The sequence below is a fragment of the Puma concolor genome, chromosome B3, assembly GCF_028749965.1.
Source record: "Puma concolor isolate L17-30 chromosome B3, mPumCon1.1.hap2, whole genome shotgun sequence".
NCBI classification, from domain to species: Eukaryota; Metazoa; Chordata; class Mammalia; order Carnivora; family Felidae; genus Puma; species Puma concolor.
This window is the reverse complement of record NC_141672.1, coordinates 41,436,768-41,544,878: the sequence shown is the minus strand read 5'-3', so window position 1 is coordinate 41,544,878 and position 108,111 is coordinate 41,436,768. Positions and strand designations below refer to the sequence as shown.

At 39.0% G+C, this 108,111-nt stretch overlaps 1 protein-coding gene across 2 annotated transcripts; it reads left to right on the top strand.

Annotated features, from left to right (window-relative positions):
* Window positions 1-43,497: 43,497 nt before the first annotated feature.
* Window positions 43,498-95,762, top strand: PPM1A (protein phosphatase, Mg2+/Mn2+ dependent 1A). 2 transcript variants are annotated; one of them, XM_086709619.1, is made up of 6 exons: window positions 43,498-43,799; window positions 78,954-79,807; window positions 82,261-82,378; window positions 86,507-86,615; window positions 88,001-88,058; window positions 89,238-95,762. In XM_086709619.1, the coding sequence occupies exons 1-6, from the start codon at window positions 43,508-43,510 to the stop codon at window positions 89,265-89,267; spliced, it is 1,461 nt and encodes a 486-aa protein (XP_086565745.1). In that variant the 5' UTR covers window positions 43,498-43,507; the 3' UTR covers window positions 89,268-95,762. The 2 variants fall into 2 exon arrangements, with proteins under 2 accessions (XP_086565745.1, XP_086565746.1); XM_086709620.1 differs by lacking the exon at window positions 43,498-43,799 and adding an exon at window positions 47,389-47,526.
* Window positions 95,763-108,111: the final 12,349 nt, after the last annotated feature.

Below are 108,111 nucleotides of genomic sequence, written 5' to 3'. Positions count from 1 at the left end.
TTTCCTTCCATTTTTATTTTTTGGAACAGTTTCAGAAGAATAGGTATTAACTCTTCTTCACATGTTTGGTAGAATTCCCCTGGGAAGCCATCTGGCCCAGGACTCTTGTTTGTTGGGAGAGTTTTGATTACTGATTCAATTTCTTTGCTGGTTATGGGTCTGTTCAAATTTTCTATTTCTTCCTGTTTCAGTGTTGTTTCTAGGAATTTATCCATTTCTTCTAGATTGCCCAATTTGTTGGCATATAATTGCTCATAATATTCTCTTATAATTGTTCGTATTTCTGAGGTGTTGGTTGTGACCTCTCCTCTTTCACTCATGATTTCATTTAATTGAGTCCTTTCTCTTTTCTCTTTGATCAATCTGGCTAGGTGTTTCTCAATTGTGTTAATTCTTTCAAAGAACCAGCTCCTAGTTTCATTTATCCGTTCTACTGGTTTTTTTTTTTTTAATTTCTATATCATTTATTTCTAATTTTTTAATTTCTAATCCTTATTATTTCTTTTCTCCTGATGGGTTTAGGCCTTATTTGTACTTTTTCCAGCTCCTTTAGGTGTAAGGTTAGGTTGTGTACTTGAGACTTTTCTTCCTTCTTAAGGAATGCATGTATTAACATATACTTTCCTGTTTTGACTGCCTTTGCTGTATCCCAAAGGTTTTGGACTGTCATGTTTTCATTTTCATTGCTTGCATGTATTTTTATATTTCCTTAATTTCCTGGTTAACCCACTCATTCATTAATAGGATGTTCTTTAACTTCCACGTATTTGTGGTCTTTCCAAATTTTTTCTTGTGTTGACTTCAGGTTTCATGGCATTGTGGTCTGAAAATATGCATGGTATGATCTCAGTCTTTTTGTACTGGTTGAGGCCTGATTTGTGACCCAGTATGTGATCTACTTGAGAATGTTCCATGTCCACTCAAAAAGAATGTGTATTCTGCTGCTATAGGGTGAAATGCTCTGAATATATCTGTTAAGTCCATCTGGTCCAGTGTGGTTCAAAAGCCATTGTTTCCTTGTTGATCTTCTGTTTAGATGATCTGCCCATTGCAATAAGTGAGATGTTAAAGTCCCCTACTCTTATTGTATTATTATCAATGAGTTTCTTTAAGTTTGTTATTAATTTATTTATATATTTGTCTGCTCCCAATTTGGGGCATATTTATAATTGTCGGATCTTCTTGTTGGATAGACCACTTTATTATGATATAGTGCCCTTCTTCATCTCTTATAACAGTCTTTGGTTTAAAATCTAGCTTGTCTAATATAAGTATGGCTACTTCAACTTTCTTTTGATGTCCATTAGCATCATAAATGGTTCACCATCCCCTCACTTTAAATCTAGAGGTGTCTTTGTTTCTAAAATGAATGTCTTTTAAGCAACATATCGATAGGTCTTGTTTTTTTTTATCCATTCTGAAACTCTGTGTTTTTTGATTGGAGTCTTTAGTCCATTTACATTCAAAGTAATTACTGATAGATATAAATTTAGTGCCATTGCATTACATGTTAAGTTGCTATTCCTGTACATTGTCTCTGTTCCTTTCTAGTCTTTGTTGCTTTTGGTCTCTTTTTCCCATTCAAAAGGTCCCCTTTATATTTCTTGCAGAGCTCCTTTAGTTTTTGCTTGTCTTGGAAACTCTTTATCTCTCCTTCTATTCTGAATGACCGCCTTGCTGGATAAAGTATTCTTGGCTGCATATTTTTCCCATTTAGCAGATTGACTATATCATGCCACTCCTTTCTGGCCTGCCAAGTTTCTGTGTCTTATGTGTCTACCCTTGTAGGTTAAAGACCTTTTGTCCCTCCTCACTTTCAGAATTCTCTCTTTATCTTTGTAGTTTGCAAGTTTCAGTATGATATGTTTTGGTGTTGACCTGTTTTTGTTGATTTTGAGGGGAGTTCTCTGTGCCTCTTGGACTTGAATGCCTGTTTCCTTCCCCAGATTAGGGAAGTTCTCAGCTATAATTTGTTCAAATAAACCTTCTACCCACTTTTCCTGTTCTTCTTCTTCTGGGACTCCTATGATAGGAGTATTATTGTGCTTTATGGAGTGGCTGAGTTCCCTAATCTACATTTGTGATCTAATCATCCTTTCCTTCATTTTCTTTTCTTTTTTTTTTAATGTTTATTTATTTTTGAGAGAGAGAGAGACAGAGTGTGAGCAAGGGTGGGGCAGAGAGAGAGGGAGACACAGAATTCGAAGCAGGCTCCAGGCTTCATGCTGTCAGCACAGAGCCCAACATGGGGCTCAGACTCACGAACCGTGAGATCATGACCTAAGCCAAAGTCAGAAGCTTAACTGACTGAGCCACCCAGGTGCCCCTCTTTCCCTCTTATTTTCAGCTTCATTATTTCCCATAATTTTATCTTTTGTATCACCTATTTGTTCTTCTGCTTCTTCCATCTTAGTTGTGATTACATCCAGTCAGTTTTGCATCTCAGCTATAGCATTTTTTATTTTGGTCTGACTAGCTTTTAGGTTTTTATCTCTATAGCAAGGGTTTCTCTGGTGTCATCTATGTTTCTTTCAAGTCTAGCTAGTATTCTTATGACTATTTTTCTAAATTTTTGTTCATGGGGTGCCTGAATGGCTCAGTTGGTTAAGTGTCTGACTCTTGGTTTCAGCTTAGGTCATAATTTCACAGTTCATGAGTACAAGCCCTGTGTCGGACTCTGCTGCTTGCTGGTGTTGAGCCTGCTTGGGATTCTCTCTCTCCCTCTCTCTCTGACCCTCCCCTGTTATTTCTCTCTCAAATAAATAAATAAAACTTTAAAAAATAAATAAATTCTTGTTCAGATATATTTCTTATATCTGTTTTGAGTAAATCCGTGGCTGTGATTTCTTCTTGATCTTTCTTTTGGGGGGAATTCCTCTGCCTTGTCACTTTGTCTAGGTTTCTGTCTTTTGCAGGTTATGAGAGTTTGTTATGTTTCCTGTCCCGAAGAGTAATGCTATATTAAGAAGGGGTCTTATACTGTCCAGAGCCTGGCACTTCAAGGAGTGTTTCCGGTGTATGCTGTGTGTACTCTGCTGTTGTGTGTTGCCAGCTCTTTCCCACAGGTCAGTCCTCTGCAGAGTTCCTCCTTGCTTGCAGTGGGGAATGTTTAGACCTTTAACTAGGTGTGCTTTGCTTTGTTTGTTAAAATAAGCCTGATTTAAAAAGGGGGGGGGGGGGCTGAACCAAGAAAAAGACAAAGGAAAAGGAACAAAAAGACCAAACAGACAAAAAACTATACGCCTGATTCCAAAGAAGAAAGAAAGAAAGAAAGCCTGATCCAAAAAAAAGAGGAAGGGAAATTAAAACAAACAAAAAACTATAAGCCTGATTCCAAAGGGGAGAAAAAAAAAAAAAAAAAAACCTGGTCCTATTTCCACCAGAACTGAAGCTGATGCTTTGGAGCACTCTGTGATCAGTAGACTTGGTGCGTGCAGGGGGCCTGCACTGGTCTTCTGGGGGAGAGGTCCTGGGCTCTGGTCAGACCTGCCCTAGTAAAGTTGCTCCTGCAGGGCACAGAGGGGTGGAGTTTGGTTTAAGCAGCTTTAACCTCCACTGGGGGCACTGTGTTGCTACACTGAAGTCAGACCATGCTGGGGGGGGGGGGGGGGGGGCGGGGAGGGGAGGTGGGGTGGAAATGGTATCACCTAGTTGTCTCATCCCTGGAGCGGGGACTTCGTGCCAGGTGCTGTTCAGGAATCCCTCACAAAAAAAAACCGAACAGTATCACCTCTAATGTCCCAGGCTTCTATCAGATCTCTGCCTTCACCCTATCTGTGCCCAGGCCATCAACACGGCTGGTGCCACAGTTCTTCTGTGTTTTATCTCTGACAAGTGGCTTGGATTCAAAACTCCAAATCTTAAAGGACCTGGCACAGCACAGACCTGCTCCATTCCTCCATAGGAGAGCCTTGGCACACTGTGTCTCATGCAGTTTTGTCCCAGAAAAGCAGTCACATGGCCGTGCAGGTGCTTGGAGTTTATAGTGAAGCACAGTGAAAAGCAGCGACCAGTTTATCTGCCCTCTGCACACACCTCTGTCCCTTGCTGATGAATGGCTGCTCAGTGGTGCCCACCAGGTCTTTTGTCCTTGGAGAGGCAATATACCCTCTTCCAAATGTATTCCAGGAAGGGGAACGTTCTCTCCCAGTGTGACCTAAGGGATCCCCACACCACACTGTCCACTTCGGGGCCTCCTCCCTCCTTCTCCATAGGAGCACCACTACAACTGCTTGGCTCTACTCTGGAGAATGGTGCAGACTTCTAAAACCTTAGAATTTGAGCTCCACTACTTACTTGTGAAAACTTGCAATAGTCAGTTCTTCTTGATCCTCCAGTCAATGGTTTTGGGGAAGAATTTTTCTTGCACAAACCTGACACATTGCTCTCTCTCCTCTCTCTTTCTCTCTCTCTCTCCCCTCTCTGTGGTACTACGGCTTTTCTCTCCCCCAGTCCGCTTCTCCACACCTCATACGGGCCATGTTCTCTCCCTCTAATTGTGCAGATTGTTCTCTTAATCCTCAGATGGATTTCCTAGGTGTTCAAAATGATTTGATGTTAATCCAGCTGTGTGTTCAAGGGATGAGGCAGGAACAGGGTCCCCCTACTACTTGGCCATCTTAACTTCCTCTCCTGCCCTGTTGTTTCTGATTCCATTTCACAATTTAGAGAAATGTGTGTTAGGCTAATAGGGAACTCACAGATTCTCATATTTGGAGCATCTTTTATTCTTTAGATCTTAAAGAAATCTTTCTAGGATCATCAGACCTCAAGATACTGGCAAATGAAAAGTTTCCATGAAAAGACAGCCATAACAAAGGAGTGAGGCTCTATGTTCTTGGTGTTCATTGTCATGTAATTAAATCTTATGAACATTTTGGTGAAAATGAGTTAAGTAGAAAAAGTGTACATTTTTAGGCTTGATTATTTTGGATCGTAAGAGAGAATCTGGGAAGGGGCTACTAACAACAATGGACTACCCTTTCCCTTTATGTTGAACACTGTATAAAGAGATCAAAGTCTTGTATACAATCTCTTCCAGGGCCACTTAGTTGTACTTTCTTCATTAATGCCTACTGAACTTTTAAACCTAGCTGGACTTAACAAATGAGAGTTGGAGATTATGACCAACCAAGACCATGTAAATGGCACTAAGGCAGATCTATTAACCCACTCAAAGAGCAGCAGCAAAACGTCAGAGCAAATTAGAATGCCTTACCCTTAGTTCGCGGACTGCAGGCTGTGCTGGACTAGGCTGAGAATCAGGCCATGGTGCCTGTTGTAAAATCAGTGGGAAAAGAAAAAGAAACAGAAAATATGTGAGTCAGGGTCAGGGATTAGAGCTGCGATTTCCATGACAGGGTTGGGATGTGGCTACAAAAGAAAGTTACAAATGAAAGTGATAGGAACCCAACAAATATGTGCCTAGAACCAACCGGATCTTCTCTCCTCCCCAGCAGGCTCTGTATATGTGTACATCTTTGTTCTCTTGCATCTCTTTCTCTCTCTTCTTGCTCCCTCTCCTACCTTCCTTCTTCCTGTCATAGGTGCTGAAAAACCAGTGGCAAATGAGACCTATATCACTTCTCTGTCTCTATGAAAGCCTCCTTCCTTACTGACAAATTATCTCTGGCTTTCCCATCCTAAAGGGTTTCTTCCTTTGTTTTCATTTTTTGGGGGAATAGTTTATACTATAGCTAAAACTGTTTTAGTATCCATTCACTCTTTTTTTTTTTTTTTTTTTTTTTAAGTAAGCTTCACACCCAGCACAGAGCCCAATGCTGGGCTTGAACTCACATCCCTGAGGTCAAGACCTGAGCTGAGATCAAGAGTCAGAGGCTTAATTGACTGAGCCACCCAGGCACCCCAGTATTCATTCACTCTTTAACCAGTCTTTGCCACTAAAGCCTTTTCTGCAACCGTGGTCTCAAATGTTCCAAGTGATGTGATGGCCATTTGCGGATATCCAGCACAGAACTACCTTCATATGTGACAACTCTCCCATTCATGAAGCTTGGTAGATACAGACTTCTTTGACCCTTTATGCAAGTTGAAGAGGATCAGACTTATCCTTCTCCTTATGGGAATGAGAGTATATAATCTAGGTCTGGCCAATAGAATTGGCCAAAAAGGCAAAAGGAACTTTGATTTCGGAAAGAATGAAGCAATGACAGGGTCAGTTAGAAATTATTCATAGAAGCAAGGGTGAGGTTGAACTTTCTGGCTAAATGCAGTGAATACCTCAGAGTGCGGGAGCCTATGGCAATTTTTCACGAGACCTTTCCTTGGGCAAGACCCTAATCATGTTCCTTAATTCTCAGCTTCTTTGGTTCCTGCCAGTGTTCTTAGTCTGGTTCTTCATTCTTACTGTTTTGAGTTATCCAATATTCTTCCAACGCACCCTTTTCTGAAGTTAGCCAGAGTTGGTTTGTATTGCTTGCCACCACGAACCCTGACTGATAAAGATGTCCTCATCATGCAAAGACCCCTTCTGAGTTGCATCCTCCCTTAGCCCTTTGTAGCATTTGAAACTGGCTCCTCTCCCTCCTGAAACTTCTTTTATATTGTCTTTAGTTACTATATACTCTCTGAATGTCCTCCTATCTCTCTTACTATTCCTTCTCTATACTTTTTTGTGGATTATTTTATTTCCCTCATTGTCTCTCATTCTGTCTTGACTTTCATTTCTCTATTTAAGGTCTCTCTAATGATCTCACCCTCTCTTATGACTTCAGCCAATCTTTAAACTTAGCCTATGGTCTATGGGACATCTTCATCTTTGTGTTCCATCAGTACCTCAAACTCAGCATCGCGACCTGATCCTGCCTCTGTTCTCTCGCCATCTGGATGCCAAACTTTGGAAGTATTGTTGATTCTTTCTTCTCCCTTCTCCTTGACATTAATTCCCATGTTAAAACTTTGCCTGTAGCCTGATGAACTCACAGGAGAAGAAATGTTCTCCTTTTCAAAGCATTGTCTATAGAAAGGCTATGGTACTAAATGATCTCTAAGATCTGTTTCCACCCCAACATTCCATGATTGTATAGATGCCAATGCTGCAGTAGATGCTGCCTCCAGTCATCATGCTCTTCTTTCCATGCCCATTGTCACCATTGCCATAAGTCCCTCACTTTGCCAAGTGGGGAGCATAGAGTACTGGTTCAAAGCAGAGGTTCTGTAATTAGGCATATGAAGTTCAGACTCTGGTTCTGCCTCCACTACTTATAAGCCATAACCTTGGGCAAGTTGCTTAGCTCATCTGAGCCTCATTTCCCATTTCAAATGGGAATACCAATAATGTTTACCTAATAAGGCTGTTGTTGGGATTAAATGAAATAATACTTGTCAAGTACTGTGCCTAGAATCTAATAAATGCTAGATAAATGCTAGCTGTTATTTTTAATTTTTCCTTATATGGCCAAAGTAACCTCCTAATTGTCCTGCCATCATTAATCCATCCTCCATTCCACTTCATTATATTTCACTAAACCTAGTTTAATAAAGTTGTATACTTTGATATACTGAATAGCAATTTTGAAAGTCCTCCAAAACACAAATTGGGTTTTTTTTATGCCCCAAAACAATTCCCAATAACTCCAAACAACTTAGCTTGACATAACCTTTCTTTTTAGTCACTCAGTCTCTCAGTTTCCCAGTCCCCTATTCCCAAGAGAAGAGCACATTTTTGTGAGCAGGCCATATCAAAGGCAGATAGCCAGCAAGCCTATAAGTGGGCTCACCCTAATCAGATGGCAATACTTGGTCCAATCAACTCTGATCAGAGGGTGAGATCTACTGTCCAATCAGCTAGGGCTGTGGGTGCACCAGGTCTCCTTAGAAGGGACTATGGGTAGGCAGGAAATACTTGACATCTCCAGTACAATAATATTCTTCTCTGCTCTATCCCATTGCCACCTACAGAATGCCTATCTATACTTCCAAGTCCAATTCAGTACTACCTCCTTCATGAAGTTTTTGCTGATCCTCTCAGCCAAATATGACATCTGTTTCATTTCAGTTCCCACATGCTTGGTTTGCATCTCTGAATAGCAGTAAATATCCTATCTCCTCTTATAAGGTCCTTGTTTCTTACATGCATATACACACATCTTCTAACAGCAGCTAGACTATATGCGCCTTCAATGCAACTTCGTATTTTTGATTTGTTAAATATAATTGACAACCAATTTGCTTATGGTCCTCAAATATCAGTGGATCCTGGACCACCTGCATGAAAACTACCTATGGCACCTGTTACAATACAGATTCCTTGACCCTGTCCCAGACCTAATGAATCAGAATGGGAAAGGGACCAAGGCCCAAGAATCTGCACACTAACAAGTCTCCCAAGAGATTTCTACACACACAATTATCTGAAGCCTCCACTGTAGCAATTGTTTACCCTCATGAGCATCAGCAGCTTTCCACAGTGTAAACCATAGAAACAACTGTGACCAGCTCTGAGCAAAGCAGGTGGTTCCCATTCATGACCTAAGCAAGCATACACTCCTCTCTCCAGCCTAATCTGGACCTTGCAATCCACATGATGTCCTGTCTTCACCATAGCCTGTGAACAGACTCTGATGACTTTTCATATGATGAGAGCCCATGGCACTGTTGCCTATGGCACTTTCATAATTGTAGCCCAGGAGAAAAGCCTAAGAATGATATAATGCATTGAGCTCTGCTCCGGGGTGCTAAACAACAAGATAGAAAAGCTTAGTCTTGCACTCTGCCACCTTGCTAACCAAACATGAAATCTGTGGTTTCTTGGTGAGGTTGCAAGGATAGCAGGTGGCTTGAGAGAGAGAGAGAGAGAGAGAGAGAGAGAGAGAGTGTGTGTGTGTGTGTGTGTGTGTGTGTGTGTGTGTGTGTGTACAGGGACCATCTGCTTCTCACAATGTAGATGGGAACTCTTCTGTGACCTAAGTTGAAGCTTAAGCTCCGGGGCCAGGATTCTCTACACCACCTGTTCGTTAGAGTCACTTGGGCACCTTAAAAAAATCCCTATGCCCAGGTTGCATCCCAGATCAGTTAATAGAATCTCTGGGGGTGAGAACCTGGCATCAGAACATTTTAACACCTCCACAGCCATTCCAATGTGCAGGCAGTTAAAAAGCTCTGTTCAATAGGAAGCACATGCATTAATTAATCTACATTATGGAGGAATTAACAACCTCCACTCATTGCTATCATTATCAGGTGAAGCCACAATGGCTTCTGCTGAAGCACCTACTAATTGACACATGGCAAAATTCTGACACTGCTAGATCTGAACCAGTGGCTTTCTCAGCCCCAGGTAAAGAATCTCACCAAAGTAACTCAAATTCTGTTAGACACCTGGATTTTATGACTAGTGCTCTCAACAGCTCATTCCTTGGTAAAATGAAGATAGCCTTTTGTCACAGAAGCTACAAGAACCCCTTGGTTCAGAGTGGGCGCTCCACTCTGCCTGTAGGTTCACAGATTTGTGTGCATACTTGTGTTTTCATACCCTTTCTTTTCAAAATGGTTGTTATTGAATTTTACAGTAAGGAAGGCAAGGAGGAAGTGATGGAGTGCTGACGTACAGTCTTGTCTGTTTCTATTTGGCATAATAATTATTTTTCAGTGGCGTCACGTCATTTCCTAAGCACTATATGGATATTACCGTGTTCAGTTCCAACACCTCTGTGAGATAAGTGTTATTCCCAATCTACAGATGAGGAAATTGAAGAGCACAGAGATTAAACTTGCCTGAAGTCTAATTGAATCCAAATCTATCTGACTTCAAAATTCAGCTCTTAGCCACATTATACTGCCTCTTAGAGCATTTTTGTGGTCACATGAATGCCTCTTATCAAATGTCAAGTATTAATAAAATGTACTTTTTACTTTAAAGAATACCAGAAATTATTGATCAGACCCATAATTATAGTTTATGGATCTCCACAGGTACACAATGGTCAAAGTTGCTAAGGCAGGGTTACACCCAAATTGGATGCTTAATAAATGTTTGCTAATGAGTGGATGAATAGATAAATGACGGGTAAGTCAATGTATGGATGGATAAACGAATGAATGTGGTATCTAATGGCAGTTTACACTATCTTTCTTTTCATATTAATCTCCTTGGAGGGAGAAGGACTATATTTTGTTAGCCATTGACTCTGTGCCTGACTCCAAAATTATTCTGTTGGTAGAATTTGAGAAAATACATATATTTCAATATTTTTCTACAGAGTGAGAAGGCCTACATCTTACCTAAACCCAGGAAAAAAGGGTATCAAAACAGTGGCTGAAAATTGAAAAATGTTGGGAACTTCTCATTGTTTTCTCTATAAAATAAGCAACCATGCATTTGGAAAATATGAATTTTTAAATATAGTCAACTCTTGAACAACACAGGGGTTAAGGACACTGATCCCTGAATAGCAGAAAATCCACATATAACTTTTGACTCCCCAAAACATAACTACTAACAGCCTACTATTGATTGGAAGCCTTACCAATACCAATAACAATAACCAATTAACACTTATTTTGTATGTTATATACTCTTTTCTTACAAAAAAGTAAATTAGAGAAAAGAAAATATTATTAAGAAATTCATAAGGCGGGGAGGTGCCTGGGTGGCTTAATCAGTTAAGCGTCTGACTCTTGATCTCAGCTCAGGTCATGATCTCATGGTTTGTGGGACTGAGCCCAGAATCAGGCTGTGCGGTGACAATGCAGAGCCTGCTTGGGATTCTCTCTTCCTCTCTCTCTGCCCATCCCCTGCTCTTTCATGCTCTCTCTGTCTCAAAATAAATAAATAAACTGTGAAAATAATGAAAAAAAATCATAAGGAAGAGAAAATATATTTACAGTACTGTACATATATTTACTGAAAAATATCTGCATATAAGTGGACCCTGCAGTTCAAGCATCCTGTGTTTTTCAAGGATCAACTGCATCTTTTCCACTTTGGTTTTATTTCTCAATGTTGGGTATGCAAAGTTTCAGGGTTAACCCCATGAGAGCACTCAGGAGAACTATAAACAATCACAAAGTTGCTTCAACTGTAGGAGAGCAAGTGGAATCCTGGTTAGCATACAAAGAGCTCATGCGATCTGATGAACACCAGACCCCTCAGAGTTAGGAAGTGGAAGTATTCTCGCTCTCCAGAGACACTTTCACACTATTCCCCTTCATCCTACACTCTTACGAAAACTTCTCAGGGTGCCTGGTGGCTCAGTTGGTTGAGCATCCAACTCTTGGTTTTGACTCAGGTCATGATCTCATGTGCTGTCAGTGAGAAGCCTGCTTGGGATTCTCTCTCTCCCTCTCTCTCTCTGCCTCTTCCTCTCTCTCTCTCTCTCTCTCTCTCTCTCTCTCTCTCTCTCTCTCTTTCTCAAAATGAATAAATGAAAAAAACACACACCTCTGCTCTTTGGTTCACACTGTACAGACATGCCCTTGTAATATGACCTTGTAATAACACTCTGCTGATCACCTCTTTGCTTCTTGCTCCCACCAAATGAAGGAATTTCCTGTCTACATGGCTCCCACCATTACCCTTGAAGATCTCATTATGCAAGGGCATGACCTACCCAGTATCCCTACATCTCAGTTCCTTTACCTCCTGATTCCTGATTATCTCCATTCCTCCACAGCCACCCTTGGTTACACCCTGCACTTGCTACCGCCAAACATTCATCACCTCACAAATCACAGTTTCAAACATCCCATTTCTTATTCATGATCTCACCCCTCCAGCTTTCTCACTTGGCCTTATTGAGCTTTTAGATCCATGGATCCTTGCGCCTTGGTTTTTTGGGGTGTTTTGTTTTGTTTTTGTTTGTACTTTTGCCCTCCCTTCCCCCATACCAGCTTAGATTCCTGGGCTCATCATTATAATTACCCTGTTGCAAATATGCTAGGTTTACTCAACCTCTTCTTTCATAGAATCTACTTACAGGCCCCCAGTCCTGGATGAACTTCACCATCCACCTCCCCTGTGTCGATGCCTGAGCAACTGAGTATTGTCACAAAAGTCAAAAAACCAATTCAGGTTAGTATCACAGTAAAATCTCAATTACAGATTTCAGTGGGTAGTCTACATGGCCCAGCAATTTTACTTTTGTTCTCTAGAAAGTTTGAGTTCCTGTTCTTCCCAACTACTATTTCTCTGACTCCCTCAGTCTCAGAAGATCACCTGTTGCAAACATTGTTGATTTGTCCTTATTTATGAAATCCTGGTTTTGTTTCAGTGACATGGAATCACATTTGGGCTAAGCCAGCAGTTTTTAGCCTGTTATGTGAACCTTCAGGGGAACACAAAGCCTTTCCGAGGGAAGATGAGCTTTGATCCTCAATTACCTTGTGTAAATTTCTCTGCACTGATCCACCTGAAAATGTCCTGTTGGTCCTCTATTCTTACCTCCCTCTGGCAATTCCTTCTTTGACTTTATAAAAGAAACTCATGGGGCTCCTGGGTGGCTCAGTTGGTTGAGCGTCTGACTTCGGCTCAGGTCATGATCTCACAGTTTGTGAGTTCGAGCCCTGTGTCAGGCTCTGTGCTGATGGCTCAGAATCTGGAGCCTGCTTTGGATTCTGTGTGTCCCTCTCTCTCTGCCCCTCCCCTGCTCATGCTCTGTCTCTCTCTCCCTGTCAAAAATAAAAATAAACTTTAAAAATTTTTTGGGGGCGCCTGGGTGCCTCAGTCGGTTGAGCATCTGGCTTCGGCTCAGGTCATGATCTCATAGTTTGTGAGTTCGAGCCCCACGTCGGGCTCTGTGCTGACAGCTCAGAGCCTGGAGCCTATTTCAGATTGTGTGTCTCCCTCTCTCTCTGCTCCTCCTCTGTTCGTGCTCTCTCTCTCTCTCTCTCTCTCTCTCTCAAAAATAAATAAACATTAAAAAATTTGAAAAAAGAAATAAAAAAGAAATTCATGCATTTCACTGTTTTAAAGTCTTACTTTGAGGGGCGCCTGGGTGGCGCAGTCGGTTAAGCGTCCGACTTCAGCCAGGTCACGATCTCGCGGTCCGTGAGTTTGAGCCCTGCGTCAGGCTCTGGGCTGATGGCTCAGAGCCTGGAGACTGTTTCCGATTCTGTGTCTCCCTCTCTCTCTGCCCCTCCCCTGTTCATGCTCTGTCTCTCTCTGTCCCAAAAATAAATAAACGTTGAAAAAAAAATTTTTAAAAATAAATAAATAAAATAAAGTCTTACTTTGAGACATTGTGCAGTGCTGCAAGCTCTGATGCAGTAAGTCTGAAATGTTATCAGAGAAGCTTTCTTTAATTAAGGCACCATAAACTCATGATAGGAATTCATGTCTTTATAACATGTTTCCATTAGAAGTGATGCATAAGTTTAGAAATGGGGCATTTGACCCATATCAAAATATTCTGAATTGTGATATAGAGTGTGACAGTTGGAGGGATGACAATTTTCATTTAATAACGTATAAGAAATGTTGAAGGCGGTGTACCTTGTTCTCTCTGTGGCAAGATTCCAGGATTTCTCTATCTTGGATTCATGTATTCAAGATTGTAAAAAGCATGCTGGCCAGTACCAATCTGCAGGAAAGCTAGTCTCTGAATCTTCACCATTCACAGTAGTGAAAAAGCATCAGATGAATACTTTCCTTTTATCTGTGTCTACAGATGGTCCTCAGTTGTATATTTTGTTGGATTTCAAGGAGGAAGAGGTGAAAAGTTCTATACTGACCTCTCACAGGTAAGCAATACAGCTTAGAGTAAAAGAAACATGAATCAAAGTTAATGTTATATATCTGTCCAGACTAGTAGGAAAACATCTTCACTACTATTTACCCAAAGATTATTGAGTGTTGTAAATCCACATTCATTTTTTCCTTAAGTGAACATCTCCAACTGGCTGTCAGCATCAAACACTTACTAGTTTATTTAGACCTACCATCGTTGTACATGTTTTGGACTATCCCAACAGAAACATGCAGTGGATTCTAGTATGCACTTCACACCTGTTGCTACAACGTTGTACAACCCCGGAGAGCTCCATTCCTAGGCAGTCCTGTTGACAACAATCATTACTGATCCTTTGTAAGCCTGAATGTACAAGGGCCCATTATCTTCTGCTCCTCTTTCTCTCTTATTTTCTGTAAATTTGCACAAAACAGATTTAACTGTACTGTGGAAAGTAGAATTTCTATTTAGGTACAAGTTTAGGACAGTAAGTTCATTAAATGCAAATGAGGATGTAAAGCTATCTCCATCCTCTCAGATTAAGGTATTCATTTCAAACAGTTCTAACTGCTCAGCCCTGGACTTTATGTGAAGGGAGAAAACTAAACCTTTATTTGTTGAAGCGGCTTTTGGTTGGGTATTCTGTCATTTGCAACCAAAGCGTCCCAAACTGACTCGCCCTCTTAATTCATTTCTCACAGAGAATATTGCATTCATCAGACTGTGCCTCCCAACCATCAATCCCACAGAATTTCCTGGACCCCCACACACTCTTTCTCTCCTTTTCCCACAGTGGAAGAGACATCTTTCCTCTGAGTGAAGGCCATTCAGCCACATGTGGTTTGCCTGCCAACTGAGGACCTTGCCCTGGTAGTTACCCTCTCTGTTTTGCATCTTTAGCCTCTTACTCTGCACCCAAACTTTCCAAACAGCATTCTTCTATGTTCCACCTCAAGCAAACAACAAACAAAAAATACCTCCCTTGATGACACCAGCTCCCCTGCCTGTATTCTTTGTATTGCTCTTCTTTCCAGCCAAGCCTCACAAGACTTACTGCACTCACCATCTCTGCTTCCTTTTCTTCTTGGACACCACCAATCTATAAAAGCAGCTCTTACAGTTGTGACAATTATGTCACTAAATCCAACAGATACTTCTCAGTCTTATATTTAACTTCTTAGCAGCATTCTACACTGTTGATTACCGACCAGTTCTTAAACCATTCTCATTTGTCTCCTATCAGACCACACCCTCCTGGCTTCCTGCACCCTGTGGCCATGGCATCTCAGACTCCCGTTCTGATTCCTCCTTCTCAAACTGCTTCTGAATATTGGCCCTCCTTGTGGGTCTCTCCCTGTCTTTCTCCTCTTCTTGTGCTCTGTTCTGTCAGCCCAGAATGATCTCATGTGTATAGGCAGTTGACGTTCAAATGTGTATCTCCAGTCCGATCTTTTTGCTGAGCTCCACCTTTGCATAAGTGATTGCTAACTTGACTCTATTTGGGCAGCTCGCAGGCACCTCAGACTTATGATTTACAAAATCAGACTCTTAATCTTTACTCACTCAAATGTGCTTCCCCCTTTGGTATTGATGTAAACATCAATAAATGACATCTTCATTTCTGCAGATGGTCTTGCTAGAATACTGAGTGCATCATCCCTGACATAGCCCTAATCCTATCTCACCTCTTTCTCCTTCAACCCCAATTTCAATCCCAAATAAGCCATCATCAAGTCCTATCAATTTTACCTCTAAAATAACCCCTGTATCAATTCACTTCTAGTTGTTTCCACTTTAGCAACAATCTAAACCACCATAGCTTTACTATAGCTTCTTACCTGGTTTTCCTTAATCTTTTCTCTAATCCGTTCTTCACAAAAGAGCCAGGCAATGACTGAAGAGATAAAGTTAATCATGTCATTTCCCATTTTGAAATAGCCCTTCAATGGCTACCCGTTGTACTTGGATAAAACTCTGCTATGTTTGTTTCTTTTTTCTTTATTTTTTTATTCAAGTATAACTAATATACAGTGTTATGTTAGTCTCAGGTGTGCAATATAATGATTCAGCAATCTTATACATTACTCAGTGCTCATCACCATAAATGTATTTATTTTTAGTATAGTTGACACACAATGTGACATTAGTTTCAGGTGTACAACATAGTGATTTGGCAAGTTTATACATTATGCTATGTTCACCACAAGTATAGCTACAATCTGTCCAGTTACATTGCTATTACAATATCACTGTATTCCTTATGGTATGCCTTTTATTCCTGTGACTTAGTGATTCCATAACTGGAAGCCTGTATCTCCCTTTCCTGTCACCCATTTTGCCCAACCTCCCACTCACCACCCCACTTTGGCAACCATCAGTTTGTTCTCTGTAAAAAAGTCTACTACCTTTGATGTTGCCTATAAAGCACTACCTAATTTATCTCCCTCCTACCATCCCAATCTCATCATATGTCTCTCCACTTGGCTCACTGTGACCCAACCACATTAGCCTCTGTCTCTGCTTGACAGAGTTCCTTGAGAGTGCCAAGTTCTTTGCTATTCAAGGCCTGCTCAGTGTATAATGCTCTTTTCCAGGCTTTGCCTTCTAGTCTAAATTTAAATGTCATTTCCTCAGAAAGTCTTTTCCTAATGCCACAATCCAAGTTTTACCCCTTTCACTACTCTCTCCACAATGTTTATCATCAGCTGGATTACTTTTCTTACATTTTTTGCTACTTTGAACTGTCCTCCTATGAACATTTTTACATATGTATGAAGAGTTTCTCTAAGGCAGTGTTTTCAAACTGGGGGTCCCAATCTGCTGGTGGGTAGTAATAATATTTTTTTAAAAAAGAAGAAAGAAAAATAAATAGAAGAGAATAGAATAAAATACTAGACTACATTGCATGTAACAAGTAAACGTAAGCTTTGTTTCATTAAACTTTTAGTGTGTGTGTGTGTGTGTGTGTGTGTGTGTGTGTGTGTGTTGGATTACAAGTTAAAATAGATTTATTATTGCAGGTCAAAGTAAAAAATGGTTAGAAAGCCACTATTCCAGGGTATATTTTAGGAATGTATATCTTGGGTCACAGTGTCCAATTATAATTTTAAACACAAATTGTAGGAAATCAGAAACTCCAGTGGCAGGAAAAAATTAGATAGATAGATAGATAGATAGATAGATAGATAGATAGATAGATAGATATTGCACTTTGCCCTTGGTTTACTCATGCTAGTTTCCATAAACTTTGTTCACATTAACAGTATCTTTTTTAAAAAAGGGACAAATTCTTAGAATAAAATATCTTACAGATATTATATAAGAGGTAAGTTATTTATGTAGATATCAGTGTTGTTTAAGCACACAGAGCAGTGACAGAAACCAGGAGGTTTGAAGTTTTAGCATGCATTCTCTTTCCATAACTTTCCACATCACCAATTTACATTATGGCTAGAAATAAATCCTTCATGTTTATTTAAACACTAAAAGTGCAGAACACGTTTATTTTATTGTGTAAAACCCTACTGGAAAAATCCTGGCTGCTTAGGATAGTAATCCCCAATCCATGGACAAAATACCACCTCCATGCGCTGTTTTCTATTCTCGGTCCCACTTGGTGCACTGCCGCCCTTTCACCCACCTTTGCCGCACAGCAGAGACCTGTAACTGTGCCAGGTTTACCAAGCCAGAGCAGACAGCTGCCTCTGTGCAGCCCTCGAAGGGAGCTGAAGGACAATCTACCCTGAAGGATCCACCCAGTGCCTGACTTCCCACTGTCTGGTGTCAGCCAGAAGACCCTTGTTAAAATCCAACTACTTTACATAGGAGGAAGTCACATTTTTAAACCATTAGTTTAAAAGCAGGACCAGGACCTTGAATGAATGGGATGGAAATAAGTGGGATCCTCCAGCTGGCTGGGGTAGGAAGCAGCAATGGAACCTTTAGTGAGGAAGCAGGCTGAGTCCCCCGGCTAGATGTGGAGAAGAAGGGCTGGAGACAAACCCTTCCTACTAGCAGTTTTGCTGTGCCTCTCAATACTATCCCTGTCACTGTGGGGATGTGTTGGGAGCGCTAAGAATCAGAGCAGGCATTTCAGTTCTGTTCTATTCAACCTCATTCACACGCTGCCTCCATTGTGAGGTTTCAGGCCTGGCCCCACGCTCGTGCTCAAACACAGTTTCCCAGAAGTCAGTATTGGGAATATAGAAACCAACCAAGTTTTGGATACCCGTCTGGTTTATATGTCGCCCTTTTATTTCTTTTGCAATTGTCTTTAGGACTGGCCTGACCCTTCTTTTAGCCAGCTTTGTTTTTTCAATCAGCTCCAAATAGATATTCCATTTGAGTGAAACCAGTACTGCCCTGTAGCCCAAGCCAGCAATGAAAAGAGGAATGTGAGATTTCAAAAGCAATAAAAGAAAACAAAACCAGACAGAGAGCAGGTCTGTTTCTTGGGACACATCAACCTTACACCACGTTGCCGGAGTCACTTTTTATTGAAGATGACAAACAGATAAAATCCCTCCATAGCTGATGTAAGAAAGAAGTCTTTTGGTAAGAACAGAAATAAAGAGAACTCGGGTCCTGGCTGAGATTGCTGGGCCAAGATTCAGATGTGAAGGGGGAGTTGTGAATATTTCCCTTACCTCTGATGTATAAGACTTGACTTGATTTTGCTCCCAGGAGCCCATGGGCTCTGACTTTGGGAGCAGGCTGCAGAGAGGCAGAGTTCCTCATCTTCAGAGTCCACAACTTCTTCTACTTCATCACTTACTCACTCACTCCCAGGCCAGGTTTTGATTAAACTCATTAACAGTGGGGTGTAAATGACAAATGTAGCTCCTTGCTTGGTTTTGACCCTTCTCCTAACAGAAATTCACAATACACATTATCATATTGGAGTATTGAGAAGTCCCACAGAGAAGGAACCTGTCTAACTTTGTTTTGTCCACAGTGTCCCAACTTATCTGACCATGGTCTTTTTTTGTGCCCTCTGAATAACATCATTTTAGAGGGAACTAGCCTTGTGAGAAACGTGTTTCTTTAGGTTAAACAAATACCTCTGTCATTCTTTCAGCCAACAGTCACTGAGGCACAGTGTATGCTGGGCACCAGTGAGTAAAACAGGCACCGTTATGAAGCTTATATTCTTTAAACAATGAGGGGCGCCTGGGTGGCGCAGTCAGTTAAGCGTCCGACTTCAGCCAGGTCACGATCTCACGGTCCGTGAGTTCGAGCCTCGCGTCGGGCTCTGGGCTGGTGGCTCGGAGCCTGGAGCCTGTTTCCGATTCTGTGTCTCCCTCTCTCTCTGCCCCTCCCCCGTTCATGCTCTGTCTCTCTCTGTCCCAAAAATAAATAAAAACGTTGAAAAAAAGAAAAAAAAAATTTTAAACAATGAATGTCTTCCCCCACCTTACTAATATAATCACTCAGGTGAGGATGTGGCTGAGCCAATGACTGAAGATATCTGAAGGAAGATACGAACCAGATGAACAGGTAGGAAGTACAAGAAGAACAAGGTTCTAGGAACAGGGAACACAGGGACAAATATCTGGCATTAGGAGAAAGCATGGTGCCATTCAAGAAGCAGAGTGAGAGCTTTCCCCCTGTTGGAGGTGGAGGGGGTGGAGGCCAGATCTAGTGAGGAAGTTGGTTGGGAAAGGATTTGTTTTGGCCTGAGGGTCCTTCCCAGTGCCACTAAAATCACACCACCTCTGTGCCACTCGGCACTTGCCAGGTTCCAGGCAGAGGCTCTATCAGGTAACTGCACAACAGGCATCAATGCCCTCGTTTTCCAGAGGAGGAAACAAAGGTCAGAGAAGCATGTGACCTTCCCAAGAACATACAGTCACTTGGGTCAGAGTCAGGATTTAAACTCAAGTCTGTCTGAGTCCAAAGCCTTGTGCTAATCTAACAACGCCCTGGAGACAGCTGCCTGTACCGTCATGCATAGCCTCTCCAGAGCACCTAGTTCCTAAATGCTTCTGTGCCCTGGGGAGGGCACAGCCTGAGGACATGACACACACATGTCACATTAAGTGTTAGAGAGCACTGGAGTGGGACACCAAAAGGCACCTTTCAGGACTCAGAGTATCATTGTGAGTGCCAAAAGTGGACACAATTTTCCATTTAATGCTTTAAAGTAGGCTGTACACCCAAGCTCAGAAAGGAAGACCAGGGTGCCCTTCGGAGGTCTTGATGCTCCTGTGGCTCTGACCCTGAAAAGTGGCAGTGGCCTTTAAATGCCCCAGGAGCAGAAGCCTTGTGTCATCTCACGGACCTCCATGCCAGTGCTGCAGACCCCAGACCCCCTCTGGGAAGCCCCAGAGCCCTTAGAGAAAGTTTTCGGTGATGTGAATATGCCTGAGGAGATTCATGGCTGCCAAAAAGTGCTTGAGGTTGGATGGTGAGGCAAAGGAGGAGTTGGTTTTAGGATTTTTAGACTTAAAGCTTTATCTGATAAGTAAAACCATGTCCTCAAAAATCCCTAGGTCTGATCTACTTCCTCTCTGGACTTTCTTAAATGTACAGTGGCAGACAGGGCCAGAACCCCATGCTCCTGACATCCTCTATATCATGTAATCGTGTGTGTGCATGCACGTGCTTGGGTGTGCACACATACACTATGCTTTCCAACTGAGTACATTGTGCCTTGTACCAGCTATAACCCTAAAGGCAGTTAAATTCCAGGAATCCTAGGGCTCCTTAAATCTAATAATGGTCCCAGTTGGAGATATCCCAATGAAATGTCATCTTTGAGGCTAGCCTTCAGGATGCTCCCTTGGGCTAGCCATGTGAATACCCACTGGCTTCCATAGGGAGATAGTGGGAGACTCTAAAGGTGCAGCTAACTCCTGTAGATCCTACTGCCCTTCGGAACCTTGCCACCCAAAGAGGGACCTCTTTGTAGGGCACAGTCTTTCACAACAAATAGATCTGAATTTGATTCATGGTCTTGCTATGTGATCCTGGGCAAGACATTCAGCCTCAGTTTCTACATCTTAAAATGGATCTAATACCTTCCTGCTGGGACTGTTGCAATGATTAAATGAGCACATATAAATCAGCTCACAAAATCCTGGATACATGGTAAGTCCTTAATAAATGGTGGTAATTATTTCCTCAGTGACTACCAAGCAGAAGAAATCAAGGGCCCCAGATGAGTAAGCAGAAGGGTCTAGCAAAGAAAGTCTGCAGCTGTGTAATCTCTGGCTCTGGTGACCCTACCTCTACCCACTCTAACCTCCAGTTAGACCTAAGGGTTCCTGAATGGGCTGACAGGTGGTCTGGGTTATCAGCCATCTCCCTGAGCCAGGGTGTGTCTTCAGAATTGAGGCCATGAGGGGTAGTAGATCAGGAATTATCTTCACAATAGTTCTGCCTTCATGATATTAAAAATAATTTACGCTCCCTGCATCTCACTTTTCTCATTTGTAAAATGAGAATAATGATGACACCTCTCCCACAGTGCATTTGTGCAGATTAATGAGACAATGTAAAAAGGTGCTTTAGGGTATAGTTATGTTTTATGATGGAGACAGAGAAGTAATTGTTCATAAATTTGGCCTCTGCTGGGAAACTTCCAGTAACAATGAGTTACAGAAAGGATCATATTATTGATCAGTTATAGCTGTTTGAAGTTTTCCCTTTACATTAAAGCAGATGCCTGGTCTTCGTCTCAACCCTGACACATGGATTTCGTAGCACAAGTCCCAGATTAAATCAGAATCTCTGAGGATAGGAGCTGGGCTTATATATTTACAGGCCCACAGGTGACTGCAGGACAGGCAAGACTGCTCACCACTGACCTAAGGATCAAGAATGACCTGGAGTTGGGGCAGAATTCTCTGGGGCTATTGATATGATCAAGTTCTATGGATGGCAAGGACAGAACCCTACCCAGTCTGACTCAAACTCTACCCTTGGATAGGAATTTGTCTGGAACAAGAAACAATATATTAGGAAAGTCTCCAAGTGACTTATACCTTCTAGATTTATCCAACTTAACATCCAAAATGACCAAATCTCAATGTATTCCTCTAGTTGTCTCCCCTAGGTATCTCTGAAGTGTCTCAGTGGGAGCAAGAAAAATGGCCACAGCAAGGTTGGCTGAAGGGTTGGAGAGACTGAACACTGTCAGGCTTAAGGGCTGTCAAACAGTGTACTTGGAACAAAGTGCAAAGTGAGTGAGGAGACTTCTCTACCGAACCCTACTTAACTGGTGCCTGTAAATACTTGGACTAAAACGGACACATTCTAAGGCATGAAGAAACTTTAGCCACTATTAGTTTGTAGGTACATAAGAGATTCAGCTCACAGGTCAAGAAAGTGTTTCACCATATGATGTCTTTTGTATGGTAAGCTATTTAAAGTATAGAATACAAGCAATACAATTATAAGGAAAATTTTCTGACTTTTATTATAGCATTTTGCCCCATGCTCTTCAACATATTTATACACTTTTTAATGTTGTCATTTCATATAAAAATTTTGTTATGCTGCCGAGCAGATTAGGAGCGCCTTGAGGGAAGGGATTCTATCCTATGCAACCAATGTGGAATTCTGGGTGTTTGGTAAGTGCTCATCAAATACTTCATGGAACATTGAATATTGTGGACCTTGTACTTCATGCTCCTAACTCCAGGTCCAAGATAGGGCTGGCTTCTGTGGAAAGTACCACCCCTGTACCTTATGTCAGACTATGACAAAATATCCCTGGGAAGCCCCCAGAAGTTTGTCTGGTTGCTTTCTGTTGTTGCCATCACTTGAGTGACATGTGGGTCTCCAGAGAGAGACTTTGCCTTCTCCTTTTCTCACAGAGCAACATGCTCACTGTTGGCTGAAGGATACGTATGTTTTATGGAGAGCAGATTAAGTTACACATAGGCATTGTCTTCACTACTCACAGCACCAGGCACTGCTTTGGGACAACAAGCAGTCTCCTGACTGCCACCACGGGTGGGATCCTTCGTAGCTCAAAGCTTTGACTCCCAACCTGTCCTAATAATCTGTCTTGCTTGTGCCATTTGGTGTTGAGATCCCTGATTTCTGAAGGCATAAAGTAACTTTTGCCCAGGATTTGACTTTCTCTCCTTCTAACCACTAGAGCCCACACCAGCCAATCTCCTGAAGCGCTATTGTGTCAGGCTTGAAATGGAGGCTCAATATTATTTGCTGCTTTAGCATGTTATAAAGTCCAGAGGCTCCCCGGTGGCCTAACTGCAAGTTCCCATCCCTTGTCTCTTCATGCGGATGTCTCTTAGCCAAACAGCCCTCCTCATCATGGGGACCAGGCACACCACCTGTTTATCATTCATCGTGTGTAGGATTCAGTTCCCTGTCAGCCCACAGAATTACTCAAACAAGCCAATCACATCCTTCTTGGGAGCCAGGGGGCACCTCACTGTCTTGATACTACAAAGTTTGCTTCCCACAGCCCCCACTTGTTCACCCTGACCTCAAGTGCAACCCTCATGTGACTCTGTGTGGCATGGAGTGTCCTCCTCCCCCAAGCTAAGTATATATGACCAATAAACTGCTGTTGATCTCGTCTGTTCAGTGTCAGGTGTCACAGCCATGCCCATAATCCCAGGGCGGGAATCCTCCCCTTACTGATGGAGTAAAGTGGAGGCGATTAAAACAGCTACACCCACCCCGTTCCTGAAGTGAATCCTCTGGCTATTAGTTCTTGTGCCTGTTTCTCAGAACTCTAAAGATGCACCTGTTCCCTGTGGAGTTTTGGATTCTTCTGCTGCCCTTCTGGAGGGCTCTCTGCTGCATTTCCCCAGACTTACCCACCTTCAGTTCTTCACACTGAGCCAGTTACTGGCTCTTGCAATACCAACAACAACATGGAAAGGATTCAGGAGCCACTTCTTCCAGTCAATAACAAGTAATTATTAAATATCTCACTGTCTTTGTCTGGCAGCATTAATGTTCTCCAAATCTTCTTCAGTATTTTCCTACATCCATCCCACCATGCTGAGGGCATACACATATAGTCTGGGGATAAAGGGAGTTTCTGCTATGGAGACTCAAATGTCAGATAGTTATACAATAGTATACCTTAAAAAAAAATAAAACTCCACTACTCTGAATAAGAAGCCACTTCATTTTTTCACTTTCTAACAACATGGAAACTCACCAAAGTAAGGTCATGGTAGAATGCACTATTAACTAACCTATCTACTTCTAACTACAGTTTGTACAGTAGGCTTTCACATGCCCTTAGGAGTCAGAAGGGAAAAAGAACACCCCTCCTGTGTTACCTCTACTGAATATTGGGGGATTCCTCCCCTATTTTAGGATGTAGATCTCCCTTCTGCAACTTTACGGCAGTCTGACCAGTTCACCTGAAGATTTAAAAATTAGATTTATTTGCATTAGCCAGAAGATATAGGTGAATATTTACCTAACTCCTGATTAGGGAAGGCCTAAGTTTAAAAGCAAAGTAAGAAATCCTAATGAGAAAAGGTGGTAGATGTAACTTTTTCTAAAATTATAAATTCCTAAGTGAAGTGAAAGGTCAAATTGGGGAAAAGATAAAACAGATTTGGCTGTCAATGTGTTCATGGTCTTACCACTAAAAGTAGTACTCACAAAAAAGACAGATATATATACCCCAATAGAAATATTCTTACAGAAAAAGCATCAAAAGGTATGATTAAGGAGTTAACAAAAGAAAAATACAAACCACCAATAGTTCTATCCAAAAGATCCATCATCTCCAGCAAACGAATAACTACAAATTGAAGTTAAGACGAAGATACTAATTTTTGCCTATCAAACTGGCAGTGAGTGGGCTCTCCCACCTTGTGAGTCTTGGAAGGCATGGCTCATCCCTTCCTATGAGAGGTACACACACCAGCTACTCTCATTCCCAGCCTCTAGGCTTGGGCACTCAGATGTAATGACCCAAGATTGTGCATCTGTTGCTTGTCATGCCTAGAAACTGGAAGAGAGCAGAACTCTTTCTGGCTGCCACAGCAACATCCAGTTTCCGGGAGCTGCCGAGGTAGTGATGCCAGCATGGTGTCTGATGTCCAGGCCCAGGGCCAGTAGTGGCAGCAAGTGCAGGCTCCCATTCTGCCTCAGTGGCAGTAGCAGAGGAATCCTTGCTGCACTGGGTCAGTAGTGAGCCATTGGCTGGGGCTCCGGCTGCCCAGCCTTCCTCCATTGCTGCCCATTACCTAAGCCTTAGGTTCTAACTTTCCTGACAAATCTGTGGGCTGCCCAACACCTTGTAATCAAATCTTACAGTAGTGTCTGTTGTTTGACTGATACAGTGTTATATACAGAAAGCTTTCCAACCTTATCATTTCACTTTCAGGACGTATCTTAGGTAAATAACTAGATGTGCACATTTAAGTAAAGGATTTCCTTCTATGCCCTGTTGAGAGGAGCAAAAACATGGAAACAATCTGAATACAATCTCTCTACAATAGGGAAAATATGTGTGGAATATGATATAGTGATTAAAAATTGTGTTCTTAAAGAATATTAACAGATGTATAAATACTCATAATACTAAGTTTAAAAAACAAAATGTTCAGTAAAAGTCCAGTTTTTCACAAATAACCACAATGTTAATGGCTTCTTTCTTTTGGATATAAGATTATTGGTTAAGTTTTCTTTTCTTTGTATGTATTGGGTAACTTCTTTTTTTTAATTTATATTTCATTATTTTTTTTATTTTAGAGAGAGAGCAGGGCAGTAGAGCAGAGGGGGAGAGAGAATCTTAAGCAGGTTCCACGCTCAGCATGGATGCAGTGGGGCCAGATCCCATGATTCTGGGATCATGACCTGAGCTGAAATCAAGAGTTGTATGCTCAACTGACTGAGCTACCCAGGCACTCCTGTATTGGGTAACTTCTAATCCTCTATAATGAACATGTATTGTTTTGCTGATATCCAAAAAAGCGAACAAAAGCTAAATAAGGAAACAAAATAGATTTACCTGAAATTATCAAATGGGTAAATTGGTCTTTTGTTTAGTTGTGTTTCCCTTTTGCAGTTTGATAGTAGATATTCAACTGGCAAAGAATGGGGGAGAATTTAACAAGCTTCTGAAGAGATCGAATACCCCATTTTCTGTAGGCTATAGACTGAATGCTTGTATCCCCCTCAAATTCATATGTTGAAATCCTAAGCCCCAAAGTAGTGGTATTAGGAAGAGATTAGCTCATGAAAGTGGAAGCTTTATGAATGGGATTATTGCCCCTATAAATGGGACTCCAGAGAGCTCCCCCATCCTTTCTACCATGTGAGGAAACAGGAATAAACCAGCCATCTCTGAACCAGGAAGCAGGCCTCACCAGATACCTAATCTGCTGGCACCTTGATCTTGGACTTCCCAACCTCCAGGACTGTGAGTAATAAATTTCTGTTGTTTATTAGCCACCGGGTCCATGGTACTTTTGTTTTAACAGCCTGAACTGAGACACTATATTTTTTTCTCAGCTACCCAAAGAACTGTCTCAATGAAACAATGATTTTAATTTAGGAAACTTCATTAAAACAAAACAAAAAGGAGCCTGGAATTCATTTGTTCACTCAAGGCAGGAGGTCTGAATTAAGAGAAAGATGAGATGATAGGTATATGGACTGAGGGAGAGGCCCACATAGGAAAGGTGGAGGGTCATAAAAGCAATACAGAGTCTAAAAACCCAGGGAAGAGAAATCTATCCTCATTCTCCACTGAGAACATGTTAATTGTCTTTGCCTTGTGCTGATGCTGCTCTTAATAACACTTATTACAATGGCAGGGTGCTTTACAGTTTATGAAGCACTTGTACTTCCCCATATATTATTATTAGGCTCATTTTACAGGAGAGAAAATTAAGCCCTAGAGAAGTTAAATGATTCATTACATGTCTCATGTTATTTTGTGGCAGGACTAGGCCTACAAACCAGGGCTTTTGCTCTCATGATTATTCCTGGAGGTGGCAGAGTGATTGAAAGCTTGGGCTCTGGAGCCAGATAAACCTGGGCAGGCACCCAGCTCTGCCCCTAACTGTGCGAACTCAGGGAAATTGCCTAGTCCTCCTCAGTCTCTGTTTCATCATCTGTGAGCGAGAGAGAAGAGCACCTATTCTGAGAGTCTCTGTGAGAAAAAAAGGCAGCTGTTACTACCCCACCATCTCCTTGACAAGCCTTGTTTTCAGTCTCCCAGGACCTACATCCCTGTTTTGAGTCAAATTGTGCCCTGCCCAAATTCATATGTTGAAGTCCTAGCCCTCAGTACTGTAAAATATGACCTTCTATGGAAATAGGGTCTTTGCAGATGTAAGGACTTAAGTTGAGGTCATGCTGAAGTAGGGTGGGCCCCTATTCCAGTATGACTGGTGTCCTTATAAAGAGGGGGAATTTGGAGACAGACACACACAGGGAGAATGCCATGTGAAGATTTTAGCTATGCTGCCACAAACCAAGCTATCAAAGCTAGGAAAGAGACCCAGAACAGATGCCTCCCTCGTGCTTTCAGAGGGAGCATGGTCCTGCTGACATCTTGATTTTGGGCTGTGGCCCTCAAACTGTAATACAATAAGCCAGCCAGTTTGTGGTACTTTATTATGGGAGCCCCAGGGCACTAATACAATCTTCTACCCACTGTGGTGCTGGTATATCTGTGTCAGTACCTATTCGGTCCCATAAAGGGTTTTTGGTTTTTGTTTTTGTTTTGTTTTACCATCACCGATTGCAATCAGGTTCTCTCTGCAATGCTTGCAGCCAAGTTCATTCATCAGAAATCATCAAAAGGGAAATCTTTGAATGCTGGAAAGGGAAACCTAGGTTTAAAAACTAGGTTTAAAAAATAATTAGTCTGATCGTAAAAGTCTCATTAAAAATATATCTTAACCATAAATGGGCTTAAAGTTGCCATTTACACTTTAACCACCCACCCCATTAGAGGGGGCTCTCCCTTCTAGCCATACTCATTCTGTAGCAATAATTCCCACCTTAGAATCCCTGGGGATGACGCTTAGGGAAATGTATTTTTTAAAAGTTTTCCAAATGATTTTGATAGTCAGCTGGTTTTCTGTAATAAAATGCCATTATTTAATTAGATTTGAAAATATGGCCTGATTACAATAAGAAGCAAATTTAGATCCGAAAGAAGTAAAGTATATGCACTAGCTTCCTGTTGCTGCTTTACAAACTGCAAATTTGCTTTACTATTGCAAATTATCAGAAACTCAGTGGCTTCAAACAGTGTAAATGTATTATCTTACAGTTCTGGAGATCAGAAATTGTAAGATCTCCCTACAGCACCATGTTCCTTCTGGAAGCTCTAGGGAGGAATCCGTTTGCTTGCCTTTTCCCTCTTCTAGAGATACGCGTGACCCTTTCTTCATATCATTCTGACTTCTGCTTCCATCATCACATCCTTCTCCGACTCTGCTCCTCCTGATTCACTCCTACAAGGACACTTAGAATTACACTAGACCTCAGGCTATCCATGATAATCTTCCTACCTCAATATCCTTTTTTTTTTTTTTTTTTTAAGTTTATCTGTTGAATTGGGGTGGGGAACAGAGAGAGAGAGAATCCTGAGCAGACTTGCATTGCCAGTGAGGAGTCCTATGTAGGGCTCGAATCCACGAACTGTGAGATCACAACCTGAGCCAAAATCAAGAGTCAGACGCTCAGCCAACTGAGCAACACAGGCACACCCCCCCCCCCACCTCCATATTCTTTTTTTTTAATGTTTATTTATTTTTGACAGAGAGGACAGAGCATGAGTGGGGGAGGGGCAGAGAGAGAGAGAGGGAGACACAGAATCAGAAGCAGGCTCCAGGCTCTGAGCTGTCAGCACAGAGCCCGACGCGGGGCTCGAACTCACAGACCGCGAGGTCATGACGGTCGCTCAACCGACTGAGCCACCCAGGCGCCCTCTCAATATTCTTAATTTAATAACATTTGCAAAGTTCCTTTTGCCATGTAACGTAACATATTTGCATGTTCCAGGGATTAGAGGTGAATATTTTGGTGGAGCCATTATTCTGTTCACCACACTGTGAGAGTATTTGCTTCAAAACACACACACACACACACACACACACACACACACACACACACACACAGAATTAAAGAATTATAATTGTAAGATGTTAATGGTCCACACCCTCCCTATTTACAATTCTGGACTCTTTAGGCCTATTGCAGCTTGCAGACTGCCCTCTGTACACTCTAGTTTTCAATTAAGAAAATTATTAGTAACACATTTGGAATAAACTTGCTAGATTTGAATGTCTTTGGAAAACAAGAGAATATAATCTCTCCTAAGCCATTCCAGTTTCCAAAATTATAGACTTCCTGGCTTTGGGACATTACAGGATTTCTCTAATCACTTCAAAAGATGTTAAATTTTCGGGGCGCTTGGGTGGCTCAGTCAGTTAAGCATACGACTTCGGCTCAGGTCATGATCTCACAGTTCCTGAGTTTGAGCCCCATGTCGGGCTCTGTGCTGACAGCTCAGAGCCTGGAGCCTGCTTTGGATTCTGTGTTTGCCTCTCTCTGTGCCCTTCCCCTGCTTGTGCTCTGTTTCTCTCTCTCTCAAAAATAAGTAAACATTTAAAAAAATTTCTTTAAGATGTTAAATTTTCAGAAATGTTTCAAGATGAAACTTGTTTTTATTCACCATAACTTGAAGCAAATGTACCATATATATTTAGGGATGTATAAAGAACTATGTTGCAAAAAAATTTTTAAGTATCATTGTAATATTGCTAGGGATAGAGTAGAAATCATGGGCTTCAATGCTATATTAGTTATCTATTGTTGCTTTCAAATTACCCCCAAACCTTTGTGGCTTAAAGCAACAAACACATGATACCTCACAATTTCTGGTCAGTTATCTGGGGGTGGCTTAGCTGGGTTTTCTGGCTCAAGGTTCCTCAAGGGTCCTCTGGCACAGTGTACAATCAAAATGTTGGCCAGAGCTGCTGTGACCTGAAGGCTCAACTGGGGATGGATCCCCTTCCAAGCTCATTCATGCTCTTGTTGGCAGGATTCAGTTTCTCCCAGGCTGTTGGACCAAGGGCCTCAGTACCTCACTTGCTCTTGGCTGGAGGCAGCCTCTAGGTCCCAGCCAAATGGACCTCTCTGTGGAGAAGACAGCTCACATCATGCCAGCTTCCTTCATCAGCACAAACAAGCTGGAATGGAAAGAGAGAGTTCCAGCAAGACAGAAACCACAGTCATTTGCAACCTAATCTTGGAAGTAACATCATTACTTTTGCCACATTCTGTTTGTTAGAAAGGACTCACTAGGTCCAGCCCACACTCAAGGGGAAGGAATTACAATGTGATGTGGATAGCAGGAGGTGGGGATCATTGTGGCCATCTTAGAAGGCTGTCTACTTTAGATGCTATGGACCCTCCTGTTCTATTGCTTTATGACCACCTACCCCCTTTTCCCTTATTCTGGCTGCCAGTCACACTGGGTTTGTCATGATTACTACAGGAATGGATGCAACTAGCTTTTCAAAATGACCCTGTCATTTCTTTTTTTTTTTTTTTAATTTTTTTTTTCAGTGTTTATTTATTTTTGGGACAGAGAGAGATAGAGCATGAACAGGGGAGGGGCAGAGAGAGAGGGAGACACAGAATCGGAAACAGGCTCCAGGCTCTGAGCCATCAGCCCAGAGCCTGACGCGGGGCTCGAACTCACGGACCGCGAGATCGTGACCTGGCTGAAGTCGGACGCTTAACCGACTGCGCCACCCAGGCGCCCCGACCCTGTCATTTCTAATATGTTTTTAGATGTCGATAAGCCCTACAATGACTTCCAACTGTGTGCATAATGTTAAACCTCTGAGATCACTGCCTTCCAGCCCAGATTCCAAATTTCCTCCAGCTCATCCTTCCAAAAGGCTTATCAAATCCTATCATTTCCCTATTGAATCTTGCATGGCTTACCGGTGCCCTTCTATAAAACTTCAATATAGCATATAGGCACCTCAGTTCCTAAGCTGAGGCCCACCTCTCCCCCATAATTTTTTTACTGCATTACTCTCCTTCCCAAACAAAATAACCAGGCACTATTAAATTATTTGAAATTGCTTGATAACTGCATATGTTTTTGCCCAATATTGTGTGCAAAATGTTATTTCTGCTTGGCGTGCTTGGGTGGCTCAGTCAGTTGAGTGTCTGACTCTTGATTTTGGCCCAGGTCATGATCCCAGGGTTGTGGGATTGAGCCCTGCATTGGGCTCTGTGCTGAGTGAGGAGCCTGCTTGGGATTCTCTTTCCCTATCTCTCTCTTTCTCTCTCTCCCTCTGCCCTTCCCTCACTCACACATGCTCTCTCTCTCTAAAAATGAAAAAAAAAATTTTTTTTAATGTTATTCCTGCCTGAAATCTATCCTCTGTCCCTGCCCCTTCACACTACAAACAACTTTCTTCACTAACTCTCCTCAACTTTTCACCTTCTGTCTTCCACTTGGTCAGAAAGCCACTGCCTCATGTTTTACATATTGTTACAATTCCATCCCACTCCCAGGTACAAAAATACATTCCAGTTGTCATTCACTCTGTAATAAATCTCCTTAATATGTAGTAGTATAAAATAATTATTTATTATGTTAATGGATCTGTGGGTCAGGAATTTGGGCCAGATGGAGTGGGGATGATTTCTCTCTGGCCCACATTGTCTAGGGCATCAACTGGAAGACCCAAAGTCTAGGGATAACTTGATGACTGTGTACTGAAGTCAGATGAAGTCTTATTCATGACTGATGGCTGATGCTTGCAGTTAGCTTGGACCTTAGCTGGGGCTGTGCAATGACATCTGACACCAACTACCCAGAGTTGGGCCAAAATGCACAGGTTAAGTGCACAGTCATCCACAAGATTTCCCTCACCTCAGACACCAGCCACATGTTTGGGGTCTTTAGGCCACTTTCACTTCTGACCAGCTGTCTAAATTCAGAGGTTCTCAGTACTCCTCAGGTTAGATCATTGATTTGTATAACTTATAGAACTCAAGAAAGTGCTATTCTTATGATTAATTTAAATGGTACAAATCAGAACTAACCAAAGGGACAGACAAATGAGGTGAGGTCTGGGAGGGTTCCAGATATGAAGCTTCCTTTGTCCTTTCCCTGTGGAGCTAGAGCATGTCACTCTCCTAGCACATCGATATATGATAATATACAGAATATTGTCAACCATGGAAGCTTACCCAAACTTCAGTGTCCTGAGGTTTTTTTGTTTTGTGTTGTGTTTTTATTTTTGTTAAGTTTTTATTTTTGAGAGAGAGATACATAGAGAGACAGAGAGAGAGACAGAACGCCAGCGGGGGAGGGGCAGAGAGCAAGGGAGACACAGATTTGGAAGCTCTGAGCTGTCAGCACAGAGCCTGATGGGGGACGCGAAATCATGAACTGAAAGTTCATGACCTGAGCCAAAGTTGGATGCTTAACCGACAGAGCTACCCAGGTGCCCCACAGTGTCCAGAGTTTTAATTAGGGTTCCATTACATAGACATAAATCGCTGACCATGTGACATGTGACCATGTGACTCAGTCTCCAGCTGGCGCACGCCCACCCCCACCCCCATCTCATAAGTTGGGTTAATATCACCCAATTCAAAACCCCAAACTTCTAGTCAGATGACTGCTCTTTCAGGCATAGGCATCTTCTATCTTGAGTCATCATATTTGTTTTAATTACCTAAGGTCCCACATTAGTCAGCCTATCAGCATAAACTATCAGGGAACAGGATGAATAACAAAGATACTCCTATCAGTTGGGACATTCCAAGGTTTTAAGGGCTGCTTCCCAGGAACTGGGGAGAAGGGCCAAATTCTTTATTGCACAGGTTGCCAACTAAAACACCTACACATGGCTTCTACTCACAACATGGTAGTATGGTTTCAAGGGCAAATGTTCTGAAAGAGAGAAAACCATATGGAAACCATATTGCCTTTTAAGACCTAGCCGTGGGAGTGATGCGATGTTGTGTCAATCATATTCTATTGGTTGAGGCAGTTTTAAAGACCTACCTAAGATCAGGGGTGCCTGGGTGGCTCAGTCGGTTAAGTATCTGACTTTGGCTCAGGTCATGATCTCACAGTTTGTGAGTTCAGGCCCTGCACTGGGCTCTGTGCTGACAGCTCAGAACTTGGAGCCTGCTTCAGATTCTGTGTCTCCTTCTCTGTTTGCCCCTCTCCCTGTAATAGGAAAAGAGGATAAAATAGGCAGAGAGGGAAGGATTAGAACCTGAGGTCCCTGGGTGGGGAAAAAACACATATTTTGGAACAATGCTGGGAGTGTTGGACCACACCAAACTCCCTCAGGCTTAAGGTTCCTCTTAAGAATGTAACAGACCCCACCTACTGCCCCTCAGGTTTCCCTCAGGAATTTGAGAAAGACCTAAGTGTGGCCATAGACCACTCCTCATACAATGAAAATGAGCCAATCAGGAATGGACAACCCAGCACTTAGAGCTATCAAGGCAATAAGGGTGGATCTTGAGAAGGAACAAGGGGGGCTGACCAGAACCTTATAAAGCAAGGACCCTTGCCTGTAGTCTTGGGCATTCACTTTTGAATGTGCCCTTTCTACACAGAGAGCTTTCCTACTGTTCTTCCTTTCTAATCTTATACTCTTAATAAACTTTTGCCTACTGCTCATTTTGTGTCCACCTCTTCATTCTTTGAAGCGGCGAGACAATGAATCCCGGGTATCGTGGTAAAAAATCCTGCAACACCCCACTCACACTCTGTCTCTCTCTCTCTCAAAAATAAACAAACATAAAAAATACATAAAAATAGAAAAAATAAAGACTTACCTAAGATCAATGGGAAAAGATGTAAATCGTCTCCCATCTTTTGATGGAAGAATGGCAAGGTTTGGAAGAGGAGAGGTAGGCCTAGACCTAGAAATATGATAAGGGTCCTTTTGGAGGGGGGTATTTATTTTGAGAGGGAGAGAGAGAGAGAGAGAGAGAGAGAGAGAGAGAGAATCCCAAGCAGGCTCCCCACTGTCAGCACAGAGTCTGATGCAGAGCTCAAACCCATGAACCACGAGATCATGACCCGAGCAAAGTTGGATGCTTAACCAACGGAGCCACCCAGGTGCCCCTGATAAGGGTCTTTTTTGAAAAATAAAATCTGACCTAACCGTCCAAGGCTAAAGTCCTCCCCGAGGCTTACAATGTCTTTGACAATTCAGTCTCATACTTTTCATTCCTGGTATCTAATTGCCTCTTCACACTTAGCTTCCAATCCAGTTAAGACAGTCATGCCCATCTCAAAACTTTCCCCTCTGAAAAGTCCCCTCCAAATGCAAATCCAACCTATCCTTCAAGGAGTAGCCCTATTGTGACTCTAGGAGCCAGAGAAAATTCCCATTTAAATCGGTTTAACAAAATAGAGAATTCATTGCCTCTAGAAACTAAACAATCCAGAGGAGGGGCTATCTTTGTACATGCCCCTAGAAGCTCTAAACTCTCATCATTCTTCCTGCTAACAATCATAGAGGAACAGGATGGCTTTCCTCTAAGGACTCCCAAACAATTCCTAGGATTTACTCCAATTTGTCCACGTAGGTCATGTGTCCAACCCTTCACCAGATTCTGGGGTCAAATAAAGGAATTATACTGTGAGGAAGAAGCAGTTCCTTCTTAAGAAATGTGCATTACTGTTACCAGAATATGGAAGAGATAGAAGCCCAATTCCAGAGTCCAGTTCCAATTTTATTGCTAGAGTAGTGGAATGTTAAAGATGGAAGGAACTGTAAAGATTATTTGATTCAACACCTTCCTTTTACATATGTGAAAATTTGAAATTCAAAAAAGATGAAATGACTTGCCTAAGTTGCACTTGGTGGCATAGCATCAGAGCCAAGACTGAAACCCTGGGTTCTGATTCCCCAGGCCAGAGGGTCCTTGTATAACCTGATGTCTTAATAGATGCCAAGATTATATTTTAAACTGTAGTTTCATGTTATAAAAAACAGCAAAACTTGGAGTCACATGGGATTCACATTCTATCCACTCACTTGCTCTATGAATTTGGACAAGTGACTTAACCCTTCTGAGCTTCCATTTCTCATCTGTGAAATACAGTAATGACAGCTACCTTGAAGGAATATTGTCGGGATTCAATTAGATCCTGCAGAGATAAAGATTCTAGCAAAAAAGGAAGTGCCCAATAAATGGTAGTCATTATTTTTATCTCTTGCTATGTTTAATGGGATTTGACACATACTGTGTTTTTTATTTTGAACTTGGTGTTTGACTAACAATTCTTTCCATAGGTGTGGGGGTTGTGATTTACGTCTTCTAGAGCATTTTATCCAGTCAGTGAAAGTTCTTGCCCTTAACGGCCTTCAGACAAATATTAATAACCAAAAAGGATGTATCTAATCCAAGTTAGATAGAATTACAAGGAGCATATCATGGACTTATAACACCCTTTTGTAACATTGCTTTTGGGAATCTAGGCGTAGGAAGCAGAAATTTTATTTGTTATCAGTTCCATGTGTTTCTGTATTTTAGCTTTTGCTTTTGAATTCAGGCAGGACTGACATGTGATGATGATTTTTGTGATGACAATCCAAATAGTCTAACTGCCTTTAAGGCAATGTTTATGGGTACATAACCCAGATATGATACACATGACTCACCAGGCCATATAAATCACTGGTATTTTATATCAGGCCAAGATTTTTTTTTGGCATCCCATGTTTCAAGTACTCACATTGTTCCCTTTAACCTTTCCATGCTTTTGTTGTGATTGACAACACAAAAGAGTTTTGTATGTCTTGCCTACTTGGATAAAGGTCAGTAATTTTACTGACCCCTCCCCAGGACACGTACATGTGGCTCTTTAAAACTAAAGATTCATTCACATATTTTATTAAATATTTATTTCAAGAACTTATGATTTCCATAAAATATAATTTAAATAACAAATTATTTCTAACAGGTATTTCTAATAGAACGGATATGACATATATCAGAGTCTGGTAAATTGGAGGTTTGCGCTACATTACATCAACTATTATTTGCATCCTTTTCCATGTTTAATGGATTTGACACATAGGATCTTCATCTGTACTTAGTTTGGAATGATGGATTATTTTCCCAGTAGTAGATGCTTATGATTTATACCATCTAGTGCACAGGCTGAATTTGGCACTATAGGCAGAAATTGTTGTTTGGTCATCAATGCGGAGACTACAGATTCTACAACTGTAATATAATAGCCGTAATAATTTTTATTATGAAATATTTCTTGGGTATCTATAATGTACAAGTTATAAGATCATTAAACGTAAAATTAGTCATGATCCTTTTCCAAGGGCCTATTCTAGGTTTACTTTGAAAACTACCTATATATGACCATTAAATTAAAGGAAGAAAACTTGTAGCAAATAAGATTAAACATGTGAAGTGTTTGTATTTCTTTCATTGGTCCATGAGCAAGACTGAAACTAGGTATGGCTATGGAAGAAGTAGAATTCATCTTTAATTTTATTGAGGTCTTTACCAAATTCCTTTGTAAATTTCTTTTCCCCTATCCCACTAATGCATGTCCATGGAACTTGCTTCCCAAGTATTAAAATTTGACTATTCAAAAGATCTAAAAACTTTCATATTAAGATGTAAATGTCCGCTGTAGGTAAGGACACCTAAACTATCATTCTCACTGGATAGCACAAGGTATAAATAATTAGTCGAATTTTAGTCTTCAGCCTTCAGATGTGTGTTGGGAGAGTATCAAGGGGAGAGAGAGAGGGTAATGAGGTTCTTGGAGAATATTTTTGAGGGCACTAAGTATTCACCTGAAATTGAACCACTTAAATGGGTGTCTGTCTTACCTACTCTTAATTTGGCCTTTCCTACAAGGTACTTCTTGCAACATTTCACTATACTTACCAAGAAAGGTTACATGATGAGTCATTGGCAAAAATATCTAAGTATAGTTCTCAGAAAATGAAAACATAAGCTCCAGTAACAAGAGCTCTCTAAAAGACCATATTCCTATCACCAAAATGTAATCATTCTATGCCATTTAAAGCTGAAACTAATTTCACTTCCTCTTTAAGGATTTATGAAACTGACATGAAAGGATTTTTCTACTTCCACTTTTGCTTTTCTAAAATCTCTTCTCCATATTGCAACCAGAGCAAAACGCAAATCAGATCACATCATCCCCCTGCATAAAAACCTCCAGCGGTTTTCCATCACACTTAAAATAAAATCAAAATCCTTAACTGTGGCCTATAGGTACCCTGACTACATAGCACTCTTTCCCACCTTGACTGTGCCCCAGACATCCCTGAGTTCTGTCTGTTCCTTGTCATGTCAAGATCACCCCCACCCCAGGGCCTTTGCTCTTGCTTGGGTCTTCCCTTAGATTTTTACATGGTGGCTTCCTCTGTGATTCAGGCCTGCCCAGCTGCCACCTCCTCTAACAGGATTTCTTTCACCAATTGGTATAAAGTAACCTCTCCTTTGCCCCCTCTCCCATACTACTTGCCTACATCATACTTTGCTCCACATCCATTATTTATTCCTCTGTAATGATCTTGTTTGTTTTCTATTAATCCCAAGTAAGGTCTATGAAAACTGCCCCTCCTCTTCACCATAAGATCCCTCTAGGTGGGTGCCTGGGGGTTCAGTCGAAAAAAAAAAAAAAAGATCCCTAGCCTCTAGAGCAGTAGCTGGCATTTTCAAGGTACTCAATATCTATTGATTAAATAAAATGCATGGTGACTCAAGTCTATAGTATAAAAATTACAAATACTATAACATATATGTTATATATACTATATATATATACATATAGTTTTATATATATAACATATATAGTTTCATACACACACACACACACACACACACACACACACATAAAATCTAGGGTTTGGAGTCAGTCTTTTAAAGCAATATAAGAAGAACAATCCAGGGTTTAGGTTCAGAACCAAATGGTTACCTCTGGTATAGATAACATGAAGTGAAACTCACATAAAAAGGGTCAGCAGTGGTGGGATTGGCAGAACACTCCAGCAGGCCTCAGTAAGCCAAAGGGCTAGAAGTCAAAACAAGCCTTCAAGAGAATAGTTTTAGCCCGGCAAGGGACAAGTCTATATGAACCTAACTAGGCCTATGGAAGTGATAAAATATTGCACAGCAGATGTCAAATCATTTACAATGTATTATTATTAAAAAGATCACATTATGTGCTTTAAAGTAACAGTTACTTTAACAAGTAACAAGTTACTTTCTTGTGTGTCTGCACACCATGGTATCAGGCAATGTGGTAGGTTCTTTCTGTGCAAGATCTCATCTGTTTCTGCAAGGTGATTATTCCATGTCCTGATGAAGAAACCAAGGCTAAGAGAGGTTAATAACTTGTCCACAAGATAGAGCAGAGATAGGCTTTGGGATATCCTCTTTGGCTCTAATATGTTTAAAGTATTTAAAAATGATTGTTTTGAATATCTTCAAAGTAAATAAATATGCTCCTCCTCCACAGTTTTCACCATGGCCTGTTGGGTCATACCCAGCCTGATCTCACACTTATGGATCTGTCTGGCCTCTACCATAGACTCTAGAGTTCTCTCTCTCTCTCTCTCTCTCTCTCTCTCTCTCTCTCTCTCTTTCTCTGTATGTCTCTCTCTATCTCTATCTCTCTCCATCTCTTTTTTTTTTTTTCCCTCAGGCACAGAGCCTGACGTGGGGCTAGAACTCACAAACTGCGAGATCATGACCTAAGCCAAAGTTGAGACTGAGCCACTCAGGCACCCCTAGGGTTTTCAGTCTCTGATGCTAATCTGAATTCTTCCTTCTATGGGCTGCTTCTCTACAAAGAGGCCTCTGCCATGTTTGTACCAATAACAGGTTGAGGATGTTCTCCAAGGACCCCCTGAGTGGGGGTTAAAAGCCGTTATGCTGGCTTTTATCTTATTAAGTGGGTTTTATAAATAATAAGCCAAAAAGAAAGGAGACAGTCTTCCACGAAGGGAAGAGAGAAGTTTTCCTTGAATGGAAAGAGCAGGAGAATGGAATTGGTGACAGTTGGAAGCAAAACTCTAAGAAAAGTTATGATTTTATATGGAGCATGAGAAATATTTTGCTGTGTAACATGCTGTGTAATTCCTCTCCTAAGACATCTTCAGTAAGGACACCGTTTTGGGACTGGTTCTTTTTTCTCGGATGGGAAACTGCAGTAGAAAGGGCCTAAAGAAGGGAGAAAGTCATCCCAAGAAGGCCCAATCAGTTTCTGGAACAGAAAAAGCAGGGACTTTGGACTCAGATGGTCCTAGGTCTGCAAAAGAGCTCTTTTTCTCAGCCTTAGTTTCTTCTTCTGTAAAATGAGAGGTGGGAGGAAAGGGGAAGTAACTTTTTTGCAAAGTTATTGTAAGAATTAAATAACACCCATAGGGGCCTGATATGGAGCTTGGCATATTCTAGGCCACATTTATTCCCTTCCCCTTCTATTGAATTATAATTGTCTTCTCCATAGTTCCTAAGAATTGGCTCTAGCTCTACTCTGCAGAACACAAAGACATTCTATTACCTTCATGATAGAAGCTCTTCATGTGATATCTTCATGTGATAAAGCTCTAGTTTGTCTAGAGCTTTCAAGAAAAAGGCATATCAACATCTCTGTATCAATCCCTCTCAAGCTTTAAATGACTTAACTTTTCAATTACTGCTTTTACTACTCAATTAGAAACACTTTTATGAAACAAGAAAGAGATGAAAAATGAATCAACATACTGAACAAATCCTTCAACTATTAAAGAATAAGATAAGTATACATCTCATCTTGTAGCTTTTCTAAAGGCAAAGGATGTATTTTGGTAGCAAGCACCTTATTAAGTACTTACTAGGTGTCAAGGATGTCCAGGTCTTCTGCAGTATTGAGCTGCTCTTAACTACAAATAACTGAATACAAAAATAAGAGTGGCTTAAACAATGAGAAATATTTATTATCCACCCCTGTCCCCAAATAGATTCCCAAGGTAGGCAATTATAGGGAGAGCTCAATGGCTCGACAATGTGCAGGACCCAACCTTTGTCATCATTCACCTCCTCCGTGTTACACTGGTTCTTTGCAAGATGGCTCAGAAGTTCCAGGCTCAGACATAAACGTAACAGCTTATGGTTGAAGAAGACATTTTCTCTTGGGTGACTCTTATCATTAGGGAGAGTAATCTTTCCCAGATCCATCTCCCAAGCCTTTTCCCTGGGTTCCATTGGTTAGAATTGCATCACATACCCATGCCTTAAGCCAGTGCTTCCCAATTTTTTCACATGATGACACAAATAAGAAAGAATGGTTTGTTTGTTTGTTTGTTTTAATGTTTTACTTATTTTTTTATATTTTTTTAATGTTTATTTTAGAGAGAGACAGAGACAGAGTGTGAGTAGGGGAGGGGCAGAGAGAGAGACAGACAGACAGAATCTGAAGCAGGCTCCAGGCTCTGAGCTGTCAGTGCAGAGCCCAATACAGGGCTCAAGGTCACAAACCGTGAGATCATGACCTGAGCCGAAGTCGGACACTTAACCTACTGAGCCACCCAGGTGCCCTGGAAGATTATGGTTTTTATGACATACAGGGGTACCTGAGTGAGGTTGCTTGTGGCCAGACAAGACAGTCTCAGGTTTCAGTAGTTGACCCTTACTGGAATATTCCAAAGGCATAAGGGATCAATACTGTGTCACATCTCTAACCCATTCAAGACATACCAGCGTGTGCTGGCATATAGATTGGGACACTGTGCTCTAGACTACAAGAGAGACTGAGAGAGCATTATCCATATACAAACTGTAGTGGGAGAAGGATCTACCAGTGAGAAGGAAAAAGGACATGGTGGTCAAGGGTGCCTCATCTATTCTAATTCTTACAATACAATGAGAAGAAGTATACTTGACCTTTGAACAACACAGGATTGAACTGCGCGTGTCCACTTTTTCGCAGAATTTTTACAGTACAGTACTATAAATGTATTTCCCCTTCCTTACGATTTTCTTACTAACATTTTCTTTTCTCTGGCTTATTGTAATGATACAGTATATAATATATATAATATACAAAATATGTGTTAATATGTGTTTTGTGTTATTGGTAAGGCTTCTGATCAACTGTAGGCTATTAGTTGAGTTTTTGGTGAATCAAAAGTTATAGGCAGATTCTCAACTGTACAAGGGGTCAGCATCCCTAAATCCCTGCCATGTCCAAGGGGGTTGAACATGGAGAATGAAATTGAGGCTAATAATTTAAATGACTTGCTTAAGGTCACAGAGCCAGTAAGTGGCCCAGTTGGCACAGTGGATGAGAACCAGTGGAATGCTGGTAAATGTGTAACAATCAGCTTTTCCAAATGTAGTTCTGACATGCCTGTTGGTTAATATTTAAGATAAAACTGAAACAGCAAACGTGTATGGGGACTTACTTTGTCAATGATCTGAGTAGCTCTAGTACAGAACTGGATGTTGTGTACCAGTCACCATGTAACAGCTATAGACATAATATGCTTTGTATTTGTATTTATTTATTTATTATTTATTATTTAGTTAGTTAGTTACTGAGTGAGAGACAGAATGCTCCCACACACAATCAGGGGAGGGACAGAGGGAGACCCTTAAGAGAGAATCTTAAGAGTGTTCTACTCCCAGCTCAGAGCCCCACATGGAGCTCAATCTCACAATCCATGAGATCATGACCTGAGCTGAAATCAAGAGCCAGACACTTAACCAAGTGAGCTGCCCAGGTGCCCACAACATGCTTTTTAAAGTTTAATCTGCATTGACAATTTCTCTGTCACTTAAGTCCAGACAATCAACAAAGTGATAAGTTAAGTCCTGAATGGTGGCACTTGCTGATTTCCATGGTGTAAATACTCCTTTCATAGCCAATTTCAAGCCACTAAAGTGAAGTCACTGAATAGAGCAGTGAGAAGAGATGTGCAATAACACATTACAAAGAATTTTCATCACACAGACACAAGACAGGTAACCTCAAGAGCACAGATAATAATAAGCTATATTAAAATAATTTGGAAGTGGTGAGTTTTTAATACACATTATCTTTGCTTAAATTTCATTTACTTTGAAGTTTTATATAATTTAATTTTTAATAATGGCTTTATTTAACAAACTACTGGCAAACTCCTTGAAAATCTAAGTGTGCTCTCAATGCTAGTAGAAGCCAGCTCCACACACCGTTGTTGACTCTAAGCCCATACAGTTTCCGCTGAGTCTCCTTGCTGCCTTTATTACTGGCATGTAAAAGCTAGAGATGATCTGTAGGATGCAGGGGAAAATCTGGGCACCAGCCATTACTTCTGGTGCCCCTGGATTGCTGCTACTGGACACTTCATTTTCTCCTCTGGAAAGGATGAGAACAACAGTCCTTGCCCTGCCTACCCACAAGGGATGTTGTGAGCATTAAACTGGTTGGTCTAAGTGAGAGTGCTTTGAAAACTGCAGAGCCAGACACAGAAAAAAGTCTTTATTATGATTATCATTTCATCACTGGTGTTCAACCAGGCCACCACCAGTAAGGATACAAAATGGGGGGGGGGGGAGCAGCTTGGTGGCTCAGATGGTTAAGCATGTGACTCTTAATTTTGGCTTAGGTCATGATCTCATGGTTTGTGAGTTCAAACCCCCACATCAGCCTCTGTGCTGACAGTGTAGAGATCCTGCTCGGAATTCTCTCTGCTCGCATGTGTGTTCTCTCAAAAACAAACATGAAAAGAAAAAAGGATGCAAAATGTGTTGCAGCTTTCAAAGATATGGTTTGAGATCTTCAGTAATGCCTACCATAGACAGTAAACCCAGAAAAACTGTTTCTGAGAAGTCCAAATTTTTGCTAGTCTTCACTTACTGAGAGTAGCTATCTATATTGGGAGAAAAGAGATTCTTTTTACTCATTTCTAGCTGTTGTTGGATTGTCTGAGGGGATCTCTCCCTGGGGTTATAGAATGCTTCTTATTTTTAATTATTGAATAAAGATCTTTTGATTTTGTAATTTTGATTTTTCAAGCTGCTTTCCTTTTGGGGCCACACAAATTCACTAAGTTATTTTGTATGGATCATGCCCCTCTGTTGAAGGTGGTTTCTACGTGAATTTGATTAAGTATCCCAAATATCCCAAGTTGAAATTCTAAACTTGATTGCCTTTATAAAAAATGTATACCTTATGCTTGCTGAACTTCTCTTTGGCCTGTAGACAACTTTTCTGCCAGAGTCTTCCCACATCAGGCCCTTTGCCTATGCTGACCCCTCTGCCAAGAAAGCTTTCCCCTGATTCTTTGCAAAGTTAACTCCTCCTCATCCTTTAGCTCAAATGCTACCTTCTTACAAAGGTCTTCTCTGAACACCTGTTTCAAATCATCTCCCCAATCTGTTTTCTTCATAGCACTGATCACAATCTTAATTTCCTTATTTGTTTGCTTTTGTATCTATATCCCTGATTATAATATCAGATCTTTGAGGGCTAGGACTTTTGCCCATTCATATCCTTATCTACTTCCAGCCTAGCATACCATAACTATCTGTTGAACAAATGAATTTGTCTGAAAGGATCCACACCAATGTTGTGGAGCTGTGGCCATATACAGTTCTCTTGAGGTGATAGCCTCCTCTAAAGACTCTCCAAGCCTTCGCCTGTGGTGTTCATGGCAGCCTGCACTTCCCTCAAAAGGCCTAGGAGGAGTCACAGTGGCAACACAAGACTGCTGGCTCGAGTCTGCTCCACCCTAATGGAGCTGCCTCAGTGATGTCACACAGGGCAGGATTCTCTAATCCTTCTCATTCTGTGACAGTCCTTTAAAGACCTAAGTGTTTCATGACTTGACATGGTGCAAGGGGAGGGGGACGATGGAGAAAATAGGACCAGGGTGGGGGGTACACCCCCCACCAACAAAATTAGTTTAGGGGCACTATCCACTGATTTGTACTGCTTCAGGAGAAAGTGCGTAGCAGAGGCTGTAATTTGGGCTAAGATAAGAAAAAGTGAGAAGAGAAGAATGGGGAAAAGAAGGACAAAGGAGATCAAAAAAGAACAGAAGAAAGGGAGAAGAGTGATGAGAAAAGAGAGAAGAGGAAGACATATGAAGAGGTTATATGTGAGAAAGAAACGCGGAACAGGTAATGAAGGTGGAGGAGGAAGAGTTGGATCTCATTCTGCTTGACTTTGTGACTCTTGAGTAGTGAGTGACTGACTTCAGTGGGAAAGGATGGATGGCTGAGGCGAGGGGAATTCTCAGGTGCTTCCTAGAGGGGTCACTTAAAGGGCGACCCTTATTTTGAGAGGCCCAAGCCAGGATGTCTCATGGGTGACTCTCCTGGGTGGATTCACAATAGTAATTTGGGAACAAGTGATTTAACCTTCACTTTAAATTAAGATTGTGGAGGGAAAGAAGAGAGAGTGTTATTGTTAACCAGATTGAACTTCAGACTCCTCACCTCGGCCCCCACCCCCATCCTCACCGCATGCCTCCCAATTACTAGGCTAATCACATACAGTTAAATTCAGGACTTGAAAGCCAATCTTTCAGAAAATCTTCCTCTTTGGTAATTGTAATGTAAACAGATTTCTGATGCAGAGTAGGATTGTGTTGTACCTATAAAAATTACTAAAAAACAATTATGGGAATATATGCTCACTGATGTTTCACAGAAACTCACTATGAACATTCCAAATATGTGTAGGAGCCCCAAGCAAAGCCTTGTAGTTCAAACAAAAAGAAAACTTTTAACTCTCTTTTTTCAATGTCCTTTCCTCCCTTCTAAATAGTTGGGTTTTGCCCATAGCATATTTAGGAAACATAATATTTAGTATAATAATAAGGAGGGGGATATTATAAGATCGAGCATTTTTTTTTTCAACGTTTATTTATTTTTGGGACAGAGAGAGACAGAGCATGAACGGGCGAGGGGCAGAGAGAGAGGGAGACACAGAATCGGAAACAGGCTCCAGGCTCTGAGCCATCAGCCCAGAGCCCGACGCGGGGCTCGAACTCACGGACCGCGAGATCATGACCTGGCTGAAGTCGGAGGCTTAACCGACTGCGCCACCCAGGCGCCCCTAAGATCGAGCATATTTATTCAGACAATACTAAGATATCTTTGTTCCAAACTTTAAAATGTTAGCTTATAACCCATGAGTTTCCTAGTTCATACCAAAATGTCCCTGCAAGCTGTATCCAGAAATAAGAAATAGTAGGAAGGTACAACTTTATCAGCAGTCTGTGGTACACTGTGCAGCCTTCTTCAAAATCTCTTTATGCTCATATTTTCTATTTTTCTGCCTCTTCTGCTATAATTGACCCAGATTCTCCTCCAAGTGTAGAACAGAGAGAAGAAAGATATGGGAGCCTGAACGAAGGAAGCAGAAAGATAGGAAAGCCCTTCAAGTTCACTGTGGTCCACTACTGCCATTGGCTGTCCGGGCTCTGCCTTATGAATAAGAAAATTTGTTTTCCAAGGGCACTTCAAATGGTGGTTGCCACATGGGCTTTTCAGTTTCAGAATGGTAATGAGTCCACTAGCATGCAAATCATGCTGTTACTTGTCTGAAGTATTAAGGATTTCAATACAGAACAGTTTCAAAGATCTTTGATCTAATTTCCTTTTTTTTTTTTTTGGCAAGTGTATGGAGAAGCAATTAGGAAATGTGTCCTCAGATGATACTGGGACCAAATGCATAAGTGAATTTTATTTTCACGTTGTATACCTGGAAAAGATCCATCATCATCTTACTCTAAGAAATTCAAACACCATAGATATTGGGTGGAGTGACTTTTGGGTTCTTTGAAGAATGGGCCTTCCAGTGACTATTTGGTGATACTGTTTTATCCTGTTGTCAGGTTCCAGGCCTAAACGTGAAAGGAACAGAAACTTCCTCAAAAAAAGTCATGTAGAAAAAATTGGAAATGCCTTTCACAGCTTCAAAAACAGCTAAGTGTTCGTTGAATGACAAAAAGAAAAAATAGATTGCTTCTTGATCTAGGAGGTGTGGGGCAAAGTGGTTTTAGGAGATAGTAAGTAGCAATGTAAAAATTGCTACAGTGAGTTCCTCAGATAAAAACGGATAGGACTCATCACATACTAACCTTTTTATTGGCCAGAACACAATTTGGTTAATATTTTCAGGTGTTCTTTTTAAAGTACCTGCCTCCTACACTGAACTATTTATTTGGTTTTTCTTTGTATATACAAGAGCATCTTTTTAAAACGCGGATCTTGCTTTTAAACTTCTCTTCCAGCAAATGTGGTATAGGTCAAATCCCTGAACAGGTTAAGCCTCTGACAAGAAAGGGAAAGGCACCCCAGCCAATGGGAACTCGTGCTGGTGATGTACTGCTCCCAGTTCTGATTCATTGGCCGCCTAGGGTTTGTCATTCTATCCCGGCGTCTGCAAACAGCGTGGGTCGGTTTTCCGTAGACCAGCTAGCTAAACTGGATTGTGGCCGCCTGCATGTGCAGTTTCAATTAGGTTCAGTTGATCTCTAACTCTTAACAGAAACAGCTGTTACGTTTCTGATTATCCTCCAGATTTTGAAAAATCTTTAGTTCCTTAAACCTCGCTGGAGGTCGTAGGAGGTCCCCTGTGACAGAATCACGTGACTGTCTAACATGTGCAAATAAATACAATGTGGAATCTGATGACCTACAGATGGAAAACCTGCCAGAAACTCAGAGCATGTGCCCCGTGTATCGGTTGCATTCGCGTGTGAATGGGTGCTTGTAGGGTGTTGCTGGCCTTCGGGACTCGAGGTGTGTTGTAGCAGAAGCACCTGCGTGGGGCTCCCAGGGTCACTGGTGAGGGTGGCTTAGAGCCCAGGGGGAGGGGGTCTGGCCGCAGCCTGTATCCAACAGTGCGTTTAAACCACAGCAGCGAGGCGGCAACCAGGCCGCGACTGCGCCGGAAAGAGGTCGGTCCTCGGTGTTCAGAGAACGGCGTCTCTGCAGGGAGTGGGGTGTGTATTTAAGACAAGTGGAAGCGCCGGGGCGGGAGGAGCCGACGCCCTAAGGGGGAGCTCCCGAGTCCCGGCTGGACAGACTGTCGGGCTTGGAGAAGCTCTCGACGGCCGGGGCGCCTTACACTCACACACTCTGTCCAGCCCCCAACGCCGGGGGGCATAACGACCCCAGTGCCGGTTCTGATCCGGCATTCGGATGCTCCGTTCGGCCTTCGCCTGGGGCCCTGGCCGCGAGGGGGCTGCGGCGAGAGAAGCAGGGTAGGGCAGTGATGTCATCTGCGGCCGCCCCTCCCCCGCCTGCCGGCCCTCGCCGCAGTTCCTGCCCAACGACATCCGGGTCTCTCCAGCTGCTCCGCCGCGCCGCAGCTGTAGCGGCCGCTGAGCCGCCGGGGCGGGGCTGACAGAGGAGTCGGGGAGGGGCCGCACGGCGCCGTCGTGAGCGCGCCTGCGCGGGGACGCGCTCGAGGCGGCGGTGGCGGCGGCGCTAGGGACGGGAGCGCGCGCGGGAGCGAGGGAGCAGTGGTCTCGGCGCCGGCCCGGCCCGCAGCTTCGGGTGCTCGGGCGGCTGCAGCGCCAGAACGGGTGGTTGGGGAGGGGGGGTGGGGGGGCGCCAGGCAGGTGGGGCGCGAAAGCGATGAATCTTTGGCTCTTCCTCCTCCTCCTCCGGGACCCGCTCTCCGCCTCCCGCTCCAACGCCCGGATGATCTGAGTCGCGAGGGCGCCGAGAGCCGGGGGCCCGGACGCAGCCCGGCTCCTCCTCTCCTCCGCCCCCTCCCCGGCCTGACCTGGCCGGCGGCCGCCGCGGTGACCCCCTTCCAGCCCCCTCCCCGGCCGCCGTCGCCGCCGCTGCCTTGGCCGACCAGGGACCTGCCCGCCCGCGGCTGCTCCGGGTAAGCGCGACGCTTGGGCCGAGGGCGGGCGGGCGGACGGCGCGGGCCTGCGCGGCGGCGGTGGCGGCCAGGCCTGGGCCTGGGGCCTGTAAACAAGCCGGGCGTCTGCCCGGGCGCTCCCGGGAGGAGACACGACAACTCCACCCCCTGGCCCGGCCTCCTTCCCGAAGCCGGGCGGCGGGCGGCGAGGGGTTAACGCTCCGCGAGGGCGGTGGCGGCAGGGAGGCGGGGGCGGAGTGTTGGTGGCTGCGGCGCGGGGAGGGGGCGCGACCCTCCCGCCGCCGAGGCCGGGCGGGTGTTCGTGGCCGCGACGCGGGCGAGGGCCGCAGGCCATCCTGGCTCGAGAGCGGCGGGCGGAACTTTTTTTCCGGGGCGAGGAGTGGGGTGTCGCGGCGCCCGCCCCCTGCCCCCCCCCCCCCGCCCCTGCCCGCCGGGCCGCCCAGGGCTCCAACCCCTGGGAGGGAGGCCGGGAGAAAGAAGGGGGTTGGCTTCCTCTGGACCGGACTTAGCCTCGAGGCACCAAATTCTGGACGGTTTGCTTCAGGTTTATAGGGGGGCTGAGCTGAGAGTGAGGCTCTTTCTGAACTCCAGTCTGTGGTGCCTCCAGTTCATTCATTATTAAGGCATCGAACAAATGCATTGGAGTAAATCACACTGATTTCTTCTCGTATTTTTAACTGTGTAAATTGGTAAAAGTTCTTAACGTCAGAGTTTGATGGTTGAGGTATGGTTCTGTTCTGCCTGTAGATTTTAAATATTTTCTTGAAAGACAGCTGGCTGTGGAGAGCCTTTTAGCAACCGCGGTTTAGATACGTTTTGAACATTTCATCACCCACCTGAGTGAGGTCTTTTTCCTTCTCTCTTCTCAAGCACCGCATGGGATTTACAAATCCACAAAGGTCGTTCTTACGTTGTCCAAAGAAATCTGCGCCGCCCCTACCCTCCCCACTGAATTTTCTGCTAATTGGAATAATGAGCCGAGTGAATTGTAAGAAGTGATTGGAAGAGTAATGGGAGGTGTAAAAATCAATGGGATATAGGTATTAGAAATTCGAAATTAAAAAAATGGTTCTGAGGAAAAAGGCTTAATCTTTTCAAACTCGCACGATGGGATTTTAAACACAACCACTTTTTTTTTTTTTAAGATGCAAAGAGCTCTGAAGAGTCAGAGGATTTATTTATTTAAACTGTACTCTGCTGAGCTTTCTGAGTTCCAGAGCTCACAGGAGTCCAACTGGGCTTACTCCCCAATTCCTCTCTAATTGGAACAACTTCCCTTTTACAGCTTTTATCTTTTTAACATATTGGGCCTTTTACAGGTACTGCATTTCTGTAACTCTTTACAGAGTAGAAAACTGATTAGAGAGATGGTGACCCACCCCACTGCCTATTTTCTAATCCTAGATGTTACCTTTGATTTAATGTTTCTTTGGTCAAAAAATTGAAGCCCAAAGTCACATCCCTGGCCTCGTGTTGTAGTTCTGTTCTTATGTATAACTCACATATATCTGAATAAACATTCAGTCATCTAGGGATGATTACTTTTAAGTTGCAAGTTGCAGCCATTAATGAGAACTTCACATGGAAGTTGCTTAAGACATTTTTGATTTGATATCCTCAAACATTTTTCACCTCAGTGAAGTAATTTTATTATGGGAGGGGTATATTAAGACCAGTAAGGTTTGACTAGCTATCTCAGATTATATTTGAGAAATAACTGTGTTAAATGCTGGTGTCATCAAAATTTCTTTTTTGGTGGAAATTTACATAAATTTGTTTTCACATTCTTTTTTAAAACACAGGTTGTATTTTTTTTTATATTTTAGATTGAAGGGCTGAAGTGATGATCATAATTACAATATAACCTGTTGAAGGGAACACTGCGCTGGGAGATAAGAAATGTTTAGTCATGGCTGTGCTCCAAAATATCTGTGTCCATGGACAAATCCTTTAACCTTTTGAGTCTCAGCTTTTGCATATTGGTAAAGCTAAAGTGGTATACTGTATTGTCAAATGCATGCCCAGTTGTTAAATTTTTTTATTCTGTTAACATTGTCTATTCAGTATGCCTTGACCGTACCAGGGATTTAGATATTTCAGTGTTCTAAAGATGTGTGTTACTTAGAAATAAGTGTCTTAATTAAAAGAATTTTAAATTTGTGATTCTTCTTTACGGAAGATAGTCCTGTAGGTAGGCTTTATTGATTTTTCTGTTGGGATTGGGAAGTCTAGAAAAACTCTTAGGAGAAAGAGGAAGGAAGAACTCTTAGGTCGGAGACAGAGGGTGGTTGAGACTATAGGCTTGAACAAGCACAGGACCCTGGATAGTTTGATGTGAAGAGCATTATAAGAACACATTATATCTTTCTGTGAGTTCAGGCTGGGTTTTGCTGTCTTGACTTGTTAATAAACGTTTGTGTGAAAATTTGTTTCCTAATACCTAACTTTTTTTCAAAGGAATCTATAGCAACATCATGTTGTCACATTGTAAACATTGCTAAGCAGTTACCAAAAACTTACAGTCTTTGAATTTGTTCACATTATGCCTAGACTGTATAATGGCCAACAGAATGTGTAGCTGATTCTGGTTTAACTATGAATGTTTATTTAATAATTTAAAGACTGACATGTCCACAGAGAGCTTGTTATCCTCGAAGTGCTCACGCATGAGAGCTGGATTAATTTCTTAAGGTGTAAGTCTATGATCATGTAGAAATAATTAATTATAGGGTGATATTTTGATGATCCCCCTCCTCCTCCTTCTCCCCCCCCCCATGATTATCGAACTCTTGCCTGAGCACCTGCCTCTGAGTGGTACTGATTACTTTCCATCCTTAGATCAGAGAAGTGAGGCAGCCATGTAAGAAAATTGGCTCAAGTGGAGTCCTATAAGAGTTAAGCAAGAAGATAAAACAAGGTGTGGCCCTGTGAAATATGTGGACGATGGGTGAAGGGAAGGTATGAGGCAACTGGGCAAAAGTTTGTTTCTTCTTGTACCTTGGGTAGTAATTTTATGCCAGAATGTGTTCTTACATTTCAAATAATGTTGGTGGCAAAATTTTTAAAATTCAGTTGCTTCACCTATTATTGCATTATTAACCAAGAAATTCAGTGAATTTCTATCTGGGATGACGAACTGCCCTAATATGAAAGGAGCTTGGGTTAAATGATATCAAAATCAAAAGGTTGATTGTATTCTTCTTTTGCTCTTTCTAATGTGCTTCATATTACATGAGTAAAGATTTTGTATATGATTGAGTCTCCAGAATATATTCCTTGATGACTTTGACCTTTGCAAGTCCTAGCTATCTATATACTACCTAGATAATCTCTTTACCTAGCTTTTCTTTTGCTGAGGCAGGTAGGAGGAGCTAGAGAAAGTAAAGGTTTAAGAGAGGTGAGCTTCTGTGTACCTTTATCTAAAATCTAATAGACTTTAGAATTTGTTAAAGAGACTGAGGGAAAAGTACTAGATGTTAATGTGTATTAATAAAGTAGACTATTGATACATGTGTTTATAAAATAAGAGATGTTTTAAACATTCCTTGAATGTGTGATGAAGAAGGGAGCTTGAGCTTTTATAATTCTTAATATGTTTATTTGGAATCCATTGACTGAGTTTATGTAGGATCTGTATTGAAAGTCATTAGAGTTTTTGTCACTGGTATGATTTAAATTAAAATCCTATGAGACCAAACTACTTCTAGATAAAGTGAATAATAAAAGCCATAGTTTATTATTTGTCAAGCTTTAATTTTCACCACAACCCTCTAACATATATGATGTTATCTCTGTTTTACAAATGAAGAAATACAGACTCAGAATCTAAGTAACATGCCAGAATCAGAACTATGTAGATATAAAAGTATTTTCAAAATCTTCCTAAGTGAATTTGTCCCAATTAAATGAGCCTTCTTGTTCCTAGGAATCAAAAATTGAAAAGCTGAATGTTAACACTATGATTCAGATTAAGTCATCAATTACAAGAGTGTCTTCTGAAAACATTCAGAAGTTAAATTCATTTTGTCATTCCCCAAGTTTCAGAAGTCAACAGAGCTAGACAGTTTTATGTCTTCACCTATCATTGTTCAGATTGAGGAATGGAATCAATATTAAATTCTCAAATGGTTGGTATCCTTAATGAAGGATTAAGGGAAATGTTTCTATGTACGTACAGTCAATACAACCACATTAAAGGCTTTAGAGGGGAGAAGGTGGTAGAATTTCCTAGTGGGGTTATTTGGAGCAAGCCACTTGATTTCTCTAAGTCTTAGTTTTCTTTGTCATATGGAAAAGTCTTTCTTATAAGATATTCTTGAAGATTAAGTGAGATGATTGTGTAAAATACTTCTTCTACCATGAAGAAAGTACTAGATAAACAGTAGCTGCTATTGAGTTTGTGAAATCTTGAGATACAGGAATAGAGACTTACTGAGTCTTTGAGCACAGTTTTAGCAGTGAACCTGAAAGCCATACTATAAGAGATTGAGTAGAGACTTTAGAAGAAGTTGTAAAGATTGTAGGCATATAGAACTTATATATATCTATAAAAGTGAAAAAGTTAAGAGGTAACGGAAGAGAGTATGATTAGATCTATTTGATTATATGAAGCTGGAGAGGTCATGGGTTTGGAGTTAGTGGTTAGGTGGGAATAGACAGTTAAACAGAGGATAAAGAATAAGAGTAATAAAGCAACCGTGAATGTTTAGACTAGAGTGATCAGTAAGTGAGGAAAGACAAGGGTTGCTATTTTGAAGAGGAGTTACAGTCTATGATTAGAAATGGGCAAGAAGATACTGCTACAGGAAAAAAAATGTGAGAGAGTGAGAAAACTAAATTATTCTAATTAACCAGTTCTTGTAAAAAAAAAAAAATAGGGAGTCTTTACATAAATATATTAAGGTTTTCAGGTGGCTCCTGTGTCCTTTAAGGTTGAAAAATTGTATTGAAATACTACAGGTCTTGTCACTTCATACCCAGACCATGGTTTCAGCACTCCAGCTGGTCTTTCCCACTTTCATCTTGTGCTGCATCTCCCTCCCCCATTCTATAAACCATTACAAACCCCGTCCTAATAAACTATTCGCACCATATTATTTCTTTGCTCCGCATACTCAGTGATTCCCTTTTCCTCCATGTTCAGAAATCTTTGTTGGGCTTTTGACACTTTCCATGACTGAACCTCAGGACTGATCTATTTCAGCCAAACTGGTACACTTTCCATCTCTAGAACACACCCTGTACTTTTCTCTCAGTGGATTGTCTGTCACTCATGCTAAGTGGTAGCTTGGAATTCTTGCCCTTCCTTTTCCAGCTTTTGCTTTCCTCTGTATCAAAGCTCTTTTCTAGTATTTCCTCTCCCACAAAGCCTTCTCTGATCACAATGTTTCATCTCTCATTTCTCTGTACTTCTATAGTAGTATCTATTGTATTATTTGTGTGGCTTTAATAGTATACTGCTAGGTGTCTGTGTTGTAATTATAATTGTTCAGTTTAATTACAAATTCTGACGGGGAAAATACAATAGCTTTTTATTATCCCTGAAGCCTGCCACAGGACCTTGTGGATAGTAGATACTCAGATATTTTGTAAATAGTAGGCACAATCTACCTGAGAGTGGGAGTGATTGCTTTGGAGGTGGTGGAAAAAGTTAAGAGCTTTCAAGTAGTGGACATTGCTGCTTTTCTTCCTATGTATTATTTTCGTTGAACCTGGATATTTAAGTGTGAAGATCATACAAATCAGAAATGTGGGAGAGTTCTTACGTTGGTGTAGAAAATTAGGTTGATTCTAGACCTAATGGTTTCATTTTAATTTCCAGTTAAGGGTTAATAGGACATTCATAATCTTGCATCTCTTTCCAGAGTTATATTTGCAGATATTATGACCTAGGCAACCTTTTAACCGGAGTGGTGGAATCACAGTAATTAGATGATGTATTAGTTAAAGATGGGAGATAACTCAACTGATTTAATTTAAACCAAAATAAATGTCTAACATTATGAATAGTCTGTTCATATGAACCTTAAAGCTAAACTTTAAACCATATCAAACTGTTAAACTATTTCCAGTATTTGAAAAATGCATAGTAAAATTTCCTTTATTGAATTTTAAAATGAATAATTTTATATAGATAGTCTGTGGCTGCTTAGACTCCTTTATTGAGGTATGATACTAATGAGACCAGAATCATAAATTTGATTCTTTGTGTGCCTTTTAAGTTTTTCTAGCTTTAACATTAGCTACTAACACTGATAGCTAATATTATTGAGCAGTATGCCAGGCATTATCATAGAAAATTTTTAATTACTATCTCATTAAATCTTCATATTTCTGTATATGAGGTAGATACTACTGTTAGTTGTATCTTAACAGATGAGGAAATTGAGACAGGTTAAGTTACTTGTTCAGTTTCACAGCTAGTAACAGAAGCTAAACACATGTCCTTGGACTTCTCATAGTTGTTATATATATGCAGTTTTATTGCTTCTGCTAAAAGAAATTGTTGGCAGTTGTGATGGTTTAGAAAATCTTTGATTATACTGGGGTGCCTGAGCGGCTCAGTTGGTTAAGCATCCAGTTCTTTAAAAAAAAATTTTTCTTTTGATGTTCATTTATTTTTGAGAGAGAGACAGCATTGTGGGGGGAGGTGGGGGAGGAGAGGCAGAGAGAGGGAGAAACAGAACTTGAAACAGGCTCCTGGCTCCAGGCTGTCAGCACACAGCCCGACATGGGGCTTGAACTCACAAGCTGTGAGATCATGACCTGAGCTGAAGTCAGATGCTTAACTGAGCCACCTACGTGCCCTGATTAAGCATCCAACTCTTGATTTCAGCGCAGGTCATGATCTCACAGTTCGCGGGATCGAGCCAAACATCGGGCTCTGCACTAACAGTGCTGAGCCTGCTTGGGATTCTCTCTTTCCTTCTCTATCTGCTCTTCCCCTGCTCATGCACGCGCTCTCTCTTTTTCTCTCTAAATAAATAGATACAAAGAAAATCTTTGATTTTGAAGCTTATAACTGCATTTCCATCATACTCAATGAGTGAATCTTGTGATTGAGCTGGGTCTGAGGTAGACATGTACACTAAATTTGAAAAGTATAGTGTCATATGTCACATCATGTCAGCTCTGTTTAGAGCTTTTTACCAAGTACTGGGGCCATTGGCTGGCTCACGTCCATGGAGTATGTGACCTTTGATGTCTGGATTGTGAGTTTGAGCCCCACTGTTGGATGTGGAGATTACTTAAAAATAAAATCTTTTTTTTTTTTAAAAGGAGCTTTTTACCAAGAACTATTAAATTTTGTTATATAAAAAGAATATAAGATAAAGGCATAATATAACTGGTACCACAAGCCACATGCAATTTTACCTTACTTATGTTCACTACTTTGCAACCCACTGACATGATTTCATCATTCCTTTATTCAAATGAAATTCTTAGTGAATTTAAGAAGAATTCTTAGTGAATTTAAGAATATAGCACAAGCTACCTAATTGGGCTTACAGTAAAAGTTATACTATAAATGGAATATTTCATTATTAAGATTTTTTAAAAATAAATCTTTGAAAGCAAGGACCAGGTTTCATTTGTTTTAAGTAGATGTTCAATATTGGATTGTTTAATCCTTGTAGTCTCCTTGCTTACTTTCTGATGAACACATGACAAAGAAAATTGATTGTGAGCCAGAAATATAGCAAACTATGAGAACATAGGTCACATACAATCCATTTTAAATTTAGGCTCATTCTTTTTATTCAAATCTGTGTTATGACTATCTCAGGCAGGGATGTAGATAGATAAATGGGTTTTTTGTGTGTTTTGAGTCATGCTATATGTAGCTTAATTATTTCTCTTAATATGTTATTCAAGAACTATTCTGGTGTTTCTAAGAATGTAATTCATTACTGACTGAATAAAGGCCTTGGCTTTTTTTGTTTGTTTGTTTTTGTTTTTTAAGTATTGCTCCTTTTCTTTAGTGTGAGTGGTAGAAAAGTGCATCTAATTTGACATTATATCTATAGGAGATGCAACTTGCTTACTTACCTTTGTTACCAAATTTCAGAAATGAAAATATTAAGGGTAAGCAATGAGTGGCTATATATTGGTTCTTCTTCTCTTGTTTTGCAAACAGGATTGTTTACAAGGTTTACAATTGTTTACAGATTGCTTACCAGGCTTTAGAAAAACATCTTTGCAGTATGCCATTATGCTTTAGAATGTAAATAGATAGTAAATAAAATTTTCACTATTTAAAACAGTAGTTATTATCCTTGCTGAGAGTGTGTAAGCCTGTTTGGGATGTTAGGGGCTGATCTTAGAAATAGCAGATTTTGTTTTGCTGTCAACCCACAACTTAACCCTATATTAATTACTCCATATCTGTCATCTTCATTTTTCTCTATCTATGTAAATGCTTCCTGATAGTATAAGTACTGTACTTCTACTAGTCAGCGGTGTAGTGTGATCTAGTGTAATGGTTTGCTATAGTCAATAGAATAAGGAGCTCCTTAAGTGCAAATGAGATTAATTCATTTTATACAGTAAAACTCCCAGACTAAGTTAAAGATACTTTTGTTTAAAATACATTGAAAGAGGATTTCTTAGCTCTCAGAAATTATTCCTTTGTGTCTAAATTACCTTGTACTTGGGGTGCCTGGGTGGCTCAGTCGGTTAAGCGTCCTACTTCGGCTCAGGTCATGATATCACGGTCCGTGAGTTCGAGCCCCGCGTCAGGCTCTGTGCTGACAGCTCAGAGCCTGGAGCCTGCTTCAGATTCTGTGTCTCCCTCTCTCTCTCTGACCCTCCCCCATTCATGCTCTGTCTCTCTCTCTCTCAAAAATAAACATTAAAAAAAATTTTTTTTAATTACCTTATACTTTGCTTCTCATATAGAAAAGACTTTTAAAATTTTACCCATTCATGACTTGATTGAGGAGATAAATAGCACAGGGAAAGAGACTGTATAGGCTCTAACTTACAGTCAAAACGACATCTTTCTCTTTTGTTTCCTCTGGTGTGTCTTCTGTGGCATTTTTCAACAATAAGAGTATGTAACTAATGATGTCAAGAAACTTTTAAAAGTCATTAATGAACACTAATCTGAAAATCAGATTTTTGATTAATAGGCTGCACATTTGTTTTAGGGTCCAATATTTTCTTACTAGAAATCAATTAAATTTCTGTAGAGATTTTAAAAATTAGATTATGCATTTTGTAGAAAAACAAGATGGAAATGGTAGGATATAGTTTGTTTGCAGAGGTCATCGTCCGGGAATACCTTTCCTGGGTAGAAAAGAATTCCTAACTCTGTTGACAAAAGAGAAGTCATGATAATGGCTGTCACTCCTTTGTCCTACATATTAAAGTGTCTGACTATATGCAAAGTACTATGAACAAAAAAGATATAATCCCTTCCTTCATGGATCTTACAATCTAAAATGAGTGAGAATTCACAGGGTCTTCTGTGCTATGATAAGGGTAGAATACAGGATTCTGTGAGCTTATGACTAATGGTAGATCTATTTCCTGAGACAGGGAACTGAGTAGAAGTGGCAGGGCATTGAAAAATTCACTTTAGGTCATGTCATTTGAGGTGTGGCTAATCAAGTATAGGAGGTAGTTGGATATATATATTTTTTGAGCTCTTAGAAAGATAGAATCTTCACTTAAAAAAAAACAAATGTTTTCTCTTCCCCAACACCCTTTTCCATACACAAAATATCTCATCAAAACTTGTGGACTCAGTGAATGAATCTGTTTTGAAATGTATGGACCGAAGTCTTTCTCTTAGAGGCAAATATTTTTTGGTCCTCTTTTCTGTATTTTGTGTAAAATACTTAGAATTGCTACATATTGTTAAGACAATAAATCTTTTATTGTCTTAAATATTAAGTAAGTTTTATTTCCGCTTCTTTCAGGTTATCAGCAAACATATAAATGCTCAGTCACACGGGGGTTTGTTTATTTTAAGCAAAAGGAAAAAGGATGGATTGGCTAAGGGAGTCAGTTATTTTCTAGGTCAGTCTGAGTCTGAATCCTCAAATATGCAAGGATTAAAAAATAACAGACTGGAAATTGAATCCACTTCTGTAGACAGTTACTCAAAACTGAGAAATTTGCAATAGTTGACAGATGAGGCAAATTGAAATTGTGAATACTATAGAACATTCTTAGAAAACTTTAAATAGCTCCATGTTTTCCACGTCTTTTCAATGTTTTGCTCATACTATAGCTGTTAGTGAAAATAGGTCAGTGTCTAATTTTTATAGTCACTAGAAACCTCAAACTAAATTGAGCTTAGATACTTTTCAGGTAATTATGTACTTCTAAAGTTTACTTTTAAAAATTATGCAGTACATACCTAGAAGTTTAATAAGACTACCTTATGGAGCATGTAGTTCATATCACAGCACATGTCTAGAAGATATTGACACATTAAAAAATCATGAAATATGGGGCACCTGAATGGCTCACTGGGTTGAGCAACTGACTCTTGATTACAGCTCAGGTCATGATCCCAGGGTCCTGGGATCGAGCCCCACGTTGGATCATGGAGCCTGCTTGGGATTCTTTTTCTCCCCCTGCACCTTGCTTTCCACCCCCCCCCCCCATAAATAAATAAAAATTTTAAAAATTTAAAAATAAAGTAAATAAATTGTGAGAAAACATGGAGGAAACATCAAAAGCAACAAGCTCTGACTTGCACACACCATGTGAAATTGAGACTGCTGCTCATAGCCTGCACAAAGTAACTATGGTTTGGGTAAGTTGTATATTTTTCTTTAAGTTTATTTATTTACTTTGATAGGGAGAGAGCCATTGAGCACGTGTGTGCATTAGCAAGGGAGGGGCAGAAGGTGAGAGAGAATCCCAAATAGTTTCCCTGCTCAGTGCAGAGCCTGACGTGGGGCTAGATCTCGGACCATGAGATCATGACCTGAGCCAAAATCTAGAGTCAGACATTTAACCAACTCAGCCACCCAGGCACCCCCAAGGTAGTTGTATATTTTTACCTAATTCAGCGAAGACTAATTATTTTTGAATAATTTTTGGTCGGAAAAAAATGACCTGTGTCATGGACTTCATGGAAATGCTATTTAGCATAGAAGAGCTGTATTTGACTTATTTTGCTTGGTTTGCTTGGTCACTTTTGGTTTGCTTTTTGAAATTTCATTTTTAAGGTTTTAATTTAGGACATTTAAATTTAGGTATTATTTAATTCTGTAACAGTCTTTTTGCATTATAATTCCTCTGGATGAAATTCGGTTTTTTGGAAGAAATAATTTAAATCAAAGAGTGAAGTCAATATTTAGTTGAAGCTGTAAGATGAAATATTGGGCAGCTAAGGAAGTTTTCAGATAATCTTTGAAAAACTTTAATGTAGTATTTTCCATGTTGTCCCATATAATCTATAGTCATCTTTAAAAATCTTTTAATGCAGGAACACCTGCGTTGCTCAGTCAGTTAAGCGCTGGACTCTTGATTTTGGCTCAGGTCAAGATCTCAGGGTTTGTGAGATGAGCCTCACATCCGGTTCTGCCCTGACAGCTCAGAGCCTGCTTGGGATTCTCTCTCTCCCCATCTCTTTTGTCCCTCCCCCCACTCGTTCTCTCGCCTGCTTTCAAAAATAAATAAATAAACTTGGAAAAAAATAAAAATAATCTTTTTATGCAAAATAAAATATAGATACAGAAAACCGTGTAAAACCATCTTTTTAAATGGCTTTATTGAACAGTCTTTATTGAGATATAACTCACATAGCATAAAATTGACCCATTTAAAGTTTGTATCTCAGTAGTTTTTAGCGTATTCGCAGAATTGTGCAACCATTAACCACAATTTAATTTTAGCACATTTATATCTCCCCCAAAGAAACTTTATACTCATTAGCAGTCACTCCCCATTCTCCTCTCCCCCAGCCCTTGTCAACCACTCATCTACTTTCTTGTCTCTATAGATTTTTTTTTGATATTTCATATAAATGCAATCTTAGATAACTTTTTGATCAGTTTATAAGCATGTTGTATATCTTATGAGATAACCAGTGATGAATAATGTAGCCTCCTTTTATAGCTTGAATAATTGTGGTTTCCTTGTCCTCTGACCAGGAAAAATTATTCAGTAATTGGAAGACTGTATCCAAATTTAAACCAAGAATCAGGCTCTTCACTAGTATTAAAACTTCAAAGAACATGTACCATTAGTCCTTATCTCCAGTACTGTGGGTTGCTCAGTAGCCCCTCAGCTTTCCCTGAAGTGTGTGTAGTAGCCATTTCTCTTCTACCTTGTAAACTCAATCTTGATGAGTTCACTGAAATGTTTCCCCTCGCAGCTGACTTGCCTGAACTCTACCTTCTTACTCCCCTAAACCCAAGAATGAGAAACAATTAAAGGCAAGAACAGGAAAATAGAACAGATTGTGATCAAGGTTGTAAGAACAGGAAGAGAAATGGTATAAAGTTTGCAAGGAGACTGAATTTGTAGATACAAGAATAAAACTTGGAGGCTGTGTAGGAGAGAATAAGACCTAGAGGGAAGAAAAGGCAAAGATGTTATAATGTAGTAGAAGAAAGGAATTTTTTTAAGTTCTCAGTTCTGAATGTTGAATTTTAGTCATAATGTCAGTGAGACACAAATGATAATTCCATTTTCTGATGAGATTTAATGCCCTTGATATATTTTGTTTGCATAACTTTGTATAGGAACTTTGAAGCTTAACTATAGTCATGGTTTTGTTTGTTTGTTTGTATGTTTTTTGTTTTTTGGGGGTTGTTTGAAGATCTTCAGGTTTGAACCAGTGCAGCATGGGAAACCCTTATTATCTTGGGATTATTGTTCAGAGATATTCCACAGAAAATTGAATGGCACTGTCCCCCCTAGAATTTCAAATTGGAGGGGCAGAATCACGCTAATTGAGAGGTTGCTTCTGCCAAAGAAGATTTGATTTGATAGATCAGAGGCCTTCTGGTTGGATTAGAATTGTCAGTAGGATTTTAAGAGCATTTGCTAAACGTGCCCCCAAAGAGCCACAGTCCTACATCAAGTTTTAAAGGAGTAAAATCCTATAATAAGCAAAGTCAAAATTTGGGAGGAGGGGAGTACAAAACTGATGGGAACTGTTTGTGCGTGTATTTTACATTTTGGATGACATATTTAAAACCCTATATTCAGTTCCTTATCAGAAATATTGCCAGGGTGCTTGGGTGGCTCAGTTGGTTAAGTATCCAACTCTTGATTTCCACTCAGGTCATGATCTCACAGTGGTGAGATCCAGCCCTGCATCAGGCTCCGTGCTGGGTGTGGAGCCTGCTTAGGATTCTCTCTTTCCCTCTCCTCTCTCTGCCCTTCCCCAACTCGTGCTTGTTCCCACTCTCTCTCTCAAAAAAAATATTGCGTACTGTATTTGTATATAACTTTTTAAAGGAGCAGGTGATGAAGATAGTTTTCTTTAGAACAATTGAGATTCATTATTTAACATGAAATATGTTATATGATTTAAATGTTTTTAGTATTGGAACCCTAAGTTTATAAAATGTGTGAATAATTTTTTTAATAACAAGGACGTGTTTCTTTTCAAAAGAACTCTATTATAAATCTGCATAATTCTTTTATAGGTTATATTGTAGGAGAAACTTAAGAGTACAGTTATTTGTTGATTTAACTATCAGATTGAGCTTTATTAAAAGAATATTTAAATTTTTTTTTTTAATGTTTATTTTTGAAGGAGAGAGAGAGACACAGAGCATGAGCAGGGGAGGGGCAGACAGAATCTAAAGAGGGAGACAGAATCTAAAGCAGGCTCCAGGCTCTGAGCTGTCATCACAGAGCCCCACATGGGGCTCAAACTCACGAACCATGAGATCATGACCTTAGTGGAAGCCGGACGCTTAACTGACTGAGCCACCCAGGCGTCCCTAAAAGAATATTTAATAAGAAACCTGTGAAAATATTTTAGGTCTGAGGGAGATTGGAGCAACATTCCGGAGGTCTTAGCCCTATGAGCTGCAAACTAATGGACCCTATAAGAAACTTCTAACTGAAGTAAGATGGGGCTGCCTGGGTGGCTCAGTTGGTTAAGAGTCTGACTTCAACTCAGGTCATGATCTGTGGTCTGTGAGTTTGAGCCCCACATGGGGGGTGGGGGGCTGACAGCTCAGAGCCTATAGCCTGCTTCAGATTCTGGGTCTCCCTCTCTCTCTGCCCCTCTTCTGCTTGCACTCTCTCTCTCAAAAATAAATAATTAAATAAAAATAAATAAAGATGTACAAATTTAGAGACTATGATTTATGTATATTTAGAAAATAGATAATGGGTCACCTGGATGGCTTGGTTGAGCATCTGACTCTTGATTTTTGGCTCAGGTGATGATCCCAGTGTTGTGGGATTGAGCCCCATGTTAGGCTCCGTGCTGAGTGTGGAGCCTGCTTAAGATTCTCTATCTCCCTCTGCCCCTCTCCCCTGCTTGCCTGTGCTCTCTCTCTCTCACATACACAATTAAAAATAAATAAAATATGAGATACTAGAGGAGCGTTTGTTAAATGAGATTAAGCTGTATGTATAGAGTAAGGTACCATTATTTTACTGGTGTTTTCTGATTTCATAGTGGAATAAATATTGATTATAGAGTATAAAGAACTCTGCTACTACTACCATGTTCTAGGGAGTTGACATCAACAGAGAGAGATTAGTTAATAGTTCCTGGGCTTTCAGGGGTCATACAATGTCCAAGTCTTAAATTTCTAAGAACCTACTTATGTGGACTATTTATGCTACTTTCTGTTTATGGAGAATTTGATTTTCTATTTCTCCTTCCCCTTTCCCTCATCCTTTGGTTGTAGGTTGTTTTTTTTTTTTTTTTTTTTTTAATTTTTTTTTCAATGTTTTTTATTTATTTTTGGGACAGAGACAGAGCATGAACGGGGGAGGGGCAGAGAGAGAGGGAGACACAGAATCGGAAACAGGCTCCAGGCTCTGAGCCATCAGCCCAGAGCCCGACGCGGGGCTCGAACTCACGGACCGCAAGATCGTGACCTGGCTGAAATCGGACGCTTAACCGACTGCGCCACCCAGGCGCCCCTGGTTGTAGGTTTTTTTGAAGTGAACATAATTTTATTTATTTATTTCTTCAAATCAGTCAACTACATTTATTGCGTTCGTTTTTAGTCTGTTGTCATCCTTTGAAATTTTGTTATCAACAAATTTTTAATTCTTTTAAAAAATTTTTAATTCTCGGGGCACCTGGGTGGCTCAGTCAGTCGGGCGTCTGACTTCAGCTCTGGTCATGATCTCACGGCACTCATGAGTTAAAGCCCTGTGTCAGACTGTGTGCTGACAGCTCAGAGCCTGGAGCCTGCTTCTGATTCTGTGTCTCCCTCTCTCTGCCCCCACGCCGCTTGTGCGCGTGCGCTCTCTCTCTCTCAAATATAAATATTAAAAATAAGTAAATAAATTTTTAATTCTTAATTTCCAAAAGTGGCATTTAATTCTTTCCCAATTTGCCTGGTGATTTTTAAATAATTTCTTCTCATTTTCGTGTGTGTGTGTGTGTGTGTGTGTGAGAGAGAGAGAGAGAAAAATCTTGTTAAATACTCCTTACGTAGTTATTTTATATCTTATATTTGTCATGTTAACTCCTACTCATGGCAGCCTGTTTCCTTGTATATTTGGTGAGTTTTTTTTTTCTGTGAGCTCATATTTGATTAAACACAACATTCCTTTATCTTCTGTATAACTGTCTATAATTTTATTTCCTCTTTTTGTAGCATAAAAAAGTCATTTTCTTTTTTATATTTAACACCTAATGTAATCAGCCAATATATTTTATTATGCTTAACTGTTCCTTATATCTCATTCCTGGATTTACCTTTCTTGCTAAAGTATATCCTTTAGTAATATTGTTAATAACAGAGTGTGGCCTGTAGATATCTGTAGTTTTTGTCTGAAAGTATATTTTATACATTTCTTTCTTTTTTAGCAAATAAAGACTTTTTGGCTAATAGGTACCCCCCTTTCCTATTAGTACCCTCAAGGTATTATTTCATTGTATTATGAAACTTGACTCCCTGAGAAGTCTGGTTTCTACCTAGCTGTTAGGCTTTTGTATATAATTTTTCTCTCTGATAGTTTTAAAAAGATTCCTTTTCTGTATCTGTCACCACTGTGTGACCTTTGGCAAGTTGCAAACAGAGATAATGAGATGTTATCTGTGTTGTGGGGGGGTTGTAGCAGTGATTACATTAATCTATGTAAAATGTATATAGGACAGAGTCCTGTTTTTAAGTGTGATATAAATATTACTATTCTAAACACATTCTCATATGCCTAGATATGTGTATGCTGTGCTGTATGTAAGTATTCCTTGAAATACGTGGTTGATGCATTGTTGATCTAAAGACGAGTATCTTTCAATTCTAGAAAATTCTCTAACCTTTATATTTTTCTTTTTAAAAAATGTTTAATGTTTATTTTTGAGAGAGAAAGAGACAGAATGCGAGTGGGTTGGGGCGGAGAGAGAGGGAGACACGGGATCAGAAGCAGGCTCCAGGCTCTGAGCTGTCAGCACAGAGCCTGGTGCGGAGCTCGAAAAGATCATCATGACCTGAGCCGAAGTCAGACGTCTTTTTTTTTATTTTTAAAAATTTTTTTTTTTTAACATTTTTTTTTTATTTATTTTTTTGGGACAGAGAGAGACAGAGCATGAATGGGGGAGGGGCAGAGAGAGAGGGAGACACAGAATTGGAAACAGGCTCCAGGCTCTGAGCCATCAGCCCAGAGCCCGACGCGGGGCTCGAACTCACGGACCGCGAGATCGTGACCTGGCTGAAGTCGGATGCTTAACCGACTGCGCCACCCAGGCGCCCCGTCAGACGTCTTTTTAAAAAATTTATTTTTAAGTAATTTCTACACCTAACATGAGACTTGAACTTAGATTTCTGAGATCAAGAGTCACATGGTTTACTGACTTAGTCAGCCAGGTGCCCCTAAATTTTTGAATATTGCTTTTGTGGTGTTCATTTTAATCTCTGTGTTATGTTCCAGATACTACCTAAGTATCAGTTTTCAATTTACTAATTACCCTCTTGACTTTATTCAGCTAGAGTTCACATGGCCTCAGTTGTTTTAATTTTCAGTGAATATTTTTTCCTTTTCAGGATCTCTGTCTCTAATAGCCACCTATTCTGATTTGGTTTCTGTTTAAAATTTTTTCCCTCTTCATGTCTATTGTTTTGTTTGTCCATGTTAGTTGTTTTTTTTTTTCCCCTCATGTGTTTTGGAATTCGGTTTTGCATTCTCATGTTAGAAGTTTTTTGTTTTCGCCCTTATCCAGTGTTTTTGTATGTGCCCACATCTTGGCCCTAGGGTGTCCAGTCTGAAACCATGTCTTATATTGGAGGTGTGGTTCCTGGTTCTCAATAGCATCAGAATCAGCCTTATCTCTCCCAAGAAAAGACAGACTAAAAGATTTCTATACTTCTGCTCACTGGGCACCTAACTTCATTCAAAGTATAGCCCCAGGTAAGGATTAGTAAGTAGCCTTTTCCAGCTCCTTTTACAGGCAGCAGAGCCCTTCCGTCCCAGGCATTAGTTTCAGTGAGGTAGAATTCTGTTTCAGCCTTGCACAGGGCATTTTTAATCTCTGTTACTATCTCTACAGGATGTAGACTCTTGTCCATCTCTGGGAGTTGAACCCAGGAGGCTCATAGTTTCAGCTTCACAAAGAGCTTTGTATTTCAAGAATTTATCTTTAGCAAGTGGCTTGGTCTTCTTAATTTTATTTTATAGTTCATTTATTTAAAAATACTTCTGTAGTAGAAGGGCACTTCAGAGTGTGAATATACAAAACCATTTAAAGGGCGATCAACATTTAAAATTAATGTGTGTCATATATATCCTTTAGAAAGATGGCTGTTTACTCTTTATCTAGGAGAAGCATATTTTTTGTATTCCTTTGCCAATAGTGGACATTATAAATTTTTAATCTTTAATAATGTGTAAAAAATGAATTTATGTTTAATGGCTAGCGAGCTTGCTTATTACTCCATGTATTGTCCATTTGTATGGACAATTTTTTTTAAATTTATTTTTCATTTTATTTTAATTTTATTTTTGAGAGTGAGCGAGACAAAGCACAAGCAGAAGAGGGCAAAGAGAGAGAGGGAAACAGAATCCAGAGCAGGCTCCAAGCTCTGAGCTTGTCTGCACAGAGCCTGATGCGGGGCTTGAACCCATGAACTGTGAGATCATGACCTGAGCCAAAGTCGGACGCTCACTGACTGAGCCACCCAGGCACCCCTGCAAATAGTTATTTCAAAGATACTTGCCTTTCAACTTTATAAGCCTGGTTTTATAGTGTAGAAGTTTTATTCCTCTGGAGTTGCTTTTTATTCCTGTAGAGTCTTTTTTTGCCACAATGGCAAAAAAATGTCATACTCAGAAAGTCCTTTCCTACTATAAGATTATCGAAATATTTGCCTAGATGCACTTGTATTGTTTTATTATTAGTATTTCAAGCTTAAATCTTTAATTACCTGATATTTATTTTAAGCTGTGTGATAGGGATTCAGTTACTTGCCATGGGAGAGGGGAGGATTAGAATAGGCCAGCTGTTTTAACACCATTTTTTTGAATTTTTGTTTGCACAGTTGTCTTTCTGGAGTCTCAATTCTATTCCACTGATCAGTTCATTCCTGCAATAGTATTCCCTCTTAATTACCATAATTTGAAATTGTTTAATATTATGTATGGCAGGTGCTAATGTTTTTTAGAATGTTTTGGATATTCTCAAACATTTATTGCTTCATAAGAATTTTGGAATCATTTCATCAAGGTCTGGGAACAAAAGGACCCAGTTGTGGTTACACTGAATTTATCGGTTAATAAAGTGAGGATAACTGTCTTTGTAATATTGAATCTTCCTGTCTCAGAAATAGAAGTGTCTTTTATTCTGAGGCTCTTTTCTTTTTTTGTGGGGGGAGGGGGGGGGTTTAAGTTTATTTATATAGAGAAAAAACACTTGGGCATGCATGTGATTGGGGGAAGGACAGACAGAGAGGGAGAGAGTGAATCCCAAGCACACTCCACACAGGGCTGGATCTCAGAAATGTGTGAGATCATGCCATGAGCCAAAATCAAGAGTCAGACGCTTAACTGACTGAGCCACCCAGGCGCCCCTGAGGCTCTCTTCTTAAAGGTCCTGAATATTTCTTTGAATATATATTCAGATATACTTTTGTTGGCATTTTTTCTTTATTTTGTAAGTGGTTATTAATAGTTTTCTTATATGATTTTCTGTAATCAGATAACCTTACTGAACTTTTTTTCCTAAAAATGTTTTAGATTTTGAGTTTGTCATGACATAATTATTATTTGCAAATAGCAATTTTATCTCGTCTCATAATTTTACACCTTTAAAAAAGTGTTAACTGTATTGATCACCATTTCTAGACATTGCTAAAGGATAAGAGCAGGTATCCTGTATTCGTTTTTTTCCTGGGAATTGTCCTAATCACTGTGTGTCCTCTTTGGCTTCAAATATATGTTATATTATGGAATTAATTTTATCAGATCCCTTTTATCATATGAAGAGATGATCATGTGTTTTTTTTTCTTTGAACTTTTTTTAAGAAGATGACATGTTAATAGGTTGTTAAATGTTGGCTCATAGTTAAATTCTTAAAATGAGCTCTACTTGTTGATTTGTAATATATATTCATATTTTACTTAGGGTTTTTTGCTTCTGTATTAATATGTTCAGACTGTAGTTGTATTTTTGGGCGCTGTCTTTTTCAGTTTTTAATCAGGAATATGGTAGGTTGTAAAAAGAAATGGGAAGCTTTTTTCTCTGTTCTTTAGGTAATTTAGGTAAATTGGGTATTATTACTATTTCTTTTAAGGCTTGTAAGATATTGATCGTGATATTATCTGATACACTTTTGTTTTTAATAACTTTATTTTGAAAACAATTTAAATTAACAAAATTTTAAGAAAAAAAGTACAGCGAACTTTAATATTAACCTGAATGACTAATTAACATTTGCCACATTTGTTTTACAAGTTTTATTTTTTTCCTTTTGTGTGTATACTCATGCGTGTTCTTTTTGCACACACAAATATGTATAAGCCAGTGCACTATTATACATTACACCTATATCTCTTTGGTCTTCTTTACCCTGGAATGGTTCTTATGTTTTTTTTATTTTATTTTTCATGAACCCTAGAGCTCTTTAGTTCTTTGATAACTTTCTCATTTTGTTCCAGAGTTACTGGTCTGTATTTCATAACTGCCTGAAAAAATTTTGATAATTTATTTTTAAGAACATTGCCTGTTTCCTCCATATTTTCAAATTTATTGGCAAAGAATTGTACAGTGTGTTTTTATAAAAAAAAAAAACACCTATCCGTGAGGCAAGTACAGTTTGTTTGATTTCTAATTTTGTATAATATTTTTTCTTAGACTAGTGGTTTAACCTATTTTTACTCGTATTTTCCTCCTATAACATCATATTTACCTTAATTTTTCTTTTTTTTTGTAATGTTTATTTTTGAGAGAGAGAGACAGAGAGACAGAGTGTGAGAGAGGGAGGAACAGAGAGAGGGAGACACAGAATCTGAAGCATACTCCAGGCTCTGAGCTATCAGCACAGAGCCTGATGCAGGGCTCAAACTCATGAACCGTGAGATCATGACCTGAGCTGAGGTCTTACCGCCTGAGCCACCCAGGCGCCCCTTACCTTAATTTTTCTTAATATATTCCTTAATATATTTCTCTCCATAGGTCTTGTGTGTAGGTGTGTGTGGTTGTTCTTTTTACTTATTGAGTTGATGTTTAGTATGCTGATTTTTACTTTTTTACTAAGGAAGTGTGAGTTTTCCTGAGTAAGGTTTGGTCACATCTCATTAAAATTGATACAAGGTTTTTCTCATTATTATTGGATTATATAGGATTAAATATCCTATAATTCTAAAAATATACAAACTCGGTGCAAAGTTTATTACCTATTTAAAGCAATATCCAGGTCTCAGAAGTGTTCTTCTTTCTTTACTGCTACCAGCATCTACTGTTATTGTAGTAAAGTCAGATAGTATGGTCTGTGTCATTTGTTTTTCTTTTTCTTTTTTGGAGGGGAGAGGGGTCCTGGGGTAGGATGGGTGGGAGTATGTTAGGAAATTTTACCCCTTTCGTTTTCCAGTATACAATCAAGTAAATGCTTGGTTTTTAACTAATGTTTTAAGCATGTTTGAACAGAGCATATAGTCTTGATTTCAATATATAGTATATTTGAAAGATTGTTCTGTATTATCTGGCATAAAAATATTTAGCCCATAAAATTTGGAAGTTATAATTTTAGAGTACACTCTCATCAATTAAAAAAAGACAATCGTATTTATTGACTTAGTCTTATGCTTTTCTTTGTCTGAAATTAAAATCTCAACCCTTGACTTTTGTTATGCAGTTGACCCTTGAACAACATGGAGGTTAGGGGTACCAACTCTCCACGTGGCCAAAAACTCACATATAACTTTTGTCTCCCCCAAAGCTATTGATAGCTTACTGCTGATTAGAAGCCTTACTGAAAACATAAACAGTTGATTAGTGCATATTTTGCATGTTATGCGTTGTATACCATATTCTTATAATAAAATAAGCTAAAGAAAAAATGTTAAAAAACTCATAAGAAAGAGAAAATACATTTATAGTACTGTACTGTATTTATAAAAAGGAAATCTGTGTATAAGTGGACCTGTGCAGATCATTAATGAAAAACCCAGCCACGCAAACATATACTTTCTATGGTTTAAAACTAAGTTCATCTCTATGACTTGTCATTATCTCTTAAGTAATCTCCTTCTTAAGGGTCACCTGTATTTGCTTAGCATATTTTGCCCACCCCAAAGTCCTCTATATTATGACATCTCCATTACTGAGTTTCTGGTTTTGATTAATCTCTTGGTGACATCATTTTGGCTTTAAATAGGTTGTTCATGAATGGTACATGGATGATACTTGTTTAATGCTGTCATAGTTGATGATACCTTTTCTATTACCTTCACATATAAATGCCAGCTTTGCTGGGTATAGAATTCTGGGAATATTCCCCTTTACTCTCAACATGTATAGGCATGACTTCATTATTGCATATCATGTGACAAGTTTGAGGCCAGCCTGATTTGCTTTTGTTTTTTGGTATGTTTCACTTTTCTGAATTTGTATATTCTTGAAATTCATTATCAAATTATACTTTGGTGTTGGTCATTTCTACTAAAATTATCTAGTATTTGATGAACATTTTAAATCATCAAATTTTCCCTCAGTTTAGGATTAATTTCTCTTTTCTTTGAAGTTTATTCTCCAGTATTTGATTTTCTTTTTATAATGTACTAATTAAATTGTTGGATCTACATTCTTTGTATCTTTAATCTACCCACTTTCATCTCTTTATTCTTATCTGCATACAGGATGATTTTTCTCCTGTTTTGAATTTTACCCCTTGCAGGTTGTTTTCTATAGGTTTTCTGCTCATTATTGTTTTTCATGCCATTTAAAATACTACAATAATTTTTGCCTCTTAAATTTTTCCTTAGCTCTATTAATACTTTTTATACTCTAGTTTCTTACTTTTCATACATGTTTGTTCTCTTACCGCTAGTTTCTTATTTTTCATACACGTTTGTTCTCTTACCGATCTAGAGGGCACAAGTCCAAAATCATTTGCAGTGGGCCAGAGTCAAGGTGTTGGCAGGAATGTGTTCACTCTGGAGGCTTTAGGGAAGAATGCAGCATTCCTTGGATTGTAGCCATATATCACTGTAATCTTCAGTGCCAGCATCTTCAAATCTCTCTTTGCTCTATCTTCACATCACTTCTCTGTGACAATTCTTCCACTGTCTTTCTCTTACAAGGACCCTTGTGATTGCATTTAGGGACCCCAGTATAATCCAAAATAATTACCCCATTGCAAGTTTCTTAACACACCTGCAAAGATTTTCCAAATAACGTAATATTTATAGGATTTGGACCTGGTATCGTTGGAAGCCATTATTCAGCCTATTACAGATATATTTTGTTTTGCTACATTGAGATGAGGTGACCACTCATGAAATAACAGATTAGAGTTCATCCTCATGGATTATATGCTGTTGCCATCATAGTAGATATTGTCCTCTTTATCAAATGATACAAGCTCAGATGCCGTGTGGTCAATAAAAAGTAGTAGGAACTCTGAAGAATGCATGTTGTTCAGGAAGGGGCTAACCATAAATGTGAAGGTCAAATTCAGGCTACCAGCTTGTAGTCCTACAACTGCTGGTGACTGTTTTTCTCTTTTTTCTTTTTTTGTTTGAATTTGGTTTTGGTTTTTGTGTGTTTTCTTTTTTCATTCTCTACAAGTTGATTTTTCTGTTATAAAATAATCTTTGTCTCATAACCTTCATCTTGGTATTGAGAATAAAAGTTTTTAAATGGGATTCATCAGCATGGTTTTAGATTGAAGTATTAATTTACTAATGCCATTTACCTAAGTATTCCTAAAACTTTAGGCTTCTCACTTCTACATTTCTCAATGTAGAATTACCTTGTTCTGAGCATGGTATATCTTTCACTTAATTTATCAATGTTTATTTATCAATGAAGAGAGTTAGAAATTAAGTGAAAGGATTTGTCCAAAGTCACATATTGGATACATCCATAACTTTTCAGTTTAATCTTATGAAAGGTATTTCCATTTACAGACATAAAACGGGTGTCTCCTTATTATTAAATTGGATAAGTGGGCAATTTCTCAAGTTCTTTTTACTTTATGTACAGGATTTTGTTTTTCTAGATTATTTTTAAGAAGGAGATTACTTAAGAGATAATGACAAGCTGTAGAGATGAACTTAGTTTTAAACCATAGAAAGTATAAAACTGTTTGCGTGGCTGGGTTTTTCATTAATAAAGTATGAGTGTATACTTTGAGTCCTTGTGTATCTGTTCTGTTTCCCTTTCCTCCTATGTACATTAATAATAGTTTCGAAGCCAGCATAAAATGAGAAAAGGGCTTAGATTTAAGCCTTGAATGTCAACATTTAATGGCTTGGAAGATGAAGATGGGTCTGCAAAGGGAACAAGGATGGAAAAGCTAAGGGCAGGAGGAAAGCTGGGAGTGTGTAGCCTCTTGAAAAACCAGTGGGAGGGGCGCCTGGGTGGCGCAGTCGGTTAAGCGTCCGACTTCATCCAGGTCACGATCTCGCGGTCCGTGAGTTCGAGCCCCGCGTCGGGCTCTGGGCTGATGGCTCAGAGCCTGGAGCCTGTTTCCGATTCTGTGTCTCCCTCTCTCTCTGCCCCTCGCCCGTTCATGCTCTGTCTCTCTCTGTCCCAAAAATAAATAAACGTTGAAAAAAAAAATTAAAAAAAAAAAAAAGAAAAACCAGTGGGAAATTGGAAGAGGGAGTGTTGAAAGCTTTTGTAAGAAATCAATCAAATGAGGACTAAAAATGTCCATTGTAATAAGCAACTTGGAGAAGTTTATTTTGGTGGAATGGTCAGACAACAGTGTAGAGAGCATCAATACTTGTTTTTAAGAAGATGAACTGCAAAGGGAAGAAAAAGGCAGACGAGTAGCTAGAGGGGCAGGAGTCACGTAAAGACTTATTAGTAATGGGTGGCATTTGAGTATCTTTTTTTTTTTTTAATTTTTTTTTAACGTTTATTTATTTTTGAGGCAGAGAGAGACAGAGCATGAACAGGGGAGGGTCAGAGAGAGAGTGAGACACAGAATCTGAAGCAGGCTCCAGGCTCCGAGCTGTCAGCACAGAGCCCAACGTGGGGGCTCGAACTCACAGACCGTGAGATCATGACCTGAGCCGAAGTCGGAAGCTCAACCGACTGAGCCACCCATGCGCCCCTTGAGTATCTTTAAAAGTTGTAATCCAGGGGCACCTGGGTGGCTCAGTCAGTTAAGTGTCTGACTTTGGTTCAGGTCATGATCTCGCGGTTTGTGGGTTCGAGCCCCGCGTCAGACTTTGTGCTGACAGTTCAGAGCCTGGAGCCTGCTTCAGATGCTGTGTGTGTTGTGTGTGTGTGTCTCTCTGCCTCTCCCTGACTCACACACTGTCTCTCTCTCAAAAATAAATAAACGTTAAAAAAAAATAAAGTTGTACTCCAATTGAAAGAGAGAGGTTGAATATAAAGAGGATAACAGTGTAAGGTTCCAGAGAAGACATGTAAGTAGTGTAAGATTCCTTTGAAGCATGGGCTTTAAAGCTCTAGTAGAGGGATTTATGTTAAGTGAGAGCATAGAGTCCTCTTTTGTAACAGAAAGGTATGAGGATAGGATGGGTATAGATATGGGTGGGTTTGTATGTTTGGAATTAACAAGATGAGGAAAGACCTGAGTTCTTTTTTTTTTTTTTAATTTTTTTTTTTCAACGTTTATTTATTTTTGGGACAGAGAGAGACAGAGCATGAACGGGGGAGGGGCAGAGAGAGAGGGAGACACAGAATCGGAAACAGGCTCCAGGCTCTGAGCCATCAGCCCAGAGCCCGACGCGGGGCTCGAACTCACGGACCGCGAGATCGTGACCTGGCTGAAGTCGGACGCTTAACCGACTGCGCCACCCAGGCGCCCCAGGAAAGACCTGAGTTATAAAAGAATTTCTTGAGGTGATCTCATGTATAGGTTTGTTTTTTCTGTAGTCTCTGATTGGCTATTCATTGAAATTTTTAGTTCAGTAATAGTTTTTCATTTCCATGAACCTACTTTCAGAGTGCCTTTTGTTTTTTTAATTGACAGCCTGCAATTTTTATTCAATCAGTGACCTCTCATACCTTGTATGTTGATGGGTAGTTTCCAATTTGGAGCTAATGAATATTGAGGTACTCCCATTCTCCCTGTAACTTGTGAATCTTTAAAAATATATCCCCTAACTTTTCTTTGCTCATATTTTATTAAGCCTGAGTATTTGAGATTTGCTTTGCCAGAAATTTAATTGTTCACTGTTGTTTTCTCTCTGTCCCAGACAAAAAAAAAAAAACCGAAGTTTAGATTTCTTGCCTTTTTTCCTTTTCTCTTTACCTTTCCTTTTGTTTGTTTGTTTGTTTGTTTGTTTTGGTCATTTATCTTTGGTAGGATAGAAGGTTAGAAGACAAGTTAGAATAGGCAGAGGAAGAAATGGCACTTAAGGAAGTTTCAGCTTTATTCTCTGACAGCCTCCCCTGCCTATGTGCTTTGCGTTTTGTCTTTAAAAAGCCTATGTTTCTTTGGCGCCTGTGTGGCTTAGTCAGTTAAGCGTCCGACTTCTGCTCAGGTCATGATCTCATGGTCGTGAGTTCGAGCCCCATGTGGGGTTCTGTGTTGACAGCTCAGAGCCTGGAGCCTGCTTCAGATTCTGTGTCTCCCTTTCTGCTCCTCCCCTCCTCAAACTCTGTCTCTTTCTCTATCTCTAAAAAAAATAAACATTAATAAAAATAAAAAGTCTATGTTTTTAGGTTTCCATTACTTCATTTGCAAGTACACAGGATAGCATGTGTAGAATTGGAGTAAAAGTCCAAAACCTAGGTCCTATTTCTCAGCCTTTACTGCAGAACTAGCTTTGTGGCCTTGAGCAAATCATTCTATTTCTTGGTGCCTTCTCATTTGTAAAATAGGTTTGGACAGATAATTTCTAACTTTTGGCTCTGATGAGTTATACAAGTTAATCAAAATCAAATTTGTAAATATAAATATGTGTGATCATTTTTTAAAGTAAATGAGATGAGAAATTTCAGACTCCCAATGAGAGAAAAATTATCCAAAGATTAACTTTTTTCCCTCAAATTGGTAAAAAGTTTTTTCATGTATGTATGTATGTATTTATTTATTTATTTTGAGAGAGAGAGAGAGCAGGAGAGGGGGAGAGAGAGCAGGAGAGGGGCAGAGAGAGAGGGAGAAGGAGAGAGAGTCTTCTACAGGCTCCATGCCCAGCATGGAGCCCAACAACATGGAACTCTACCCAGGGCTCGATCTCATGACTGTGAGATCCTGACCTGAGCCAAAATCAAGAGTTGGCCACTTACTCCACCGAGCCACTCAGGCGCCCCTCATGCACTTATTTATCATTACCATAGATAATTTTGAGGTGACTGCCTTGTATTACAAAATATAATTTATGAATTACCATGCCTCATAGTGTAGGAAGTTAAAAGTAGTTTGTGTACCCTAAATTATCCTTTATAGCAGATATACATCCACAAGGAATCTGTGTTTCTTTATTGAACCCCAGCTGTGGAATATATTGCTTAATATTCTGTTATTTAGTAAATGTGCATTTCCAGGGTCAGCTGAGCATTTGTCCTCTTCTTTGACAAAATCTATAAGCATTAGTGGGCAATGTAGAATATGTTAAATATTTGGTAGTGGTAGAGGGTTTACTTCCCATATCTCACTGCAAATGACTTGAATTTTGCCATGTTTTATACACTGCTACCAGTTAGTGTTCCATTTTTTCCCTCTTCCCCCAAGGAGCTTCTAATCTTTCTTGTATATAATCCCTCTGGATCCCCCCTAATCTTTAAAATATAATTTCTTCACATTGTTTACATATGTGTATTTTGACCTCTGTGTATGGAGCCCACTTACTATGTGTCCATAAGTAAACAAAAAAACCACAGTTTTTTTATTAAAAGACTACCCAAACGGTCACTTGAAAAACTCTTGTTTCTGGACTAATATGTTGCTTAAGGATCTTAACAGTTGAATATATAGAGCTTTTATGGGGAGGAGGGGAGGATTTATGAGCAGATTAAACCAAATGACAAGGTTTATTAAGAGTTTATGCTGTCATTATAAGATCAGTTTTTCTTAATAAAAGCCAATGGATGGACTTTAATGAATTATTTCCTGGCTCGGCCTTAGAATTTTTCAGTTTAGGAGTTAGTTTTTAAAAAGACAAAAAATATTCACCAAATTTTCTGATTATATCAAAGATGAATACAGTCTTGTGATTGTCGTAGTACTGTTTTGAAAAGTTCAGATCAACTGATAAGCTAGTGTTGTGGTGAGATCTAGTCAGCATGTGTGCAGAGTAGATTTAAGATGAGGTGAGGGGCACCTAGGTGGCTCAGTCAGGTGAGCATCTGACTCTTGATTTTTGGCTCAGGCCATGATCTCACAGTTAGTGAGATCAAGCCCCTCCTTGGACTCTGAGCATTGAACCTGCTTGGGATTCTCTCCTTGTCTTTCTGCCCCTCTCCCACACTCACTAGTGCTCTCTCTCAAATAAATAAACATAAAAAAAAGATGAGGTGAGAACTAGAATTTCTCTCAGAAACTAGCTTAAGCTTTCATTGGCATATTGAATCCCCTTGGAATTTACTATTTCTAGATTTATGCCATTTTAATAATTTGACTACATAATTAGTAAGTAGTCCACTTCTGGAAGATGATTATGTAAACATAGTATTTATAAGAAAATATATTTCTGGTATTAATTTACATAACCATCTGCTGTATTTATGTAGCTATTGTTAGCTGCTTCACTAGGATTCTACAAATTACTCAAAATTCCAGGAGGTAAGATTTCTAAATTGCCTGTTTTTGCTATGTGAAAGTCCAACCACAAAACTTTGAATGTGTCCTTGACCCATATTTTTATATTTATGATTGAGCAGGACCTAAAATTTTATCAGATGGTTGACTTGGTTTGTTACATTTTTACATTTCTAACATGTATATTTCAAACATATATATTTCAACAAATATATGTTAGAATATATATTCTAACATATATTTCAAAAGTTTGGGTTTTGTTTTTAGAACTTTTACCCTATTTGTCTTCAAAAAATTATTTACTTTGTAATTTCATACATATATATCTGGAAAATAACTATTGGACTTTTCTATAAAAGAGTAAGTTCCCTTTTAGGTAATATCAGAATCTAGATGTGACTGTGTATGTCAGAATGTAGTAATAATTAAATACTTGTTTGCTGAGTGCCTCATTTAAACCTCAAAGCAACATTCAGAGGTAAGTATAAATGTGTCCATTGTATAGAGAAGAAATGCTAGATTAGTAAATATCAAACATCTTAACTATATCTCCCTCCTCCCCTTTAGCTTAGCTAAAGGAATTGAGGTACAGAAATGAGGCAAATTGCTGTTGACTTTCAGCAGATGACTTAACTTTATGATGACTCAATCATCATCTAATCACATACCTATCTAAGGCGTCCCATCTAATCTTTTCTATGGATACGCAGATGCCTAGGTTCCAACCCTACCCTGGAAATTCTGATTTGTTAATTGTTATTTTTCAAAAGGTCCACAGGTAATTCTTTTGTACATCTATTATCAAGACCATTGCCTTAGTAAAATGGTACTTCAGAGTCAGGCTTGAATTAGAGTCCTGATTCCTCTAAACTTAATCAGTTGAGTGACCTTGGCCAAGTCCTTTAGTCTCATTAAGATTCATCTACAAAGTGAAGGTATTATTACTCACTTTAGAGAGTTGTTGAGAATGAATGAATGATTCTTAAACGTTGTCTGCTATTAAGGTGTCATCGTTATGTTATCCTTTGTCCAGTCAAAACACTCACCCTTGTCATGATATGTATCAAGTTGGTATCTGGTAATCTGATGAATATGAGCATAAGGAATAAATGGCTAGTTTTCATTATTTACCTTCATTAGCGGAATTGTAATAAGGGACAGAGGAGTAGGCAGGAGATTGTTTTATCACACCAATCAGTCATACTTCTCTCTTGTGTATTACTTTGGCCCTGATAGGGAAAGAAGGGGAAAAAGGTTACTGGAAACTATTACCTTCCTGAGGAGTTATTCTTTCCCTTTCTCTCCCATCTTCTTCTGAAAGCTTAGCATCACTGGCATCATCAATCCTTTAGTCTCATAACTGCATCCTGATGTACCTAGGTACTTTTCCCTTCCCACTACTTCCCCTCCCCCCTTTACCTCTATTAAATTTCGTTCTATCCTTTGTTCAGATTGGTTTGAATTGAGTTGTGACTTATTTGATGACTTGCACCCCAAGTCTCTGCATTCCTAGGCTATTAGTCAAGTAGAGGTCGACCTAAATTCTAACCAACTGTCTCCCTGTGTTGTCTGGGCCCATTCCAGACCAGGGTTTGTAGTTACTGGTTCTTGGGAAAGGATTAGATTAGCTAAGCCTTCAGGCTTGTCCACATGGCTGTCTCTAGACCCTCTAATCTCCTTTACTATTTATAACTAAGGGTCATAGAGTATAATAATAATGATACATGTTATTACCATTAAATTAATACATCAGTAGATTATAGTAGGTTGATTTTGTTCTGTGTAACAAGCTTTGCTATATGTATGATAATTGCTTTGCACTTTGACAGTTGAGGCTGTACTACTTATAGGAATTTAATAACTTAATGGCTTTGTCAAAGACTGAAAAACCTATGGAAATGGTAGAATTTGCACTAAGCTTTAAAAGATGGATGTACTTTTCTCAATAAGTAGGGAGGAGGGGAAGGGGATTCCAGTTAGGGGAACTAACATGAGCAAAGGCTTGAAGGAGTGTGCAAATTTGGACCATTGTGAGTAGATCATTTTTTACTTTTTCAGAGAGTTCATGTAGTAGCAATAAAACTATAGGTAGTTCAGAATTAAACTGGAAAATCCTGAATCTTCAACCAAGATGTTTGAATTAGTAGGCTTTTGGTATGTTGTGAATTCATTTGGCTTTTTCTTCATTAATATACACATACAACTTAGGTCTGAGATTTCCTAAGAGATTCACCTGTTTATTGCATTCTTAAACACTTGGCCTGGCTCTAATAAGCTGATGACTACTGCCAGATCTCCTTGCTACCTCAAATGGTTGTGCCTCATGGGGGCAGTGTCAGGTCAGCTGCCTTTATCCTGATGCTTTAGTTCTGTTTGCCTGGTTCTAAGCTGTGCCTGATCAGCCTTTCCCCCAACTCTTTCCTGTTAATCTCCAGGTTCCACATCAGCAACACAATGTCTGCTTATAAGAGTTGTGATTTCTAAATCTCTCTCTCTTTTTTTTTAAGTAAACCCTACGCCCAACGTACGGCTTGAACTCACGACCCAGTGACTGAGCCAATCAGCCGGGCATCTAAGAGTTGTGATTTCCTGGGTGCCTAGGTGGCTCATTTGGTTAAGTGTCCCATTCTTGGTTTTGGCTCAGGTCATGATGTTGAGGTCTGTGAGTTCGAACACCAATGCGGTTCGAGCCCCAGTCCTCTGTGCTGGCAGTGCAAAGCCTGCTTGGGATTCTTTCTCTCCCTCTCTCTCTCTGCCCCTCCCCTGCTCTTGCTGTCTCTCTCATAATAAATAAACTTTTTTTTAAAAAGTTGTGATTTCTTATTTAAAGGTTTGTCTCCTTCACTCTTAAAAAGGTTGTTGGATATGTATTTTGTGTGTGAGATAGTTATTAACTTTCCTGTTTCTCTTCCTTTGCAGACCTAGAATATCAAGACATAATGGGAGCATTTTTAGACAAGCCAAAGATGGAAAAACATAATGCCCAGGGGCAGGGTAATGGGTTGCGATATGGGCTAAGCAGCATGCAAGGTTGGCGAGTTGAAATGGAGGATGCACATACGGCTGTGATCGGTTTGCCAAGTGGACTTGAAACATGGTCATTCTTTGCTGTGTATGATGGGCATGCTGGTTCTCAGGTTGCCAAATACTGCTGTGAGCATTTGCTAGATCACATCACCAATAACCAGGATTTTAAAGGGTCTGCAGGAGCACCTTCTGTGGAAAATGTAAAGAATGGAATCAGAACAGGTTTTCTGGAGATTGATGAACACATGAGAGTTATGTCAGAGAAGAAACATGGTGCAGATAGAAGTGGGTCAACAGCTGTGGGTGTCTTAATTTCTCCTCAACATACTTATTTCATTAACTGTGGAGACTCGAGAGGTTTACTTTGTAGGAACAGGAAAGTTCACTTCTTCACACAAGATCACAAACCAAGTAATCCGCTGGAAAAAGAACGAATTCAGAATGCAGGTGGTTCTGTAATGATTCAGCGTGTGAATGGCTCTCTGGCTGTATCGAGGGCCCTTGGGGACTTTGATTACAAATGTGTCCATGGAAAAGGTCCTACAGAGCAGCTTGTCTCACCAGAGCCTGAAGTCCATGATATTGAAAGATCTGAAGAAGATGATCAGTTCATTATCCTTGCATGTGATGGTATTTGGGATGTTATGGGAAATGAAGAGCTCTGTGATTTTGTAAGATCCAGACTTGAAGTCACTGATGACCTTGAGAAAGTTTGCAATGAAGTAGTCGACACCTGTTTGTATAAGGTAGCTAGACTTTCTTTTAAAAGATAAAAATGATTTTATGTCATCTTAATTATTACTCTAGTATTTAATTATTTTAGAAACTATAGTTCTCAGAAATAAGTTTTTGGCACAAAAACTGCAGGATACTCTTTACCAATTAGGAAAATTTAGGAACATTTTTTAGAAATAAATTACCAAATATGCAAGAGTTATGATCTGAATGGTCTTTTACTAACCATTACTACTTGAGTCTTTCAGTATTGTGGAAGATTATCAAAGGCAAAAAGATCACATCAGAGTGCATGTTTTAAAAGGAAAGGGAGGGTTAGGCCTTTGTCTATAATTGAAAAGCATTTTAGAATTTTAATATTTTATTTTTATCATGTGATATCTCAGTATACTCATGGATGTACTTTGAGACTATGGTGTAATGAATCTGTAGCACCAGCAAAGAATTTAGTGATCATTGGTGTGATGTAATAAGAATAGCCTTGGACATGGAGTCAGAAGAACTTGGTCTGAGACTATGACTTCAGGTAAGCTATTTAAGCTGTGTGGAAAAAATCAGTTTCTATCATTGTAAAAAAGGTAAGAGAGATTATTATACTGTCACTGGGGTTGTTGGGGAGGATCAAAAGGGGTAATATATATAGATGAGCCAGGTCAGCCCCTTTATTTTACAGGTGAAGAAGCTGAAGCAAGAGGAAGCACACTTAAGAGTCAGGCCTTGAATCAGGCTTACCTCTGTTACTTTTGTACTCTACAGCCTTGGACAAAGTGTTCAACCTTTCTCAGCTTTTGAATGGAGATCATAGTATCTAACTCACAGGGCTATTGAGGAATTAAATTTTTTGTCAGTAGTGTTCATTAACTAATTCTTTGATTTTTTTCCCCCCCAGCAAATGTTGGTTTTATAAAACTCTCTGAGGCTACATATTTGATTTTCTTTCAACGTGCAGAAAATGAAAGTCGTCTAATGTTCTGTGTAGTTTTATAAGCATACTGCCAGCTCTACCTAAAATCTTAATTAAAATCTGATCATACTTAGAAATCAGGTTTTTTTTTATTTTTTTTTAAAAGGGTTTTTTTTTTCAACGTTTATTTTTATTTTTGAGACAGAGAGAGACAGAGCATGAACAGGGGAGGGGCAGAGAGAGAGGGAGACACAGAATTGGAAACAGGCTCCAGGCTCTGAGCCATCAGCCCAGAGCCTGACGCGGGGCTCGAACTCACAGACCGTGAGATCGTGACCTGGTTGAAGTCAGACGCTTAACCGACTGCGCCACCCAGGCGCCCCAGAAATCAGGTTTATGTAACATCCAATACAAATCAAGTTTATGTAACATCCAACACATGTTACAAAAAATCAGTAGAGCAACAACTTAATAGTGCACACTGTTAATTTCTGCATTTGATGAGAGGCGAACAATGATGAACAGTGATGCTTGTGTTTTTTTGTCCCTTTTAGTATGCATAAAAGTAGTATCCATTTGTTGGTCTTATTCTGTAGCTCTTGAGAATTAAGTAGTTGTTAGCTAAATTCAAAGCTGTTTTCTTGAGAGAATTATCACATTCAGAAAATAGTAAATTATGACTCAGCTTCCACTTATTTCTTCTGCATTCCACTCCATTTTAAAAATTATTCAGTACCTTATCATTTGCCACATTTTATACTGTTTTTCTCCAAGATTCTTTTTAATATTAAATTCTTTGTATGGTTTGCTTAAACTAATGTTATAAGGTCAGTTTTCCCATACAGAGGCATCAAATACTTAACATGTAAAAGTTAACTCCAGTTCCCAATAGGAAGAGGAGTATGGGGAGGCTACCATTGATTCAAGTATTTTAATTATAACATTTTGAATACCTGGGTGTCTTTAAAAGTTAATGTACTTCGTAAAAAGTCAGTTGTTTTTAACTTATGAAAGTTAAAAACTGTTTTATAAACTATATACATGTATTTTTACTTTTAATTTCATGTTTCTATTATGAAGCAAGTTAATTAGCCCATAATTTATTATGATTCATTTTAAATATAAATTTGTCAAGCATACATGTAACTACAGATCAAATCCTCTTGTAAGGAATACCACTAGAATTTTCTGTTTTGTTGAGTGAGTATGTACATGTATTCGGGTTAGGTATCACTGCAAGTTAAGTAGGCCACCAGTAGTAAATGTTCGGCAATATTTTTTTTTTTATAGCATTTAAAAAAATTATTGTTGCAGTGGAGGTTAACCTGTAGTGTTTCTTCTGTCTTTTGGAGTGTTAGTTATACTGTATACCATACGTACTATTATGTGTATGGCGGGGGGGTGCCTCTCCACATATGCGTATTTTTTTCTCCTTAAAAACCATATGTGTATATGTTTTACTAGAACAAGTATAATTAAAATTGTCGTGGCTATAAAGATTCTCAAAGCTTTAAAGAGCAAGAAGAAAGCATAATATTTCTCAAACTTTTTTCTTCCTAGGGAAGTCGAGACAACATGAGTGTGATATTGATCTGTTTTCCAAATGCACCCAAAGTATCACCAGAAGCAGTGAAGAAGGAGGCAGAATTGGACAAGTACCTGGAAAGCAGAGTAGAAGGTGGATCATTTAACAAAAAATAAGTAGCTTTCTTAAAGAAAAACCTCAACACAATCAAACTTTAATATTTTAGCTTTTAGACCTTTACATGCCTTTGACATTTAGTGTTTAGTGTACAAAGGTGGGAAAGGGCATTTCTGTAGTCACTGTTCAGATGTTTTTGATTGTCCTATCACAGTTATAACAGAAATAAGAACTAATGTGGCGCTGTACGTTCTGTTCAGGATACTTTTGGTTTAAAAAGGCTAAAAAGTGTGTGCTTTAAAATTCTTGATGAATTCACTGGCATGAGTAATTTTATGCCAGGAAAGTCTGATTTGTGATTTATTTAATGATGAACAGATTGTTTATGATGGTGATAATTTAAATACCATCTTTCTGTGTAAAGCTATGTATATGAATTTAAGATTTTTAGGACTTTTTTTTTTTTCAATAACTTGAAGATCACAGCCTGGTTATTAGCAACTTTCATGTGCCACAGCTTTTAAAAATTTATTTTAAACTGTTTCAAGTTTAAAGACTTGAAGACATAAGACATAAACTGCCTCATCGAGATAACATAGACCTGAATAGAAGATATGCTAGGTCTCTACTTGGCAGAAATGCAAATGCTGAATAAAATCAGCATTTTATTGGGAGTTCCAGCAGTGGATTTGTCATAATTCTGCAAATTATTTTGAGACAATTAGAAAGATGTCTGTAACTGTCAAGTGTAATGGCTTTAAACATTTGAAAATATATAACCTTTTACTCAGCTACTACTTGATATAAATGCTAAGTCTCCCCAGAGAATTGCATTTCGCTGCCATATATGCAGTAAGTATGTAGATTATGCAGTTTCTTTAAGAAGAAAAACTTAACATGCTTATAAAAGCTTTAAAATACATTTTGGGCTCCTGATGTTATGAATTTGCACGTTAAAGATCTAAGAGCATGTAAGCATTGACCTACACACTATTATATCCTGCTGTGCCTGCATTATTAAAATTAATATGCACTTTAATTCTGTTTTCTCCCTTTTTACTGTTTGATATCAGTTATCAGTCTGATACTAGAATCATGATTGGTTTTGATTTTCAGTACTATCTGGAGCTGCTGTTTTGTTTTTATTGCTCTCCCCCCACTTGATAGCGATATATCTAGTGTGTGTATGTACTATTTACTATTTCATTCATTGGACCTACTTATTCAGTGACTTTGTTTTCTCACTATTATCCAAGGATCTTGGAATTTTTATATTTTAAATGATTCATTTTGATATGTTATTTATATAATACAGTAAAATAAAATATTTAGAATGCTACCAAGTTATTTCACATTGATTCAAACTGCTGGTTAGTGGAAAAATGAAACCATAAGAATCTGTATTGGGATAAATTGGTATTTGATTTATTGGCACTTTAACTTGGGTGTACATGTTTTCTTATTGATATAAAAAATAAATACTTCAGTTTTATTTGCTATGAAATAGGGTCACATTTTTGAAATACAACTTTTCTCTTTAGTATGCACTCTTTAAGTTTTTGGTGCAATTCTAAATAGTTGCTTTAGATACATAATTTTATGTTACAATATTAAGTTTTATATTGCTTTTTATCCAGCAAGGATTGCCACCTGAACAGAGTTTACATCAATACTCAATATTTTTGATATGTTGAAGTGTTATACTTGTACCATTCAATTTAAGATTATTGTGTCAGAAGTTAAATTTTATATTCCTTATTGAGATAGATTTGATAAGACTGCAACTAGAGAATAAATATATTACATTAATTAAAATTGCTACTATATTTTAAAACACAGAATGTAACTATTTAAATTGCAAAAGTTGTTCTAAGAAAAAAAGACTGCATTCAGCCTCCAGAACAGGCACTGAATATTCTCTTCTTTTTTTCTTTATTTTTTAAATACATGCCTTCAAAATTGCTGTGACCTATCAAACCTCATTTTATTTGCTTTGAATACTTTTGGCTTCTCTGTCCACACTGTAGAAAAGAGAAAAGGCTTTTCAGCTCTCCTGTTATCTGTGTCCTTCTAAATACTTGACTCTGTAGGGTTGTGAAAAGATTCAGCTCATAATTTAAACCACATCACTTAAGGTTGTGGTCCTTTTAAACCAATGTAAGATTGTTCTTCTTCTACACATATATTTTTTAAATCTTTGCTGCTGACTGCCCAAGCTTTAAAGTTGCTAATTTGGAGATAAATACTAGAATCCCTCAAACTTGGTGTGAAGTGGAGTGGGGAAGAGTAGAATGTGTTTATATGTGAGTGTGAGAAACATCTTCTATACATATATATTCTTTAGTAAAAACATTCAGTCTTTTTACAGTTCTAATTAAAATGTATAGTCCAACAGCAATTAAAGGAGTATTTCTTAAGATTCATTTTGTTTTCCTTTTTAAAAGCAGAAGAGGCAATGCTAGTATAGTATTAATGGTAAGACAGTTTAAATGTATTACTGTCCCATGTGGAATAGGAGATATTAACTGTTTTTAAAGACTTACATTCATTTTTTTTAAAGAATTTGTCTTCCTGTAATTTTCTTCACAATTAAAATACCCAAATATATATTTTAACAGAGGAGATGTAAGATACATCAAATATAGATGAATTAAGGTAATGTTTTTTAGACCTGAAACTATCATTGATTGAATTTATCATCAGTGTTCATTTCTATTGTATTTAGTTATCTATCCAATAATTGTGTTGGCTTAGCAGAGACTGTATGTTAAGTGTATTACAGCTTTAGATTGTGAAATTGTGCAGCTTAGGTAAACATCAAAACCCTTTATTTTTGTACGGCAGATTTCCAGCATTAGAACTATGTAGAATAAATATACTAGATGTTAAAGATTATACAATAAAGGAACTTGGCAAACCAAATCTGAGATCCTTGCTTTTTGTTCAGATTTAAGACTGGTTAAAAAAAAAAAAAAAAGGCAAAAACATAATACATGGTAAAATTTGGCCTTAATTCCAAAAGGACAATTTGAGCCATTTAAAGAAATACGGGTAGCAATGTCTGTCTTTTAATATGCGGCTTTAATGAAGAATTAGCATTTTAAAACCTGATCAGAAGACAGAAGATCTTTATATGCATTGTGACTTTTCAAGGGTATTTACAAATTGAGAACTAGAATGATAATTTTATTGCCCTAATGATGACAAAGAAAATCTCTTAGGATAAACATTTAAAAACAGAAAATTGAATAAAACTTGAACCTTTAATTTACAGATACCTTTGGTATGATCTTGCGTTTAGAGTAAATACGCTGAAACTCCCATGTAAAGATTTAGTCTGAGAGTTAAGTCTTTTGTACGTAACTGTTGGTATTCTGTGGTATGAGGAACAGTATGCATCTACATGGCGACACTGCAGATCATATCACTATACCCATTTAGTAACTGGATGTTTTGAAATTAACAATTTAAAATGCAGTTGTATGGTTTATCAAATTAAAAGTTACGAAATTTAGACTTTTTTCCATTCTGTATGCCTTGTTCAAATAATCAACTAACTAAAGAAATGGTATTATATATCTGTTTATTGCCTAAAGTTACTTCAGACAAAAACTAAGCTGTGAGTGGTATTCAGTTATATAACCTAATCTGCACATGCTACTTAAGTATCGTTTTGCAAATATAAACATGTAAAAATGATTTGGGTTAGTATATAATCAATAAATTCCCCTATACTTAAAGGGTTTTTTTCCTTTCAAATTTTGAAATTATTTTTTTTAAATCTGTGTAAAATTCAGGAAACATGTTTCTAGTGTAAAGAGAGGAGTTGACCTCCTCCAAAGTAAACTAGTTGACATTTCATTTTTATACCTATATCCTTGATTAGGTAATGCATTGGTTTTAACATGAAAATTTTTTCACATGTTTATCTTGTTCATTTTCATTCTTTCAACTTAATCTGGAAAGTATCTCATTTTTGTGTGTCATTTTGTGCATCCCTTTGTCATAAATTTTCAAAAGTCAACTTAATTTTTTTTCTAATACCAGCTTAGAAAATCTCAGATGTGGTAAATGCCATCTTTAAAAACCTAAGTTATCTTTGTTTCGTTTTTTTTTTAATTAAATTTGAATAACACTTACAAAAAAAGTACTTCTGATTCCCAGAAATCATAAAGAAGCAGGGGGAAGGCGTCCCTGACTTAGTCCATGTGATGCGCACATTAGCAAGTGAGAACATCCCCAGCCTCCCACCGGGGGGTGAATTGGCAAGCAAGTAAGTTACATTCTGCACACTCTTAAAATTTGTCTCAGTACATAAAAATATTAGGTGTTCATTGACCAAATGTGTATTTACCTAATTTCTGAAGTGATCTTCAGGATGTTTAACCGCAATTCAGTGTTTTTCATTATTAATGGTACATGGTGCTTGTTCAGAACAGGTGTCAGGATGTCATTGTTTGTAACTTATTACACTGAAGGCCGTCTTTAGTGGAGACGTGGGTTACGTTGATTTCCTCATGTAGCATAAGTATAATAAATATAGTGAAAGAATTTTTTAAGCTAAATTACATAGCACTACAATTTTCCTTTTTATTGCTGCTATTGTAATTTGATTTTGTTGATCCCTGGATAATTTAGCACCCCAGGGATAAGCATTTTTCTCTTCCTCCATCTGGGCCATTTTTCTATATCTGATTTTCCCAGTGTTTTTGGTTGTTGATTCCTGGTTGGGTGGATTTTGTTGTGAGGGAAGATGAGGAAGCATTTCTTGCCTTCTTCTATGTGCACCTCAGTTCACAGAACTGGACTAATTCGTGTTAAAAATGAAGCTTACATCTTTGTAGGAAATTTTATAAATCAAGCATTTGTACCTTAACTATCCATATAATTGACCTACACAAAGATATATTGACAATTTCCTTGATTTTCTACTGTGTTATAGAAATGAAGCCAGGTTCCTTATGATCATTTGTCTAAATAGAAATTGTAAAAATTCCTGTTTGAAGCTTTTATTTCTTTTCTTCCAATGTGACCTTCTGTGAAATGACTGTCTATAAAATTGCTTCAAATCAATTTTGGAAGTAGGGAGGCTATAACTTATAATACCACTACAGAGTTTTTAACAAAATATTATTCAAAAATTAATTCCTAGACTTTGCAGGGAAAATGTCATATTTGACATTTCTGTTTTATAGAGCTTTTTAAAGGGGGCATTACAAAAAGCAGAAATTCAAATGTAAAAATTTATCCAAATTATTTTACCACAGCAGATGTTGACGTTACTTCTATTTCAAAACTAACGTTCAACTCTTAACCAGAATATGTTACTATTATATCTTAAGACTAGCATCACTGCTGAGTCATAACCACATAAGCCAGTTCAAATGAAGTTGACCCTACTGACTGATTTTTTTCTTTAAACCATGACTTTCAGTCTTCTATTAATTGGGTTGGTGGAATGTTACATTTTAGAATAAATTCACATCTAGTTTAACATTGGGGTTCAAATATCTTAAAGTGGATCACTTATTGACAGTAAGAAATAGAATTAAAATAATTTCTAAGTGTAAGATTATCTGACATTTTAATGAGCACCTATGAGTTATTAAGCAGTTCTGTGCTCTAAAGAATTAACTTTCTGCATTTTTTTAAATTTAGGCGGAATGTAATTGAAGCCGTTTACAATAGACTGAATCCTTACAAAAATGATGACACTGTAAGTAGCATTTTCGCTCCCTCTGCTTCTTCTTCCCCTCCACTCTAAATGTGCACACCCTCGTACCTGTATTTTGCAGAGCTGTTCACTGTACCCATTTGCCCTTACACACACCCCTGATTGATTGTTCTGAACTCTGGGTGCACCAAAGTTCTCGTGATTGAGGACATAATCATGGTGAGTGGCCACCTCTTTCAAAAAAGAAGAAAGTCCCTTTGAATTATTGCTGGTTTTTTAAGCCTCGGCAAGCAATCAACTTCAGAAGGTTTGTCTCCACTAAATGTTTTTTTTGAAGTTGCTCAGAATCTTGAATTATTCTGAGTTTTATAAGGAGCTACAATAGAACTTCAGATTGCCCAGCTCCACTGAATAGTTTTTATGTTTGGAAATACCTTGTCTGAGAACCCTGACGTGTATACTTCATTTAAATACTAAAGTTAGAGAATTCTACTTATGTGAAAAGAATGCCCTATTTTCCAGTTTCCTGTTAGAATTCTTTTGCAGTATGGTGTTTACAGAAAAGTGGTAACTTAAAAATCATTTGGGCACAGCTCGGAAATATATACTGCTCACATCTGTATTCCTTACATCTCTTATGACTTGAGGTCTTAATCTCTTCTTGTGTAATAAAAGTTTATAAAAGTGGTCTAAAAATAAATTGGGTTTTAATTGAAGAAAATAAGAAATTTTTATTATATGGTTTAGAAATACATTTGGTCCACCTCATGGTAAAATCATATTTTAAATATTTTTTTTTTCAACGTTTATTTATTTTTGGGACAGAGAGAGACAGAGCATGAACGGGGGAGGGGCAGGGAGAGGGAGACACAGAATCGGAAACAGGCTCCAGGCTCTGAGCCATCAGCCCAGAGCCTGACGCGGGGCTCGAACTCCCAGACCGCGAGATCGTGACCTGGCTGAAGTCGGCGCCCAACCGACTGCGCCACCCAGGTGCCCCATATTTTAAATATTTTACTCCAAAACAGATTTTTTGAACAACTTGAATACTGATACTTCATATTAGACACACACACATACTTACATACTTTAAAAAGCATTTATAGACTGAATGTCAACTTTACAAAACCTTATCTTGCTGCATTATCCCAAGAGTAATGTGCTTTGGCACCTCTCAGCTTTAATGTAGTTCCTTCTTTTGCTTTGTTTCCTTTTATAAAGGATTCTACATCGACTGATGATATGTGGTAAAACTGCTCATCTAGCCATGGAGTTTACCTTCACCTCCAAAGGAGAGTACAGCTCAACTTCCTTGAACCTTTTAAACATCCCTCCTCAACTTTAAAGAAGGACATGTGTCATGGGTGAGAGTGGATCACACCAGAGAACTTCAGCAGTACAACAGCTAGCCCAGAACTGATTTTTTTTTTTTTTGTAAATTTGAGACTTATGTAAACGTGATTTCAAACCATAATTCATGTTGTAAATCAGACTCCAGCAATTTTTGTTGTATGATTTTGTTTTTTGTAAAGTGTAATTGTCCTTGTACAAAATGCTCATATTTAATTATGAACTGCTTTAAATCACTATCAGAGTTACAAAAAAATGTTTGGCTTGTTGTGTGATGCAACAGATATATAGCCCTTTCAAGTCATGTTGTGTTTGGACTTGGGGTTGGGACAGGGAGAGCAGCAGCCATGTCAGCTAGGCACTCAAATGTGTACATGATTAAGGAGAAGAATTCCCAAATCTTACAAAGCCGGACATCCAGGGAGTTAACTGAAAACTGTCTTCATGTTTTGGCAGTGGGGTTGGCACTGTTGATAAAGCTGGTCCCTTCATTTAACTGTCGTCTAGGTTCTCTCCTTGTTGCCAGGAGTATTGCAGGTAATACAGTATATTCATAAGAATATCAATCTTGGGGCTGAAATGCCTTGATTCTTTGCACCTCTTTTCCGAGTCCTTACATTGAATTACTAATTGATAAGCAGCAGCTTCCTACATATAGTAGGAGACTGCCACATTTTTGCTATCATGATTGGCTGGGCCTGCTGCTGTTCCTAGTAAGGTATTCTGAATTCCATTTTATCAATAAAGCTTGATTTAACAAACAAGAAATTTAATCATGTATGTGTAATTCCTCCTTTACCCCGCCCTTTTAAAACACCATGCCATTGTAAGTGAGAAGTTTCTCGTGGGGAAAGATGTTTGTCTCTTTTAATTGGGAAATAATGTTACTCACGGCACAGATGGAACTGTTTCCCTTCCATTAGAAAGACTAAAAGATTTAAATCTCTGTTGTTTCTTAATCTGTTTTTTAATGGGTTTCTTTCTGGCTGCTTATTTTTCATTCTATGTGTATCAGCTTGAATTTGCCTACTGTTTAATTAAAATAATTGTCAGAGCTTGACAATCTAACACTCTATAGTAGGGGTGTGCGTGTGTGTGGGTGGGTGTGCGCGTGTGTGCACGTGCGTGTGTTTGCCTGTGATTTTTAATGGACTCATGTCTTTAGAATCCAAGTAGTGAAGATGTATTTGTGATTTGAAATAGAGCATGTTGCTAATATTTAGCTGTTGGCCTTTAAAAATAACATTCGAAGCTTAAGGAATTGTAGATATAAAAATAACCTAATTTAATTTAGGCTTAAATTCCTCTGATTAAGCATGTGAAAGTAAGTTTTAAAATCTGTCACGTTGAAAAGACTACTGTTTTGTGCCCTTCTGTATTTTTGTCTCTTTAGGTTGAATATTGTATTTATTGCCGTGTAATTTAATCATTCAGTAGGCAGATTCCCCACTAGAAATTATTAAGATGTAAGATTACAATACAACATTGAATACAAAATCAAAACTCTGTGTATAAAAGGTAGTATAATCAACTTTGTTACATTTGTTTTCTCCCTAACTTGGAAATATACATATTTGTATATATAGCCTTAAAACTAATGTAAAGTTAGGGGAGTAGTGGGAAAAGTAATGTGAAATGTCTCAGATTTAAGTAGTTACATACCAGCAAAACCTTTTCATTATCCCCCTTATTTGTGAGGCGATTAAATGTAATTTAATTGTATTTAATTTATATCTCAATCCAGCATGAATGAAGAAAAACAAGTACTATTTATATTTAGAAATTCATAAGTTGGAATTACAGAACCAATTCCATACTTACAAATAAATGCTCAGTGTCTAAATCTGTGGTAGAGTGCGAAGTATGATAATGTTCTAAGTTATGGCTTTGCAAGCATCTCAGTGTGCATTTAATGAATACAATGCTTCTAGTATAGAGTGATTACCAGACATACTAGTACTGAAAACTAAATTCCTATTATAAGAAGCCAGGTTCTTAATTTTTTAAGTAGACTGAATTTTTTAGTTCTAGAAATTGCAAAACTTCGAATTGGATTTTGATCTGCAAAATCACAAATCACAAGTTAAAATATGTGATGGAGAGCTATATTTCAAACCATAACAGCATATTTAGAGCTTTTTTTTTTTGAGAGTTTTTAAATAAAAAAGAGGACGTTAAGCTATTCCTCTGTTAAAATTATTAGTACTGAAATGAAGCTTGGAAGTGAGAGAAAACTATTAAATGTTCTCTGAGAAGACTAAATCTTTTCCACATGAGTCAGCATTGCCATACTAGATATAACTTTTCATTATAAAAAAGGAAGTATCCATTATTATAGCAGACTGTGTGTGTTCTTGATTCCTGGGGGTAATGGTGGTGGTGGGAACCGACCACACGTTTAAAAGGCACTTTTGCACCTCTATGGTGCACTTCATTTTTGTACCACTTAAGTTCTTGCCCTCCCAACCCCCTTTTGTGTGCTAATTAGCATCTCAGGGCAATGCCTCAAAATTTTTCGATGTGTTGTATGTTATTTTCTTTGGAGGGTGAAAGTTCTTTTGTGATGATAATTTACCATTCAAAATGTACCTTCATTTAAGTGTTTTCTTAGGATGAACTCATTTTGCTGCTTGTAATAGGAAATTCATTTTGTGTAGCAGACTCTTAACCCTAACATTAAAAAATTTCACTGGTTTCTTACTGTCGTAGCAGTAAGCTCTCTTAATTTCCACTTTGTTAAGGAATATACTTTTATAGATAACAGAAGCAGTTCTCAATATTAGCATTAACTTTACAAAATCCAAATGATATTTTTCTTATTTAGCTTTAGAACTATTTCAAACATTTTTAATTATAATGCTTGCTTCTAGAGTACTATGCAATTAGTATACTGCTCCAGCCACTTATTTTTTATTACTACATTAAGAAATTTAGATTAAAGAATAAATTATGTAATTCAAATAATCTGAGTTATACTACCATTTTTAGTGATCATCCATCTGACCACATATTAATTCCACTAATCAGCTTTCCCAGGAAACATATTGAGTGTTATCTGCAAAACACTGTTCTAGGCGAAATACCTTGGAACTATAAAGAAATGACTAGATCCTTGCCCTCAAGGAGTTTACATTTGAGTAGAATTTATAATCTAACACGTTAATATTATAGCTGAATCACTCATCCAAAAAAAAAAAAAAAATAGCTGTCACCCTCCTACTGTCTGCCAGATAATTTTCCTGAATAAGGCAGGTCTCTCTGTCCTAAAAAGCTCATTTATGCTTCCATTATTCACTTGAAAACTCTTCCATTTGTTTTCCTCTCCCCAAAGTTAAAAATCTCATTCAAAAGAAAATTTTGCTCAGCATAGTAGTAATATAGGACTGATGAGGCTCAAATCTATTCAGTATGCTTGACTACCTTTAACAAATGGCCTTTTACTACTCCTGCTATAAAATTAGTTTCCTGCTATATACAGACAGCTAAAATTTAAGAAAAATTCTGTTTCTTTGAAACACACTGCCGTTAATATCTAGTTTTAGCCAAATGATTATTATGCATTAATTTTTAAAAATAATTTCACTGCCCAGATATCTTTACTGGACAAGTTCATATGTGAATTCAATTTGTGATTTCTGAAAGAAGTGACAAAATTGGTTACAGGTTTTCTTTTTTAATTTTGAATTTCATGATGTATACTTTTAATTCATAAAATTTGAATTAGAGGTATAAGCCTATAATGTTTTGTTATTTGTACAGTATTATATTAGGATTTGGTAGTAGAAAATATGTAAATATTTCAGTACATAAATGTTTCTCTTTTGAGGTTTCTCTTTGAAGGAACCTTAAAGAGTTTCATACTTTTGCTTGCAGATACTGCCGGTGAGATGACCATTTTGTAACTGAGTGATCTAGTCCTCTCATTAGTTTTTCTTTTAGGCATTAGGAAGAGTTCTTTATAGTTTAAAACTTTAGAAGCATAATTTTACTTTATTTTCTTCAATAATGTGCCATGATTTTTGGATTGTATTTTTAAATTCTATATTACTTTAGAATATGCTTGAAATATTTAAGGATACATTTTCTAAATGTTGCGAGTATAATACTGTATTGTTTTGTAGGTCAGAATAGTTAAGTCTCAAGTGTTAGTTATTACTGATAATCAGAATGCCATCAGAAATGATGAGAGGCATTTGGTTCCACTTGATTGTCAAATGAACATTTCTACTTTTGTTCACCTTCACTCATTCTTTCCCTTTTACCTGCTTTATGTATTAACCTAGTGGCCTCTGCTCTCGTATTTTTCTGGTTATATTACCAGCAGGTAGGAGTGCGCCAACTAGAAACACTCAGATGTATTGAAATTATAGTTGACTAAATTGCATTTTATTAGATGGGGGAAAATGTTGTTTGGATTGATGTAACAAAGAAGTGACTTTTTTCCCCTCCCTTATCCGGCACGAAATGTTGCTTTATTTCCTCTACTGCCCTCTTTGTGGTGGTTGTCTCTCTCTTTTTCAAACGTAAGCAGGCTGATTCCATTTTCTTGAGCAAGAGTTTAGGGCATTACTTCACCAAGGCCAATTTCTACTGTACAAAACTGGGCCGAAAAAAAGAAAATTTGGGAGATGCCAGTGAGGAGGACAGAGAGGATTACTCTTAATTGTTGTAAAAGCCATAGAGAGAGCTTCCTCTAGCCAGGCTATTAAGAACTGTTACATAAACCGGCAAGAACCAACCTTTGCTTCTTCAGATCATTTGATTTTCCATCAAGGGAGATAATGATAAACAAAAATGCTGCTGCTTCAACTTAAAAACAGAAAAAATAAATGCAAATGTTTATTCACCACAAAACCCAATCCTTCCGGTCTTTTAATTGCTCCAAACCTCAGTTTCTATTAGCTTTCTCATCGAATTAAGTATTCAGAAAAATTTAATGTTTTTCCTTTCTTTTCCATAGTCCTCCTGGTCCAGTAGAAGACATTGAGTAACATTTGTGTTTGTATTGTACTACCTGAAGTAAGATTGGTGTAGGAGATTGTAGCCACAGGACAAAATTAGTAATATCTCAATTAGGTATAGCGAGTGCCACAAATCCATTTTAGGAACAATTCTTAACTTTGTAGGTTCCCAGGCCCTTTGAAAATGATGAATCCTAGGAACTTCCTTACCCAGGAAAATCATATAATAATGTACCTAACTCCCCAAAGTTTACAATATTGCAGGGGTTCATCAGCCTTTTTTCCTGCAAAAAGCCCGTAAAAAATATTTCAAAGGTGTCAAAATAATTTGAGTAATTTAAGGAAGTGTTTAACTTTTTGAGAGAGAGAGGAGGTGGATGGGAGCCTAGGCTAGAATCTGATATTAAAATACCCTTTTTAAAGGTTGTATTTTGGGGGAAAGGAGAGTAATTAAAGGTGAATAAAATAATCTTATTTGGACCAGTTCTGGAGGATAACATCACTCTAAGTTTGCCACTTTTGAAACTCAACAGAAAAGAGGTAAGATGGAAATTGAAAGTTTGGAATGTTTCTGACCTGCATAGTGCAAATATAGTATATTCACAAGACATTTAACTGTCTGATCGCACTCAGGTTTTAAAATTTTGAGCTTCCTAGTTTTAGAGTTCATTAAATGTTTAATTCACTTCAGATTCTAGGGTATTAGGTATTTACTTACTGATACAGAATGTTAAAATAGGATGTAACATATGGCCATCAATGTACAGGATTAATGGGATTTCTACTAAAATGTAACGACCATGAAAAAATTGATTAGCTTGTCTCATTTGTTGCCCAAATTGGATGTTCAGTTACAGCTTATTTAATTCCCATGTGTGGGAATTTTGAAACAGAAACCATTGTCTTGCTTGGTTAGCCCTTCACGAAGACATCAGCATATCCGCAGGAAGTATCTTGTTTGTAGTAATATGCCCCAATAGTAGTTGGTTTCACTTTTGAAATGGTTTATTTCACTTAATTTGCATAAATGTTACAAGTGGAGAGTCCATGTACATGTTAAAAGCATGTTGTATTATACATAGATTCATTTTTTAAAAATCTATAAATGTAAAACTCCTACAACTGCAGAAATATTTTTCCTAAACAGTGTATAATGAAATTCTCCACAGTTAACTCACCCACTGTTTGCTGTTTATGTGATCCAAACTTTTAAAGAAATTCCATAAATGTATATTTTGTATTATGTACCATTTTCTTGGTCCAAAGAAGACATGTGAATTCAGTCCTAATTTTAAGAATGTACTTTTTGTTTTCAAGTCTGTTGAAGAAATTGCATTCAGCCTGTGAATGGTTGCAGATTGTATGTGAGATGAAAAGTAGAAATAATTTCTAGTTTGCAAAACTGGTGCCACTAAATAAACAGGCAATTGCATAATGTGTGTGTATTTATGATTGTTTGATATTGCAAACAGCATTTTTGTTCTGCCTAGAAACGTGGAAAATTTGAAGTTATTAGGACAAATTAAGAGAATTTTTGTTCAACTGAATTTGGTTAATTGGCTAAAGAACATGGAACTGATAGTCTTGTGCCTTCTTGATTTTAGGAAGAGTACTGAAAGCAAGTTTGAATTGATGGTTTTCATAAAAACATCCCAGAAACAAAGAAGTTCTTTGGCAAGAACATTTACATTTGTCTTCTTACAGATGATAAGAAGAGCTCTTACTCTCTTGAAGAGCTGAGATTAGGAATTGGAAGTGGTCTGGAAAAGGCCTTACCCATTGAGTATCCCTGATGTAGTGCTCACTTCATAGTAGCAGTGTGTGTGCGTGTCTGTGTGCTTTGATGCTTCTGCTAACTCTGGCATTTTGTATTACCTGTGTTCATGTCTGAAAGTGTGACTTACTTTATAGGCTTGCATAATTAGAGGGATTTTAAAGTACACCGAATTAGTGACGTAAGTGAAGTTCCAGGAACTGCAAAACTTATTTTCATTGTGGAATGTATAATGAAAACACGTTAATTAATTAAAGGTGGGAAGTCTTGGAAATGAGGGTTGAGGCAAATAAGTTTATTTGGCTCACATGTAATGAGTACATGTTCACGTGTCAAAGTGCAGTTTTGTGTCCTGGGGTTTTGGTTTTTTTGTAATTCTTTTAAACATTGAAGGTAGGGTTTGTTGTGTTTTTTTTTTTTAAGTAAAAATTGTTTATTTCAATTATTTTTTTCCCTTTAAACTATTATTTACCGAGCAACGAATATTGGGGTGCTCTTTCCTTGCTATCACTTAATTGCTTAGATTGAAATTCCCATCAAATCACAGAAATTTTGATTCAAGTTGAAAAATCTATTCTTAGGTGAACTGCCCCAGACAAGCTTAGCTTGCATGCCCTCTACAGCATTTTGTTTACTTGCCTCAAAACCAGCCACTTGCCAGACATGGGTAAGCGATTTGGACTCAGCTGCTGCATGTTGTCTAGTGAAATTCATATTAATTTCTCTGATACCTTGTATAAGGTGATTCAGAGTATCTAGAAAGCTTTTTATAAGATTGTTTAATAGTTGTACTGTTACCTAGATAGTGGCTTACCTCAACATACTGCATATGTGTCCTCTGCTATAGTTTAGGTAGAGGCTTGGGTCTCCTAAACCAAAGCATTTTCTCTGTGGCTTTCCTTACAGGTACGCAAGAGTACATAAGGTACATTTTTTCAGATGTCAGTTTGAGTCAGTGAAATTTCTGATATTTGACCATCTTTGATCTATAAAAATGGCAGTTTTTTTCGTTAAATTTAGTAGTTTCTAAAGGTTTTTTTTTTTTTATTTTTTTATTTTGAGGGAGAATGAGGGGGGCAGTAGAGGGAGGGAAAATCCCAAGCAGGTTCCACAATGTCAGTGTAGAGACCAACGCGGCACTGGATCTTATGAACCATGAGATCATGACCTGAACCAGGATCAAGAGTGGGACGCTTAACTGACTGCGTAATCCAGGCACCCCTGAAGTTAGTTATTCTTGAACGATCAGACTACAAATCAGTACTTCTCTCATTACTGCAATTTAGTTGTGTCTCCTTGGAATTGACCCTTAGAACTGGATGACAGGTTTAAAGAAAAACCATACGTATGTAAAATTTGCATATATGAAGTTTGGTAAAAACAGACAATACCAAGTTTATGATTCCTACCTTGAAATTAAATCTCCAGTTTTTAAGTCACTTATTCTTTGTCATTTCAGCTTCTCGTAGAGCCAGCCCTCTAGATGCGCTGGTATCAGATCAACTTGCTTGGACATTGCTATGAGAAATGTTATTCCAGCAGTTGACCTGGAAAGGAAATTACAGAGTTTAAATATTAATGCTGGATTATAATAAAGCATAAAGATAAGATGGGAAAATGATTTTATGGTTTTATTTTGAATTAACATAAAAGTAAGGTGAGCAGAGTTCCTTTCACACATTAAGGTCATAGAGATTTATGGATCCAACTCAGTCTGACAGAGACATCACTCGAGTCTCTGAAAATTACTCTTTTAAGTGCTGTCTTTGTTATAGGTGGATGAAGGCTCGAACTAGATGACAAATTCTGACTTAGATTGTAGTCGTGGTGTCCTTCCTAAAAATCTTTTTTGTATTGTATTTTGCTATTTGTGTTTGTTTTGCTATCAACTAAAATTGTTTCATATTTAAAAATCAAAGGATTTGCTAGATGAGTTTGTGACTGTTCTAGGTCAAATGGGTTTATATATGTACCTCACATTAGCATACTGAAACCATTCCAAAGATTGTCTTTTAAAGTTTCAATATAACAATCTTCAATGTGTATTTGATATTTAATGAAGAAAATGAAGATTCACTATATATATCATTATAAGAGCAGAGTTATTCTGTTATTTTAGCCATTGATCTTTTAACTGCTTATAACAAAACAAGTAAAATGTTCTAGTGATTTGATACAGTAGAATCACATGGGAAGTGAGTTTTTAACTTGGCATTAGGCAAATAAAAGTCCTCATGTTACTTATATAAATTCAGCTTTTATAACTGTCCACTTTTCTTGATGTATTTTGACAGATTTTGCTGCAATGATCCTTAATAAAATAAAAAGAGGTCTTAGCATTTAATAAGGGCAACAAAACTGCTAATGTGCCAAGATCACAGAAAGGAAGCTTGCTTGGGTGTCCTTCCTTAGTATTTACTTTTATGTCTGAAATCAGAATGCTTGCCTTGTTTTTGTCCTTTGGCTTTGTTTTAAATATGTAAGTTCCTAGACTACATTCACTTTAGGACTTGCGTAAACATTTTTTAAGGGAAGTCTCAGGGTGTTGAATTCTGCATCCTTGGATATCGTTGTGCTCTGTCCTGATTTCTACAATATAGGTAGGTTGGACTGTTTACTGACAATATGGTTATAAGTGTGTTACATATGCATATATAAATATCCTTGTTCAAGGTCAACTGCAGGTGCCTGTCACTAGTGTTACGGGTTCAACCTGACCTTCAGAGAGGTTTGCTGCTTCACTACCAGATGGATTTGGCATCTGACAGAACTACAGTGTCAGTAAAACTTCATCTCAGGAGGAGCAGGGCTCCAAGAAGGAAACTTCCTGGAGGGCAAGTCTCCATGATTTGAAATAAGGAAGAATGCAGTAGCAGTTTCTGAAGATCACATAGTTGGTTCTCTAAGTCGCTTGGAACTGTTTTGATATTTTAGTTTCTTGGACTGAAAGTCAAACACTTTTGTTCAAAACTCATTTGTTCAGATATAAAAATTTGAATGTTTATGTGAAAATAATTGTACTTTTTAATCTTAGAATCTGTGACTTTCTTAGACTTTAATAATTTGAAGTCATTTGATGAAGTTGGCAGTTTTCTCTTTGGTAAAGGAGGAAGAGGAAAAGAATGTGGAGGAGGGGAAGAAAAGGAGATAAGGGCAAGAAGAGGTTCTAAAGTGGAAAAACAAGGTATATTTTTTTAACTTAAGAAAATTCTACTTTTCTGAAATTAAAAACAACCAATTTAGGCTCCATAAATCCTCCTTCTGTTTTACAGCAGTCAATATAATGCATCACTGGTCGGTAGATTAGCCGTCTTGTTCTCCCTCCAGTATGTCCCTCCAAAGGCCTTGTATAAAGGGAAGGAGGGGATAACCCAATATCATTTGTCAACTGTCACTTGTAGGTTCGATTAGGAAAGTGATTAAAATGAAGTTTCAGGTAAGGATTGCAGGTTTCCCTTCTATTCATTGTTTCCCTGTCTTCTCTGAAGCAGTGATTCTGAACCTGCCTGCAAGACAGAATGACCTGGAAAACTAAAAACTCTTTCATCAGTTAAGGTTAAGTTGGAAGGTTATCCCACCACCATCCCAGTGATGCCTACATTCCCTCTTGCTCCTCCTGGGATCTTTTGTTCAAATTCCTGAGGTGGCTCCCGTTTCACTAACAGCCAAAGTCCTTAACAGTCGCCTACAAAGCCCCCTATGTGATGTTCTTGAGACCTCTCAGACTTCCCTCCCTTGCTTTTGCTTCAGCCACACTGGTCTCCTGGCTGTCGCCAAACATGCCTGTCTCCTTCAGATCCTAGGGTCTTACGGGAATTGCTTTACTGTTCACTCCACCTGGATTGTTTCACTGGTCAAAGCAAGTCACATCTAACTTCAGGAAACCTGAAAGGAACAAACCACAATAATTGTGGATAACCCTAATAGCTACCAGGGGGCCACAGTATGCGTTTGGATAAATAAGCCTGTGCATGTGTGTGTGCCTGCAGAAGAGGAGATTGGTGTTACATACACTCCAGGAGACGTGGTCTTATTTGAACTGTGCGCTTTGAGATAAGTGCTGGTGGCAGATGCAGGGACCACATGGGATTATCTCGTATCGCAAGTGCTCCCAATTATGAGAGGTCAGTGTTTCTGCATCTTTGCGTGTTGAAGCAGACTACCTGGCGTTAAGGGTGAGGTTGGATTTGCATAGACAGGGCTAAACAGGATGTTTTCCCAGCAGAGAAAACAGATGAGCAAAGGAAAAGGTAAGGCGGCTGAGGCCAGTGAGAATGCCTGGTTTAGCAGGAACTTCCCACACTCAGATCCCCAAAGGGGAGTAAGAGAGGTTTAAAGGCACAACACTACGAAAGCCTGCTTTTTATGTCCTTTGCTTCCTGAAGAGAGCTTTTCACTAAGTCTGTGTTAGGAATATGGCATTGCTTATGTTAAATCAGCTTTACTGTCAAGTTCAGTGGCAGTTCCACAACACATAGAGGAGCTGTGTGTTATTCTCATACACCACCCAGGACAGTGCTGCCCCAAACCTAACAGTCATTAAGTAATTTGGGCTGATTACCCAGTCACAAAGTTTATCTGTTATTTCTTCCACCTGAGGAGTGTTCTGGAGCCTCTGGAAGAGATAGGGGCTGTAGAGAGCCTTAGTATCTGTGGCAGAACTGTGACTCCATGAAGGAGACGTTCATGACCTTAGCTGAGCCCCGACTTAGCTGGCCTAGCTATTACTTAGCCAGCACGACCCAGGAGCGGTGGTCTAATTTGAACTGCGTACTTTGAGGCAAGTGCGTGGGAGCAGACAGGCGGGGACCACATGAAATGCTGTTTGAGGTTTCCTGTTTGCTCTAGCTCGCTGCTGCCGCTGCCCTCTGCCACCACCGCCCTCCCAGCCAAAACAAAATAACATTAACATTCAGAACGTAGAGTCAGCTAAGAGCAGTTCGGCATTTGACAGTGTATCATTTTTTTCAAGTTTCAACAATGGACAACATACTTCACAATTCAAAAAACACTTTATCAAACAGAGCCTCCAATTTATCAGCAACTTATTTCTGAGGTGACTCTCTTCGGGTGTACAATTATCATGCGCCTATTTTTGAGCTGCTTCTAAAGCCGCTACCCAAGTCCATTCACGGTGAATATGACAGTTTGGGTGTGAACCCTGCCAGAAGCTCTGTGTTATCAGAAAGCTTCCCTCCTCACACTGTGCTCCGCTTCCTTCCATTCTGAGCCAGTAACCTATGCCAGTTGTGGCCAGGACAGGAGGTAAAACAATAATATGTTTTTCTTCTTAGTAAATGCAATTCTTTGGAGTAGAAATTTTCTGAATATAAGTGATGAGCAAAAACAAAAAACGAAAAGCAAAACCCACCAGCGTGGGCTCTGCCCACTTACTGGCTACTTCATCCTCCGGCTGTCCCAGCCATGCTGCCCATTGCTGGGCAGAATTATTAACCAATATTAACTAAAGAAAGCCCTGCTGTCACTAACCCTCAGATATGCTAAAGCCGCCCTGTCAGAGGCCCCTCCACTGCTATCCTCACCTGCAACTGCTCCTGTGTGCCCGCAGACAGTTGGCCCTCAGTCCGGTCTTCTGCAGATAATCTTACCCCTCAGTGTTTCTGGGAGCATCAAAGTGAATGTGATGTTTGCCACAGAGCCTATTATTTGAAGTTAGACTAACTTAAGCCTCCAAATTTGGTGACAGTCTTTCCAATCATTTTCTTGTGACTGGGGGAAAAGACAAAGAGAAATTCTAGTGTATATGGATTATTGTGCAAGCTGAAGAATATTAATAACGAAAATATACTAGATACACCTCCATCCATGATTTAGATGACCCGTAAAAAAATAACCTCAAGCTGGGAAAAACAAAAACCCAACATTTTTTTCAAACATCTTTGAGCATTAGCCACCCAAATTAACTTCTCAGAGAAAATCTCACCAGCTTTATTATCTCTTCACATAATTTTGTTACTGTAAGAGATACATAACAAAGTTACCATTTTAAGTGTGCAATTCAGTGGCATTAGGTACATTCACAATGTTGTTTAACCATTACTGCTGTCTAGTTCCAGAGCATTTTCATCACCCGAAACAGAAACTGTATCCATTAAGCAGTCACTTCCCATTCTCCCCTCCCCTCAGCTCTTGGCAACCTCTAGTCTACTTTCTATCTTGAGAAATTTACCTATCCTAGATATTTATGTAAGTGAAATCATACACTATTTGTCCATTTGTATGTGGCTTATTTCACTTAGCATAATGCTTCCAAGTTTCATCCATGTTCTAAGATGTATCAGAATTTCATTCCTTTTTACAGCTACTATCCCAACAATGCATATGCCACCGTTTGTTTACCCATTTGCCCATTGATGGACAGGGGTTTTTTCCACCTTTTGGCTACTGTGCATAATGCTGCTATGAACATAGGTATACAAATTTGAGTCCCTGTTTTCAATTCTTTTAATTTTTATTTTTTAAATTTACATCTAAGTTAGCATCTAGTGCAACAGTGATTTCAGGAGTAGATTCCTTAATGCCCCTTACCCATTTAGCCCATCCCCCCTCCCACAACCCCTCCAGTAACCCTCAGTTTGTTCTCCATATTTATGAGTCTCTTCTGTTTTGTCCTCCTCCCTGTTTTTATATTATTTGTTTCCCTTCCCTTGTGTTCATCTGTTCTGTGTCTTAAAGTCCTCGAATGAGTGAAGTCATATGGTATTTGTCTTTCTCTGACTAACTTCACTCAGCATAATACCCTCTAGCTTCATCCATGTAGTTGCAAACGGCAAGATTTCAGTTGTTTTGACTGCCAAGTAATACTCCACTGTATGTGTGTGTATACACACACGCACACACACACACCACATCTTTATCCATTCATTCATTGATGGACATTTAGGCTCTTTCCATACCTTGGCTATTGTTGATAGTGCTGCTATAAACGTTGGGGTGCATGTGCCCCTTGGAAACGGCATACCTGTATCCCTTGGATAAATACCTAGTAGTGCAATTGCTGGGTCATAGGGTAGTTCTATTTTTAATTTTTTGAGGAACCTCCATACTGTTTTCCAGAGTGGCTGCACCAGTTTGCATTCCCACCAGCAGTGCAAAAGAGATCCTCTTTCTCCGCATTCTCACCAACATTTGTTGTTGCCTGAGTTGTTAATGTTAGCCATTCTGACAGGTGTGATTGTGGTTTTGATTTGTCTTTCCCTGATGATGAGTGATGTTGAGCATTTTTTCATGTGTTGGTTGGCCACCTGAATGTCTTCTTTGGAGAAGTATCTATTCATGTCTTTTGCCCATTTCTTCAGTGGATTATTTGTTTTTTGGGTGTTGAGTTTGATAAGTTCTTTATAGATTTTGGATACTAACCCTTTATCCAATATGTCGTCTGCAAATATCTTCTCCCATCCTGTCGGTTGCCTTTTAGTTTTGCTGATTGTTTCCTCTGCTGTACAGAAGCTTTTTATTTTGATGAGGTCCCCGTAGTTCATTTTTGCTTTTATTTCCCTTGCCTCTGGAGACGTGTTGAGTAAGAAGTTGCTGCAACCAAGATCAAAGCTCTTGTCTGCTATCTCCTCAAGGATATTGATGGCTTCCTGTCTTACATTGAGGTCTTTCATCCATTTTGAGTTTATTTCTGTGTATGGTGTAAGAAAGTGGTCCAGGTTCATTTTTCTGCATGTTATGTCCAGTTTTCCCAGCACAACTTGCTGAAAAGACTGTCTTTATTCCATTGGATATTCTTTCCTGCTTTGTCAAAAATTAGTTGGCCATACGTTTGTGGGTCTACTTCTGGGTTCTCTATTCTGTTCCATTGATCTGAGTGTTCTTGTGCCAGTACCATACTGTCTTGATGATTACATCTTTGTAATACAGCTTGAAGTCCATGTTTTCAATTCTTTTGGGTATATACCTAGGAGTGGAATTGCTGGGTCATATTGTAACTCTGTGTTCAACTTATTGAGGAGCTGCCAGATTGTCACCCACAGCAGCTGCACCATTTTACATTCCCAGAAGCAATGATGTGGGTTCCAGTTCCCCATATCCTCACCAATACTTTTCTCTTTGTTTATTTGTTTGAAAAATAGCCATCCTATGGTGGTTTCTCACTGGTTTTGATTTGCATTTCCCTGATGACTAATGATGTTGAACATCTTTTTATGTGTGTATTGGCTATTTGTGTTATCTTTTTTGGAGAAATGTCTAGTTTAACTTTTGCCCATTTTTAACTGGGTTGCTTGGTTTTGTTGGTGTGTTGACTTGTAGGGATTCTTTATATATTCTGGATATTAATCTCTTATCAGATAGATGATTTGCAAATATTTCCTCCCATTCTGTGGGTTGTCTTTCTACTCTGTTGATAGTGTCTTTTGATGTGCAAAAGTTTTTAATTTTGGTGAAGCCTGATTTATTTATTTTTATTGCCTGTGCTTTTGGTGTCATAACTAAGAAATCATTGCCTAACCCAAAGTCATGAAGATTTTCAGCTGTGTTTTATTCCAAGGGCTATATAGTTCTTAAATTTAGGTCTTTGATCCATTTTTTAGTTAATTTTTGTATATGGTGTAAGGTAAGGGTCCAGCTTCATTCTTTCACATATGGATATCCAGTTTTCCCAGCACCATTTGTTTAAAAGATTAACAACTTTATTTATGAGGATGGATTTCTCTTCCTGCCTCACCTGGCCGTGGGCACAGGCTGGAGGCACAGAGCTTGCAAACCGCTTTTTCCCCTTCCTCTTATCTGGCTGGTGAGGATCAACTCCGATTCCCACAGTAAAAACTGTACTTAGGATCCCCATTTAAAACTCTCGATTAGCTGAGACAAATGGATTTGTGGTTCTTGCTACTAGCAATTAGCCTTTATATGCCTGTCTTCTCCATGAGGCTGGTAGAGGGCTCTGAGAATTGTTGACAGTGTATGCAAAATACCTACCACAGTGCCCACCACACAGTGAATGGATCAGTCAGGGTTCTTCCTTTTCAGGCCACAGATCTTGACTCTAGGAAATACTTAAGGAAAAAGTGAAATTTATAGCAAGCCTCTTAGAAGCTCACAGACTTATAAGAAGGCTGGAAAACCAGGCTTGGAAATGAGTGAAAACCAAGGTAATCAGAGGAATGGTCTATCCTCTTAGCTTCATTGTAAGACAGATGCCAAAATTTAGTGATGCACTGAGACCAGACATAAGGCTGTATAAGAGATGTCCTAGAGGAACTCAGAGCACAGGAAGAGGGGGTGAATACTGGGCAACAATTTATGGCAACTGTCTTCTGTAAATCATCTCGCAAGTCTCCCAATATCTACATCCACATCTTTTTCATTCAAATGCTTCCCAAAATGCTCCTGGCCTCACATAATGCAATTTTCAAAACTGCATTAGCCCCTCCCCAGAGGGGACAATACAAAGTGTCATCAATTACTGTTCCAAGTCCAGGACATCTCTGTGATGTCTACTCTTTAGTCCTTGCCTTCAGTAGCTTACATACTAGATGGTGAATTTAACCAACTCCTGGCAATAGGAGGAGTGGGCAAACACTAAATTATCTAAAATATTTAGATAAGTACACTATTGGTTGTATGAGCAGTTACTGTTTTCTGAACCATTTGAAAATGAGTTGAAACACTGTACTTCTTCACCTCTGAATACTTCAACGTGTATTTCCATAGAACAAGGATGTTTTCTTACATAATCACAGCCCAATTATCATAACCAGGAAAGATAACATTCATAAAACACAGTCACCTAATCTATAGTCCATATTCAAATTTCATCAATTACACCAAAATGCCTTTCATAGCCCTTTCTGCCACTCCAAGGTCAACCCAGGATCATGCATTGCAATCAGCTGTCGTGTCTCTCTAGTTTCTTCATTCTGGAACAGTCCCTCAGCCCACCTTTGTCTTTAATGACTGTGCCACTTTTGAGGAAAAGAAGCCAGTTATTCTGAGACTATCCCTCAGTGCTTTCTCATTACTAGTTCAGATGATGCAGTTGTGGCAGGACCACCACAGAACTGATGCCATGTCCTCCTTGGTGCATCACATCCAGGAGGCACATGTTACCTATTTGTCCCATTATTGGTGGTTTATGTCATCTTTGATCACTCAACTAAGGTGATATCTGCTGGTTTTCTCCACTGTGAAGTCACTGTTTTTCACCTTGTAATTAATGTGGAATTTGATTGAGACTGTGTTGTCTATTCCTCATCAAACTCTCACCTACCAGTGTTAGCATCAATTGATTTTGTACCTCCATACGTTCTGTATTCTACTGTAAAGAAAGGCTTTCCCTTTCCTTTCCAACTTTTAACTTTTTAAGAATTAATACATGTGCCTAGCATATTCTCACTCCATCCTTGAATTCCCTGTCCTGAGCTTCAACCCTCTATTGGTTCCTGATCCAATCCTGAGCTTTGCCTTTGACTGACTGCCATCCCAGCCTGCCTCCTGCTCCATCTCTGAGTTTCATCCATCCCCAAGCTTTCCTGGCTCCCTCACCCCACCCTATTTTTGGCCTTGAGTCTGGACAATGTGCCCTGGAGAGTAGACTGGACATTGATAATGTGCTAGCAAAAGCATTTATCTCAGAGAGAACATTACATCAATCTTCACCTCCTTTTAAGGAGGTAGATTTCAACTATTCCATCAATCCTGAAAGTTTTAGACATACTTTCATTGCTAATCTTTGTCTGATTGGCTTTTCCAAAAGTCAAAGCTAGAATTTTTCTTTGCAAAACAGGAGTCCTGATTTGACTATTTGTTTATACCTATTCTCAAAGGTAGTTTTCAAAAATATACCAATGACTTTAAGAGAGAGAATAGGGATTAAGCTATGCAATGAGCTAAATGTTCAAATGTCTAATATGTTCATATATAAAAATCCATATGTCAAGGGGCACTTGGGTGCTTCAGTCAGTTAAGCCTCCAATTCTTGATTTCAGCTCAGGTCAAGATCTCATGGTTCATGGGATACAGCCCATGTCAGGCTCTGCACTGACAGCATGGAGTCTGCTTGGGATTCCTTCTCTCCTTCTGTGTTCCTCCCCTGCTTTCTCTCTCTCTTTCTCTTTCTCTCTCTCTCTTAAAATAAATAAACTTAAAAAAAAAATCAGTATGTTGAAACCCTAAACCCCAATGTCATGGTGTTTGGCGGTGGGACCTTTAAGAGGTAATTAAGTCATAAGGGGGGGTGATACTTTTTAAAATTCTCTAAATTGAGGTCACATAAAGTTTGCTACTGAATATGTGGAATATTTATACATTATCCAGTACTGGGTGATCCTGTACCTGGTCTTATGTAGTTTCCTCATATGCATGTGCTGGCTGGAGCTCAGCTGGAGACTTGCAGGAGCCTCTGCTGCTCTCTAGAGCCCTTTCTCTTAAGCTTTCTCAGAGATGCTCTCCTGAGAATTCTAGTGCCTGAGCTTACCCAGACTCCAAACTCTGTCTACCCAATGCGGAGGGGTCACAAGGCTCCACCTAATCCCCCCCTCCCTGTGATGTAGCCTCTCCCCAGGCAATAAGCTGGGGCATTCACGGGTTCATATTTTATGTTTCTCTTCTCTCAGGGATCACTGTGCCTTACTGCCTGGTTGTCCAATGTCCTAAAAGTCTTTGTTTCATATATTTTGTCTATGTCCTTAATTGCTTCATGTGGAAGGATAAATCTGGTCCCCAATACTCCTTCTTGACTGGAATCTTAAGTCCCTTGTTTCTTGACAACCTCACACTGTTAAGTTCTAACTTGGATGCATTGACCTGTGATCAGAACTTTCAGGAACCACTGTCTTCTAAGAAACATTTATATAAAAATATCCAAACAGAAACTCTATGACATTTTATTTCCTCTACCTGCATTCAGGTTGGATGTCCTCATATCCACAATGAGTTAGGAAAGGGGATTTTGTAGTATTACAAAATCATCTTATGTTATATAGACTGGCCAAATCACTATGTTTTACACCTGAAACTAATGCAACATTGTGTGTCAACTATA

Coding starts and splice junctions, on each gene's coding strand:
- PPM1A (XM_086709619.1), top strand. CDS start 43,508: ATGGTGCAAGGGGAGGGGGACGATGGAGAAAATAGGACCAGGGTGGGG. Junction 82,379..86,506: donor CCTGGAAAGCAGAGTAGAAG/GTGGATCATTTA, acceptor TCTGATTCCCAG/AAATCATAAAGAAGCAGGGG. Junction 86,616..88,000: donor GGGGGTGAATTGGCAAGCAA/GTAAGTTACATT, acceptor TTTTAAATTTAG/GCGGAATGTAATTGAAGCCG.